The sequence below is a fragment of the Marmota monax genome, unplaced genomic scaffold (genome assembly GCF_021218885.2).
Source record: "Marmota monax isolate L192 unplaced genomic scaffold, Marmota_monax_Labrador192_F-V1.1 WCK01_AAM20220418_F8-fsc00002, whole genome shotgun sequence".
NCBI lineage: Eukaryota > Metazoa > Chordata > Mammalia > Rodentia > Sciuridae > Marmota > Marmota monax.
In genome coordinates, this window is record NW_026693571.1 from 33941471 (window position 1) to 34085649 (window position 144179).

A 144179-nucleotide genomic window follows, 5' to 3' on the forward strand; every position below is an offset into this window, starting at 1 on the left:
TTGGCAGCAAAAGGCACTAAAAATATTTGATCCAGAGAATGCAGTAATCACAGCTCTATTTCAAAGACACTAATGTCATGACAATTAAATGAAACATGTGATGCTAGATTGCATCCTGAACAACAGCAAAAAAATTTAATGGGAACTTTTATAAATTCAAATTGGATTTCCAGATTATAGCATTTAATCAATGCTAATTTCTTGATGTTGGTACATTGTACTACCCTGGTTATGAAAGAAAATGCCATTGTATTTTAGGAAACACTCTTAAAGTTGTAGGGGTAAAAGGACATCCATCTGCTACTTCATTTTGAAAGTTTCAGGAAAAAAAAGTGGGGGCACACATAGAAGAGAGAGAAAAATAAAGCAAGCATGAGAAAATATTAATACTGGGGAAATTTGGATGAAGGGCACACAGAATTCTCTGTAATACTTTTCCAGTACTTTTAAACGTCTGAACTGGTGTAAAACAAAGTTTTTTTTTTTAAAAAAGAAGACTAATGGAGTAACAACATGACATGGGGTGAGAACTAAGATCAGAGATTGGGCTGATTATGGTTTACATGGTTTAGCATCTGTTTGGAGGGAAGTTTGAGAGAATCTTCCAGAATTTAAAATGTTTTTTTATCTTTCAATTCAGCAACTCCATATTTGACATCTGCTTCATACAAATATACATATCCATGCACACAGATACTTATTGTGATATTGCTGTCTTTTATTAGAAAAAAAAGCAAACTAAATTTCCACTTTAAAAAGAAATGAAATTCAGGTACATTCATCCTATAGAATAAAAAGAGACAGAAGTTAGGTTTATGAAAGTCTTATATGTCCCCACCTGGGAAGAACTCCAATACACAGTAAATAAAAACAACAACAAAGAAATTGCAAAACAATTCATACAACAAAATCTTTTTATGGTATACCACATTATGTTAAATTGCCTTTTATATTTAAAAATTAGATAGAAAATGAATTACCCAGAATAAGATCTGGATTGTTTCAAATCAAAGGTGATACCTGGGCAAGAGAGAGACTAGTTCATAGAAAGAAAGCTATGGCAGGAACATCAAGTGCTTACTCTATTGTTTTTGAACTGGGGATTGAACCCAGAGGCACTTAACCACTGAACTACTTGCCCAGTCATTTTTAAATATATATATATTTTTTATTTTGAGACAAAGTCTCATTAAGTTACATAAGGCCTCACTATGTTGCTGAAGCTGGCTTTGAATTTGCAATCCTCCTGCCTCAGCCTCCGGAGCCGCTGGGATGACAGGCATTGTGCCACTGTGCCCGCCCATGTGTTTTAAAATACATAAATATATTAATGCATCATTTGTGCAATTCACAAGTAAAAAAATTCACAAAATTAGTTCAAAATGAAATAGAGTTTTAGTGGAGTGAGACTGTCAACTGCTGATACAGTCTGATTAAGTAGAGTGGGAAAGTTCATTAGGACAGTGTCATTAGGAATGGGGAGGAGATAGAAAGTGTAAAATGGAGAATGTTAGTCAGCTTTCTGTCACTGTGACATAGATGAAATATTAATCAACTTAAAAGGAAGAAAACATATTTTGACTCACAGTTTCAGAGTTTTAAGTTCATTGTTGGGTGGTTACTTTGCTTTTGGGCCTGTGGCAAGACAGAACATCACAGTGTGGAGCATGTGGTGGAACAGAGATGTTAACCAGGGATGCTGGGAAGCAAAGAGAGTCTGGGGTCCCAATATCCCCTTCCAAGGATACGTCCCTGACGACCTCATCTCTTTCCACTAAGGCCCACTTCTCAAAGGTTCCCCTATTCTCCAATAATGCCACAGAATGGCTACCGCTCCTTAAACACATGGCCTTTGGGAGAAATTTAATTTCTGAACCATACAGAGAATATATAGGACTTGGGACTTGAGAAAATATATAGTGTGATAAGGAAGAGAAACTCTATGACAGGAATAAGCAATGTCTTTAACAGAAATAAAAGAACCTACTGATTCATGAGGCAGATGATAATTTTTATTTTGAAGATACTTGATTTGAAGTACAGGAGATCCCACAAATTTAGAAATATATACCATAGAATGTACACAGGTGAGAACTGCCCTGGAATTAAATTACTAAACTCTTGGTAACACTTCTCAGTTTTGATGGAAGTTATATATACACACTTAATCCTGGGATAGCTATTTATATATAATTTGGTATTAAAATTGATCTTAAGGAGATACAAAAAAGAAATTCATTAACTTTATTTTCAACAAATATATTTCTATATAATGAGATCCATCTTCAGTATGTTAGAGTATATACTTAAAACTCTAGGTCAAACTCCCCAATATGAATACAATTTGTAAAAATAAATAAAACATAAGAATATATAATTTTTGCAAATAAAATTTTTAGTGATTTAAGTGCTATTCAAGATCCTGTTTTTCCTACCCTAGTTCCATTAGAGTGCTGTTACTTTGGGTCTTAATAGGATACTGAAATCCATCTATATGGTTACTTGCGGCATTTTTAAAATTTAAGATGGGTATGCTTTTGCAACTAGGGGGTGCTGAAGGACTAGAGAAGATGAGATTATATCCCATTAAAAAGCTCATGATCAGCAATAATCTTTTAAAAATGTCTTCAATGAACTGAATAGCATTGATTTACAAACAGTGATTTGCACGAGCCATAATTTTATTGAGTTGGCCATAGAAACATTCAGCTGGAACAAAACTCTCCAAATAATGTAAGTGTACTCCTTTGGTCTTACGTTTATGTTATGTGAATTACTGATAGTTCTAATTTTGGCTGTGGCAGAAATAAAAAGGAACATTGGATGTGATATTATTAGAAAATGGGGGGGTCTCATAAAAGGAGACTTAGTGCTTATTTTCAGGTTGGAACAAGATCAAAGTAAGTAAAACTCGGTCGTCTAGACTTTTGGCAAGAGAGAAAATACAAGTAGAAATTCAGTCTAACATAAACAAAGATATCATTTACATAATCTTTAAGTGTTTTGTAACATATCCCCAAATATTCAAATACATAAAACATAAAATAAAGTAGAAAATATTTTCAATTTTACTTAAAATATGTAAGCATTTTAATAAAATAGTTAATATCCTTTCATGATTATGTTTTTTTAAAATTTCCAATTTAAGTTACTTCTAGTAATAGGGTACTTATTTCCTCTTGATTTCTTAAAAAACATGTGAAATCATATATCTGTCACTGCATTCTGATTTAAAATATGTAAAACTCTTTTAAGGCACAATGCTTTTGTGTACTCTCTCAACAAATGAAATCCATGAAAATCAATTTGGGTTTTAAGATGATTTAAATAAATTTTATGGTAAATATTTAACTGATGTATCTATCCTTATGCATTTTTCTTTATCAGAAGTCAGAATCCAGTAAGCATTTATGTAACTGTGGGTTTTTCTTTGTTTCAAAAATGCTTTACTGTGTTTTATTATCTGGCAATTTGACAACACAGGCACATCTTAAAATTAGCTGATTTTACAAATTAATAACTTTTGGAACTTTATTTCTCCACAGAGCCTGCATAATTATAACTGATATATTTCTACTTACAAATTTTAAACAATATGTAACACTACTTGGCTTAATCTGTGATAATACCATCTAAAATTATAGAAGAATAAGATGGTTTTCTTTGAAAGTTACAAGGAAGGAAATTGGAAATACTACATATATTAGAATAGAGACCATAACAGGAATCAGCGTGCACATCATTTTTTTTACCAGAAATATCTGAAGTATTTGCAGTTTACACTAACCGAAGAAAAATGTTTGGATTTATATTATGTAGTATGCTTATCCTTCATTTATTCCTAAAGCAATATGCTTGCTGTACATATATACATCAATATTAGAGCACAGACATTACAGGATCATGCTGCCATTCAAAAGTAAGGTGCCACATTTTATTACAATCAAATGGCATCCAAAATGCAATATATTGCTATGAAAATGCAAAAGTTTTCACAGATCAGCATTTATGAATTGGGTTTGTCACAATGAAATGGGATTTTATTTGATAGAAATGGAAAAAATTATCATAAATATATAGACCAATATATAACATTGAAGAACAAGAAACAGAAGGGAAATAGTGCTCTTGCATATAGGTCAATTCGCTTTGCTGCTGTTGGAATAACGGGTTTGGCAGGGGGAGGCTTCTTATTGTTCTTTGCCTGAGATTTCCCAAGTCCATTGTTGACTTCAATGGGTTTTCCATAGCAGTCATAATTGGATAATTCAAAATCTCTTGGTAAGCTTCCAACAATGCTGAAGTCATTAGATCGCAGGTCAGACTTAGAAGTACAAACCTTTTTGCATCTGGTCTCACCAACCTGAAGATAAAAAATTAAGAACAGAATGCATTTAGATGGTACATCTAAAATTTTCTACTTATAAAACACTCCTCTTCAAAAGTATTTTTTTAAAATGGCTGATTTGCACAAGAAGGTGTTTGTTTACACCACAAAGGACCAACAGAGATAGTAAACAACTAATGAAACTATCAGATTGTGTTAACATTTAGGGTTTTGAAATATTGCCTAAATAACAAGAATGTATCATGCAATAAAAGTTTGATTGGTTATTTTACATTAGGCTTGTAAGAGTTGTCTCAGTTTGAAGACCAAGTAATAAAAATTCATCCTTGTTCCAGTATGCAATCACGGTACAGATAATATTGCTATGATGTATGGGTAACAGAAATCTCCTACTTCTAATCTTGAATTTCCCTACTGCTCCTATTTCTAAATAGGGTTGTTTATAAATAACAGGCATTTATCCCTTTAATGAGACAGGTCAAACCTCATGTACAAATAAGAAGTAAAAGATCGTCTCAATTACAAAGCAAAGATTTGCTAGTGGTAGGCATTCGTGACTTGTTTGTTAAAGTTGCACAAAACTATCACAGAGAAAATACAAAGAAATTTTATATACTTCACCTAGATCATACAGTACAGAGATTATTGAATTATTAGTCTTTAAATTTGAATCATTTCCTTATAAAACACATAATAATTCTTTCTCACTGAACTCTTGTCTAGCAATCAGAAATGTGCTTAGAAAAATTAAAGGTACAGTTTAACCACCAATGCCCTAGAATAACACTATTACAAAAGGCCATGGAAAGGTGACCTAATGACTCAGTTGCTTAATTTTTTTTTCTGTTCTTACAACTGAGTTTTGTGATTTGCCTTTGGAATCTTCATTATTGACATTTAGCAACTTTTTACTGAAAAGGGAAACCACCTTATTATCTACTGTTTATTACAGTTACTCTATATTTTGCATGCTTTGTATAATTAATATATTAACACATTCTGTATATTGCATTTACCTTTACTAGATTATGGCTATATTTAAAAAAACAGGCCTAATGTAATAAATAAAACAAAACAAATTTTATTCACCAGCAATAATTTAGGTATCAGAAGACTATCTTTTATTTGACATACATTTCCTGAGCAAGTGCTGGATGGAAGTGTTCAGAAATAGAGAGCAACAAATAATCCAGACATGCTAACTGAAAAAGTAAGTTCCTCAGAATTTATGTCTCTCATCAAACAATAACACTGCACTCCTTTATTGACCTTGGATATGCTAACTACTCTGAGTTAACCATTATATTTATATGATCATTGTATACGATCAAAACATCACATTGTACCACAAATGTACAAATATTATGTATCAGTAAAATAGTAAAAATAAAAAATTAAATGATGAAATAACAAATTGATGCTCATTTTTTAAAAAGCACATACAAATGCATTTATATGTACTCCTGACATTATATATTTAGTTTTTTTTTCCATTTTTTTCCAATCATGGAAATTTATTATATTATTTTTTAAGTTAACAAACAAATATTGGCTTCATTATTATACACTTTATTCACATCTATATATTGGGTAAGAATTTTATTGAAAAATGTTTATATAAATAAAACTGTAGAAAATGCACAAAACATATTGATAAGGAGGAATGGTAATTAGGGAGTTAAAAGTTCACCTTTGCAACTTCAAATACTTTTAGAAAAAAAAGATGTGAATCACCAATATGTTGAGCTTAGAGACTGTTTGTTATAAGCTCACAAGAAAACACAGTCTCATTGTGGTTTAATGGGACTTTGTTTTAACTTTGGTAGGCCAAAGTGAAGAAAGAGGATCTTCCCCTGACCCCACTTTTTAAATATGCAGTTAAAATTTATCTATTGTAAGACCCCCACTGAGCCTAAAAGAGCTGTCCCTACATTTGGAGGGTGCCAGCACAGGTTCCAGGACTGATTAGTGGAGAGAAAGAGTCCCAAGCATAACAACTAAAGTCTAATTTCTTTAAATATGACTTCAGGAAGCACACACACATGCACACACTCACACACGTTTACCTTTGACCCCCATTCACTGTCCCACTGAAGTTGTCCAGAATGAGTTTTTAAAACTATTTTTAGCAACTCATCCACCATGTAAGTACCACTGCGTGTGCACATGTAAGCACATGCACAAGCATGTGCACACACACATACACACACATACTTGCACACACATGTACCTTTTCTGTTGTTGCTCCAGATAGAATCCCAGACAGAAGACCACATGGAAAGCTCAAGTTTCCAGTGCCAGTTAAGGCATGTGTCAGCCTCTATGTGGTTCAGTGAACTTTTCAAAAGAGCAAATCACTGCCTTGATTGGAGCAGAAGTTAAGAACAGACTCCAAGTATGAAATCTTCCCATTATCCTCAGAATCTCAGAGCAATCTTTAAATTCAGGGATTCTGGGAATCCCAGTCTTACTTTCTCCCTTTAGAATTCTGGACATCAAAGGCTTTAGTTGCACTAAAGAATTCACGTTGCAAAACAAAGGAGTACTCTAGCTTCTGCAATAGACTTCAAAAGCATAACTCCTTATCACTTATTTTTACTTTTGCACAAACAAGACCAAATGGTTTTACTGTAGAAATGTACTTATTATAAATCAGAATTTTTTAAACAGCTTAAGATGTGATTTTATTGTCTGTAAGTAGCTAAACATGCGACCAAATTTATATGATTGTGACCTATGTCACACATGAATATTTCAAAATTTTAAATCTTTTTGTTTATATAACTATAATCTTTGATGAAGCATTTTAATAATTTAAAGATTTTTTTTCCTATACAGTTTATTATGTGGCTATAGAATACTATGTTTATGCAGAGAGATTATTTAAATATAATAGACATGAAACTAAAAGAATAACTTCTTCAGGTTAAAGCAATGTACAAAAGCAGTCCAAAAAACTTCAGGTTGGTTATATTAAGATTTTTACCCTTTTAATTCACTGAAACCTCTCTCAAAGATATATTGGAGAATTCTTATATTCAAACGATTAGAGTACTCTTTGTGCTCGTGTGTATGTGTGTGTACATGCCAGTGGAAAAATAATTTTTAATGATATGATACAACTGAATAAGTAAGATTAGTTTCCCAACTGAAGGGAGGGGGGGAGGGTCTTTGAGGTTTTAAATAAGTCATGATTCATTAACTAGTTGGCTGATCTTTTGTTTCATTCATCAGAGATTTCACACATACAAAAAGTTGATACTTTACACCTTATTAGAATATCAAATATATACATGAACATATAAAAGTGCTGGTAGTATGAACACCATTTTCAGTAGTTGTAATATGGAAAGAAATAAACTGCTTAAAATAATAACCCCACTTACTAACCCCACTTGTCACATAAAAGGAGAAATGTGAGTGAACTATCAAATTAACGACCCAAATATTAAAATAGCTGAGAAAGTATTATCCTTAAAATTTGAAAAAAAAATCTGCACATTCCTAAAAATAAGTATGGCTGTGTTAATCTATAATTTATAATTTTTCAATTGTTTCTTAGTATGAATATATGCCTCATTTACTTTCATCATATAAATTTCTGTCACTTCTGAAATTACTGGTAGCAAAAACAAGGTAGCACAATAAAGAAGTTGCCAAGAATTTTTTAAAAAATGATGCAGATAAAACATTTCTAATGCTTCAAACTTTAGCCTCTAAGACTTTTTGTGGTCCTTTTAAGTTTCCACTGATATGCATTTAAAAGCAAATATTTAGTGCAGTATTTCTTGATATGAAGACTTAGGCATGATTTCATGGTGATAAGATTTATTCTACAGAAGATACAGAGGAAATAATTTGCATCTATCAAATGTTAATCAATCCTTATTCAAAACCAAATCATCATTATGTAAAAAAACAACATCTCATTGGTGGACAAATAGCAGCTTTTATTATTTAATTTACTCCCAAATTATGAGCATGCATATTGTTTGCATTTTATTCATAAAACCTTTGGTGTATGACTCAGAAAAGGTGCTGTGGAGAGGGTGATAATACCCATAAAAGGAGAAATATGAGTGAACTATCAAATTAGTGACCCAAATATTAAAATAGCTGAGAAAGTATTTACCATTAAGATTTGAAAAAAGTCTAGACAATTATGTATATATGATGATAAAATTTTTGTATGCAGGCCACAAACCTCATACTAAAAAACAGACTAAATTATTGTTTATCTTTTCTACCTTTTAAAGTCATTCTTTTCTTGAGCAAGCACAATATTATTTGGAAATGAGCTTCAATTTCTGTAGTCCAAATTACATTATACTTCCATTAATTACTATTGTCATTCCACATAAAAGTAAATGACATAGCACCTGATTGAAATTACTTGGCAAAAGGCTATGTTTGGAAAAGTGAAATACATTGAAACAAATGAAGTTTGAATCCAAAACCACAAATATATTTTTCACAGGAAAACCACTATCATGAAAGAAAACAGAAAAATAGAATTTAAAAATTGTTTCCATTTTATTATACTTTCTTTCATGCATCCAATATGGAGCAATCTTATAAATGAAGTTACAGAGTTTATGTAGGTTTGATGTGTACATTCAAGCTTATTTATTTTTACACTCATCATTTTGAAATCTGTCTCAAAATAAAAATATTACCTGAGTATAATATTTATTGTGGAAAGTTTATTTTCTCTGATGGAGACTAAGAATAATTTACATTTATTTCCAGAGATTAAAATTTCTGGTCAATTCTTACACTATGTAAGCACCTCTCTGATTTTTATAGCAAAAAGCCATAGCAGTTTCAGAATCCAGAGAAGCCATGTTATTATTAGCAGCTAAAAACATAATTAAAATACAGAAGTTCTTAAATGTGTTGAACTTTTATTCACTGGGTTATTATTTTAATGCTTGAAAGATAAATTTAAAATAACATAATTGAGTCTAATATTTCAGGGATTCTCTTTTCCTTCATATCCATGTTTATAAATAATCTTAATATGCTCTATAATGCTCTAAAATGCTGCTTCCAATTAGTCGCCTTCCATCAATATTCTACTTGACAGAGTACATTAAGATGTCAAGATCATCCACACATTGGTACTCTGTTACTAGGGAATTTCTGCAGTTATTAAGACCCCATAACACACCAGTGGATGGAACTGATTATGGCATTGTTGGAAAACAAGCATCTGTTCTGTGGAACATCCTTGTTTTATGCACCAGATCTCAACCAAAGCTCAAGGTAGAGGGATCGGTGGGATGGAAACTTGAGGAACTCCCACCTTGGTACATTAGCAACAAGGCCCCTCTCCCTGTGCAGTGTCCATAGAGACTATATAGAAGACGTGGACTTCTATCTCCACCCAGCAGTAACAAGGTACTCCTTCTCCTCCACATTGGGGTGAGATCATAGCAGCCCAACCATGCAGTCAGAAGGCACCCCTCTGCTGTGTCAATAGAGACCACATGGGGAACTCTCCATCCCACCCAGTAGTAACAATCCCACTTTTACTGAGTGGTGAACCTGGACTTCCTTTTCCTGGAAGGACAGAGTCAGAAAAAGCCAGCCGAAACAGGTTTAAACAATATTCAACAATTCATAATATAATGTGAAAATGTCTAGTTTACAACTGAAAATCATTCATCATGACAAGAACTGGAAAAAATCACAAACTGAATGAAAAAAATTCAGTGGATGTCAAACATGCAAAATCTGAGAAAGATATCAGGGCATCCATGATAAATACGCTATAGTGAACTATCATATTATGCTTGAAAAAAATGAAAAAAAAAAACCAGAATGCCTCAGTGAAGAAATGCAAACTGCAAGCAGAAAACACACACACACATACACACACACACACCAAATGGTAAATTTTAGTACTGAAAAATACAATAGTAAATCCTAAAGCTTATGGATGGTATCAACAGGAAAATGGAGGGGCAGAAGAAAGAATTGGTGAACTGAGAGGTATAACAGAAGATATTATCTCATCTCAAAAATAACACAAGAAAATAGATGGGGAAAAATGAAAAGAGCCTGGGGACATAAAAATATTATAATGGCTCTAACATTTTTGTAATCAGAGTCAGAAAGATAGGAGAAAGAGGGCATGTCTGAAAAAGTACTCAAAGAAATAATAACTTAAAACTTTACATATAAACAGGAGACATAAATCGACATTTTCAACAAGCTGAACAAATCACAAAGAAGATTAACCTAAAAAAATACCAGAAACATTTAATTTAACTTCTGGTCACTAAAGACCAAAAAAGAACAAATTGAAATGCAAAAACAAGTGACACTTTTCCTAGAGGGAAAAAATAATTAGAATGTCACATTTTCATAAAAAGCCATGGGGTCAGAAGGAAGTGGCACAATACTGGTAAAGTGCTAATAGAAATGAAGTGTCACATCAGAGTCCCATCCCCAGAGAAAACATCATCCAGGAATGAGAGAAAAACCAATACATTCTCAGATGAAGGAAAACAAGAGTTCTCACCAGTACAACTATCCAAAAAAAAAAAAAATGGATAAAAGAATTATTTAAACAAAAAGAAAAGAATAAAACATCATCTTGGAATATTAGAATGAAAGAAAAAAATATAGTAAGAATATACAATAAGCTTTACTTCTCCTGAATTTCATAAATTATATTTTATAAGAAAATAAAAATCATAACACTGCTTAATGTGGTTCTAAATGTACACAGAAGAAATATTTAAGGCAATTATAAAGAAGTAGATAAAAGTATGTCAAGGGAAGCATGATTTTGCACATCTACAAGCTTGTTAAGATGATGGCACCAGTAGACTGTGATTAGTTATGTATCCATGATATAGTATCTTGAACAACCACTAAAGAAGTTACACAAAGAGAATATAGAATATTCAAAATGAAACTCTTAAAATTGTTCAAGTAACCCACATGAAACAGGAAAGAGAAAATGGACAAACAAAAACAGAACAGGAACTTAAAAATGAAATATAGACTGAAATCCCAACATGTCAATAATTACATTAAGTATAAATAATCTAAATAAACCAGCTAAAACATTAGAGATTGGCAGAGCAAAAACCATAAACCAGCTACAAGTTGTGTACCAGACACTCACTTGAAATATAATGATATAGACATGCTGGATGCAAAAGGGTATGTAAAAGGGTGGGAAAAGAGATATTACAGACATGCCTTTATCAAAGCCATGATAGTTTCATACTAATGAAATTTTTTTCATTACTCTTTATGAAGTGTATTAGGAAATGTAAAAGTTATACAATCTGAAGAAGCCTCCCCAAAAGTAGCAGCTAAGGATTTGCAGATGGTCTGGGCTTTAGGCTCGGAAAATGAGTGTAATGATAATAATAACAACAACAAAGGAGCTGTACGCAGCACTATAGTTCATTCGCTTTTCTATGTAAAAAATATGTATGTGGCATACTTGTCTAGCATTTAAGGTAGGAAGAGTAGTAGTGGTCAGCAAACTTATATAGTGGTATGAGGTCTGAACATAAGCAGAGCAGATAAGATTTTTAAGATTGGAGGACAGTGTGAATTAGTTAGTCTGTTATGAAATTTGTCATTCTTAATGGAATGATAATGGTCTCCTGGTTAACTAGTCTTCCCTACAAGAAGACATCAAAAAGGGGCCCTTTAGGGTAGGGAGACAGCAAACCTTAATCAAAGAAGCTGCCTGTTGTTCCAGAACATATTATTATTTGACTCTGAAGGCCATGCCTACCATTCTTATATTAATGCCATGATCAAGTGGCAAGGCAAGGTCAAGGAATGAAACCCTATCCAATTCTCTAGCCACTAATGGTTGGACCACACAGCTCCCTCCCTGTGGGCACCTCAATAAGTAAGTAGCCTGCCTGATGTATTCTATAGGCAGTTCTCAAACTCTATGGGGAACAGGTCGGTTATTTCATCAAGGGCATTGGTTCCCCCAAGTCTCATTACGGATGGAAGGTCAGTGTGGTCCTCTGTCCTTTCACCAAGGTCTATCAGATGAGAAACATAGGGAGTTCCATATTCTGGCAAGATCTCCCTCTTTAATTATAACCATGAAAACAAAGTTGTCATGAGCAGTTAATAAATCATGTGAAACCTGGACCTTGAGACCTACTTTTGAGAACCCTGTGATGTGAGGGCTCCAGGAGAAAGCCCATTTGTAGCTTGATCCTGTCGATAGAAAAGTTCCTTGCTTGCTATGGAATTCACTAGTTCAAAATCCTTGATCTCAAGTCCCAGCTGCCCAGGGGTAGAAGAGATGGGCTTAGCGGGCTATGCCCCAACTGTGTTGTTTTTCTCAACTTCATCCTGTTTACCCTAAGAAGTTTTTCACACTGAAACCCTTTAATACCCATAACTATAAAATAAATTCTCGGGTTTTCATTCCCTTTGTTATATCCAGCCTCCATCAGAGCTGGATCACCCCCTGGGCCCCTGCTTTTCACTTATTTCCATGTCTTTGTCTTTATTTCTTAAATTTCTCATACCTTTAATATTTCTAAGATGACTTACTGCCCTAGTTCGGGCAAACTGAATATACAACGTTGTATCATTAAACTCAGTGGAAAGTCCTCAAGACATTTTTAATTAAGTCACTGATTTTTTATTTTCTTAAGTAGTATTTGACCTAAATGTTTTGAATGTTATCTAGCCCAAAATGTATGTTGGGCTCAATTCCTTTTCATCTGTGAGGAAAAAAAAAGTAAGTGAATGTGAATTCTGTCACATCTTTTCACACAGAGAACAGTATCTCTCTCCTGACACTGCAGAGAGGATGGGGGGAATCATTTCAATGAATAATGTCATTCTTACCTGCAACGTGCTAATATGCACAGGAGTCCCTGTACCATTCACAGTATTCTTTTTAGCTGCATTTCCACCTTTCCCATCTGCTTGCTCAGCCTTAGCGATTCTGGCTTTCTCAGCCTCAACTCTTTTAGGGTTGTTCAACATCACCTGGACAACAGCATACTCCACCAGTGAAGCAAACCCAAAGAGGAGACAAGCAATGAGCCAAACATCAAGGGCCTTCACGTAGGATACTTTGGGAAGCTCAGCAGCAAGGGTGGTGCACTCAGAGGCCAAGCTCAGGACAGAGAAAATGCCTACAGAAACAGAAACAGAAATTAAAGGTTGCCCGTATCCCTAAAAAATGATGTGCACTCATTGATGATTCACTAAGTTCCTCCCCAGTAATTTTCAATGAGCCATAAACAATTCATTAGGTCCTTCTAAATCTCAAAGACTAGAAGAAATAATGTGTACATGCTTTTATAATATATAAAAAGATTATTGATTATGTTCTGGGATGTTTGTAAATACTTAACATCTTAAAAACAGACATTCAATGTAAACACAATTTGGTTCTGGTTTAAATACTGAAGTTGTCTAAACTGTTCTATGGGATCTGAGGAAATATATAGCTCTCTGATTAAAGAGGATTATTTCATTTTTCAGTTTTGTTTTAGAGAGATTTCAATTACAGAGGGAATTTACACTCATGAACAACCAAATTTGAACAAAATCAAATATACAAATATATATTCTGATAAGAATTATTTGAAAAAAAAGATCCCATCGAGAAGACAAAGTAGAGAATATTTCTGATCGCTTCAGGAATAACCAACAGCAATGACATCAAATTAATTACAACTTTTCAACAAAAGAAATAGAATTCTACTACACATAATTTTAACTGTACATGAAAACTTAAGTCATTTTAACTAAAGTAATTAAAGCTAGCATAATACACATTAAATTAAGTAATTTTAAAGTCCTAAAGAAGAATCCCAAAAATGATTCTTTCTCAATTGCTACCCTCTATCCAATTTTCCCTTCTCACTTTCTCCCTTGCTTCATATTTTCAGGAAAAGGGAAGCAGAAATATGACCTGTTGACATAGGCTACCAGTAACACAATGGGTCAGAAGAAACCTCATTCACTCTCAAAGGAGACTCACTTTAAGTCAACTCAATTAACAGGTTAGACTTGACTCTCTGAGTCCATTTCACTTACCCGGCTGAGTACAGTATATTCTTCTTAGACGTGGCCCCTTTTAAGAATTAATGAATATATAACTACAATAATAAAAAGTATACTGAACTCTCATTTCCCTTCTGTTTAGGGGATAAACACTATATTATTATTAATAATTGGTTAAAGCACTAAAATTATATTCTATTAATTACATAATTTTAAAAGCTTCTGAAAGGTGTCAGTTTTATTAAATTGTTCAAGAACCTAAGATACTCTCTACTAGATATAGAAACTTTGTAGTAGAAATATAATGACTTCTGAAGATGAAGTAATATTAGATATATAATGATTTGATAGGCATCTTGCTATTAGAGCAATTATCCTCAGTTCTGAGGAAAAACTAAGAAGTAATTAATAGAACTGTATTTTCAATGTTCATATAGGTCTCAATGTTTTCCAAACTGGAAATAGAAAACAACCCACCATCTAATACTATTTAGCACCTGTACTACTAGCTTCTAGACTACACCATGAATATTTATCTGGATTTGTTTTGTTTTGAAAATTCATATTTTAAAATGAATCTGTACTGTAAGCAGAACATTCAACTTAGTTGTTGTTCAGGTATATACTGAATAAAGTGGCTACATTTAAATTTCTTTCTTCTTTTCAGATATACATGTTAGGAGAGTGTATTTTGACATACTATACATACATGGAGTATAACTCATTCTAATTAGGATCCCATTCTTGAAGCTGTATTTGTGGAGTTTCACTGGTCATGTATTCACATATGAACAAGAACAGTTATGTCCAATTCGTTCGTCATTCCTATTTCTATCTCCCCTCCCTTTCCATTTTTCCCCTTTGTCTAGTTCAATGAACTTCTATTATCTGCCCTCCCACACCTCCTTATTGTGTATTAGCATCCATATATTACAGAAAACATTTGTCCTTTGATGTTTTCAGATTGGCTTATTTCACTTAGTATGAGAGTCTCCAGTTCCATCCATTTACCAGCAAATGACATAATTTCATGCTTCTTTAAGGCCAAGTAATATTCCATTGTGTATATATACCACATTTTCTTTATCCATTCATCTATTGAAGGACACCTGGGTTGGTTCCATAGCTTAGTTATTGTGAATTGAACTGCTATTAATATTGACATGGCTGAATAACTGTAGTATGCTAATTTTAAGTCTTTTGGGTATGTACTGAGGAGTGGGATAACTGTTTCAAATGGTGGTTACATTCCAAGTTTTCTGAGGAATATCTATACTGCTTTCCAAAGTAGTTGCACCAATTTGCAGTCCCACCAGCAATGTATGCGTGTATCTTTTTCCTCATATTCTCACTAACACTGATTGTTATTTGTATTCTTGATAATTGCCATTCTGCCTGGAGTGAGATGGAATCTCAGTATAGTTTTGATTTTCATTTCTCTAATTGCTAGACATGTTGAACATTCTTTCATATATTTGTTGACAAATATATGACATGAGAATCAATCTAACAAAAGAGGTGAAAGACCTCTACAATGAAAAACTACAGAACCCTAAAGAAAAAAAAATGAAGAAGACCTTAGAAGATGAAAAGACCTCCCATGTTCTTAGATTGGCAGAAGTAATATTGTCAAAATGGTCATACGACCAATAGCACTTATACAGTTTTAATGCAATTCCTATTGAAATGCCAAAAATGTTCATAGAGATAGAAAGAGCAGTCATGAAGTTCATTTGGAAAAATAAGAGACCCAGAATAGCCAAAGCAATTCTTGGTGAGAAAAGTGAAACAGGAGCCATCACTATACCAGACCTTAAATTATACTACAGAGCTATGGTAACAAAAACAGCATGGCGTTTGTACCAAAACAGACTTAATGTATGAGTGTATCTTAAATGTATGAGTGAAAAAGATTCACTCATACCAATGGAAAAGAATAGAAGAAACAGAGACAAACCCATAAAAGTACAGTTATCTCATACTAGACAAAGACACCATAAACATGTTGGAGAAAAGATAGTCTCTTCCACAAATGGCATGGCGCTAGGATATCTGGAAATCCACTTGTAGCAGAATAAAATATAAACCCTATTTCTCACCCTTGACAAAACTCAATTCAAAGTTTATCCAAGACATAGATATTTCAAAAACTGTACATCAACTATAAGAAAATATAGGCCCAACACACTCCATTGTGTCAGCTTAGGTACTGATTTCTCAACAAAACTCATAAAGCACAGGAAGTAAAATCAAGAATCAATAAATGGAATGGAATCAAACCAGAAAGGTTCTTCACAGCAAAGGAAACAATCAAGATCATGAAGAGACAGCATACAGAATGGGAGAAAATCTTTACCACCTGCACCTCAGATAGAGCATTTATCTCTGGGATATACAAGGAACCCAAAATACTTAACACCAAAAAAGCCAATAACCCAGTCAATAAATGGGCAAAGGAATTGAACAGACACATCACAGAAGAAATACAATTGATCAACAAATGTATGCAAAAATGTTGAACATGTCTAGCAATTAGAGAAATGCAAAACAAAACTACACTGAGGTTTCATTCCACTCCAGTCAGAATGGCAATTATCAAGAATACAAGAATAAATTATCAAGAATAAATGTTGGTTAGGATGTGGGGGAAAACGTATACTCATACATTGCTGGTGGGACTGCAAATTGGTGCAACTACTTTGGAAAGCAGTATGGAGATTTTTCAGATAACTTGGAATGTAACCACCATTTGACCCAGTTATCCCACTCCTCAGCATATATCCAAAGGACTTAAAATTAGCATAATACAGTTATGCAGCCATGTCACTATTAATAGGAGTTCAATTCACAATAGCTAAGCTATGGAACCAACCCAAGTGCCCTTCAACAGATGAATGGATAAAGAAAATGTGATACATATACACTATGGAATATTACTCAGCCCAAAGAAGAACAAAATTATGGCATTTTCAGTTAAATAAATGGAGCTGGAGAATATCATGGTAAGCAAAACAAGCCAAACCCAAATAACTAGAGGCCAAATGTTTTCTCTGATATTCAGATGCTAATTCACAATAAGGGGCAGATGTGGTAGCCAGGAAAGGATTAGATCAGATCAGATTAGATTAGACTAGAATTGGATTGGAGAGAGGAATGAGGGGAGGAAGTATTGTGGTAGGAAGGAGAGCAGAAGAGGAATCAGACAATATTACTCTGTGTGCATATATAATTACATGACAGGTGTAATTCCACATCATGTACAACCAGAAGAATAAGAAGTTATACTCCATCTATGTATGATGTGTCAATATGTATTATACTGTTATGTATAACTAATCTGAACAATTTAAAAATAAAAAAAAATAAAAGGCTTACTAGTGCCCTTTTGTCAATAATAATAATAAAAAAAGACTCCTGAAATACAAGAAGTAAAATCATGAACCAATAAATGCAATGAGATGAAACTAAAAAGCTTCTTCACAGCAAAGGAAACAATCAAGAATGTGAAGAGAAAGCCCACAGAATGGGCGACCATCTTTGCCACCTGCACCTCATATGCAGCATTAATCCATTAATCTGCAGGATATACAAAGAACTCAAAAAACTAAACCAAAAAGAAAGAAAAAGATAAAAGCACCCAATCAATACATGGACAAAGGAACTGAACGGTCACTTTACGTGGATTTTAGTAGGAACCTCTTTACTGCTTTCCTTGCTTCACCTTTACCTGCCATCAGAATATAAAGTAGGCTACATTGAATTTGGTGAAAATTGATTTAAATTAGCCAGGTTGGTGGTGCACACCTGTAATACTAGTGACTTGGGAGGCTGTGGCAAGTCAGGGCCATCCCATGGAGCATTCCTGGGCCTAGTCACTTTTGCAGGAAGGAGGAAAGATAAGGGGGAAAAGGCAGGAGAATAAAGGAAGCCTAGGACAGATAAAAAGGGCAGAATACCTCTCTTCTTGGGATACCAGGATACAAGCTGTGGCCTCCTTCTCCCTCCCTCATAAGGAGAAGTCTATGTTACCCCTTTTTAAATAAACCCTGCTTCATAAAACAACAACAACATCAACAAAAACAAAAACAAAAGGCAATTGCAAGTTCAAGGTCAGTCTCAGCAACTTAGTGAGGCCCTAAGCAACTTAGTGAGAATGTATCTCAAAATAAAAAATAAATAAATAAAAGAGCTGGGGGATGTGGCTCAGTGGTTATGTGCCCACCCCTGGGTTAAATCCCCAATACTCCCTTTAGAAAAAACTGATTAGAATTGGAGTCTGATCATACTTTAAAGCCATTAGAAGGTTCTTATGTTGCTCTGAATAATGTTCGGAATGCATTCAGAGGTGTTCTGTGGACCAACCCTCACCATGGCTAATCTTTCGGACCTCATCTTTCATTGCTCCACCTTTACCTCATTCTGTTCCAGCTATGCTGGCCTCTTTACTGTTCACCAAATACTCCCGCCAGGAGCCTGCCTCAGTGATGTAGCCTCTGGTGCTCACTGCCCTTTTTGTTTGTTCTGTTGTTTTTATGGGTATATTATGATTGTATATAATAGTAGGGTTCATTGAGACATATGTGTAGTTGCACATAATTTGATCAATTTCATTCTCCAGTACCTCCCCTCTCCTTCCCTCCTCTATCCCCCTGCTCCTTTCTTCTAACTTAATGTTTTCTTTTCTACTTTCATGACATCCTTTTCTTTTTCTTTTCTTTTTTTTCTGTCCAGGTTCCACACATGAGAGGAAAACATATGACCCTGGACTTTCTGAGTTTGGCTTATTTCCTTTGATAAAATGCTCTCCAGTTCCATTTTCCTGCAAATGACAGGGTTTAATTCTGCTTTATGGTAGAATAAAACTCCACTGTGTATATATACACCATATTCCCTTTATCCATTATCAGTTGGTGGGACATCTGGGCTGTTCCATAATTTGGTTATTGTGAGTTGGGCTGCTATATAAATAGGTAGTCATGCATCACTATAGTATGCTTACTTTAATTCTTTAGGATAAATACTGAGGAGCTGAGGAGTAGTATACCAGGGTCATTTGGTGGCTTCAATCCTGCTCTTTCCAGGGTGGTTGTACTAATTTACAGTCCCACCATCAGTGTGTAGGTGCTCTTTTCTGCTCACATCCTTGCCAGCCCTTATTATTACTTGTATAGATAAAGTTATCTGGTTCTTAACAAAGGTGCCAAAAACATACATGGGAGAAAAGACAACTTTCTTAACAAATGGTGCTGGGTAAAATGGACATCCATATGTGAAAGAATAAAACTAGATCCCTATCTCTCACTCTGCACAAAAGCCAAACTCAAATGCATCAAAGACCTAGGAATTAGGCCAGAAACTTTTCAACTGCTAGAAGAAAACAGGGGCAACAATCCAACATGTAGGCACAGGCAATAGCTTTCTCAATAAGACTCTAAAGCTCAGGAAGGAAAGTAATGGCAAGAATTTTAAAATGAGATGGCATCAAATTAAAAAGTTTCTGCACAGCAAAAAATAACAGGAGCATGAAGACAGAACCTACAGAACTGGAGAAAATCTTTGACAGATACTCTTCAAATAGAGGATCAATATTCATAGTATAGAAAGAGCTCAAAAAACTTACTACCACAAAAATTAAAACCCCAATCAATAAGTGAACTAATAAACTAGATAGAATTTCTCAAAACAAGAAATTCAAATAGCCAAGAAGTATGTGAAAAAAGGTTCAACATCTTTGGTAACTAGGCAAAAGAAAATAAGAACTTTCCTGAGATTTCATCTCATTCCAGTTCAAATGACAGTCACCAAGGCCACTCTTCACTCTTTCTTAGATAACTTCCTCTTTTATTTCTTCACTTCCTTCATTTCTTTATCAACATTATCTCTCCTTAAGGCCTTTTCTGGTAAGGAGGATGCTTTCCTTATATCACTGACATGTTACATACTGTATTTATTTGGTGTCTGTTTTCCTCTCAAAAGAATATAAACTCATTAGAACTAAGAAGTTTTGAAAAATTTATTAGCTACAATTTATTTTTAGCAGTTTATTTTTAGCTATTTATTTTGAGAACTACATCCCAATCTTCTTGAACAGTACCTTGAAAATAGCACAAAATAAGTATATTCTTTTTAAAAAATTTCTTTTTAGTTGTAGGTGGGCACAATATCTTTGTTTTATTTATTTATTCTATGTGGTGCTAAGGATTGAACCCAGTGCCTCACACATATAAGGCAAGCATTCAACCACTAAGGTACAACCCCAGCCCCCCAAATAAATATTTTAATAAATTAAAATATATGAAGTATTTTTCAAACTGTAAAGCACTATATAAGTGTAGCTTAAAATTAACTTCTGAGTATATAATGTGAACTTTATACTCATTTTGTTAATCTTCCCAGTAGCTCCTGCAAACTTTCCCATCTTGGTTAATGTTCACATTATCTTTCTAATTTTTCTGTCAAAGAAAGAACCTTGAAGTTACCCATGATTCTACTTTCTTAAATCCCACAAAGGACACAATGACAAATATCTTTTATCATCCCTGAACTGACATTTCAGCAGAGTTTTGTTTAAAGTGGTTAGATCTGTTTTTCTTGTAAACACAGAGCTGGAATTCAAAGGAAGGTTTGGCCCTGGAGACTGACTTTCAACCAGCAAATACTTTTGCCCCAGGGACTAGGGGTGTAACTCAGTTGTAGAGCATGGGCTTAGCATGTACAAGACCCTGCATACAATCCGCAGCAACAAAAAACAAAATAATTACAAAACAATAAGATACTTCTGCCCCATATAACAGAACCACCTGAATATTAAATGAAAGCTCAAAGACCTCATATCAGAAGTCTGAAAGAATGGGGATTTGCAGAGAAAAATCCTTTAAAGAAATATTAAAAGAATGGATGTCTCAAAAGTACCCTTGGAAATGTAACATTTAAATAGATAGCACTGCAAGATTGCAAAAATATTTTCAATATAAATTGATTATTTGGGAGAAATGCATGATAATTTTGACAAGTCTAAAAATTTAAATCTAGTGGGATTTTGTTCTTGTATTGGTTTGTCTCCAATACAATTTACTACATAGTTGATTTTTATCCTATAATTAATTAATTAATCTATCAATTGTCATTTTGTCATCATTAACCTTAAGATGAAATTCCCCACATTTTTTATTTTTTAAGATATCAATTTGGTCTTTGTGGTTTAATATTAAATGTAAACCATGAAATTTCTTATTCAGGTAACATTGTCCTTTTCATTGCTTCTTTCCTGATTTCCTAATCTTTAAAATCTGTACTTCATTTAATTCCTCCAGTGAGTTAGAAACAAGAGGTACACTGGTCTTTTGAATGCAAGGAAATATCACATGTAAACAAGAAATCACTCATGAAAAAATTAGAAATATCACAGTCCACCTATATGAATTCCATGTGACATTCAGAAAACACACAGACACAGAGAAATAAAAAATTTTAGAACACTCCAAAGCAATCAAAAATCTATGTCACAATGTCCATATTTTCAAATTTGTTCACTTTACCCAGAGGAAGGGCTCTTGCTAATTTTCTCAAGCAATGACTTTTCAACTCTTACATAGACACAATTTTCAAAAGAATGGCTAATGATGTTTCTATGTCATCAATTATTAAAAATAATAAATTGAGGAGCAGGAAAAAACAGGAAAGATAATTAACTCTTATGTTAAGTCATATAAAAAGATAACTCATATCATTACACTTATGTATCAGTCAATGCCAGGGTTATATTCAGAGAAAAGCATCATTAGGTGACACTGTCATTGTGTGGATATCATAGAGTATACATACACAAATCTACATGGACTAACCTACTTTTCACCTAGGCCACAGGGTGTAATATCATATATGAAGTTCATCATTGACTGAAATATCATTATGTGGTGCATTACTGTATACCCTAAGATTATAAGATGTATATAATATTATTGAAAAAGATTTTCATCAAGATAGCTGTTTTTAACTTTGACACTATTGAAGATGTTTGATTTCAATAATAGGTAAAAATTACATATCAATAATTATTGAAAAAGATAGATTACGTGCTTCAAATATCCCGAGTATTCGAAAAAAAGGCTTCAAAACATAAATATTACGAAAATCTAGTTCATTATTAAATTTTGAAAGAAGTTTCCTTCCAAAAAAAAAAATAGGATGCCATCAATTCCAAGAGCCACAGTTTCAAAGTAGCTGATTATATCATCAGTTATTTACAGATACAGGTCCTTTAGTGCTTAAGTGAAATCCAAAGTGTTTCATATTTCAGATTTTGTTTTATTTTTAAATATTTTCTTGTATTTTATATGAATCTTTGGAATGGGGCTCAAGTCTTGATACAAAACTCCTTTACATTTTATACACACTTTAAACACATAATCAGAAAGTAATTTTGTACAATATTTTTAGTGCACCTGCCTACCAATGATAATCTATCACCTGAGGTCAGGTGTGAAATTTTCTACTTGTGGTATCAAGTCAGAGTTCAAATTCAGATTTTTGTATTAGCAATGTTCAACCTGCATAACAATCCTGACATGAGGGAGAAGGGTAGAATACTTTACCCAGGGGTACTCTGGCAGCACTTGCGTCTGGGTTGATCCAGAAGGAAAGCCAGGAAAGAACCACAATCAGCAAGGTTGGGGCATAGACACCCATCATGTAAAACCCGACCTGTCTCCTCAGGGTGAATATGACTTCCACACACGTGTAGTAGCCTTTCAGAAACAGACACATTATAGGTATGAGGTTTGCACCAACATTTTACTGTAAAAATAACTAACATACCCATAAATGACAAGACATTTCTATCCAAGTCAATTTCACAAAGTCAATGCTGCAACATGAGAAGCAGATCCCACCTGCTGCTCCACAACAGCAATGTCTAGGTATTTAAGTCTCTGTGCAGTGAACCTCCAACAGTTCAACCCTTCCTGACCTGAGAGTACTACTGGGGAAAAGGATCTGTAGGAGTCATACAGGGAACAGTAAATCAAAGCACAACAAGTATAAAAGGAAACACTCTTGGACAATCCTTTCCCCGCATTAGATTTTTAGCCACATGTACCACTGCTTATCAAATTCAAAGCCAGTCTCAGCTGAGATGCTAAGCAACTCAATGAGACCATGTCTCTAATAATATACAAAAAGGACTGGGGATGTGGCTCAGTGGTTGAGTGTCTCTGAGCTCAATCCCTGGTACCCTGGTTAAAAATAATAATAATAATAATTATTATTATTAAGTAGTTTTGGAGATAAACATTAGCAATGGGAAGAAATTGGTGTTTTCAGTTTATATTCACAAAAGACTGAAGTGCCAACATTGGTCTTATTCTCCATTCCCTCCCCACCTCCACTCTAGGCCCTCTGGATGCACTCTAGTGGGGGGAAAGGACTTTCATTTTCACACACTGAGACAAATGCAGAAATTGCTTTACAACATAATTCTAGAACTGCCATGACAACTAGTCCCAAAGTTAATCATGAATTATAGGCAGGCTCATGGTAGCCTTTGCTGTTTTAAGAAAATAAGTGACAAATCTCACAGCACTCCAAACACAAGACACAGTTACAGATGCTGAAGGTGATTTTTAAATGCTTCAACCCTTTTAGTTAGAAATTCATACCTTATATACAAACAGAGATATGATAAATTGTGGTATAAAGGTGTATTAAGAATTGTAGTGCAAATAATAATAATAATAATAATAATAATAATAATAGAGCTCATGTATAATGGCATAATTTGGCCTGAACATACTTTATATACAGAGTTACGAAAAAATTGTGCTGTGAATGGATAATTACAATTATAATGCATTCCACTATTGTCATGTATGCAAGAAAATTTAAAAAATAAATAAATAAAAGAAATTTACACATTAGATTTAATGCCTAATATGCCTACTTTAGATAAAACAATGTCATTTACCAGTTAATCAAAGTGAGATTATGCATAAATACCAAAAAAATTAAAATTTCTCCAATTGTTTTCAATTTAAACTGTACATAATTACTTAAAATTATTGAAACAAATAAATGAACAGAGAATAAGGGAAACAATTAATGGGGGAAGTATAATGTTACTTTTTACTCTTTTACAGTTAAAAAATAGTTTACCTAGTCTTCCTAATTAGGATGATTATACCCATTTCTAATGCTAGAAAAATGTTCATATTTATACATTATAGTACCGAGAGCAGTATTTATACACAATAGCTTCTTAATAGCAGTTACAAAAAGGAAGATTATTTACATCCTCTTAATAAGTAAGTGAGAAATCTATTTTTTTCTTATGAATTATAATCCTTGTTGCCTCTGACAGATTTTAAAGGTAGTAGGAATAGTATGAAACAAAAACAATTTATTGATTGTAACTGACATAAACTGTAATTATGCCAAATACTCCCATATTATATAAAAAACAAAAGTGCAGAGCTTCTTTCTAAATTTTATTTTCATTAAAACTAGGCAATATATTAAATCATTCATAGGTTTTATGAGATAGAAAAAAGCAAAACAATAAAAAATTTCCCTCCCTTTCCTGTTTCCCACCACTCATTTTAACTTCCTGCCCAATCAAGAACATATGTTTTCAACAATCATGTGTGATATTTCAAAAATACAAACTTTTGTAATTACAATTACTGCAATTAAGAAAGATCAGTTCCCATTAAGAAATGCAGTTCAGAAGTACTCTGCTTTGAAATAGCGTCGCTTCTTCAGACTATTTTATATTCACCAACCACATAGGAAATGGAGCATGATACATAAAGGTTTCTAAACAAATTATATATATTTTAGGTAGCCTCAGTTGTCACAAAGATTATAATTTACTACAAAGCAGCACATGTTAAAAATAAAATTTTACATTTCATCCCCTTCTGTTTAAACGACAGCCTAAATCACAGAAGTCCTGTGTTTGAAGCAAGTCTCTAGCATGTACCTTTTGCAAAGTTACTCACAAGGGGAGCCTCACAAGACATGGATGCATTCTGCAATAAAATACATGTTTGATATTATAGTGATTTGGTCCATAAACTTTGATGAGAAACATTTCTTGATCTTTTTTGATCTTTCCCTAGTACTGTTACATTTATGAGAGGCAGGTGGCCAGTTAATTGATATAAATGTTCATTGGGCAAATTCAATTTACTTTCTATTTCCTGTAAGGTTTTATTTCATTTTTCACTCAGCCTACCAATTTAAGTACTTTCAAATACTTCTCTACCTTTCTGATTTCTTTCATCATAGAAAAGCATATTTTTAAAAAAGTTAATGTTGAGTCATTATTTCTACACAAATTAAAGAGAATAATGGCCATAACTTTATATGTATTGCTCTATTGTATCTTTCTACTATTTTACATTGTTCAGCATTCAATGTCCGATTTTTATAAATATCTAAGTACTAACCAACCTTAAAATGTTTCACTTATATTCATATAATGACTTATATAGATGTTGATGAAGTACCTGGAACACAGCAAGTGTCAAAAAATATTATATTAGCCATAAGCTCTTTATTGTTTTCTGTAGCTAATGAGATTTCAGTGACTTATTTATGATTACTCAAAGAATACCACAAAAAACCCTATGCATGACTTTTGACTAATCCTCCCAAGTCTTTGTACCACACTAAAACCTCTTATTTCCCTCTAACAACTAAAATGAATTTTTATTGTATTTATTTATCACACTGGATTATGGCTCTATAAAGAGCAGAAGCCTGTCTTTTATTCATTGCTAAGTCTCCAATGGAGATGTTTTTAAGTAGGCCTTAAAAGTGAGACAAGAAAAAAATAAAAAACTATGTATTTTCAATGCTATTAAATAACTTTGTGCTCTAAAACAAAATTACAAATAAAATTGCTAGCTTTATTTTCCTCTCTAAATGATAGTTAAAACTTCAATAAACTAGTCTTCAAATTTATCAAAGAAATTTAGACAGTATTCATTTTGAAATGCTAAGTATATAATCTGAATGCAGATAACTAATTTTTAAAATTATAACAGGACTCCACAAATTGTGTAATGATATCAAATTCAATATTCTAGTGCTTTACTTAGTAACAGTATGACCTCAGCCAAGTGTCTTTGCTTCATTAGCCTAATGTGTCAAATGGGGATAATAAAATACTTAACTCAGAGGATTATTGTGATGATGAAATAGTATAATTCCCGCAAAGCACTTAAAGCAATGCCTAGCATAGTAAAAACTCAAAACGCTGTCTACTAAATATATATTACTATAAAATAATCCCCAAACACTTTTTTTGGCTTTCAAGATAATTTTTTTCATTACTAGATGGGTTATAAAATTCCTTTAAATTCTAGTCTTCTTAATTTGAAGGAGTTTGGATGGGTGAAGGAATACTATGACTAGTGCCAAGGCTGATGTAAATTTGCTTATTTACATTCAGTAAGTCCTTCAGTTTCCCTGCACTTCAGTTATTACATGTGTTAAATAAAGGAGCTTGCAGGGTGCCATGGTGCATGCTTGTAATCTCAGCAACTTGAAGCTGAGGCAGGAGAATTGCAAGTTCAAAGCCAGTCTCAGCAACTTAGCAATGCCCTAAACAATTTAAGGAGACCCTGTCCCAAAATAAAAAATAAAAAGTGCTGGGCATGTGGCTCAGTGGTTATACGCCTCTGGGTTCAATTCCCAGCACCAAAATAAATAAATAAATAAATAAAGGAGCTAGCTACTGTTTATCTATAAGATCACTTCTATATCTAATAATCTATGTTTATCTATGGCTGATTCATTGAGTATTTGACAACCTAATATTTTTGAATACTTAATATTGTTAAGATGACAGTACTCCTCAAATTGACCTACAGATTTATTGCATTCCCTATCAAAATCCCAGCTACTTTCTGGGCAAAAATTGACAACCTGATTCTAAGATTCACATGAAAATTCAAGGATCCCCAAATAGCCAAAACCACCTTGAAATCTAAAGGATTCACCCATCCCAGTTTCAATAATTATGACTAAGTTATAGTACTCCAGATTGTGTGGAAAACTGGCAAGGGTTTAGACAAAAAGACCAATGGAATAGAATTGAAAGTTTATTTATATATTTATATTTAAAGTCAATTGTTTTTTGACTAGAGCACTATGACAATATGTGGAGCAAAAACATGGTCCTTTTATTTAATGCTGCTGGGATACTGGATACCCACATACAAAAGAAGGAAGTTTAGGCACTCACACCATATACAAAAATTATCTCAAACTTGAGGCCCTGTGTTTAATCCTCACCATCACACACACACACACACACACACACAAAAGAATTTGACTCAAAATGGATCAAAGACCTAAATAACCTAACAGATAAAAATCGAGTATCCAAAATACTAGATTCTTAGAACTCTACAACAAAGCTAGGCACAGTGTTCATGCCTGTAATCCCAGGAACTCAGGGGGACCAAGCAGGAGGGTCACAAGTTCAAGGCCAGCCTGGGCAATTTAGTGAGAGGCTGTCTCAAAATTAAAAAAAAAAAAAAAAAAGGGCTCAGGAAGTAGCTCAGTGGTAGAGCACCAGTGAGTTCAATCCCCATTGCTGGAGGAAAAAAAAAATCTCTGTAACAGAAAGACCAACAGCTCAACTCAGATAAACAAAGAACCTGAATAAACCTTTCTCCAAAGAGATAAGCAAATGATGGTCAAATTTTTAAGAACTCTCAGTTTTTTTACTTGTAAAAACTTGATAATTATTTAGCAATATACTCAATTATTATTTCTCTTAAGCTAATATACTATAAGCACCATTACTGAAAGGATTACATAAATTTCATATAATATGTCAATGTAATTGAAAGTAGACAATAGATGCTTACTTATCTTATTTCTAAGGGTTATGGTTTAGATTTGGAATTTCCCTCAAAACCTCACATGTTCAGAGAGAGGGCTTCTGGGAATTGCTTGGATCCTAAGGTCTCTGACAACATCAGTGTGTTCATCCACTGATGGCTGAATGGAGCACTGAGAAGTGGGACATAGTTGGAGAACGTAGGTCACTGAGGACAAGATGCCCTGGAAGGGTTTATTTCCTTTCAGCTTCCTCCTCTCTCTCTGCTTCTCAGCTGCCATGAACTGAGCTGCTTTCTTCCACCACAACCTTCCACTATGATGTTCTGCCTTACCTCCAGCCCAAAGCAACACAGCCAACAGATCATGGGTTGAATACTCTGAAAGATGTGCCAAAACAGTTCTTTCCTCCTCTAAATTTTTCTTGTTAGGCATTTTGGTCATGACCACAAAAAGCTAACTAATATACCCTTTTCTCTTTTGTTGTCTTTATTATAATGCTTTAGATACGTAAACTTTCACTCTCTTGTTTTACTATCAAGAGGATTGTTTTAAATTATGTTTTGTACTTGAAAATGTCATGATGGTGGCCTTTTATCTGAAACATTGGATCCTCTAAGGTCTCCGTGAGTAACCTATATACCCTTTTACTACTACAACATAAATATTGCAATACAGTTAAACTTTACTTTTATCTACTCCTGAATATCTTCTGGCATGATTTACTTCTTGATACAGAATTAGAATTATGTGGCAACTCACAAGTTTAACTGAATATTACTACTAATAATGCTCAAAATTTCAACATTTTAAAATTTATGTTGCTAAGTGAAATAACAATATATTCACTAGTCAAAGCCTCAATGTCTATAACTTCACTAGACTACAAAGTTGAATGCTAATTATAACAGTACTAAATAGCAAATATCTTATTTTTTGCAAGATCTCAACATATTTTAATAAATAAAGATAATTTGCTTTTCATAACTCACTGTTCTATGATTTAGGCCAAGAAGACAGTACAGGGAATATTCACTGATATCCAATTACCTTCCACTTTCATTGGTTTCTGTATAGCCCAAAGATCCATATTTTAAAAAATTTAAAAGTGGGCAAATCACCACTTAAAAACTGTTCAAAAGAGAATGGAAGAATACACAAGGATTGCATTGTTCATATCCAAAAATATTTAGCCCCAAACTGAATCTCACCGGAAGTAGAATATCTTGGTGACATGTACGAAAACCAATGCCTGGGAGAGTTTGCATTACTACAATAAAAAATCAAAAACCTCTTACGACCAGAATTACATAAAAAAAAGCAAATCTATCTCATAATTAAAAGACCAGAAAACTTCAGTGAACATAATTCTGTGTAAGTTTTAGTATATGAATATAAATATAAAATACTTGTACAGAACCTACGTTTAATTCTTTTCTATCCTTTAGCGTCTATTAATATTAAAATGAACCTTTGAAATAGACCTCAGTTTTATTTAAAATAATCCTATCACTTACCGGTGCCTTTGTAGTATTTTGTACAGTTGCCGTATTCAATATCCTCCTTTTTAATATCAAATTGAGGCAAGGCAATTTTTTCTAACTGAACAGGATCTCCTGACTGCCAGATAAATCTTAAATCATCAGTTGTGTAACCAACTATAAACAAAAATTAATGAAACTGTTAGAATGAAATATAATTATTAATGCTTTCTCAATATTTTAATACTCCAAATATTAAATAAAGGTAATAAAATAGGACACTCTTATTGTATTTAAAAATGTAGAGTTAAAAATCAATGGTCATTCATAAAAAATATAAGCAGAATGGTTACAGAAAATTACCCTAAAGAAGGAGTAAGTTTAATTAACCAGCATATTTTTAATAGTTCAAATCTTAGGGCATCATATATAGCAATTCACTTCTATATGTCAGAATTCTTAAGTCTCCATCAATAAAATGATAATAAATGATACAAGATTTTTGCATACATATATGTCTAATCATGCAATAGGAAACCCTAAAAATTTTAAAGGAATGTAAGCATTTGAACTAACTAATTTTTTGACAAATCCTGTCAGGAGGACAGGATAGGAGTTGCATCATGACAAAAGAGAAATCACCATTTCCCTTTTTATACATATGAATACACCATAGTGAATCCCAACATCCTGTACATCTATAAGAATGGGATCCTCATTAGAATAAGATATAACCATACTTGCATAATTATATCAAAATGAATTCTACTGTCATGTATAACTAAAAAGAACCAGGACATAAAAGGGCAATCAAACCATCTCTCAAATGGACATCATTATAATATCATTTCAGCATCTTTTGGCTGCAGTTACTGTGGCTACAATTCAAGGGTTACACAGCATAGAGCAACCTACCATTGATACCTATTGTGCATCTATTTTTTAAATTCAATATTTTAGTGCATCTACTAATATAACTAAAATGTAAATGCACAGTTGAAATATTTTATAAAAATACATATCTATAACAGATATAAAACACACATACATATAACAGATATAAAAATATGTACACACATCCATATACTTATATGTGAAAAAGCTCATTTTATAGTTTGAAAGCAATAACTATTGTCCAAATATAGGACCCATTAACAAAAAATAATAACAAAGTAACTGTAAGTATAAAATCCAGCAAGCATATTTACATTTTACAAGTTTATTATTCTCCACTTATTGCCCAAATAGGTCATGGTATATAGATATTCAGACTAAAGATTTCATATGTTAATTTTGGTGTTAACTTGTCAAGATGTATGTGCTACTTTTATTTTCAAAGGATAAGCACCACAGCAAATTAATTAATGTTTCATAGAAAATTTCAATTAATACATCTAGCACATCTTTTATAAACTAAAAAAAAATGATTATGGGAACATTAAAAATATAATTTTGAAAAACATCAAAATATATTTTTACACATTCATAAAAGTGAATAATTGATAGAATTTACAGAGTTATTTTTCAGTGTTTCTCAAATTTCCTGCTATGAAAATGGGTCTTATCATTATAGAGAAGTTAGTTAGGACACCACTTTTTTCTTTACCTTTTCTCTATTACTCATTCAAATGAAGACAGCAATTGGAGTTAGGTTAGAAGGGTATGCACCCATATCAACTGTACTAAAATCAAACTGGAACAGAAAATATTTGTCTATCTCCATACAAATTAATGGAATAAAAGAATAACTATAATTTTCCAAAATTATTCAAATGACCATTAATGGTCAAAATTATTTGTTTTATCACTGTTACGTAAAATGTTAGTAGATTATATTTTCTAGACATAAATATTTTATTTCCATAATCACTAATGGCATTATTTACATACAGCTCTCGAGTTGCATCTTGCAGCGTTGTGTGTCCATGGGAAACAAAGTCAAGTCCAAAGGGCATGAGAGGGTAATGGATAACCTGAAAGCAGGAACAGAGAAATCAGAGATAATTTAATATGTTCCTCTGTGATCCACTGATTGGAAAAGAAAAATATAAATAGACAGATATTAAGTATAAAGTAGTACCTCATGCTGACAAGGACATCACCATCCCGAAAAATAAACAGAAGGATATTTTCCTGGGTGACATCATGGAAATTGGCACTTTTTTCATTTGCAAAAAATAAATCAGGTTTCCACAAACATTTGTACATAGTGGGATCCACTGTCAGTGCATCTGAGCCCCTAAAATCACTAGGTAGCTTCAGCCTGGGATCATTCCATTTTTGTCTCAGAAATATGTTAACTCTGTAGTCCTGGGAAAAAATAAATAAATGTGTGCATGTGTGTATTTATTGCTATTTTCGATTATTTTAAAAAATAATGAATGTTTATATGAATTGCTATTTCTAAGAACATGTTCAACACCAGAATAAAAAAGTATTTCGGTAATTAGTAGCACAAATATGTTTGCTCCTCTGACATTAACTAAGATCACAACAACTTATAAATAGAGCGCACACACGATAGTCCTTTGATGTCTCCTGGGAAATGGTTCCAGGATTCCCAGTGGATGTCAAAATTCATGGATATTCCCAAGTCCTTCATATAAAATGAGTAGTATTTGCATATTATTGATGCAAGTCTTCTGTATACTTTAAATCATTTATAGATTACTTATAAAATACAATGTCAATGTCTTCTAAACAGTTTTTATATGCACTTCTTTATGAATGGTGACAAGGAAAGTTCATACACGTTCAATACAGATGCAACATTTTCCCCAACAATTTCCATCTGTAGTTGATTGAATCCACATATATAGAAGGTGACTATATATTCTTTCAGTAGATGGAAGAAGGTAGATACAAATGGTTACTATATATTCTGTGGTAGGTCAGAGAAAAACTACCTGGGGTACCCACATGTGTAAGTCATTATAGATAGAGTTTGAGATCAATAGCCAATAAGATGGAGATTATACAAAACAGATCAGAGCCAGGCATAGTAGTGCATGCCTGTAATCCCAAGAGCTCAGGAGGCTGAGAGAGGATTGCAAATTCAAGGCCAGCCTCAGCAACTTATCGAGGCCCTAAGCAATTTAGCAAAACCCTGTCTCAAAATAAAATAAATAAATAAATAAAAAGAGCTTGGGATGTTGCTTAGTGGTTATGCACTTCTAGGCTCAATCCCTGGTACTAAAAACAAAACAAAATAACAGCAACAACCAAAAAAACAATAGTTCAGAGTAGATGCTAATTTCATAAATGTTTCATCCAAATACATAGAAAATATTTTTAAATGCATTTAAGTAGTTTGATATTTAAGTCAGTTACTTGCTTGAGTAATTTTAATTTTAAAACTTTACAAAAATTAATTCTATAAGAAATATAGATTCTGAAAGTATATGAACCTAGGAAGATTTATAATATCTTAGTATACTTTATATTTGCTAATAAGGTTCTGGTGCAAATTGAGTTATTAATATATACAGTCAGTTATTAATATATACAGTCAAATTCAGTATTGAAACATCATGCTCAGATCTTCTAACTTTAATTTTTTATCTATTAAAAAATTAAATTTTTATCTATTATATAAAAAATTATTTTTTTATCTATTATAAAAGAATTCAAGCCATAAATTATTTTAGTGCCTTCCTATTTTCTTTTATTCTTTCTTTTCTTTTTTGGAATTGAGGATTGAACCCACTTCTTTGTTGTTTGTTTGTTTGTTTATTTTTTAATTTGAGACAGGTTCTACCTAAGTTGATGAGGGTTTTGCTAAATTGCTGAGGCTGGTCTTGAACTTGCCATCCTCCTGTATTAACCTACAGAGTCACTGGGATTACAGGTATATGACACTGTCTGGTCCTTCCTTGTTTTTAGTTATCTAAAATCCATACAATACTATTCCTCCAAAGACTTTGTCATGATCAAAATGAATTAGATCATAAACTTCAAATCAAACCCCAAATAATTAAATAGGACAGAATAATAGATCATATTTTATTACACGATACAACCTAAAACATATCCACAGGACATAAATATGTGTGCTTTAAAATACAAATAAAAAGTAAGCGATGAGTAGTGAGTAACTCGAGAAAAATGTGGGAGCTTCTACTCTCACCAATAAAATCTTTATATCCAGATTCTATACAGCAGTTGGAGAAGGATAAGGCACTAAATAATAATATGCATTTACTGAACTACAGGTAGTGAAATAAGATTTGATCTACTGTTATCCTACAAGTCTAAACTAGATATTCATAAAAATTTCAACATACTGAGGTGATAGGTGGTAATTACACTGCTCTGATTGTATGTGTGTATTGAAATGTCACATTATATCCCATAAATATGTACCATTCATATGTTGATTAAAATAAATATTTTTTCAAAAACTCAACATAAAAGTTGATTTCTAAAAATCATATGCAGATAGTTCCGAAGTTAAGGATTATACAAACTGACATTGAACACATTCATACCCCTGAAAAAATAACATTTTTCTATCTCAATGAACACGAAATCAAGGAAGCCCTATAATACAGAAAATGAAAATGTACACCATATAGCCACATAAACTTTGTATCATAATGCACAAAATGCATAAAATTTGTAATGGCAGTTAATTGACAACTCCATATCCGATTACAGTTGTCACCTGTGCAAAATTTAACTCAAGCATTGTCCAAGATGAAGGGCTACTTCATGTGAAGAAGCTTCCAGCAGATACATTGTTGCTTTCTGGCAGAACTTTTTATCCATTCCATGCAGGCATGAATGGCTCTCCATTTAAGAAGGAATCCCTGAACCCCCAGTCAAATAGGCACGTAAAAATTTGATTTATACACTTATGATTTGTGTATTTTTTAACCATGTAGAAGTTATAACTTGATAAAAATGTAAATTAAAAATAATTAAATAAAAAAGAATATACTTTAGTTCAGTCATTTTCTAATAAAATATCAATTATACTACATTAGTGAAAGCACACATTTAAAAGCCACTTAAAATCATCTTGAGCATTCAACAGTATTCCATTTCAAATTTTTTTGCTAAAATCCTTGTAATGATCTGCAAAATTTATTGGTATTCTAAAATTTTATAGACAAAAAACTATATTATTACCTTCTCCAAATGCTATGTTTTATAATGTATATTGTCAGATGACTATATCTTTAAATTGATATGTTTAAGCATTCACAACAATATGATCAAACAATATCATGTGACTTTTTCAAGGATCAGTATAAGAAAAAGCTAGATGATGTTGTCTGTCTTTTATAAAATTGTTATTGAAGCTATAGTCCCATATCTTGGTCAATGACCCTTGTGTAAAAGCATACAAGATGAGTTCCTTTTTACATATTTATTTAATGTTTTCTTTGTTTATTCATCCCTTACAAACATGATTGTATAGATATTTACTAAGTGCTAAGCTTATTTAGTATAAGTGCTTTATAAAAATACACCTAATAATCAGAGTTTATTATGAAAACCTTCTCCTGATGCTCTTAAATGCTTCCTTTTACTGAAAAATAAAAGTTAAGTATCTCATGTTTTCTTTTCTTTTCTTTTTTTTTCCTGACAGGTAGGAAACTGCAAGTTATTCCTATTGACAACTTCACTAACAATTTCTTTCTCATATTTTGGTGTAACTGTCATTACTTGAGTCTTGCACATTTTGTTCAATTTCGTCATTTGTTTTATATGCCTTGAACACTTTCCAGAAATAGCAAACTATGAAAAATAAATACCATAATGATTCTTGATAAGAGTCAGCATTAGTTGGGTGTAGTTTCCAGACATCTCTGCCATTGTGGCTTCCAAAATAAGGAAAACTTACTTTAGCCTAATATTGGGTCTTTTTGTTTTACTAGAATATTATATTGATGTCCAGAAGTAGAAATATTAAGACCTCATTGGTATTCTTTAGACCAAAACAATTACTTCTCATAATATATGCTAGTTTGCTTATCAGTAATTAATTTTAAGGACATTACATCCATATTTTATAATAATATTCCAGATATCAGGCAGGAATTAAAATAATGTTCTGACTTAATTAACCACAGGCTATTTTGCATAATTAAAAAATAAGTCATTACAATATTTGGGTAGAGGTTCAGAAATTAATTCTGTGTTATACTGAATTATCCTTAAAAATTCCAAACACACTCACACATACATACACACAACATACATACTTTTGGTAGCACAATTCTATGGTCTACCTATTTCCCAAATGTTATAGTTAACTCATCTGAAATCATAGCAAAATTATTTTTCCTCTTAAAGAAAAATTATAGTAATTTTAGTAGTGTCTCTCTTGAAATCCTATCAATATTCTCACACAACTCAAAAATATATTTATATTATTTAGTATATTAAGTTCAAAGCATTGTAGACTTACTCGGTTTTCACTGATAAGATATATTAACAAAGCAAACTTCCTTCATGGAGAAATAGAGTAAAATATCTAACTGTATGTTCCATTTAATCATTAATTTTTTGTTTGTTTGTTTTGGTAGTAGGAACTGAACTCAGAGGCACTTGACCACTGAGCCACACCCCCATCCCTATTCTGTATTTTATTTAGAGACAGGGTCTCATTGAGTTAATGGCTTAGCACCTCACTTTTGCTGAGGCTAGGCTTTAAACTGGCGATCCTCCTGCCTCAGCCTCCCCAGCTGATGGGATCACAGGCATGCACCACCACTCCAGGCTCATTAGTTTAATTATTAATGCAGTTTAGATAATAATTGGTTTGGTTCACAAGTAAGAAAGTAATTGGTAAAGACAATAAAGGTAGTAAGAACAAATGACAGTTGTTAAGAGAATTAATGATTGCTTCAGGCACCAGGGGCCAAGGAAGGCTAGAGTATCAAAGTCTAGGAGGCTACTAAAGAGAAGCAGAATTTTGACAGATAGTGATTGTTTTTGTCAGCTTTTTGTTGCCGTGACCAAAAAACCTGACAAGAACAATTAGAGGAGGAAAAGTTTATTTGAGGGCTCATGGTTTCAGAGGTCTCAGTTCATAGATGGTTGACTCCATTCCTCAGGGCCCAAGGTGATGGGGAACATCATGGCAGAACAGTGTGGTGGAGGGAGGGGACTCAGCACTTCACACCAAGAAGCAGAAAGAGAGCTCTGCTCAAGTAGGACAAAATATGTACTAAAAGGCATGCCCCCAGGGACTCACTACTTCCAACAACACCTTATCTACTTTCAGTTACCACTCAGTTAATTCTATTAGGGATTAATTCACTGATTGGGTTAAGGTTCTCATCATTTAATCATTTCACCCTAAACCTTCTTGCATAGTCTCATGTATGAGCTTTTGCGGGAAACCTCATATCTAAACCATAATAGTAATATTATTAAATTAAATTAAAGAGTCAATAAATCATCCTTTCTTAAGCACTTTCATCAACAACACAAAGCAATCATTAAATGTTAAGCTACAAAAATGACGATCAGGATCATCCCTAAAAAGAAGGCTGAACAAGAAATAGAGGTTTGGGAGTGATTATTGGAAAGATTTAAAATCAAGACCAAGAAATATGCAAACATTTAAAACTCAACAATAAGAAAACCACCTGATTTTAAAAATGGCCAAAAGACCTGAACATACAGCTCATCAAAGAAGATATATACATGGCAAATAAGCATACGAAAAGGAGTCCAACATATGTCATCAGGGATATGGAAATTAAAACAACTATGTGATTCCACAACACACCTATTAGAATGGCCAAAATCTAGGACACTGATACCACCGAACCTTGTCAGGGACATGGAGGAACAGGACCTCTCATCAGTACTGACAAAAACTGCAAATTGGCATGGCCATTTGGGAGGACATATTAGTGGTTTATTATAAAACTAAAACTTCTCTTACCATAAGATCTAAGAGTCAAACTCTTTGGTATTTATCTGAAGAACTTGAAAACTTATATCAACATCAAAACTTGTGCATTAATATTTAGAGCAGATTTATTCATAATTATAAAACTTTGGAAGCAACCAAAATATACTTCAGTAGATGAATGGACGAATAAACTCTAAGACAGAGAGACAATGAGAATATTGCTAAAAAGAAAGGAACTCTCAAACCATGAAAAGATATGGAGAAAACACTAGTTTGTATTACAAAGTGAAAGAAGTAAATATGAAATAGCAATACACAGTATGTTTCCAAGTATATGACTCTTCTCAGAAAAGATCAAACCATAGAGAGACCAAAAAACTATTTTTGGTTGCTAGGATTTAAAGAGGAAGGAAGGATGAACTGATGAAGCACAGTTGATACTGTGTATGACACCATAATGGTGGATACATGTCACTATGACCTTTGGATGATTTTGATATGTCTGACTAGGTTCATGAGTTGTAACAAAAATACTGTTTTCCCATGGGAACCTAAACTGCTCTAAATCAGAAAGTCTATATGCATTTTGTTTATGGAACATTTTGTTTTCACTTTTTAAAAGGAGAGTTTATATTTTAGAATAGTTTTAGGTTCACAGCAAAACTGAGCAGAAAATTCACAAATTTCCCATATATACTTTGTCCCCAGTTACTCTATCCACATCCAACACCAGAAAGGCACATGGATTACAATGGAGGAAACATCTTGGCACTGTTATTACCCAAAGCTCACAACTTACTTCAGATTTCTTGGTTTTGTACATCCTATGGATTTTGACAAATATTTGATTATGATTAGTAGCTTATCAATCTTCTATAAGCCACCTAATTTTATAGAATTTAGTAAATAAAAAGTGAAAAGTCAAACAAAATAACACTATCCTGGAAAATCACATGGTCTTTAGATGGGCTTATTAGACAAGGTTTTATGTTTTAGATAATAATAAAAAGATAAATAGTAATATTTTTGATTATTCACAGTTTGGGAATATTTTTCCTGAATTTTTTTATTAGATTCTTGAGTATGTAAAATTAGACAGCTTATAGAAGATGGATAAGTTATATTACAAGGAAAACAAACAGAGATAGAGCTTATCCAAAATTGTTACACAGAGTAAAAGAGTAAGAATAAAAGGCAAGAAAAAAATAAAACAAATAAAGAAGCCTGAGGAGAGCAAGCCTTTGAAGAGCTGGTTGGGAGACTTATAATAATAAAATAAATAAATAACCTTGAGAATGTTATTTTACCAAACCAAAAATTCAAAAATTTGATGATATGGTCAACAGCAGCAAGTGCCACAGAAGGCCACGTACAAACTGAATGGTTTCCGATAGTTGAGGAAGCTACCAAAGAGTATAGCAAAAACATTTTTGGCTACAGTGACATATTCAAAGTAAGACTGCAGAGGATTAAGGAGTGAACAGAAGATGCTTTCCTTATAATAAGGCAGGAAAAACAATGACACAGAACATAGAGTTTTAATAAGGATTAAGTGACATGATATATGTATAGTACATGAAATGAACCTGGAGATATTAAGTACTAAACAAATGTTTTACCCTTTTAGGAGCTGTCCCTATGTCTCTGTTATTCCTTTATAGTAGTGAATAATATATTTTCTCTGATTCAAAAAAAATTCTTCAGCAGGGCGCAGTGGCACACACCTAAAATCCCAGCGGCTTAGGAGGCTGAGGCAGAAGGATTACATGTTCAAAGCCAGCCTCAGCAACTTACCTAGGCCCTAAGCAACTGAAGGAGACCCTGTCTCTAAATACAATATAAAAAAAGGGATTGGGGATGTGGCTCTATGGTTAAGTGCCCCTGGTTTCAATCCTCAGTATCAAAAGAAACAAACAAAATAAAATTCTTTATATGGTATAAATAATTCAGTTTGTTCTGGGCAGGGGACACTGACCTACAATTATCCTTAACAGTAATTTATTTATTTGCAACAACTGTCAACACAGTGCTAAAATACAATTTCAGTAGCATCTTCTGAACTCTCCTTCTTGCTTTAAAATGTACTATTATAAGCTCTGTACACTTCATAAATTTCAGGTCTCTTTTCCAACCCTTTTGAAATTAATTTTAATGGATAACTTTCAGAGTCATATTCCAATGAGCATCACCAAAAACTGGAGATCACCTGCTTCCTTGCCTTAATCATTGTATCATTCTTGGCTATGTTTTACTGTTTTATTTTTTTTATTTTATTTTTTTTTTTTAATTTTTTATTGTTGGTTGTTCAAAACACTACAAATTTCTTGACATATCATATTCCACACTTTGATTCAAGTGGGTTATGAACTCCCACCTTCACCCCATACACAGATTGCAGAATCACATCAGTTACACATCCATTGATTTACATATTGCCATACTAGTGTCTGTTGTGCTCCGCTGCCTTTCCCATCCTCCCCCCTCCCCCCTCCCCACCTCTCCCCTCCCCTCCCCTCCTCTCTCTCTACCCCCTCCACTGTATAACCCTGAGGGTCTCCTTCCATTTCCATGCATTTTCCCTTCTCTCTCCCTTTCCCTCCCACCTCTCATCCCTGCTTAATGTTAATCTTCTTCTCATGCTCTTCGTCCCTACTCTGATCTTAGTTACTCTCCTTATATCAAAGAAGACATTTGGCATTTGTTTGTTAGGGATTGGCTAGCTTCACTTAGCATAATCTGCTCTAATGCCATCCATTTCCCTGCAAATTCTATGATTTTGTCATTTTTTAATGCAGAGTAATACTCCATTGTGTATAAATGCCACATTTTTTTTAATCCATTCGTCTATTGAAGGGCATCTAGGTTGGTTCCACAGTCTTGCTATTGTGAATTGTGCTGCTATGAACATCGATGTAGCAGTGTCGCTGTAGCATGCTCTTTTTAGGTCTTTAGGGAATAGACCAAGAAGGGGAATAGCTGGGTCAAATGGTGGCTCCATTCCCAGTTTTCCAAGAAATCTCCATACTGCTTTCCAAATTGGCTGCACCAATCTGCAGTCCCACCAGCAATGTACAAGTGTACCCTTTTCCCCACATCCTCGCCAGCACTTGTTGTTGTTTGACTTCATAATGGCTGCCAATCTTACTGGAGTGAGATGGTATCTTAGGGTGGTTTTGATTTGCATTTCTCTGACAGCTAGAGATGGTGAGCATTTTTTCATGTACTTGTTGATTGACTGTATGTCCTCCTCTGAGAAGTGTCTGTTCAGGTCCTTGGCCCATTTGTTGATTGGGTTGTTTGTTCTCTTATTGTCTAATTTTTTGAGTTCTTTGTATACTCTGGATATTAGGGCTCTATCTGAAGTGTGAGGAGTAAAGATTTGTTCCCAGGATGTAGGCTCCCTATTTACCTCTCTTATTGTTTCTTTTGCTGAGAAAAAACTTTTTAGTTTGGGTAAGTCCCATTTGTTGATTCTAGTTATTAACTTTTGTGCTATGGGTGTCCTATTGAGGAATTTGGAGCCCGACCCCACCGAATGTAGATCGTAGCCAACTTTTTCTTCAGTATCCAACAGATCTTCCAAACAAAAGTTGGATACTGTTTTATTTTGAAAGAACTACAAAGATACTTTTCTATTACTTTTGTAGCTACAGACCATCATGTTTCAATACAAGTTACAGTAAGTTTACAGATCTTCTAAGACTGTGATAAAATTTCATAACTTAAATTAATATTTTGGGTTCAACATTCATTAAAAGGAAAAAGCTCATTAGTATGCTTTGGTTAATGTTTAATGAGAATTTCCAAATAATTGCTACTTATTGGCATTGTAAATGCTTTATATTAAGATAACTATCTTTGAAACATTTATTTTCATTTTCAATTATTCAATCACAATAATTATATCTCTGTTATTTATTTTTCAATGAACAAATTCCCCATCAGAAACAGACTGCTTTTTATCAGTGGGAAATTACTTAATTGTTTTTAAAGTGCTTGGTGACAAATACTATTCATCGTTCATTCCAAATGGCACACTATTAGTCATTATCTGGAAAATGGATGTTCTCCAAATTTTTCAGTATCAATTAACAACCAAATTAAATTCTTTCTTCAAGGCAATAATACATTTCATAACAAGACAGTAAAACTGGTTAGGTTACATTAATGGCATTTGACTACTAATAACTTTTTGTCTATATTTTGTAATGCAGTTAGGCTAGCTCTGCTGGATGTCATTTTTATCTAACTCTTACAATACAAAATCATCAACTCATTTTCTCTACTTTATGATAAAAAATTAGCATTTAAGAAAATAAAAGTGATGAGCATCTCACAGCATCTGGCAGCATTATAATTAGAGTTCTGTCAACTGAGCTATTACAAGCCTGATTTGAAAAGATTTAAAATTTAGACTTTAGTGAGGTTCGAAGTTTTACATAAGAATTAGAAGTTAACAAAAATGCCAGTAAAATCTCTTAAGTGATATTTTAGCGATTTTACTCAAAATACCACTTTTAAAGTTTTCAGTTAAATATGACTTAATATCACCTTACAAATATTCACATTTTTATATACCTACGCTTATAACTCATTTTTGTTAAGAATGTCTCAGGTAGTGCCAATATGCCACACTAGACTGTAAACACCCTGTGTGGAGGTGTTAGTTGTATTCCTGCTATGATAACAAAATACTTTAGACTGGGTCATTTATAAGTGAAATTATTTCTCACAGTTCTAAAGGCTGAGAAGTCCAAAGTCAACGTCTAGTGAAAGCTACTGTTCATAGATGGCACTTTCTGTATGTATCCTCACATGGTGAAAAGTGCAAACAAGTTCCCTCTAGCTTCTGAATTGAGGGCACTAATCCCGTTCACATGGCTCCTGATAATACTATTGCATGAAAGATTGGATTTCAAGATATGAAATTTGGAGGGACACAAAGAGACCATAGTAAGTAGTGACCTGATAGGACTGAGTGTGCAGAAAGTGCTCAGCATTCATGTAACAATATTTGAATGAAGAAAAGACTTTTGTGACATTTTAACAGGTTAGAAGTTTATCATCTTCAAACTATTAATTTCATTTTCACCTATCTATTGATAACAACTATTGTAAACAGTTAATAAAATAATTACTCAAAAGAAAAAATGCAATGTGCATTTCTCATCCTTCCTCATTAACTAACACAATACTCTAACTTAGGAAGTTTAGTTATCAATGCTCCTGGATAATAGAAGTAGGAGAAAAAAGATACAGATAAAAGTACCCATAAAAATTATGTTATTTTTCAATTTCAGATATACCAAAAAATAAAACTTTGATAAAGAGATAGGAATGCAGTATTTTTAACTACTCAAAACATCTATTCTTTCTTAATTTCTTAGAGAATTAACTTTAAGGAGAGGGCTTAGTAATCACTAAAGAAAAACTGATTAGTCTGACATTTCTATGTATGGAAACAGTTAGATACGATCACAAAACCCTGCTGCAGGACTAGGAAGAAGGTTATATATAATAGGACACCTATACAGGAGAATTTGGGATAAAAAATTATTAAATATTGCTCTCAGCATATATATTAGTTTCTGACTGCTGCTGTAACAAAATTACCAAAACCTTAGTGAATTAAAACACTACAAATTTATTATCTTATATTCTGTAGTTCAGAAGACCAAAATCCATTTCCTTGGGTTAAATTTAAGGTATCTTTGCACAGATCTGGTTCTTGCATAGGCTTTAAGTAAAGAATATATTTCCTGGCTCTTTTCATCTTCAAGAGAATTCTACTTGAATCCTTTGACCTGTGGTCCCCTCCTCACACCATTCCACCTTTATGATTCCTTCATCACAGCAACTGTTACTGCCTTGGATCTCCTTGTGTCTTTCTTATTAGGGCCTCTGTGATTACAAGTGGGCCCACTTGGATGAACCAGAATAATTTCCCCTGTTATTAATTGAATCACATCTGCCATGTCTCTTTGACTATGACAAACGCCATAGCCATAAGTTCTGGTGATTAGGACATGGACATTTTTGCAGGACCATTATTCAGCCTACCATAGGATATAATTCCTGAAGATTAATAATATGAATAAAATGAATATAAAGTCATTTTAAGTTTTATGATTTTATATCTGAGATGTATAATAAAATTTACTAGAAGAAATGTTTTAAAAACTGGGAAAATATGTCTAATATTCTATAGTAAATGAAACCATGCTAAAAATTCATAGCAAAAGGAACAAAATATAAAGAATAGTAAACTAAGACATGTTTTAAGGAAAAGATTTTAAATATATATACACAAAGAAACACTGTTTTGCAACAACAAAGATGAGCAATTGCAAAGAAGTTGAAATGAGCTCTTTAAACTGATCTCAAATATGATTTTTTTTCTTGACAAGCACAGCTGTGTTGCCCAAAATGAGTTGAAGTCTATTATTAAAACAAACAAAAAGTCATGCAGCGAAAAGGCACAGAAAGACTGGCAGGATCATGAATTGTAGTGCAATAATAATTCAATATAATTACAAAGCATGCCTAAACTAAAGAAAGAAAATGGATTGCATAAACAGCCTTTTATTTCTATGAAAGAGCTCTTATGTATTTCTGATGAGACAAAGTGCCTGTGTATAGATTATTACAATAAACCATAATGCCCAATTTTTCCCCATGAGTGCAATAGTTCATATTTTCATTTATGAAAATCCCACTGGCTCAAGTCAGTGTAGGAAATGAACAGAAAAATCAACAAATATTGTAAGCATAGAGCAGATGCCACCAAGAGTCTAACAAATCATTCTTCTCACAGTCTTGAATGCACCTACTTCATTTGTCACAGATAGCACCACAAAAGCTGATAAAATTAGAAGTTACTGTTCTAGTAACTTTGAGTTGTGATGTAACACTTATGTGATAATTTGGGTGACCCTACTATTAATGTCAGTAAATGTCACTTATAGTATTAATACTGATACCTTACAAAAAATGTATATAGTAGAATGTGAATGAACATACAGATATAAGAAATAGGAACTATAAAGCTACAGAATGAGACCATAAAACAGGCTGAAGGATGGCGTGATAGCACACACCTGTAATCCCAGAGGCTCAGGGGGCTGAGGCAGGAGGATTACAAGTTCAAAGTCAACTGCAGCAACTTAGCAAGACCCTAAGCAATTTAGTGAGACCATGTGTCAAAATCAAAAATCAAAAGGGCTGGGGGTCAGGATGTGACTCAGTGATTAAGTGCCCCTGGATTCAATCCCCAGTACCCCTGCCAAAAAAAAAATCAGGCTAAAGGAGCTTATAACCACAGAGATATGAAAGCACATAAATAATATGAATATGGATGTAGTGTTTCCTCCACTACACAAGTACAATTTGTGAATTGTGTGAGATTACTTTTAGTTTAGCCAATATTATTTGGCTTTCAAAACAAAAATAAGTAAGTGGGAAGGAATTTTTCCAAATGTAATTGGCTAAGATTTCTTGACCACAATGTCAATGCTGATTACCTTGAGTGCTTTGTTGTTTGATAATCAATTTTAAACACTGGAGAAAGGAGTTGCACCTCTCCCTTTGTAAATTGTTCCATGTCTGTCTGCTGCCTGACTAGTAGCAATTAAATGTTCTATCTACCCCCAGGCTCTGTGTTCTGCATTGTGCTTTCTGGAATAAGCATATAAGCAACTGCTTGTTGAGGTAACAAAGTCTGACTGGAGAGGAAAATGTTGTGAAAATATTGAAATTTCCAAAATGTTAGGATTTTCTTTATTTCAGATGATCCTTTTAAGGAAGAGTTCTAGGAGGCTATTAAGAAATAGAGCCACAAGTATACAATGAGACTACTGTTAAACCCATAAATAGTTTGGTTTATTTTCTTCAGCACTTTCTTTAAGGTTAGATTCTCTTGGGAAATATTGTAACAGTTGCAAATCCATAGGGTCACTATTACTGAATAGTTACAGTGCCAGGCAAAATACTATTGCTTTAAATTTGTAGTGTTTCCCCTTTGTTTAAGGTGTAACACAGCAGATATCCAACAGACCCAAGCACAGTTCTATCTGATAGAAACTCACATACTGTCCACCATTATTTTTCCATGAATGAATATTCTGTTCTTAGACAAATCTAATCCCTCTTTTTGAGGAACATTTTTTTTTACATTTTTGTTTTTGTACTTATTTTGTACTTATTTGTTTGCTTTTAAAGGCATCCTCTCATGATAATTTCTACCCATGAATGAATGTGTTTTTGAGCTGCTCTCTTGAGTCTTCACTGTTGATTCTGATCAGTGTAACAAGTCATGAAGAACAAGTTTTGTCTAGATCATTATTACCTTAGAAGACATTTTAATGCTATTTATATACCTGCAATTTGTGCCTTTCCTAACTATTAAGCAACAAGGCTGAATAAATCTACGGATTAAACCTATAAAATCTGACATCCTCACAAGATAAGTCTATGAAATTTTATAGAGGTATATGAAGTAAACATTACTGAAAGCAAAAATATAATAATTAGGATACAGCAAAATATTTAAGTCTATTTGATGACTATAGTTCTAATTCTAACATTTAGGCTGTGTCCACCAACATGAGGTGTAGAATAGACCAATTTTCATCCAGATTATCTGATCAAAAGAAAGAGTAAATAAATAATTTAACTCCTCTGGAGAAAGGTCTCCCTCCAAAATTTCCAAAATTAATACTCTATAGTAATGCTCAAAATTAATCTAGTGTTTAAATTTGTTCTGCAAATCCTTTTACTTAAAAAAGCCAAGAATAGAAATTATTCATTCATTTATTCATTCAATATTAGCTAATATAAGAAATTATTTATGTGTTCATTACCTATAGTCTACCATCTTCTATATTTTATGGAAAATGAAAAGTAGAATATATTACTTTTAACTTTAAGAGGTTTATAGTCCATTAGGGAATTAAAGTAATATATACAAAAAATATATACAGTATATAAAGTATCATATTTAAGTAAAAATAATTAGAGATGAAAGAGATGGATTAAAAATAGGTCAAAATGAGGAAAATAGCCATAATAGGATCTGATTAGAGGATAAGAGCTCACTGGAAATGGGACTAAATAATATGGGCAAAGCTTCCATGGTGAGAATCTGAACCCAGGAATATTTCTTTTTTCCCACAAGCTACTATATTGGGTCTGTACAGGAGAATAAGATTATTAGAAATGATGAAATATTTATTACAATCCTCAAACTGTAAAAAGTTCTTCCTTTTCTAATATCTGTTTTTCCAGGTGTATTCAACTCAGTACAGTCACATAATTGCTCATGGGACCTAGAGAAGTTTAGGTCCCTCATACTTAGAAGGTATTCCATATTTATAAAAGAATAAATACATTAATGACACATGTGGGGCTCTGACTCATGTGAATAAATTTAAACAAGAAAAATGATCCTGGCATTAGTTGCACCTCAGATATGATTCCAGAGGCAACCAAGGTAAACAGTGGGGATATTCCCAAGAAGACACAACATCTCTATAGTGGTGTTTGAGGTTGGTGTAAGTGGTGGCATGCAAGATGTACAGGGTTCAGAGAGGAGCATGGAAATCAAACAGATGTACTGATGCACTTAAAACTATGCCTTTAGGAAATGTTATCTCTTACTCTCACATAGAAATGTGTTTATACAGACAAAGCACGTTTTCAATTAACAAGTGCTATGTTAGTCTCCTCAATGATATATGGCAGTTATATCTTATTTCAGAGAAGTCTTCTAGTGATCAATAATGTAGATCTATATCGTTGAAATGAACAAAAAAGTCACTGGAGGTGAACTTTGGATTTGATCCCAAAATCTTCTTTTAAATAATTCTCTAAATGTATCTCCATACTATCCAAGAATAGCAATTCTTTGGGGACTTATATATGTGCTCCTACAAAATAAAAATTAAAAATAACATTCATATCACAATTAGATATACTGATGAGTATCATAAGTTAAATACAACATATAATCACTATGCTTCTACTAGGAATAAAGAAGTAAATATTTTAAATCATTCTTTCTCTTTCTCTAGTTCACAATACTCCTGGAAAGATTATACTGTACTCTAACCATTTTTTATTAGCCTTACTATCCAAACTGGTATGACTACTTAATGTATAAAATCTAATTATCTCAAACGATCAAACAAAAAAACCCTTGGGTCTTCCTTCTCTCACCTCAAGTATCATACCTGCACATCGTTATGTCAAAAAGGGAATAGATCTAATGTTCTAAAACCTTGAATGGCAATCCTTTTACTTAAAAAAGCTAAGAATAGAAATTATTCATTCATTTATTCATTCAATATTAGCTAATATAAGAAATTATATATGTATTCATTACCTATAGTCTAGCATCTTCTATATTTTATGGAAAATCAAAAGTAGAATATATTACTTTTAACTTTAAGAGGTTTATCATCCATTAGGGAATTAAAGGAATATATACAAAAAATAACAATACTTAGAATATCTTTTAAGAACTTAGAGGTAATTATATTATACAACATTCAGGAAACATAGAGGTCTTTGTCCCTAAAATATAAATCATCATGGGCAAAGGGCAGTCTCCCAAATCTTTCTTCTCTATTTTCTCCGAGAGGAGGTAGCCTAGTCACCATTTCTCACCCTTCATCTGTCTTTCCATTGCCTTTTTGCCTTGGTTCTCTATCTTTTCAGAGAGTTCTGGTACCTATTTTATGAAAATAAATTTTCCTCTTTGCTTCTCACAGTTCCCTGCTCCACACATCACTAAATTAGCATCTCAGAGTAAACAAAGTTTCTCCTCTGGAAACTGTAAGAAAAAACTGTGAATATGTAAAGCATTTTTGGAGGCTCACACATATAAACATATTAGAAAGAAAAAAAAACTGTTGCTCAAGAGTTTTTATTACATAAATCCTTTTCCCAAATGACAGCAAGTCATAGCTTTTCAGGGAGAATACATGAATTTTTGCAAAACTTTAAGTTTCAGTGCAACACTAAGGTTAAATTTGAATTGCAGAAGTTTATAGTCATTAGCTTAACAAAATGTGGGAATTCAGATATTTATACTAAGAACACATATTTTCCTTACAGTGACTCCTTATTTTTCAGTTATAATTGTAATTACACTAAAATTAATTGTACTTACTCTAAAAAATTGTACTTACTCTAAAATTTTGACAAAGATATTAAACTGTCATCTTACCATTGTTGTTTCTTGAATGGATCCAAAACTGTTAATAAAAATGTTCACTACCACATCAACAGGAATGCCTATGAATAAAAATTAAGAATATATTTAGTATTTATAAAAAAAAAAAACTTGATCAGAATCTTCCTGATATGGTATTTTTTCATCCACACTGAGATGCAAAATCTATGGTCTTACTATAATATGTTCACAACTATATTAAAATATTTTTCTAAGTAGGGATCATAATACAAATAAAAATGAGTTGTGTTTTATAATGTTTGATATTCAGAAATATTTCTCCTAATTTGCAAAACTCTAGAAAATATATTTAACTTTTAAAAAATGCTTCAATTGGCCTACTGCATTTAGCTCTATGAAAATGCAAATTATTCTTTTAAAAATCATTTTTAAAATAGTTCATTTTTTATTTTTCTAATTATTCCAGATTTTTAAATCAAATGGCATAATACTATTCAATAACTTTTACTTGTAATGACTATAGTTTAATTTTTAATTCATGAAAATGCAAAGTTAACAAGATGTGTAACAGAACCATTATAAAGATTTCTGACTGACCTGTTTGAAAATAATTTGAAAGTTCATGGAGTGAGAACTAAGGTATAATGTTGCAACTCTTTCTCTTTTTTTTCAAATCATTGTGACTGCTGTTTGGGCTATCAAAGAGAAAATGTGAATTTAGCCTTTTAGCCACATAACCACTGCCTGATGAAAACCAGGTGGGGAATCAATATATGGTGGACATGTGACAACCCAGACCATGGCGGTTGTTGAAAGTAACTGAATAGGTTCTGGTAATGAACAAACCCCCCTGTTTTTACAACATAGTTGTATAACTTCACTTGACTAGAAGCAGCTGCAGACCATTTTTCTGCAAAGGAGAAAAAAATATCAAGCCTTATAATGTTAATCTGATCTACATTAATACCTGTCCTTAACCAACAATAAGAATTATAGTTTTCCAGAGGAAATTTTTTTCCACATAGTTTTCCCTAATTCATCAAGAGGATTAAAGAAAAATGTTGGGGTGAGTATACAAATATACAATCTACTCATGACTTTTACTTATTGAAGTAGAGTTTTTGTTCTTGAAATGTGTAATAAATGATAATATTCTGTTGGAATAAAAATAATCTCTGTTGTAGAACATGTAGTCACTTTTATTCATAAAGTTAACATGTTTTAAAAACCATATGGCCATTTTTTCAGCAAAAAGAGATTTTTTTTAATCAATGTGAAACACTAACAAAAGTAAAAGAGAACTTACGTAAATATCAGAACTGCTCTTTTTTCTCTAAATGGGTAAATGATTGTTCTACAGATTATAACTTTTGTGTCTGTAAATGAAATCCAGAGCTGTATGCAACTTAAAAATTTTTAACCACTAAAGTTAAGAATACACAGAAAATCTTAGAAAATCCATTATTACTTAAAAAATCCATTATATGAATTAGCCTCTTCACGGTACATCATTTTTTATTTTCTTAAACTAAGAACCATATTAAACTCTTAAAATTGCTTATCATTGACTATGTCAGCATTAAATTGCTCTGAACTTAAAAGCATATTATAGTACAGTTATATGTCAATTTGAAATCATATTGTTTTGTATATCACAAAAATGTATTTTTAAACTTATAAAGAATGAAGAGTTTCTTTTTAGAGGCAGGCAGGCAGGCAACAAACCTTTGAAATTTGGTCTTATCCTAGGATCATAACTGACCAATAGTCTGTTCAAGATATTGCTAGTGGAATTGGCAGGTACCCTTGCGAGGTCCTCTGCTGATTGCTGACTATAAGAGAAAGAAAAGAAAATTTTATGAGTACGAAACAACAAGCAACAGAAATGGGTTGTTTTCAACGGGATAAAAGATTTGGCTTTTTTAAGACAAATTCACAGCTATGACAGGGCTTTTCCAAATACAAGTGAATGAGCAGTAGCAAATATTTTAAGAAGCCCAAGAGATATTTGTATATAAAATAAAAATAACAACAAAGTATTTTAGCACTTACTTTACTAAATGCTCAAAACACTGGTCTAAAAACTCCAAGTCACTTCTAATAATCAGATATCCTTACTTATCCTGAAACAACCCACAATCAAAATCTGGGAAAGCACAAAAGAGTCAACCCATTAAGTCAAAAAGAGCCAAGAACAGTTTTGAACAACACATATTATTAACTTTCTGCTTAAGCAAAGGAGAGTGGTCATTTTATGAGATATTATAGCTAGTGATGTAGCCTAAGAATTCATAAAAACAATCATGCCAACATTTATAGAGTGATATTTCTGAAGACACAGTGAATGTTCTGATTACTGAGTTAAATATAGTAGTCCAAGCCAGGCGTGGTGTCAAACACCTATAATCCCAGTGGCTCGGAAGGCTGAGACAAGAGGATCACAAGTTCAAAGCTAGCCTCAGCAACTTAGCAAGGCCCTGTCTCAAAAGACAAAATCAAAAGGGGTAGGGATTTGGCTCAGTGGTTTAGCAACCCTGGGTTAAATCCCTGGTGCCTCCCCCCACCACCACCAAAAAAAAAAAAAAAAAAAAGAATAAAAAGTACACACACACACACACACACGTGTGTGTATATATGTGGGGATAGTTAGGTCATGGGAGGAAAATGCTCTACAGAGCTATAAGACATAACTAGCTATTCATTTACTGAATGTATTATCATTAGCTTTTTATTAAAAAGAAAAAAAAACCTGCCATGTTTTCCTATTTTAACTTTTGCTATTTTAACTCTTTGAATAATGAGACATGACTAAATAGGTGGTTGCTTCAGAGAACTTATATAAAAGAGAAAGGCTTCCCTCAGAAGCCAAGGGAAATTTTTTTGGTTTTGTTTTTGGTTTGGTTTGTTTAACCACCAAAATGTTTTGTTGGATAATCAATTTCCACCCCCGCCCCCCCCCCAAAAAAAAACAAAACAAAATTTAAAAAGCTCATGACAATCACAAAGAAGATTAAAACTATTCTTAGAGTATCTAGCATTGCCTATATATATTTATAAGGCAAAAAGGTTTAATTTCATAAACTATGTTAATTTGTGTGAAGCAAACTTTGTTGCAACAGGCTTGGCTTTGTACTGAAATCAACTCTTTCCTATCAGGAAATTTTATTCTGACTTAATTATCATACAATTTTTGGATACGAGCAACCACTACAGGTGAAATATGACAGCACAAAGTTTATTTAAAAATCTAAAATGACTGTGAATTGATACAGACAACTCTTTCAAATAGAAATGACTCAGAGTGTAAAACATTAAATCAAAAATGAAAATAAATTAGTTAAAATCCCAAAGGTTTAGGAGCTTATGTAGATTTTTTAAAATTGCTTCCTATGTCCCTATCAGCTTCCACATCACAGCTTCAGGGATTTCAGCACTGGTAATGACATTTTCTATTTCATTGCAGGTGAAACTGTAACCTCCTTACAGCCCATTGTGATTCCTTCAAAAGATGGGAAGCTCTACAGAGAAGGAGAGTATGTGGTGAAACTGGATACTGGATGCAAACTGGTGTTTGAACCTATCACATTTTGAAGTTTTCTCATTCAAATGAGGAACCAGAATTGATTATGAAATGCACTTGTATTGGATCAATTAGCCTGCTATTGTGCCTCCTGATATAAAATCCTTTATATGTCTTCAAAGCAATGAAAAAACAACATAAATAATTAACACCAATTTTTGTAGAGTAGAACTTCCTAGCCTAATTTTTTTTTCTACCTATAAGCTATATCAAATTCAAATACCAGCCTTCTAATTCAGCAGCAAATTTCATCTTTCCTCCATGCATTGGTACAGAATTGATCCTTGTTCCCTGAATGTTAAGATTTATACTTTCCATCATGCTGCTCTAAACACGTTTTATTTATTTGTTTGTTTATTTATTTATTTATTTATTTATTTATTTATTTATTTATAGCAGGGATTAAACCAGGAGGGCTAAAATTCCCCAGCCCATTTTATGCATTTTTATTTTGAGACAAGGTCTCACTAAGTTACCCAGGCCTCTCTAAGTTGCTGAGGCTGACTTTGAACTCGCTATCCTCTTGCCTCAGCTTTCCAAGTCGCTGGGATTATAGGCACATACCACCAAAACTGTCCCCAATGTCCTTAAAATTGTTTTAAAACATCAATTTTCTAAAATTTTTCCTCAGTCATGCCACCTTATACCAATGAACACAAACTAATAAATATACCATTTGCAATTATTTTGTAACTTTTTTTCATATCTGTGTAAAGTACTAACTACAATGCAAACAGTATGGTTATTGAGGAACAGGTGACTCCCATACTTTTATGGTTCTCCATAGTTTTTGCTTAGTATTAAATACACAGTGGTTCAAGTACTTTACATCTTCCAACTTTTCCCAGTAAATTTCAGCATCATGGAGAGAAAGAAAGAAGCCAGATTGGTAGAGGAGAGAGCAGGAGTTAAGTAAATAAAATGAAAGAGTACATAGTATATGAAGAAACTGAGACACAGAAAGATTAAGGGATTTTTCTAAGATGGTAGAATAAGACTGGGGCTGTAATTCAGTGATAGAATACTTTGCGCAGCATACATGAGATCCTGGGTTCCCCAAGCATCATCAAAAGCAAAAGCAAAACAACACACAGATACACACACACACACACACACACACATACATATACAGAGAGAGAGAGAGAGAGAGAGAATAAATATTGGCTATTCTTAGTTAGGATTCTCATTCCAAGTAATGCTGACCTAAAGGAAATGAAATTAAATCTATCTTCTTATTAACATTTGTCAAAGGACAAAATTACAACAATTGAGTTTTAACATCTTAATTGATTTTATTTTCAACTATAGAATCAGACAACACTTCATTGCAAAATAAAATAATAACATAAATGTTCCAAAGAATTCATCAGAGACGATTTTCTTGGGTAGATAGGAAGAAAGTGGAAAAAATAAATAAATAAACAAGGTAAATTGTTCATTTCAGAGTTATTTTTCTCTACATGAGGGACAAAGGGTCAGAGTAATAGAAAAACAATTGATTAACAGCAGATTACTTCAAATTACTTTTTTTGTATAAGGATTAAGGCAAAAGGCATTTATTATTATGGCAACTGAAACCGACCTGTTTAGGAAATTGACAGTAATCTCTAATACTAATTTCTTGGGAAGGAAAATAAACCTCTAGTTTTGTCACAGAAGAGGTGTCTCTAAAGAAGGATCCCAGGGGTTCCCAGAAGAAGGGGAATTGGACTCAGGACCAGCAGGGGTTTTGGCATAAGTAAAGGCAAAGAAATTGAGCATGTGCCAATCAGGCCTAGACAGAGGTTTGCTTAGGAATGTGGAAGCACAAGCAAGGGAGAACATGTGCTATCTTAATAAGAAGCAGCAAACCTTGCCAGGTTGGTGTCACATGCCTATTGTCCAAGTGGCTTGGGAGACTGAGGCTGGAGGATCATGAGTCCAGAGACAGCCTTGGCAATTTAGCTGGGGACTTGGCTCAGTGATTAAACAACCCTGGGTTCAATCCTGGGTACCCATCCCCAACACTGCGCCTCAAAAAAAAAAAAAACCCAGCAACCTGTTGGTTTGGGGTTTTTTAGAGGAAGGGTTGGCTAGTGGCTGGACTAGAGGTTAAACTGGGGAGAGGTTAAGCAATTTCACGCCAGTTTTCCCCCTACTTGTCCACTGCCCTTCTGTTACTTTTGCAGACAAGAATAGGGGTCAAGGGTGCAGACCAAGGTCATAACCTGGGTTGATCAGGAGTTGTACTGTTTATGAGCACCTTCTTGCATTTCAGTGGTTCACAGATGTCTCCTGCATTTTAGTGACTCCTGGGCACTTCCTTTAAGAATCAGTATATCTTTTTTGTATCCCCAATTTCCTATCCCAGTTAGTTTGGCAATGTGGGACTTCATTGTGAGTGGCTCCATTCTGATTGTTACCCATTTTGTTGGAATGGGTAACAATCAAAATCAGAAGTTGGGTCCCAAGAAAAGGCCTCCAGTAATTTTTATTTGATGTCATCCAGAGAGATATTTAATTAGGGTTTATATATGTGCTTTGGGTTCTATTAGTGTTATGGTTTGGATGTGAGGTGTCCCCCAAAAGCTCACATGTGAGACAATGCAAGAAGGTTCAGAGGAGAAATAATCGGGTTGTAAAAGTCTTAATCCAAGTGATTTAATTCCCTGATAGGGATTAAGTGAGTTGTAACTGAAATGGCAGGGTACCACTAGAGGAGGAGAGAATTGGGGTGTGGCTTTGGGAATATATTTGTATCTGTTGAGTGGCGTCTCTCTCTTTCTCTGTTTTCTGATCATCCTAGGAGCTGCTTCTCTGTGCCACATTCTTCCACCATGATGTTCAGCCTCATTTCAAGCCCGGCGAAATGAAGCTGGCCCTCCAAGGACTAAGACCTCTGAAACCGTGTGCCCCTAAATAAACCTTTCCTCCTCTACAGTTTTCCTGGTCAGGTCTTTTTATTCACAGCAGCAAAGAAAGCTGACTAAAACAATTAGTCTTACTAATCATTTTTTTTTAAATCATTGGTACTGAGAATATGGATTGGCCTATTCTTCGAATGCTCAGCGTTATACTAGCCACTTCCAAATTTTATTTCTCCCTGTGGTTAAAAACAAATGTGTGTTTGTTAACAACAAAACTATGCCCCAGTTGACAAAATCTGTAGAAAATTAAACAAAAAAACCCAAGAGTATTTTTTTATCAAGTATCACACAGCCCCTTCTCTTCTATTCTTTATTTGTGTCGATTTGAATTTCCATGACTCTGCTGCAGGTAACCTGACATAAATATTTAATCAACTTTCATATTAGAAATTCAGAGACTTTAAAAGTTAAATGGAATTCCATGTAGTTTATATTCACAAGCATGAATTTTGGATTCTTTCCCACCTAAGGAAAAAAATAGAAATCACATCTTTTAGTTTATCAGTATTAAAATCACAATCATCTATCTCTACTGTTGAAAATGTTTAAGCATTAGATGAACATAGCTATGCCTGCAAATTACTATATATAAATGCCTTACAATTTCGAAAGTGATATCATCTAGGCAAAATGAGCAGGAAGGAGAAGAGTTAAATGACTTTGATTAGGTCACACACTTAATGCCTGGTCCATTATTAACATCTTCATATTCTGAATCTCAGTCCAATGCTTTATCCATTTGACTACATTATTATGTTTGATTTCAAGAAATCTAACAATTCTAATATATCATAAAGGATTTATTTCTTGAGAATATGATACTAATTTAAGAAAATAACTTACTCTACTAAGACAAAGTGATCAAATGAGTAGAGAAAATAATGTTTCATATCAAAAGCCTTTTTACAACCAGTCCGCTTTTGTTCACTTGCCTAAACTTCAACCAATGTCATTACTAATATGCAAAGTTATGCAAGGAATGTGTCAGGCTGTATAGCTGCATGATATAATGTTTTCCAGCACTGAGGGCAAAATCCAGAAATTTCTTTGTAAAGGGGGAAGGCTGAATTTTCCTTCAACTCTAGAATATTCTTATTTTTGCATGACCCTTTAGTGACTATTTCAAAACAAGTCTGTATGAGCATATTGTCTTAATCTTCTCCCTCAAACCAAAAGTCTAAGTCTAAAGGGATTGATTTTTTTTTCAGAGTTATAAATGCACCAACTGTGGTCACAGGAACTCTCAGACCTGAATGCAGTGTGTTATATGGCACTGTAAGTAAACTAGGGGTGGGGGCTCCTCTGGACATAAGTGAAAGTAACCACAAAGCCACAGACATAAGGGAAGAACAAGGTATGCAAAGCGTATAGGTAGTAGTATTTTCTTTCTGCTCTAAGGAAATGACTTTTTACCTCTTTTGTTAGGTGACAGACACATCTGAGAATCCAATGAAACCCATGTTTCCCTGAAAAAATGTACACAAGGTTTGCAATTCTTTGGGAGTCCTATATCTGTGGACTAATTTAAGATACCATTCTTCAAAGAAACAGATATAATCATTCATCTTCACATAGAAGAGATGCTAACTCTGTGGGAGGCCTTGGTAAATGCTAATTGTTCTTCCCAGACACCAGAAGATATAAGAAAACACAAAGGATCTTTGTTGGGTGAGCCTTTAGATGGTAGATGCCTTTCTGAATACCAAACTAAAGGAACTCACAAAGAAATCATATCAAAGAAAAAAAATACAACTGCAAATAGTGGCAACAATGACTTTATTATTCACTGTTTTTTTAAAAGCTGATATCCTATAAAGTTAGGGGAGAAGAGAATATTTTAAACAGGAAAGGTGGGGAGAGGTATTTTACAGTGACCTCTCACAATGATGGTAAGATGTCCAAGTGGGACACAAAGGTCAACTGACAGGATACTCAGTGGTCAAAGTCAGAATGATTTTGATGACAAAATAAAATAGTGCTGGATTATAATACAAAGTATAAAAAGAAATATATGAGTCCAAACTGGTAAACATAGATGAATAAATAAATAAATAAATGGGGAAAAATAGCACATCTCCCAGGCAGAATTCCAATAACTGGTATAGAACCTCTGCTTTCAAATTAGTGGAACAGAACACCCCACTCCTTAGTGTAGTGCTTCATTCCTACCAAATGGTTTGGGATGTAAAAGGAGACAGGAGAGTAACTTTACAATAGAGGAACTTGACAATCACTCTCGGAGCAGATGACCAAGAATAACATCAACAGTGACGTCATATTAAAAAAATGTTCCCTTTATAAGATGTAATGAGAATGGCATTTTAACTCATTCTGGTCTTCCTCCCTAAAGCATACGACCGTTTAATCATGAGAAAAATGCCAGGCTAACTGAAATTTAGGAATAGTCTATAAAGTTCCTGACCAGTACTCCTCACGGCTGGAAAGGACAAAAAAGAAACTGGATGACACTTTCTTATTTCAAAATCCATAGTCTTACCTGGAAGCAAGTGATCATATAGGAGTCATGTCTTGATAACGTGTATAGCTGAGGCTTATGAAAAAAAACCTGTCACAGGTCTGTTCATATCAACTTATTGGAAGTTCAGCATGACATTTACATCTACACAGAACAATTTTTAGACATACAGGTAGGTAGAGAGATAACCAGATAGACATTCAAAGAATTTAATACTTCATAAATATCAGTAATTATTTATGAATATAGATCATTGTGAGCTTATTATAGAGTATTTTATTTGCTTTGTATTTTCCTATCTATCCCATAACATGCCATCTCTTTTGACAGCTTTCATATTTATTTTCCATTCATTTTCATGGATTAAACTATGAATAGAAGGTCATGAATACAGACAGTAAGTGATAACTTTTATACCATTAGTTTAGTCTAAATTTATTTAAAAAGAATGTGTTTATGGTATGTGTATGTGTGTGACAAAGTCTGTTGGGTTCTTATGGGCCAAGAATCTTAATTAAGAACAGTTTTCCTCAGTGTTCATTTTATTTATCCCCCATTTGGGCTGAAGGAACTGTCATAGCCTGTGGAAACATTATCAAATATTTTATATCTCCAATTATACCATTACATCATTCATGGCTAAAATAAAAGTATTTTTCATTAAGTAGAAACATTTATTTGGAAAGATGCTAGATTTTGAACCAGCAATTTCCAAAGGCCATTGAAGGCTAACCTTGGTCACTTTTAACTTCATATCACATGTGAGATGACTCACTCTCTGAACAACACGGCAGAAGTATCTCCTATTTAGATGGTATGTTTCTCAAATAGTGTAAAATATTATGCATTCTCACTTATTCTAATTGATTTCCTCCTGAGATACAAACCGCATGACATAAGGAATCATATTTAAAACTCAACCCAAACAGAATACATTATTGTGTAGTCACTTCCCATTTGCATAACAGGGTTTAATCTGGCCCAGCAAATACAAATGTACAGTAAAACTTCTAATTCTATTGTAATGGAATCTTTTTTCCTTAATTTTCTACATATAGTACAAATATAAAATATTTCCTTCTTGGCCCAAGAAAAATGTTTATAAGATAACCCCCCCCACACACACACACACACACACACACATCCAAGTTAAGTGTTAGTGTAATTGAAAAACATTTCCCAAGATTCAAGAAACTAGTGGTGCAGCTCCATTCCATATGATGTTAAGCAGATCACTGTGAGCTTCCGTACACTTACCTTGAAATTAACGGTTCAAATTAGATTGTCTCTAAAATCCTCTTCAGTTGATAATCTGATTCTACCAAGAGTGAATACAGTGTTACTCAATCAGGATGTCCCTTCAGAAGTGAGGCTTCTCCCAGGAATGTTGGTTGCTCAAGGTTTGGAACTAAGTCTCTCCTGGAATAGCCTTCCAGAAGGAATGGACCACTGAAACCCTGAGATACAGTTGTTGATCAGAAATATCAGTTACAACCCTAGGCCTGATGTAACTTGTCTTGCCTTGTGGCAGCCTGTATCCAATGTTTGAAATGGAGATGCAAATGGCTGTGTCCCTTTCTATGAACTGAGACAACTCTGAAGGACTATCTAAGATTCAAAGCTCCGTGTGGCATGGACCACTGACTCAGATAAAACCTACACTGTTTCTGTGTTTTAACCACTTTGCTTATAATTAAGAGCTGTTGTTCCCCAAAGCAATCCCTTTCATGCAAATCTTCATCTCAGAGTCTATCTATGAAAGAAGTTAACATACAACATCAAAACACTAAGTCCCGTGGTTGGATTATAATCTGAGTGATCCCCAAAGACTCATGTGCTGGAAACTTGTTTCCCAGCATGGCAAAGTAGAACTTTAAAAGATAGGGCTTAGGGAAAAACAATTAGATCGTAGGGGCATTATCCTAAGAAGAGATTAATGCTGGTCTTGCTGAATGTGGTGAGTTGGACTTCTCACCTCTAAAACTTGAGCTAACTAAACCTCTTTTTAAAATAAAGTACCTCGTCCTAGATAGTCTGTTACAGCATCAGAAAATGGACTAATAAACTAAACTTCCTTAAAAACACAGAAAACTTTAATCAATTATGCCACCAAAATGATAAATTTCTCTTTTACTTTAGGCATTCTTCACTTAACAAATTTTGAGTATTTACTCTATGCCCTGCACATTAACATCTGGTTATACATTTGAGAATCAAAAAAAACAGTTATTATTTTAAATGAAAATAATATTTAAAACCTTGGTTTTAATAGAACTTGTCTAATGATTCTCAATCCTGGCTATACACTGGATTTAGCTGAGGAGCTCTAGAAACTAATTATGTCTAACACTAGGAAAATCCTCAAATGAAATGTGAGCAAATAAGGGAAGATAAGCCAACAATTGATAAATTGAGAGACTCCCCCAGAAGAGGTAAATCCAGAAGGGTGAGGTATCAAAAAAACTCAAGGAAAAATAAAATATCATGGAATGGTTAGTTAAAATGGCCAGGTGACCACTGGAGGTTAAGATGAGAATGAAAACTCCCCGTGAGATTTAACAAGAGTACTATTTTTTGATTAAGAAAGAGGTAGAAGGCAGATTGGAATAGGTAGACTAGTAATGACGAGCAAGTGCATTGGACATGTTGCAAAGCTTGACTAGCAGTGACACCAACATATCCACACAGCAGGAATCTCCAGATTTCCCTTCCCTCCATGGTCACAGATTCAACAGCAATACATGGATCAGTGTCCTTTGTGGAAAGTCTAAAACTAGTTTGGAGTCTTCTGCACCCCAGGAAAGTATGAAATCAGCTACATGTAACCAGTAAGAAAGGGAGAGACACCCTCCTGCCACATTCCTCACTGCAGCCTAGTACAAAGTGATGAGGGGGAATCCACTGCTCATTGCTTCTCATAGAGAAGCAAAGAAGCTGGATGATGTATGTGGTGTCCCAATTTCTCTAAAAAAGGCGGGCTTTCTATCTGAAGTACTGGCTTCTGTCTCTCTTCTGTGGGAACATTGATGGGGTTCAGAATACACTAGTGTCCTGGGGGTTACAGAAAAATAAATAAATAACAGGGAAAGTTTGACTAGCACGCAGCACTTGCCACAGCTCGGTGCAGAGCAAAGAAGCAGTAAACCCCAGCTGTCCGCTTCACCCTGAAGAGGGAAACAGCTGGACCACACATCTAACATCCTAACTTTCCCTGGTATTACCACAAGGAATGGATTTTATCTCATCTTTCTCAGAAGACTGACAGTGTCTAAGATCCTTAAACCCTTGGAAGATTCTAGAAAAGGAAGTGGTTGTTTGAACCAGCATACAGGACTCAAAACAAATCTTCCCAAGTCAACATAAAGTGAGCAAGTAAAAAAAACACCAGCTTTCTGATTCTCCCTAAGAAAGGAAAAGTTGATCAAAGATCCAACTTCTCCAAGAACTATATGAGGGATTATCTTCTGACCTATCTATCTTGGAGGGCAGACAGGACCTGAAATATTCTAGACATCTGGGGGCAGTAAGATGAAAGGACAGTGGTTTTTCACTAGCAGGAAGGTTTGAGAAACCCACAAAGAGCTGAACAAATTGATTAGTAAAGATATTCTCCTGTATAAGATCAGTCCATGCAGTCAGGGAATGGGGAAGACCAAGTGTGTGTGTGTGTGTGCGTGTGTGTGTGTGTGTGTGTGTGTATTTATTCTTTATTCTCATTTTCTGGCAGAGTGCCTAAAATCTTTGGAATGACATGACTGCTGGATGGTAGTCCCTGGATATCCTCAGGTTATAAGCAGTTTCTCAGAAAGTTATGATTACAGGTTTTAGCACCAACCACAACACAGCCTCAGGTGTGAGGAGAAAGGCTGACTTTGAATTGATGACCAATGACCAGTGATTTAATCAATCATGCATGTGTAATGAAATCTCCATAAAAAATAAAAGAACTAGGTTGGGACAGTTTCCAGATTAGCTGAATATGTCTTTCAGAGGGTAGTATATCAGGGGATACCACAGAAGTTCCCTGCCACTTTCCACATGCCTCGCTCTATGCATCTCTTTCATTTGCATTCTCATCAATATTCCTTTTTAATAATTGGGTAAGTGTAATGAAAGTGTTTCTCTGAGTATTATAAGCTGCTTTTAGGGAATTAATTGAATCCCAAAAGGGGACCAATGAAACCCTGAGATACAGCTGTTAATCAGAAATATCAGTGACAACCTAGGCCTTGTAATTAGCATCTGAATAAGAGGAGGGTATCTTCCTCTTAGAACCCTCAAGCTGTAGAATTTGATACCATATCCAAAAAGACAGTGTCACAATTAAATTACAGGATAGGTAGCTGATGCCTACTGGAGAACCAGGCTGCCCCCTCACACACACATGCCCACGTGTGTGTGCGCGTGCACACACGTGCACACACACACACACACTCACACATCTGTTATCAGATGTATAGTAGTCAATGCGAAGTATAGTAGGTAAAACACTTTTGTTTTTTTCGGTCTTTCCTACAGGCAACATCAAGTAGACACATGCATTGTGGATGCTCCAAAAGGAAAAGAAAGAACCAGAAAGCTTATTCTAAGAAATAACCATTAAAATTCTTCAACTGGATATCCAGATCCAGGAATCCTAAATTAAAAAAAAAAAACCTAGGAAATATACCCTAAGATACATTATATTCATAAAGATTGTCCAGAGAGACAGAATCAATAGGATATACACTTTTACAGAGAGATATAGATCCTATAGATATATGAAAGGGAATTATCTCAGGGAATTGACTCATACTATTATAGAGGCTGAAGTCCTAAAACAGACAATCTGCAAGCTGGAGAACCAGGGATACTGGTTCATCTGAGAGATACTACTGAGAGATACTAAACATCTCTCAGTCTAAGCCTGAAAATCTCAGAAACAGGGACTCTGATGATGTTAACTTTCAGTCCAAGGTTGAAGACCCAAGAATCTTGGGAACTGGGTGTAAGTTTCAGAAACCAAAGGCCAGAGAGCCTAGAATTCTGATGTCCAAGGACACTCTAGGAGAGACAGAGAGAGAACTCGCGTCCTTTCCACTGATTTTTCTATTCTCTCCTGGGTTCCAGAAGATTGGATGATGCTTGCCCACTTTGAGAGCAGATCTTTCTAACTTGGTCCAATAATTCATACGTCAATTTCCTTTAAAATTCCCTCAGAGACACACCCAGAAATAATGCTTTACCAATAGTAACAAAAACAGCATGGTACTGGTACCAAAACAGGCGGGTGGACCAATGGTACAGAACAGAGGACACAGAAACCAATCCACAAAACTACAACTATCTTATATTTGATAAAGGGGCTAAAAGCATGCAATGGAGGAAGGATAGCATCTTCAACAAATGGTGCTGGGAAAACTGGAAATCCATATGCAACAAAATGAAACTGAATCCCTTTCTCTCGCCATAAAAGTTAATTCAAAATGGATCAAGGAGCTTGATATCAAATCAGAGACACGCTGTCTGATAGAAGAAAAAGTTGGCTACGATCTACATTCGGTGGGGTCGGGCTCCAAATTCCTCAACAGGACACCCATAGCACAAAAGTTAATAACTAGAATCAACAAATGGGACTTACTCAAACTAAAAAGTTTTTTCTCAGCAAAAGAAACAATAAGAGAGGTAAATAGAGAGCCTACATCCTGGGAACAAATCTTTACTCCTCACACTTCAGATAGAGCCCTAATATCCAGAGTATACAAAGAACTCAAAAAATTAGACAATAAGAGAACAAACAACCCAATCAACAAATGGGCCAAGGACCTGAACAGACACTTCTTAGAGGAGGACATACAATCAATCAACAAGTACATGAAAAAATGCTCACCATCTCTAGCAGTCAGAGAAATGCAAATCAAAACCACCCTAAGATACCATCTCACTCCAGTTAGATTGGCAGCCATTATGAAGTCAAACAACAACAAGTGCTGGCGAGGATGTGGGGAAAAGGGTACACTTGTACATTTCTGGTGGGACTGCAGATTGGTGCAGCCAATTTGGAAAGCAGTATGGAGATTTCTTGGAAAGCTGGGAATGGAGCCACCATTTGATCCAGCTATTCCCCTTCTTGGTCTATTCCCTAAAGACCTAAAAAGAGCATGCTACAGGGACACTGCTACATCGATGTTCATAGCAGCACAATTCACAATAGCAAGACTGTGGAACCAACCTAGATGCCCTTCAATAGATGAATGGATAAAAAAAATGTGGCATTTATACACAATGGAGTATTACTCTGCATTAAAAAATGACAAAATCATAGAATTTACAGGGAAATGGATGGCATTAGAGCAGATTATGCTAAGTGAAGCTAGCCAATCCCTAAAAAACAAATGCCAAATGTCTTCTTTGATATAAGGAGAGTAACTAAGAACAGAGTAGGGTCGAAGAGCATGAGAAGAAGATTAACATTAAACAGGGATGAGAGGTGGGAGGGAAAGGGAGAGAGAAGGGAAATTGCATGGAAATGGAAGGAGACCCTCAGAGTTATACAAAAGTACATACAAGAGGAAGTGAGGGGAAAGGGAAAAATAATACAAGGGGGACAAATGAATGTCAGTAGAGGGGGCAGAGAGAGAAGAGGCGAGGGGAGGGGAGGGGGGATAGTAGAGGATAGGAAAGGCAGCAGAACACAACAGACACGAGTATGGCAATATGTAAATCAATGGTTGTGTAACTGATGTGATTCTGCAATCTGTATATGGGGTAAAAATGGGAGCTCATAACCCACTTGAATCAAAGTGTGAAATATGATATATCAAGAATTATGTAATGTTTTGAACAGCCAACAATAAAAAATTTAAAAAAAAAGAAATAATGCTTTACCATTAGGTGATCCTTAATCCAGTTAAGTTGATACCTAAAATTAAGTATTATGCATACTATAATCAAATTGTCAAAAGAGACAAAGAACTGTGAAAGTAGTAAGATAAAAACATCTTGTCATGAAAAAGCAAACTTCTATATAACAATCACGACATTTTTTAGAGAAACCCTACAGGCCGGAAGGCAGTAAGATGATATATTCAAAGTGCTCTAAGAAAAAAAGACAATGACAAAAACAAACAACCAAATATTGCCAAACAAGAATACTATACCTGGAAAAACTGTCCATCAAAAATGAAAGAAATTTGAGGACTTTTCCAGACAAGGAAAAACTGAGGAAGTTAATCATCACTAGAAACACCTTACAAGAAATGCTGAAGGGAGTTCTTTTAATTGAATGACCACTAAACAATCACATGACAGCATAATAAAGTGTAAAACTTGTTGGTAAAGTGAAATATATAGACTGTATTACTATAATATGAGTGGGTGAATCATTTTAACTTTAATATAAAACTTATGTATCAAAAATAGCTATTTAAATACAAAACAAGCTAATGATATCACTGACAAAATGAGAGGGAAAAAGTAAACCATGGAATCATTTATGTTATTAACGTCATCATCAGGTTTACATAGACTGTAAAATATTGAAAACATTTAAATACGTAAAATGTTGTTCTAAGCCACTTTAATGATCAAAAAGAAAATACCTTTAGAAGTTACAAAAAAAGAACAAAAATCACATGAATACAATCCCCCCTCTCATTTACACAGACATACACACACACATATACACACACAGAGCAAGAGAAGAAAACAAGAATAAAGATATAAGACAACACAATTTACCAAGCGATAATAGCACATTCCCCCCCATTAATTATTAAATCTATATATATGGCTGTAATTTCTCAGTCAAAAGATACAGAACAGATGAATGGATTTTTAAAACTATTCAACCATAGTTCTCTACAAGGGGTCTATTTTAGATTTAACACACACATAGGTTGAAAGTGATGAATTAGAGAGACTTATTCCATGTAAATCGTAACTAAACTAGAGCAGGGCAAACTGTATTTATATTAAATCAAATAGATTTTAAATTAAAAAAACTGTCATAAGAGACAGAGAAAAACAGAGCCAATATGCCAGGTGTAATAATAATAATACATATATAGGTATCCAACACAGAGGCACATAAATATACAAGGAAAATGTTGATAGAACAGAAGAGAATAATAGCAATATCATAATAGTAGGAGAGTTCAATACTACACTTTTAATAACTGATAAAACAACTAGTCAGAAAATCAACAAAAATGTGGACTTAATCCACACTATGGAATAAATACTCATAACAAATGCACAGCAGTTTATTTAATAACGGAATATACATTGTTCTCAAGCACACATGGAACATATAAGATAGATCAAATGTAGGGTCCAAAAATAATTTTTTTAAAAATTTTTATTGGTGTATTTTAATTAAGCAAAATAATGAGATTCATTGTGATATATTCAAATGTTCATATCATACATTGGTCTACTTCATTCTCCTGTGCTTCTTCTCTCCCTCCCTTCCTCTGTCCCCCCTGGCGCTCTCCCTCTACTCTGTTGGTCTTAGTCCTATTTTCACAATGTTCCTTTTGTTTTCTTTTTTTTTCCCCTCTCTAGCTTCTTTGCTAGAAGATTATGAAAGAAAACATACCACCCTTTACTTTGAGTCTGGCTTATTTCACTTAGCATGCCGTTTTCTAGTTCTATCCATTTTCCTGTAAATGCCATAATTCAGTTCTTTTTATGGCTGAGTAAAACTCCATTATGTATATATACCACATTTACAAAGAAAAAGTCATATTAACCAAATTAAGAAGAGTGATAACATAAGTGTCTTTTCCATCTGCAATGGAATGAAATTAGAAATCAATAGCTAAGTGGAAATTGGAAAATTCACAAATGTGTGAACATTAAAGAAAATACTTTTGAACAAACAAGATATCAAAGAATAAATGAAAATTAGAAACACATTCTTCAGATAAACAGAAACACAATATATGAAGACATGGAAAGCAAAGATAAATAAATAAAGCAGCACTTAAAAAGAAGTTGATAGTGGTAAATGCCTACATTAAAAAGAATAAAGATCTCAAATATATAGCCCAACAGTACACACAAAGAACTGAAAAAAGAAAAAAAATAAGTAAATCTAAAGGTATCAGAAAGTAGGAAATAATAAGGACTTGCAGAAAAAAAATGAAATAAAGAATAGAAAAAAAAACAACAGAACAGTTAGCTTTATATAAAATATATACAAAATTGACAAACTCTTAACTAGAACAACAAAGTAAAAAGAGAGAAGACTCAAAATATAAACTCAGAATTGGAAGAAGAAACAGTACAACTGATGTCAAAGAAATGCACAGAATTATAAGAGAAACTTTACTTATGAACTAACTAACCTAAAGAAATGGGTAAAATTCTAGGCAAAATACAACATACTAACACTGAATCATGAAGAAGGAGAAAACCTAAACAAACCTATAACTAGTTGGGTTCGATCTTCAGCTCCACATAAAAATAAACAAATAAAATAAAGGTATTGTGCCCAACTATACCTAAAAAAATATTTTGAAAAACCCAGGAAGAGGTGGTTTTGCTGGCAAATTCTAGCAAACATTTATAGAAAAATTAAAGACAATCATTATCAAAATCTTCCAAAACACTAAGCCTTTCTAAGTCATATACCATGGCCAAGTGGCATTTATCCCTGAGAGACTAGGAGAGTTTATACCAAATCAATTAATGTACACATTGCCCACACCAATAAGAATCAGATAAAAATTATCTAATCATATGGATGCACAAAAGGCATCTAGTAAAATTTAACATTCTTTTATGATTAAAAAAATGTTTAACAAATTAGGAATAGAATGAAATTACCTCAATATAATAATATGAAATTACCTCAGTATAATAAAGGCCATACATAAAAATTCCATAGCTAAAGTCATACTCAATGATTACAAATTGAAAGATTTCATGCTAAAATCAAGAACAAGACAAGAATGTCCACTCTTATTACTTCTATTCCACATAGTACTAAAAGTCCTACTGTAGAGAGAGTAAAAAGTATAATAATTGAAAAAGTAAATATCTCTTTGCATACCACATTACATTATCTATAACATACTCTAAAGACTACACACACACACACACACACACAGTTAAAACTGATAAATTCAGTAAAGTTGCAGGATACAATATCAACATGCAAAAACCAGTTGCTTTCCCATACATCAATGATTCAACTCCATGAAATGAAAATGTGGAAAACAATCCCATTTACCATAGCATCAAAAAGAATAATATATTTAGAAACAACTTTTACTAACATACTGAAAGATATTTACACTGAAATCTATAAAACACTGATGAAAAAGAAATCAAAGACACAATAAAATGGAAAGACATTCCATGTTTATGATTTAGAAACTTTAACATTTTAAAAATATCTGAACTACCTAAAGAGATTTACAGATTCAATGCAATCCCAGATTCAATTCAAAATCCCAATGGAAATAGAAAAAATCAATTCTAGAATTCATATGGTAGCACAAAGGGCCAACTCCAAATAGCCAAAGCAATTTAAGAAAGAAGAAAGCTTATGACATCACATTCCCCAAATTGAGAGTATAACATAAAGGTACAGTAATTAAAACAGTATGGTATTGGCATAAAGATATGTAGGCCAAAGGATCAAATAGATAGCTCAGAAATAATTCCAGAATATATAGTCAACTGATCCTCAACAGCAGGCCAAGAATACACTACAGGAAACAAACAGTCTCTTTAACAAATGGTCTAAGCAAAAAGTGAAACTGTACCTTTCTCTTAAAACAAACACAATATCAATCCAAAAACACAGAACTGAAACTGTAAGATCTCCAGTAGAAAACATAAGAGAAGGCATTTAAGACATTGTTCTTGGCAATGATTTTATTATGTTATATCAAAAGCATAGGCAACAAAAGTCACATTAGACAAGTGTAACTAACAACTTTCACACAGCAAAAGAATCAGTACACTGAAAATATAGCCTAAGGAATGGAAGAAAATATCTGTAAACCACATATCTAATAAAAAATTAATTCCCCAAATATATGATGAACTCCTACAACTCAATAATGATGACAACAACAATCATAATAAAACCCAATAACCTGTTTTTAAAAGTAATAAAGACTTAAACATTTTTTGAGAGAAGACACAGAAACAGCCAACATATCTATGAAAAGATGCTCAATGTCACTAATCAGGGAAATGCAAATTCAAAACATAATGAGTTTTCACCTCACAGCTATTAGAATAGCTGTTATCAAAAACAAAAAAAAAATTAAATACTTGTTTGCAAGAATATGAAGAAATCGGAACCCTCGCGCACACAGTTGGTAGGAATGCAAAATTTGCGGTTGTTGTGGAAAACAGTAAGAAACTTCCTCAAAATTTTAAAATAGAGCTACCATATACATTGGCAGAAATCCTGTGTATTTATCCCAAAGGACTGAAATGATAATTCCCAAAAGATATTAGCACTGTCACATTCATTGCAGCATGATTCACAATAGGCAAGAATCAGATATACCCAACTATTTACCAACAGGTGAGTGAACAAAAAAGTGATATAATATATATATATATATATATATATATATATATATATATATATATATATCAGAATATTATTCAGCCTTAAAAGAGAAGGAAGTTCTGCCATGTGCAACAAAACGGACGAATGTTGAGGATATCATGCTAACTGAAGTAAGCCCGTCGCAAAAGGACAAATACCATTGATTTCCAATTATGTGAAGTAACTAAATTGTCAAACTTGTAGAAAAAGAGAGTTGAATGGTGAGTACAGGAGCTGGAGTAGGGGAAAGTGGAAGATTGATGTTGACGTGGAATAATTTTTTTATGCAGGATGAGTAAGTTCTCGGTATCTGTTGTACAATAATGTGCCTAGAGTTAACAATCCTATATACTTAAAAATGTGTTAAGAGGGTAGATTTCATGTTAAGTGTTTTTACCATAATTTATTTATTTATTTTTTAAGAAAACAATCCCTAGGCAATGCTTCCTAAGAACCAAGCTGGATATGTATATATATAACACAATGATTTTTCCAATTATGGCTCTATTTGGTACAGGAAAGAAAATCAGTTAAAAATTAGGTTGCATTTTTTAAATGTTATAATGGCCTACTGTTTGAACTACCTGCATTGCTATTACTTGGGAACAAAATATAAATTCTTGGTTTTCTTCTAAAGATAATCTGGCGTATGGAGAGAGGTTAACAGTAAACACCATCAGGAGAAAACATCATTGAATACAATTTCTACATATTTCAGCTTTGGAAATTAAATTAACTCTAGCTTTTATACACACCACACCTTCCAAAAAGAAAGGAAAGTTTGACCATCAGGACTCAAAAAAAAAGAAAGAAAAAACAAGAGTGACAACTAGAGATGGGCATTGGATTGAGATGAGCTGGCATTCTTCTTTTCATTAGTCTATAATACAAAACCTGAGTATATTAAGAAAGATCAAGTATATTCGAAGATAAAACTTGAGAAAGCTAATGCCAATTTTAGGTCTTCCCAGAAAATTGGAGGCAATAAGATCCAAGTCTCATTAGCATTAGAATTGGAGAAGAGGAGAGAAAACTTCCTTCCTCCTTGTGACTAGGAGAAGAAGTAGTGGGCAGTAAGACTAGGTTTTACTAGTCTTACTAGTAAAATGTGGACTAGATTTCCTTCTTAAAATTGTCAGACAAGCAAGCAAGAATAATAATCTTGTGTATATGTCCCAAATAAAGAAGCTCTGGATGAGCGCCTAAAAGATTAAAAATGAAGTATAATGTACTGTATTTTAAAACAACTCAGAACCTTAGAAGGAACCAAAACATGTCAAGTTCCTTATATAACACTGCATACTACTTGCATGTAACCTATACAATCCTCCCATATAACTAATCATTTCTAGACTACTTATAATATCTAATATAATGCAAATGCTATGTAAGATTATGATGGAGCTGAAAAAAATTCCTATCACCTAGTGACGGTTTTCAGGCAACATGTTATGCAAATATTGGTAGCAATATTGGTGTAAACAAACCTGTTGAGCTGACAGTCTTATAAAAGTATAGTACATATAATTTTGTATAATACATAACACTCAATAATAACAATTGTTAGTGGCTTTTGTATTTACTCCACTATATTTTAAAATTTGATTTTATAGTGTACTCCTCCTACTTATATTCTTAAAAGTTAACTGTAAAATTAGCTTGGGCAGATCCTCCAGGAGATGTTCTTGAAGAAAGCATTGTTACCATGAGATGACAGTTCCAAGCATGTCACTGCCACTTGAAGACCTTCCAAGGACAAGGGACAGGATGTGGAAGTGGAAGACAGTGATACTGATGAGTCTGACCTGTGTATGCTTTGGCTACCATGTGTGTTTGTGTCCTAATTTTTAAGAAAAAAAAATTGATTTTAAAAATCGAAAAAGCTTAGAAGATAATGATATAAAGAAAGAAAATATACACAGATATGCAACATTTGTGTTTCAAGTGAAATATTATTACAAAAAAGTTTTTAAAAATAAAAATCCATGTAGTAAAAATTTCCACTAAAGTTAATATGTTATTGAAGAAAGTAACATTTTCAAAATAAACTCAGTATAGCCCATGTGTACAGTGCTTATAAAGGCCACAGTGGTGCATGGCAATATCCTAGGCCTCAAATTTACTCACCATTTGCTCACAGACTCACCCAGAGCAACTTCCTCTAGGCTCCAATCATGGTAAGTGCCCTCTACATGTATACCATTTTATAACCTTTAGTTTTGTATTTTTAGGACACCTTCTCAATGTTTCAATATGTTTAGACATAAAAATAATTATCATGTTTTATAATAACAGTATTCAGTATACTAACATTCTGTTCAGGTTTGCAGCCTAGGAACAATAGTATACAGCCTAGATGTGCAGTAGGCTTTATCATATGGGTTTCTGTAAGTGTGCTCTGTGATTTCACACAATGATGAGACCAGCTAATGATGCATTTCTATCACCTATCCCTGTCATTAAGCAATATATATTTATGCATGTAGTATCTGAAAAAAGATCTGATCTAGCATATATAAAGAACTCCTACATATCAATAAAAAAATCAACAATTTTTCAATGAGCAAAGAGTTGAAAAACAACCTCATAAAAGGGGCCAGCTAAAGTTAAAATGAATGCCAATAATATCAAATTTTGATGAGGTTGTGGAACAACAGAGATTCTCATACATTGATGATAGGAGTAAAATTGGAAAACTATTCGTATCTTCAAAAGTTACATACCCTATGATACAAAAGTTTTACTCTAGGGAATATGTCTAACATAGATATGAGTGTATATGATACCCAAAGTACATGTATAAAATTGTTCATAATGCCTTTAATCATAATGGGCCCAAATTGAGAATATTCACCACTAGCAATTATAGTGATAGCTGAACTTTATCTGAGCTCCTGGAACAGGAATAACATTTAGAAATACTCTATTCTTTTCTGTTACATGAAGCATCATCTTACTGCAAACAATTATCCTTCCCCAGATTACCTAGATGAGGCCAGCAGGTGGTCTCCTTGTCCACCTAAGGCAAAACCAGATGCAGAGCCTCCAAACTCCTGCATGGTCTCATCTATGGTAGCTTAACTGTTTGTTCCTGTGGACCAATCTGAATGAAATGCTCATCAACTTTACTTGATCAAATTTGACTTAGGCTTCTTTCTCATGGTCCCCTCAATTTTCTCGGACCCACTGTTCAGTCATGCCACATGTTCATCCCATTTCCCAACTCTCAGTTCCTCCAAGCCTTGTGTGTTCTTATAAAAGAGAAGAAGCCTTTTCTGCTAATCTTGGAGAGGCTTACAGGTCTGACAGTTGGAACGTTCTCCCTACTGCAACACTCTTTTCAAATAAAGCCCCTCATCTGTATCTGGATTTGTTTTTTCATTCGACAATAAAATGGGTAAAGATAGTATCTAAACACTAAAGAGCAATGAGAAGGGCACGACCCCTGCTACACAGCCACAGGGATGAAATCTCACAGACAAGATGTTGAGCAAAAGGGCACATTCAAGAGTGTCTACAGTTATCATTCCACTTATTTGAAGGCCAAGAAGAGGAAAACTCAATCTAACACAATCAAAATCAAGAGCAATTTACCTTTGGAAGGAGGTATTAACTGGAATATGGCATGTGGGAATTTTCTAGAGTATAGAAGTGTTCTATATGTTTGTCTGAGTTGAAGAATCATGAGCTAAATGGAAAAAGTCATTGAATTAGTCACTGAACTATATACTATTAAGATTTGCACACTTTGCTGAATGTTATAGCTCAATTTTAAGGAGAGTTTAAAAAATCAGGTAGACAGAATTTGGTATTTTACTGCATAATCCATCAAAATACTCTATTAAGAAGAAAAATAGATGACTGACTATGTAATTTACAACTAGCATTTGTGGTGAATATACACTGTGTATTGTACAGTTAGAACTAAAATAATAGTAATGTTTTAATTCTTAGGCTGGGTAACATGTACATAGTGTTTATTTTATTATCATTTTTTGAATTGCACATCATTATTATATATCTATTTTTCTATATAGTTTTATAGTAATTTTTTAAATTGTTGGCATATCACTTCAGTCTTCCTAATCTATAGACCGAAGGCAAGCTTTCTTTGTCACCTAACAGGAAAAAAAAAATACCTAGCTCGACTGCCTTGGGAATGAAGCATATCTCCTCTGGAAACAGAGTTTGGATTTGAATCCTAGTATACTACTGACTAACAGTGTAGCTTTGGACACTTAATCTCTGTGCCTTAGTTAGCTCATTTGTAAGTCGAGATAATAATCTCAGAAAATCAGTTATTCACAAAAAAAATTTCCATAATTAAGTTAAACAATGTATGTGAGGAGATTAGAATAGCATCTAACATTTGTATGATAAACAATTCACAGTAATACCAAGAAGAGAAATTTATGTTCCAAAAGTGAGATCTCAGAAAAAAACTATCAAGATCCAGTTTCTTGAGAGTTCTCAATGTATGGTTTGGTTAAGTATAATTTTTTTTTACATAAATATATACTATATATCCATGCATTCCTACAGTAATTTCACTGTTCTCTAAAAATTGATGGGATCAAGTTTTAAAAGGGAGTATTTTCCTTGCCACTATAAACAAAAACTGAAAAAGAAGAAATTAAGTAAAGAGAGGATGGGATTTGAGAACTGAAATGAGTAATTTAAATTTCACAGCCCCTTGAGCAACTCATTCCGAAGGACGCTGCAGATAAAGTTGCTTTTCCTCCTGTCCAGGAACCTAATGAACCTAATGAAAAAGCCCTAAAATACCACCCCTAATACCTACTCTGTTGGCGTTCACCACTCTTTGCAGGTGATCTTCATATAATTTCACATGTGTAACATTATTTGTAACAGACAAGAAAATCATCTCTTTTGAACTGTTAACTTCATTATAACAACCACAGGCCCACCTGTCTGAAAAAAAATGACCTAAATCCTCAACAAAAAAAACCCTATAGCAAACAGAGGAGACAAATGTGGTTGTGATTCTCAGTGAAGACCTGCCATCTTGAATACAGATAATGATAAGCCTCTGTGTTCCTATCAACCATTGTCTAGAAACCAATGTCCCCTTTGACTGAATAAACTAGAACCTATAGGATTTAGTTATAAAGGAATTCTGTTTTCCCCCAGAGCCATCCCAACCTGCTCTGCAAGCTGGCACTTGTCAATACAGTTGGATGACATCTCCTACCTACGGACTTCATAACGTTTCCAGTCTCTCATGAGAAAAACAGGGTTCCTCCTGGCACCTTCCGAACCACTTAAGATTGCCACACCATAAGTCAGATGTGCACACCTGGTAATAATAAAAACTCCTAAGTCTGATTCAATAATGAAATCTCCTTCCTCCTCAGCCAGACGTTCCAGAGACAGGGAAGCTGCCTTGGGACTGGGGGCGTGGCTGATGTTCCCTCTGTTCACCTGCCTTGATAATTTACAGTATCTTTGTGCTTTCTCAAAATCCCTCTTCAAGAAGCTCAAAATTCAGTTACCAAAGCCCTTTTTTCCTTTTTTTTTTTCTTTTTTTCTTTTCTTCACAGCTAATTCCAACCTTCAGCTGCAGGCATTCTGCAGTCCAGAGACTATGGCAGTCACTGTGGGGCTCCACCACCCTCGTTGGCCCTTTAAGGTAAAGATTCTTTGTTGACTACTTCAAGCTGACACTTTACTTATTTGCTCTTTCTCTTGATCTCTCACTTTCTGGGTCTCTCTCCTGTGATCTAAATCTGAGCTACAGTAAATATTCAAGTGCTCCTTTCCCTGACAGAAAACATTCCCTTCCCACGGCAGCCCTCTTCTGTCTGCTTCCTTGCTTCTAGTTTACAGTCACAGGCTGCCTTTGACCTCTCCAGTGTGGATCAGACACCAGCCCTCAATGAGTATCCCCCCAAAACAGGAAGAGATACAATTCTGCCTTTAAGTCCCTCTCATTAGGTTTGGGGAAAAGGAAAGGCACTTTCCTCCCATTCCCATGACTGATAGTACGAAAACAACCACAGCATTACCAGAATCTCCTCCAAAGAATGTCTCCCACTTGGTCTCTCCAACCTTATTCCTTTTAGGCCACTGGAGTAAATTCTGCACTAAGGGAAATAAAGCCAACTTTCAGCTTCTATGCAAAAAAACTTTTGTGGCATGACTTACATAAGAGATCAGAATCCTGTTATCCTAGGGATTCCTAGTTCTGTTATTTTGTTCTTGACTTTAGGATTCAGCCATAACTGAGAGTGAAAGAGTCTCCTTTAATTTTTTAATATACTAAGTTAACTTTTAACTGATTTAAGTGGTAATTTAAACAGAAAATAGAACTAGTAAATGCACATCTTGCTCAAATACATTGACTACATAAGTAACATGAATACAAAAGTTTACTTGAAAATTATGTATAAGTAATTGTATTTGAACATTTTGTGTTGCTATAACAAAATACTTGAGATTAGTTACTATATAAAGAAAATAGGTTTACTTAGGTTTAAGCTCTGGCAGTCCAGAAGCATAGCACCAATGTTCTGGTCCCCATAGCTAAACCACAACAAGGCAGAGAAACAGAAAGGGAACTGGTCATGCGCAGAAGGAGCCAAACACATCAGGGAGCCTCCCTTTATAAACCTGTTTTCATGAGAATTAACTCACTCTGCAAAACCAGTATTAATTCCTGCAAGGGTGGTGGTCCCATGACCTGATTCCCCTATGCTATGCAAAGCCATTTAAAAGTTGTACTATGTAAACAGTACTACCATGGAGACTAAGTTTTAAGTACCTAAACTCTTGGAAGACACATTCAAACAATGTCCAGACTATAGCAATAATTAGGGTGTTCCTTAATAGCAAAAAATCAGTGATCATGTCTGTATTTGGGATTCTGGAAGGACTTAGCATAAAGACAAAAGACTTTCAAATACATAAGGTTATGGTAAATAAATGTAGCTATGCATATATTTTGAAGTAGAAACTTAGGAAATTTCACATGAGCTAATATTTTAAGAGTTATGAACATTATGTGTTTTAAATTTAATAACTTGTGTTTAATTAAGGTTCTTTGTTCTAACCAATTGTTTCATCAATAATTGTTCATTTCTACACAGAGCTTTAAAAAGTCTCTATGTGAAAACCTAGATTCCTGATAGCTAAGCTATGGAATCAGCCTAAATGCCAAACAACAGATAAATGATAAATAAAATGTGATAGATATATGCAATAAAATATAATTTTCCCATAAAAGTATGATATCATATTATTCGTGGCAAAATAGATGGAACTGGAGGACATCATGTTAAGTGAAATAGGTTAAATGGAGAAAGATAAATTCTACATGTTCCCTCTCATACATGGATGTTAAAAAATTCCAATATATTGGGACTGGAGTTATGGCTCAGTGGTAACGCACTTGCCCAGCATGGGTGAGGCACTGGGTTCGATTCTCAGCACCACATACAAATAAATAAAATAAAAGTCCATCAACAACTAAAAACATATTTTTAAAAATTCCAATATAACATATAACAGTCATTACTAGAATGGGAAGGGAGGAGGGGAGGGATAATAGGTTTCCAAACACAACTGTAGAGACATATGAAGTCCTAGTGTTCTACAGAAAAGTGGAGGTCTATAGTTCACAATAACCTATTACATGTTCCTTGAATAAGTGAAAAAGATGAGTTTGAAGTCCTCCAAAATAACAATGAACAGGAGCTGGGAAAAATATTACCCTGATTTTATTGGTACCTATTGTAAAGCATCGCATGCATGCTTATGTATATGTGTACTGAGCCCCATGAATATGTACAGTTATTTTGTGTTAATCAACATTTAAAAACATGTTTTAGGATATGGAAATGTTCACTATTCTTATTTGATCACTACCTACCATATAAATATAATGAATTATCACATGGCATTTCATAAATTTATAAAATAAAATAATAAGTTCTCAAAGAAAACCTAGCTTAACTTCTGATACAAAGAGTTCATATCTTAGAAATCTTATTCCTTTCCCTGCAAAGTCACTAAGAATTTTATCTGATATCCATAGGGAGATCTTAAGACAATTAAGATTCCATTCAAGCAAGCTTTTCCCCCTAAAATTTCATATACTACTAAAAGGTAATTCATAAATACTTCTTAGAAATTGGCCTCCATAAGTAATCTGAAGCTCCATACACTAATCTTCTGGAACCTGAGCCGAATGAGGAGCCACAACCAGTTATCTATGATTTGGCAGAAGGATCAATAATTAAAACCTACATAGAATTTTCAGAGCCTTTGTGCTTATATAATTGAGCCTTAAAAGAAAACATCTGATATTCTATTTTTTATCAGAACATTTGACTCTTACAACCACTCAAGTAAGGCATTTTGCTTTGAATGTATGTTCTAATTAAATGCTAGAGTTGGAAGGTGCTGCTAACATGCTATCATATGAAATTTCTCATTATATTCCCCGACTTAATATGGCTTTTAAACAAAACAATGGATAATCTAATTTTTCTCTATCATTGTGAATCTCATGATAAGCTGGAAAAAGAGAAGAAAATGCTACTCAAGGTCATACTTTCCAGTTGTCTGAGAATCTCTGCCATTGTGGAATCACTCCAGAAATTGTCTCTCTTTCTTGCATCATAAATTTTCCCTCTCTACTAGAACATTTTCATCACCTTATAAAAAATATGCTTTATTATCTCTCATCTGTTAAAAACCTGTCCGATGATCCTACCTCTCCTTCAACTATGGCCAATTTTTCTGCTTTCGTTTACATCAAAATCCATCAAACGAATGTTAATACTACAGTCTCTGTTTCTTCTCTTTGCAATATCTTTTGAATTTGATCTATTAAGACTTTTGTAACCACCACCTATATAAACAATCCTTGTCAAGGTCACACATGCTGTCAAACTCCAAGGCCAATTTCCAACCTTAGCTCTCTTGACCTAACAAGTATCTAGGTTGACCCCTAACATGTTCTTAACTTCACTTGAATTCCTAGTAAAAGACCTCACACTTTTATTCCTGATCTTACTTCCTTGATGTTTCTTTTCATTTTTCTTTGCCTGTTCTTCATTTCCAAAACCTGTTCCCAAATAATTATTTCTCATATACCTTTGCATTTCTAGTTAATTTACTTTCTAAGCAATCTCATCAGGTCTCACAACTTAACTCTCAAACTTATGCCTGCTGCTTGCACCATTTTCCAAAATTTCTGACAACTAACTTGACATTTCCTTTTTGATATCTAATGGATACCTCAAACTTCAAAACTAAACTCCTGGTTTCCCTCATCTCCTACCTACTTTTACTGCAATACATTTCATACTTCGCTTCCTTAAATGCACACATGCTCTATGAAGAAGGAAGGCATCAGATGCTTTTTCTTGACCACAGTAGCTCAGGGTGACTTCTTATTTATAAAACTCCCATTGGTAGTCAACTCTCAAATTGACTACTTTAATCAAACTCATCATTATTTTTTATTGGTGAAATATATACACATGAAGAGGAAGATTATAAGATTGTATGTTCAGAAAGTAATATTCTGTTATTTTAAAAGAACTTCAATGAACTTTAAATTTCAGTAAAAGGCTATAAGTAAGCCCACATGTTGCTTGAAAATGATAAAAATAAACAAAGGCCAAATGACAATGAACATGAAAAATTTGTTCCCATTAGTGAAGGTAGTAACTAAATAAATATAAACACAGTGGCAAGAACATTAATGAAAAAACTTGGATAAGGAATGAAAAGAACAAAGACTGACTGCCAAATGTGCCACTAATCAGATATTTTCCCCATAATTAGTTTTTCTATCTTTACAAATAATCTTAAGTAATGGCAGAAGAATGAGACTAAAAGTACTATTTAAAATGCAAAACTCCTTTGGCCTCTTTAAAGGAAACTCTAATATAACAAAGATAGGTAATCCACTTTGTAGAACTTTTGCAGTTTAGAAAATACTCTCAAATATAATTTCAAACTACACAGTTTGAGAATTCTGTGAAATAGATAAAGATGATCATTTCCATTTTGCAGATAAGAAAATGGAGATCTGAAGAGGCAAAATGATAGCTTATTCAAGGTCACAAGTGCATATAGTAATTCATTCTAAAACAGACGCCAGGTCTCTTCTGACTCAAGACAGCACTGTTTCCACATATTAAAACTGTAGAATAAATGTTTTCCCCAATGACACTGAGAAATTCATAAAATCATATTGCTAATGCATTTAGTTTATGAATCAGGACCCAACAAAGATTATATGAGGAAACACAATAAATCCTTAGCAGAGTAAATGGGAGCTCTATTCCTTGAATTTTGTGGTCCATTGATTATCCCTCTGTATTAATTCAACTAATTTTACTTGAAATTTATCAATATTAATGTGATATATTTTTATATTTTTAGCACTCATTTTGTACAGATTAAATGGCAGGAAGTTCATACAACAGATAACTTTTGTTTGGCACTAGAAGGGTAATGAGGGGTGCAACAGAGTAAGAGAAAGGGATCAGGCAAATGGCTAGAAAAAGTTACAGAATGCACAACAGAATGGGCTCACCAAGAGGGGGCCATACAGGGATACTAAGAAGTGCTGCATGGCAAAATATGATGGAAATGCAGAGAAGAATGGGAAAGAAACTTGAAGGCTAGCCCAAAGCAGGGAATAAAGCATCAGATACATATGAAGCATCACAAATAATGTTGACACAAAAGAGTAACAGTTCTTAGAGTGAGGAACACCAACCCCTGAGCTATCCAAGACACTCCCAGTCAACAGAATCAAAATTATTTTCATAATAAAATAAAATATTATTTACTTTTTCAATATGTTGACATTTACCCCCTGATGGTACAAAAACAACTGATAGAGCAATAGGACAAATCAAGAAAACAATACTTATATGTCTAAATGTAACTGTATTCCTTACCACCACATATCCACAGTAATATCCAAGCAAAAAATTGAAGACAGTGTTCCTAAGCAATGTTACTAAGAAATAAGTTTAAAAAAATTATTAATTTTGTGGAATTCTGAAACTTATATCAACACTTTTTAATATTCTGCATGGTAAAATGTGGAATATCCAGACACCATTTCTGCTGCATTCCAAATTATGATAATTTTTTTCTGAGAAAAGTACAGTTGAGTGATTACTTAACATCAGAAATAAATAGCTACTCCTCAGGAAAGTCCATTTTCATGGAGCATCATAGAAAAACTATAATAATTCGGATATAAATATTTGGGCAAACTTCTTGTAAAAGTGAATGAAAGGAGCTTGTACTTTTGGGAAAACAACAGAAAGTTATTTGCTTTCAGTGACAGAATCTGAATTTCCAAACAAAAATATGAATTTTAGAGAAAATAATTACCACCATGATTTTGACAGTTTCTCAATATTTACAGACTAATTCCAGTGAGATAGGCAGTATTATAAGATGAATGTGACTTTTTTGATGTTGTATAATAAAATATGTCAGCATTTGGAAGATTTGCAAAAAATAAACCCCAGCAAACCAATATTTTCCAAATGTCCAGTGCATGATGTTATAAAATCACTTTTGAACAAAAGAAGCCATTCAATGTGCAAGAGAGAACAGTGAATTTCAATGAAACAGAACAAAATGTTCACTCATCTGATTTCACATTCACATTGCAACTCTCTTTTAGCGAACTATCACTTGTTAAACTTTGGCATGACATTAAAGAACATTCACAGTTATGAAAAGGCTATTAAAACATTCTTCCCTCTTTCAATTATATGTCTGCATTAGGTCATACTTTCTTCATATACTTCAACCAAAACAATCTATCATAATGAACTGAATACAGAAGCAGATGAGAATCCTTCCATCTTTCAGGAAGCTGGTCATTAAACCGATGAATAAAAAAGCCCCTTCTTTTATTTTATTTCTTTGGATTTTGAAAATATTATTTATTTTCATAAAATAAGTTATTCACGTTAGTATTTAATGGATACACTTATTTTCAGTGGTTTGGCTTTGGTTTATGGTGTGTGTGTGTGTGTGTGTGTGTGTGTGTGTGTGTTGTGTGAGGGTAAAGCCAGGGACCGCTGCACGCTGTGCAATGATCTATCCTGAACTACAACCACAGCCCTTAAATATTTTAGTGAATAAATATTATTTAAAGTTGATGCTCTATTTGTAATAATAGTGAATAAATATTATTTAAAGTTGATGCTCTTTGTAATAAGGTAATATAAATAGATACAACCCACATACGCTAGAGCTCTTTGTGTCCTTAAAAATGTACGAGATTATATATTAGATGTATTATATAAAGGGTTCCTGGAAATAATTGAGGTCCACTGCTGTAGAGTATCAACCTGTGGAGAGGACAGGATGGAGATCAGGAGTGTAGGTACGTAACTGCAGTAACAGACTCGGGGTGAAATGTTAGGGCCTGATGAAGACAACAGCAGTAGGGATGGGGAGAAACAGCCAGATGCAAGAGTCATTTCTGAGCAAGAATCAACAGAATGAGTCATGATGAGATGATAAAGATAAAAGGACATAAAAGAACTGAGGATGATTCTGACATTTTTCATGAAAGCCTGGATACAGAGCCAGGGAACTCAGAAACAGAGCCAGCTTAAGATGTTTGATACCTTAACCTTGAGGTCCAAGAGGAAGATGAAGATAATGGCCTGGAAATCACAAGAGTAGTTACACATAGAGGTGAACATACAGGCATAAACACTGACATGACTGGAAATTACTAAGAGGAAAACTGATGAGTAAGAGACTAAAAGAAACAAGCACACAATATCTGCTAAAACTCAAAGTTTCCGGACAAGAAAGACAGAGGAACAGTCAGTGAAGATGAAAATTAGTTCCAGTCAGAGAGGTAGAAAAATGACCCAGAAATGACCAAAATTCTTGAAGTATAGGTAGAGCAGATAAAATAGGGGATTATTTCAGAATGGAGACGATAGTATTTCTTATCAAGTAATAATAAAAACTTGAAGAAAGTCACTAGATTTATTTAAAAGGAATCAGATAAATGTCTTTATCAAAAGGTACAGCAGAGACAGTAATCAGTATTAATAGATGAATAATTAAAAAGCACATAATGCTTTATTTGTTTTAAAGATCATGCATGGCTTTTGTAATTTAAGGAACTTCAACTAATGGAAAAAAATACTGAAGGAGAACTAAAAAAGTGCAGGCCCTTTTGGTTCAAAAAAAATAGAGCAATTAACAGACCAGGGCAAGTGAATGAAATAGGAATATAAAAAACTACATATTTTTTTCTGGCAAGAGACCCTTCGGTATGTTTGCAAGTCCTTAAGGGGAAAAACTACCAAATAGTGTAACAAAATTAAAAACATGAGAGGCCTGGGGTAAGCTGATAAGAGATGACGCAGGAGAGAATGGAGGAGATGGGACCTAGGGCTTTGACCAAAAGAAGTTCTTCTTTTCCTTTTCTCCTAAGGTAACAGCAGAGGAGAAAAAGAAAAATATTGTTACATTTGTTAGCTTTGGAGTAAAAACAGATACCAGCTGAGTTCCTGCTCAAAGACTTTTCTTCTTTTTCTTTGAAGTAAAAGTTAAAATTTCATGCTAAGACTGGCTGGGGCTGAAAGTGTATGGTCAGAGAAAACAGAATTGCTATGGGAAAAGAAAGAGGATTATGGAACCATAAGAAAGACCCAGCCAAGAAGAGAATAGCACAAAACAATTAATAATGATTCTCAATGAGAACATACACACTTGTAAAATTAAATTTAAAAATGTTATATTCCAGGAAGGTCAAAGCAGAACATATAGATGATAATAAAGAATGCTGCATTATGACCTTCAGATGACCTTGTCAGCCATGTCTATGGTCCGAGGTATCACTGAGAGTTAAATTCTGATGCAAAGAACATCACTCATCTCCTCATTCATAGCTCAATCTTTCCTATGAGGTTATTCTCAGGAATCAGGAATTGAAGCAGTTAACTTCCTGAATGATCATGAGTTCCTACTATTGTATCCTTACCTGAGCATTAATAAAGGTCAGACATTTCAAGTTATCCAACATATTCTATTAATGACTTAGTAAGCATTTTACTGTTATTCCAATCAGAGCTCTAGAAATATTATTTCATAGTTACATTATTACTCAGAGGAAATATTCATATATACATAAATTTGAATAATTTACTTTATGAATTCAAAGTGTAAATGTCCATGGTAAAGGAACTTACTTAAAGAGTTCTCAGCTCTCTGTAAAGGGCAGTCACATGTCTCTTTTAGGCAGTAGCCCATAAAGAACACAGGAGACTTTTATAAATGTACTCTATTCTTTGCAATATCACAGAAATTATTAGCCTCCAGAACAACAAATAAATAGCACAGACATCTTAATTTGTGAAAATGCAGTCAGCTAAGAAGGTAGATAATTCAACTGACACATGCATTATTCTACTTTGGAATCCTTATAAAAACCTACATTTGGTAAATCAACTCTAAAATTTGCAATTAGCTTGGTTAAGAAATAGAATTTTGAGTATTTTTTTCCAGGATTGACTGGTTCAAAATTGGAAAACAAAATAGACTGACAAAAATGCTCAAAAACAAGCATAAAAATAAATTTATATCATAAACAGTATAGTTGCCATGAATGAATAAGGGAAATTAAGAAACTACTGAGATCACACTTTTCACTGTACAATGCAGACCACTGAGACCCAGATAAATGAAATGGCTCACAGAATATCATAAGTCAATCAAAACAGTGCTAACTGAGATGTGGCAGTATTCTTTCTGTTCTATTACAATTCTCATCATAATTTAGTAAGTAGATGCATAAAGTTAATATTAAACTGTACAACTTTAGAAGTATTACTTTTAAGCAGTCCCAGTGAGCCACTGACCCATCAAAAAAACAATTTATGATTTTTTTTCTATATAATCAGTTACCCATTTGATTCATCAAGCATGAATAGAGCTCATATACACAGAATTTTGAAACAGGCAGCATATATAACTCTCTCACCTCAAATATTTACAACATAGTTAACTAATACCAAGTACAGTTCAACTAGAAAACGAAGGACATTGTCACATAAAGAATTAAATAATAAAATATCAAAATATGCAATATGGACAAAAAGGGTTTTGGTAAACTGTGGGTTACTGAACTTAAGACCAGAAAAAGGGAAATGCAAACAGTATAATAAGGTGGATAATAATGAGAAAAGAAAAAAAGAGGGTGAATAACTGGGGAAATGGTGTAATGAAAATGCTTAAGATGATAAGAAGAGATGCACTAAAGAAAAACTTGAACATGATGATCTTGGAGATCATTTTAAGAGAAGGGGAAAATTCCACTTAAGTTTCATGCTTGAGTAGCTGATGAAATGAGGATGCCAATTTCAAAACCTGGCAAATTAATTGGAAAGGGGATTATCATTAAAATAACAGCTTGCCATTAAAGTGCAATTGTTCAATAGGTAGTAAGAAAATACAAAACCGAACATTAGCAAAAAATCAAAAACTTGATCTAGATAAGTATTAATAACAATATAGGCAACATTCATTTGTATCTATTTTATAGATTATCTATATCTTTTCCCAATCAGTCTTTCATCTTTGAGCCAATATAACTGTATCAAGCATTTCCATGAGGAAGCAAGAAATTGGTATTAACTTGAAATTCATTTAGTCTGTTAAATAATACTAGATAGAACAATCAGAACAAGAAGATGACTGACACAGTCCTGAGATAACACATAATGGCTTTGATAAATCATTAATCTTCCCCTCCCACAACATATAGACCTCAAGTGCACACATACTATCATTAAATGGCACAATATCTCTGTGCAGTAGACAAAAAATTCTCATAACAGATATCAAACACCTTTAAATACATACACCATGTTTTTAGCTTATGAACAAACTACTATAAATAAGTCACATTTTTCCCAACTGCATATAGAATCCAACCAAAAAAAAATGATTATGTCCACAAGGTTTAAAGGTACAGTGCCAACAGTTTGGAGGAAAGGTGATTTAGAAGATAAGATAAATACACACTAACATAAAAACACACTGATATAAAAGCATCATTCATGTTTGAGAGCTTATTAAGCTCCTCATACCTAAGATAGAGTATGAGCCAAAAATGAGAGCGATTTGGGAGGAGAAATTTCAAACACATCTTGTAAACATATTAGTTGCACTTATCATAAACTAGCAGACGTCTGCAATCTGAACAATCCTCAACAAAAGGGAAAAGTTTCCCCTAGCTCAGTGATGGCAAAAATGATGCCAAGACATTGCACAGCCTGGACAAGTTCAGTATTAAAAAAGTGTTATGTCTACTATGAGCAAAAACAAAAACAGCAAAGTGTTCCTGGAGTTTTCTGATGTTATTGTTGAGACCATTCTGTTCTGGTTTTTATTGCTGTTATTCAATCAAACGTTCTGAAACTATATTTTGGTATGTTGTGGCTTAATATGTAATATACAAACAAATACAAACGCATATTATTATGCCTTCTTATAAATTATGGTAGGCATTGATTAGATCATTTATATTTGTCATCCTGTGATGATTATTTCTCAAGAGGTTTAGTAGCTTGACACATTTTTTCTGACTTAAGTCAGTAAAGTAGAAAAGATTTTTCTGAATTCAACAGAGGCATTTTTTAAGAACTTGATTATTCACGAAATTTCAAGAAGAAATTCTGTCACTGAGGATTACTAAATCCTTATTATTAACACATGACCAAGATATATTTATCTTAGGTAGTAGAGCTTTCCATGCCGATGCACCAAAAATAAAGGCAGATCAATTTAAATAAGTGAATCCAGCTAAAATTTGTTTAAAAAAAAATAACGACTTTTTACAGGTCATTTTGCTATTGGACAATCATAAGGCTGTAATCGATTTTAATGTTACAATCACAGAATCTTAAAAATCTCACAAACTGAAATGGCCTTAAATATCAACATCCAGCCTAGCTACTTATCCAATGTTCAATGTTTCTCTAAAACATTTCTGCCAAGTCTGAGTGGCTCTAGTAATAGGGACTTCACTACCTCCCTTTCTACTCAACTGTATTTTGTCAGATCTCTATGAGAAAGTTCTTAATTTGGAGCCAAAAATCTTTCCCTGTAGCTTCTATTCATTAGTCCTGGTTTCAATTGTGGTACCAAGTCAAAGTCTACTTTCTGAGCTCCATTACACTTTTTTCAAAAATTTGAAGACAACTATCAATTATCTCAGGCCTTTCAGCTCTTCCTAATGTGGCATGATTATAGTTACTTATATCATTCTTATTTTTCTTTCCTGAAAATACTGACTAGAAGTGCAGAAATCCCTATTACTTTTGCTTTAAATCATCCTAGTAAGAAAATCAATATACTTAACATGGAATTATTAAAATAGAAACACTAACTTCTTTCTTAAGTATTACACATGTACAGACACATTCATTTGTGTCATTATTACAATATCTAATATTTTTCTAAATGCACTCTGCTAAGCTATTTAAATCCATTCTATTCTTTCACAGTGATGTATGGAACAAAGTATAATTTATATTTCAATCTTATTAAACCTAGCCTGTCACATTAGCCCTTCTGGATCATAATGGTTTCCTAATTCTGCCTAACATATTCACTACATATCCCAAAATCAAATATCCTCATTTTGGATGAGTATTTCCTTTGTAAAATTTTATTTTACTCATTGGTAAAGTATATTTAATGATGAGACCAAAATTCTACCAGGTAACATAATCCAGAATGAAGATGCCCCACTAATCACATACTTGTCAACATACAGCTTTCTTTATATTGAGATTATATTTCTAAATATTATTCATAAGGATCATGAGTTACTTTTAAGTGACTTAACAAAAACCAGATATAATGACTTAACAACAGGTAGTCAAAGATCTTTTGGTTTTAAAGCCTTTTTGGGGGAGGAATACTAGGGATTTAATCCAGGGACACTTTACCACTGAGCTACAAATCCAGCCCGTTTTATATTTTAATTTGAGACAGGGTTTCGCTAAGTTGCTTAGGTCCTTGCTCAATTGCTAAAGCTGTCCTCAAACTTGCAATCCTCCTGTTTCAGCCTCCACAGTTGATGAATTACAGGTATACCTCACCATGCCTGGAGGTCTTCAGGTTTTTACTGAGCCTTTAAACAAATTTTATTAGATGTATATTTTGTGTCAGGCACTACACTGTTCTTTGGTGATTAAGACAAATAAGACGCTGATGCTAAGGAATTTAAAATCTAATGGGGAAAACAGACAATTACAACTTATGATTACCATAAAATACTATAAACATGAGAGGAAATCAGAGAACTTTGGAGGTATAGAATGTGATTACCTAAATCACACTATCAAAAATTAGGAAAGGGGACTGAAGGTTAGCACAATGGTACCGCACTTATACAGCATATATGAGGCCCTGAGTTTAATCCGCCAGTACCTCAAATTAAAAACAAACAAAAAACAATTAGGAAAAGTTTTCCAAAGGAGGCAACAGAGTTCAAGTTTGAGTCTGAGGTCATAATGAGACAGTCAGATTAACATGTTGGATGTAATGTAGTAGGTCCTTAGAGAGCTCTGGGCTGGACATATAGGCTTAGGAATCAATAGTGAATAAATCACAGTAATAACCATGAACTTGAATTTGGAAAAGACCACTGAGGCAAGAGAAAGAGGCAAAGCACTGGTACAACAAAGAACAATGGGAGATGTAAAATATCAAAATAGACAAGACATGGCTCATGTGTATGCTTCATAAGACAGGGGCCAGGATAGAGGAGATACTATTGTATCTCAGATACCAGATCAAGAGCCTTGTGAGTGGAGCCAAGAAATCTGAACCTCATCCAGAAAGCTATGCAGTCGCTTTACGGATCTCAACATTGGAATAGCCTAAGTAGATTTAAGATTTGGGAAATATGCTGCAGAGTCAGGTTGGGATATGAGTTTAATGGAAGAAAATAAGAAGCACAGAGACTAAAAAAGGGTCCACCAAAGAGGGTGGAAAGTAGTAATTAAAGCAATGTGTACACGGAAATGGAAATGAAGGAGATTTCAGAGATGGTAAAGATTCTGCATTTGGGCTGGGGTTGTGGCTCAGTGGTAGAGTACTTGTCTGGCAAGTGTGAGGCACTGGGTTTGATCCTCAGCACCATATAAAAATAAATAAATAAAATAAAGCTATTGGATCCATCTAAAACTTAAAAAAAAAAAGACTCTGGATTGACAACTCTGCATGACTGCTAAATTTGAGAAGCTTGAATACAAAGAGAAGGTCTATAGTGATCCCCAGGATTTTAGTTTAGATGGCAAAGGCAGGAGGGTGCCATTTTGTAAGAAAGGGACTATTATGTTAGGAGTGGTGAGGAAGAGTTTTGAATTCACACTTGTTCACGTTGAATTCAAGGTCATGATAGTCAGGATAAACAGGTGTAACACTCTTCAGAGAGATCTAGACACAGAGACTTAGGAGTTAACAGGAAATTATGGCAGTTTCAGCTATGAATTTGGACAAAGTCACTGAGGTAGAAGAGAAAAGCAGAGGAAAGACCAATGTTACTAAAGTCAACATCAACTTCAAGCTGAAAATAAAAAAGTAATGGTACCCAAGGAGTTATGTAAAATATATTTACAAATTTAAATTTTCTTATTTGTTAATCCATATTAATTTTCTAAAACTTTGGAAGTAAATTTATCACTTATTTTATCAAGCCTAGTATTGCTGCTTCACTTACATATCAAAAAAAAATAACATCAATTTATGCTTTTCTAGTGCTCCAAAACAATATGGGTTTAAAAAGTAAATTTAAAAAGCCAGGACAGTTTCTGATCTGACTCAAACTCTCTCTCTCTCTCTCTCTCTCTCTCTCTCTCTCTCTCTCTCTCACACACACACACACACACACACACACACACACATAGTCCATTTGTATATGTAAGTCTCACTGTTGTAAGATACATGGTAATTCTAAGACTTGCTGTTACAATTTTCATAAAAATCCAATCATGACTTTTGATTTAGGCAGGGGACAGGGAGGAGAACAGAGCCCTGTCATCTTCATCACATAGGGAAACCTGACTGACCTAAGAGGACTTAAGTACACACATGGAATCATCATGATAACAAAGCATTTACCAGAGTTGGTGTCAGTATGTCAGCCTTAATCAAAAAAAGGTTACTTTAAAGAATCTCTAACATGAACATGTGTCCTTTAACTAGGGAAGAGTTATACCTGACAACATCCACTTCCCTCAAATGTTCATCTCTTGGTTATGGCACAAAAACTGCAACAGTGAAGGAGGGTAATGGTTGCAAACTGTGGTTAACCCTGAACCTGCCGCCACTATCCCCAACTGATACTCAACTGGGCAGATGGCCAAGGACGGACGTGTATAACTCAGGGACATGATGTCAGACATCTAAAAATTTGGCCCTGACATCATACTGTTAAATAAATAGAAGTATCAAAGGTGAAATTCAGGAAATATCCTTTAATAAAGAGCTCTGCTAAATGCTAGGCTTTATGTCTCCATGATGCTGACTCCAGATTCTTAATCTCATATAACTACATAAATACTAATCGCAGAATACCAATACCAATGTGCCTTCTTTACAAAATATACTTCCCCAAATATACTCTAATTTTTTGTTTGTTTGTTTTGGGGTACTAAGGATTGAACCCAGGGGCACTTAACCACTGAGCAACAGAGCAACATCCCCATCCCTTCTATTTTTATTTTGATACAAGGTTTCATTAAATTGCTTATGGCCACAGGAAGTTGCTGAGACTGGCCTGGAACTTGTGATACTCCTGCCCCAGCCTCCCAAATTCCTGTAATGAGAGGAGTGTGTGACCACACCCAACACCCTAATGCTTCCTACAGAACATCAATAAAAGTATAATAGAAAATATTTAAGTAATAATGATGCTGCAATAAAAAGTTGTCTATGATCAATGTAACATTTAAGAAATCTTAATTGAAAAATGACCTGTAATAGCAAATTAATTTCTATTCCAGATCACTGCACATGTTGCATTAGTTGTGAAAAACACATTACATTTTGTGAAAGTTATTTATGTATATCCTGTTCAACTGTTCTAACTAGTGAATAATATCTGCCTTTATTAATCAGTAATATTAGCTTTCTCTATAAAAGTAGAGTCTAAAATGCAAAATATTGTCTTTTGTAGGGTTGGATTTATATGGTAAATGAAGTAACATCACATTTAATGACAAGCTTTTTGGAAAATATCCTAATTTCCTAATATTTCATTGCCTTTACTAAAATAGAAACTTCATTTACCATATAAATTTTCTTCTTTCATATATTAATATAAACTAAAAGGATTTTGAAATCATAGATTGGCTATCTGATTTTTAAGGAACACGCATTTTAAAATATGTTTAAGTATTTTTAAATCACCTTTTTAAATTAGTGCTTATCAAAACATGAGATCTCAGTATCTAGTTTAAGTTGCACACATAACATAAGAAAGCAATAGTAAATTTTTTCTTACTAAAGGACATATAAAAATTATATAAATTCATGGCACCAACGAAACTTTATAAAATTTTAACACAGAGAATTAGGTATCACATTCTAAACCTCATTTCACACTGTCATTTTTTCATATGAAAAGTTTGGCAGACGTGTATTTTAATAAACCACCTTGCTCTTATCACAAATGCATTAAAATGTCTTTATGTAAGAATATAAGACATGAAGAACATACGATGGGCATAGGTACTGCTTCTTTTTCCCCTTTCCTTTCTTTGAAGACTTTTCTTTAGAATAGACTTCTTCAACCCACAAGGAAATTAAAATAAAAAAGGCTATTGCCAATAAAAACTTCATCTTGAAAGGTTAATTTCAGGAGCTGGATCTATAAAAGAACAAGAAAATGTTTACATTTATAAAGCAAATGATAAATATATAATTGTCCCCTTAAGAATTATGATCCTTAGTACCCACAGGGCAAATACATTTGTATATCAAATCCTCATTGTTCAATCCCACATGGTTACATATCACTCTATATTTAAAGTCTCTTTTATATGGTAGTAGTAAAGTCTGTTTTTATATAGTAGTAAAAGTCAGTTGAAATAATGATATATACAAAATAAGATTCCAATGAGGTATAATAGGTTACTATGTAAAATTTCCACTCTAGGGTTATATAAAATTGTAAACTGATATTGAATTGAACAGTATATAAAAAATGTTTAAGAAGATACCTAGGAGGATGCCTGACAACATTAAAATGGTTATTTCTGATTAGTACCTTTGAGGTAATTTTTGTTTTCTTTAAAAATGTCTATGTTGTTTGGATTTTGTATGTAAAGTTTTCAAAAACAATAAAAGTATTTTAATTCTAAGTATTAAACAACTGAGATAAAGGAAAAAATTAGTATCAAAGTTTCCTACTCTAAGTTCATTGTGTTTTTAGTTATACACATGAAATTTGCAAGCTATATTTACCCCCAAAACAGTACATATTAGTTTGTTAGCTTTCCAGAACTCTTATGGGATACGAACATTCATCATCAAAAAGATTTCTCTAGAAATTGGAGGTAACATTACATGAAAGAATACAGCAAGTGTGGTTACACTCTTCAAATAATCTTTTTAGCTACATTTTAATAAAGTGTTAATGCTCGAATGAGAGTTAAATTCTTCCTAGTCTAATGCATCAAAACAAACAAACAAAAAACTTTAAGCATCTATTAACATTGGAATAGTTGAACCTCTTTTAGATTCTTCATTGTCAAATCATAAATTGTTCTCTCTCATTGTTTTCCGAAGAGTACAAGACTTGTCAGGTTCCTGAACACTAACTTAATTTCCATCTCACCCTCATAAATCTGCATCTTCTATGTCATGTTTTTCAACTCTTTTTCCCAGGATTTTTTTTTTCCTCTTCCAATGCAGTCCAGAAGGGCATCTCCCTAAGTCCTTACACCTAACACAACTGAAGGACCTGGTGAGACCCACAGCAACTGATGGCTCTAAGTCAACGTATAGCCTTGAGTGCTCCCTTCCCCCATCCTACCCCAAGCATCTGCTTCCAGTCACTTTTGCCCCAGCAGCAGGTACTTGTCCACATCTTTCCCCCAAGAAAATGGTTCAAAGGGGAAGCAAGAGAAAAATTCCACACTGCTCTCAGGTTTCCTTCTGTCTTTCAAAAGAGACAGCGGCAATGACTGAAGGAATCCTCACAAATATAACTCCACCAGGAGCCCACCCCGCCAATCTTGCGTTCCCTAATTATCCGCGGCCCTCTGCGCACCTTCTTCCCCAGCGTCCGGGTGGACGCCAACGCATCGGCGACGCGGCTGCAGCGGCCCTGGGCCCTGTGCCCCCCTCGGCTGGGCAGGCAGCGCTCTCCGCCTCCCGCTGCACGCCGCAGTGCTCCCCGCGCCCCCGCCACCCCAGGCTGGACCCGCTCTTTCCGCAGAGGCGTTAACTCCTGTTCCCAGACCCTCCGCTGCTGTCCCTGCCCATCCTCTCCTGCACCTCCCTCCTGGGTGAAGCCCCCGGCCCTTACCCGAGGCTTCCCGCCCGCAGCCGCCAGGCGAGATCGCGGCTGCCCGGGGCCGAGGTAGCGGTGGCGGCCGGGGTGCAGCGGGCGCAGAGCGGGGTCAGCTGCGTCCCCGCCGCCCGCGCGACCGCTGAGCTCGGCTGACGCGCCTGCTCGGGCCGCGGAGCGTGCGCTGTGGCGCGCGGCTGTCGGGACCGCTGCGGGGACCACGGGGGCCGCGCTGAAGCAGCACCGTGACGCGGGAGGGAAGAGGTATCCCGAACGCGCCAGGAAGGACGCGACACCTCCCCTCCGAGAGCCCTGGGGGGTTCTAAGCAGAGCGATTTTGTCGCTGCGCGTTTTAAGGGACTAAATAGGGTAGGGAGGGATAACCAGGAGGACAATGTTGGAACAAAAAGGAAAATAGTAATAATAATGATCCCTTTCTTGGGACTGGAATTATTTAAGGTCAGTTTTTGACCACTAGCAGGAAAAAGCACGATAGAATACAAACGACCTTCTTGGACCAAAAGGGCAAAGTAGTTTGTGTGATTTCATATTTGCCTGGAATCCTGGCATCTAAATCTCAGAGTGATGGCTCCAATTACGAAAGCTTAAATTGATCAGAATTACTGGCACAATATAGCTATACGGGTAAAATTGCTTTTAAAATTTGTTACATAATTAGCAATTGTACCTAGCTTGGCGGTTTGAGAACATTGTTCACCCTTATTATCACATTTGGCCCAAAGGGTGGTCCTGGGCAAGTTTTTTGCCCCTTTTCCCATTTTACAGATGAATAAACCGAAGCTCAGAAATACTGAGAGACTGACTTAAGGTTAAAATCTTGAAAAGAATTTACCAGAAACTCGAGTTATTTTTACTCATCTGGACCAGGTATTATCTTTACCAACAGCAAGATGCTGTTGTATTCATCGCTATTTAGGAAGTAGCCCTTGCCAGGTGTGATAGTGCTGGCTATAATCCCAGCATCACAGGAGTCTGAGGCTGGATGATTGCAAATTCCAGGCCAGCCTGGGCAATTTAGGAAGCCCTTCTCAAAAAAAAAAAAAAAAAAAAAAATTGCTCTCAGTAGTAGAGCATCCCTGGGTTGTATCTGCAGTACCACAAAAATAAACAAAATAGTCTTATTTGGATATAAAACTCTTGGATAACAGACATGGTTTTCCTATAAACTTGTAAATATATGTAAAATTGATTTTTTAAGAAAGCATTGTCTCAAGTAAGCATTGCTTAGCATTGTTTTGTAGACCTACTAATGTACCCACTAATAAATGTTTTGACCCATTGCATATGAGAAAGAATAGCCATGTTCTATAAGATTTACAAAATAATTATTCTACATGAGAGTAATGGTCATTAAGAAGTGGTCATTATTTACATTACTAAGTGGTCATTATTTTATTTGAAAAACTGTACAATCTGGAGTCCTCCAAATTGGATCAGGATAGGAGTTTGAATTCTAGAATGATGTTGATAACATAAATTGCATAAGATATAACTTTTGGAGAACAAGCCAAATAAGAAAGAATATGGTAGCTTTCATGCAACCACATGGGTTCAGAAGCTAAAGAAATCTTTAAACCTAGTTTTCAAGTAATCAAGGAATTATTAAGTGTTGGAAATAATAAGATGTTTGGATTCCTGTAATATAATAGACTTATCTTTTATGTACAAAATCTTATGGAAACATTTGAAAGAACAGAACGTCTATGCTGGAAACCTCTATGGTCGACTTGCTCACTCTCTCCATTATTGGCTCCAGCTCTGCAACCTTGGAGGATTATAGTGGGCAATGAGATTATTCATAAGAAAAGCATATCCAACTCAGGATGGGTCTATGAGTTGTTTTGCCCAAAGGTTGGTAAATATAGTTGGTGACCTACTAGAATCCTACAAGAATTTCTTATAGGCCATCAAGCAGTCACAGTCATAATTTTGAACATATTTTTTTCTATGAAGATGATCTGCTTACCTATATTTATTGTCATGGAGTGCAGGACAGTTTATTCAGGGCTAAGCAGAGTGGTAGATGAGGGGATGGAGAAAAGACAATAGAAACAAAAATAGATAAAAAGCCAGGGCTCTGTGGTTTAGCTGAAGATTTTAGATGAAGGGACACTGACCACAAGCAAGCTCCGCATATTTACTATATGCATGCAAACGTCAAAAGGATTTATTGTGAGAAAATTTCTTCAAAGCATTCAGAATGAAGGATAAACTTCTATGCAGCCCAATTATAATTATCAGCTTACACCCATAAGTCTCTACCCTTGGGCAGCTGGCATTTGAACTTGGGGTCAAGAACTGATAAAATTCTGAAGCTGGCACCGATTTTTCCTTTGAACAGGGCATTCCCTTAGCAACTGGGCAATCTTTGATTGGTGCTTTCACATGGAGAGTTCTCCAGAGGGGCATCACCTCTGCCACAGGAGAGTTCAAGACCCATAATTCAGTCGCTGCTCCCAACAATTTATATAGTTGTTTTGCAGTATAATGTAAAAGGGTAAGCTTCTAAAGCAATGCCATGAAATAATGTTTTCCCCAGTCATGTCAAGTACTTTCTTCTAGTTTTTTTTCTCTATATTCACTCTTATTATTTCATCAATTAACATGGTTGTAAATACCATGTTCATGACTCCCAAATTTACTTCTCCAGACCTCTTTCCAGAACTCCAAACTCTGTTTATCAAAATGACTCCTCAGCTTCTAACCTTTCATATTTAATGAATGTATCAAACTCGACATGTCCAAACTGGATCTAAAATTTCTCTAAGTTCAGCTCCTTCTCTGGTTGACTGCAGCTTTATCCTTTGGGTTGGTTGCTTAAGCCAAAAACTGCAAAGCTGTTCAAAATTTCTCTCTTCCTTACACCCAAATCCAAACTGTAAGGAAATCCTGTTCTCTTTCAGACTATATCCAGAATCCAGCTACTACTTACTATTTTTAGTTACCAACCTGAATTGAGCCACCAACTTCTCTAACTTGGGTTTACGCATCAGCATTCTAACTGCTCTCCCTGCCTCATCCATCGCCCTCCTTCATCCGTGAGTTTTCTCAACTCAGCAGCCAGAGTGATCCCTTTTAAACATACCATGTATCCTATCACATCATTCCTCAACTCAAAATACAGCAATGAGTACCTCATTGAGATTATAAATCAAAATGTTTACAATGCTAAAGGAACCAATTGTTCTTTGCCTCCATGAAATAACTGACTTCTTTACTTCTTCCTCCTTCTCCCACCTTATATTATTGGCTCCAACTATTCCCTCTGCCTAAAATGCTTTCTCCTCAGACAACCACATATCTAACTCCCTAACATTTTCAATTTTCTCATTTGTTACCATCTTTAAAAGTGCAGACTCTCTCCTTCATTGGAACATTACTGATCCCCTTTGACCTGCTTTTCTTTTCTCTTTTTTTCACAGTACTTATTGTGTTCTAATATATTATATGCTTTACTCAGCTTTTTCATTGTTGCTACCGAAAATTCTGAGAAGAATAAAGCACAGAGGAAAAGTTTATCTGGGGGATCGTGGTTTCAGAGGTGTCTGTCCATAAATGGTCAAGATCCATAGCTCTGGGCCCAAAGTGAAGCAGAACATCAGGGCAGAAGGGTGTGGGCAGAGGAAGCAGCTCAGAACATGACAATCAGGAAACAGTGAAAGAGCTCAGCTCACCAAAGACAAATTTAAACCTGAAAGGCATGACTACAATGGCCCACCTCTTCCAACCCCCTACCTGCAGTTACTTCCCAGTTAATCCCTATCAGAGGATCAGTGCACTGATTGGGTTAAGGATCTCATAAGCCACTCCTCCAATCATTTCACCTCTAAACTTTCTTGCACTGTCTCACACATGAGCTTTTGGGGAACACCTCATATCAAAATCATAACAATATGGTGTACATATTTCATGTTTGCTGCAACTCTCCTTGCTTAAGCTCAAAGGCAGAGTTTTGCTTATTTGTTTGTCTGTTTGGTTTTTGTCTCTTCTCATTCATTGTTGGTATCCAAGCATCTAGAAAAATATTGAATGAATAGTAAATCTTGGCCTACTAACTTAAATTTCTGAAATTTCATGTTTTCTTATCAGCAAAATGAAAACAACAACAGAAAAATATTTACAGAATTGTTCAAAGGTCTGAAGAGATACACTGATGTTTAATTTCTGGTCCAGAGAAGAAGGACCACAAGGAATTACCTCTTCCATACTTGTTTCTTTCTATTTGCTTAATTGTATATTAAATGTTTGATTGATGGGTCCCTGTTATACATTTCTTTCAAGTTTTTGGTTATTTTCTTGACCTCTATGCTAGAAATATTTTGTATGCTTATCTGAAAACGTTCAATGGAACCCTACTTTCAATGTACACAGACCTAGCTTAAAATATATCAATTTTATTTTACTTGATCATGAATCCTAATTTCAACCCTAAATATCTTGTGTTAGACTAAGAATTCAAATATTAGAGAAAGAAATATTATTCTTACCAAATCATTTGTTCACATGACATAAATACCTATCACTCATGGCTACCTAAGTAGTGATATGTCTGTAACACTTACATCTTAAATATTAATTTCTTCCTTATTTTTCCTTTGTATGAGTTGTGGTTATTCTTTAATGATAGCTTGAGTTGTAATAGTCATTCGTGAAATTTTTTCATTAAAACTTCCATGGATGTAACTATCAGATATTTGTAAGAAAGGCATACCCAGATGTTCTTGATATTTTTCCCAAAATCATCATCTTCAAAAATTTCTCAAAATAGATAATGGGAGTATAAATAATAAAGAGAAGTTTGCAACAGGAAATGAGAAAATAATGGGTTAGTGCAGTCTCTGTTCATACTATTCATGAATTTTAGAAGTTACATTAGGAGATTCTGTATAGACAGTCTTTTTAGAATAATAAAAATAATATTTGATAACCTAAGATCACTTCCATGTTTTCCTGACACAGTATATTATCCTTGAAATATTCTCAAATCTCTTAAATATTTTTAAATCTAAGTTTTAAGCAATAATAGGCACATTTTATCAATTCCTTACTAATTAAAGACTACCTTTTGTGTTATGTTTTAAAAACTTCAAGTTTTTTTGTAAGTGACTTTTATATCTACATTTTTTATGAGGGAAAAAAAGGTTCAGAAAGGGAAATTAACTTACAGGATAATAGTTTTGGAAGGGGAAGCATAGGATTATTTATATTTAATATTCTATTATGTCATTAAAACTCTGTTTCCAAGGATCGAGGGTGTAAAATTAATGGTAGCGCCCATGCTTAATATTTGTGGAGCCCTGAGTTCAATTCTGAGCTGTAAAAAAATGTTTGTAGTTCCAGTTGCGTGTAGGTAAGGGAAAGTGGCTTAGTTTTTAGACACAAAAGTACTTCTAAAAATTTCTGCATGCATAAAAGAAAATTGAAGCCAAAGGGGATATTCTAGTACTAGCTCTGGCTCTTTCTTCCAACTCCAGGTTGGCTTTAAAAATCAACTAATATGTGAATAATTTTTTACTTAAATGGTTATGTGATAGTACAATAAGATCAAAGAATATGAAATTTGAATATGATCATTTTCCTGTTTATAAATTGTAGCATTATATTGTTTCATGTAATTTAGGAAATAGTTCAGAACAATCAAATGCCCACTTTAAACTTAATCTGCCACCAGTCCTTATTCCCATGGAGAAGATCTATTTGTGGTTGCATTTACACAGACTTAAAACACACATTACGATTATAATACTGTGTCAGAATTTTCACTGAGCTAACACTTACATCATATGATTCACTGTGCTCAGGTAAATTAGGTATACATATGTCCTACGTTCTTAGCATCTTAGCAAAAAAAATGGAGAGAAAAAACTTTGACTCCTATGTAAATGACGTGATGTGAGTACTGCATTTTAAGAATTTACCTTAGAAACCACTGAATATATTGATTATGCAGTGTTGTGAAAGTTAGTCTAGTATGAATTATATACTCCTGGATTTTAGTCAAAGCTTTTTACATGGAGATAGATATAGTTAAGCAACTATCATCCACAGATCAGTTTGTGTGAGTTATTTATTCTTTTTACTTTGTAGTTAACATTGGGAGCTCAAAACTAAACATTCTTCTGAAGCAATGCTGAGTTACTGGCAGGAGCAGATTACTAGTAATTTGGGGCCAAAATCTTACATTCAAACAAGATATTTTCCAAGAACAGTTTTACCATGTGTGAGGGAGGTTTTAGTTGTCTCTTCCAACAAGTTTTGAACATGCCCATCAGTACTCCTGCAGGTTGAGGAAGAGGTCATTTTATCTACCAGCCAGGAATTAAAGTCTTAAATGTTTATAGCAATATCTCTTCCTCTTGTATACAAAATAGATATATAATCTCAGTTGAATAAACAATCCAAAACTCTGTCTTAGAGTCTCATCAATAATGTCAAACTTGATTTTGTTGGTAGCTCCAGTTTTCAAGATTTAGGTAAGCAATTAATATTGCAGAAGTATTATCGAAGGACCATGTTACAATTTATTCCTCGTGGTTTAGTACATCAAGAGAGATCAACTGAAAATCCAACCATGTAGAGTACGAACACTACATCTGTCGTTGTGGGAAATGCTTCATATTAACCACATCAGTAAACTCCATTTATAATTTATATATATGGTATGCGAGGTGATGAATCAGCACTGGCACTCTAGTATTTTTTTTAAATAAGAAAGTGAACCAAGAATGGTCCTACAAATATATTTAAACAACCCTAAAAATATAATTAAATAGGCTGTAAAAAATAAAGACATTTATTAAATTATTGAGGCTTTAAAATAAGACTTTAAATTTAGCTTCACCAAGCAAGCTCTCATCATATCATCATCATCAAATAAACTTGCTGGAGATTTTTTTTTAAAGATTATATCTCTCTAACCTAATTTTAAAAGCTTTCTTTGTCAACAGTATTTATATGCAGTACTGGTACAAAAGGAGCAGAACATTTGTCCTAAGGTAATAGCATCAGCAAAGGGAAAACAGAGGTAAAGACCCAGTTCTGAGGCTGGCTTGTCTGGGGAAGATGCCAAGAAAAGACTCAATAAAACATTAGTTTGGGGTAGAAAAAAATGAGACCAGAATAAATATTCAGATAAAATTCAGTTGGCTAGCATTTCCTAAAGTGTTCTATTCAACATTAGACCTCAGGGGGTTTTGTGGGAAAAAAAGAAAAAGAACAAAATTTTTAAAAGAAAATATGTATCTATTATATTTTCTTTTAAAAATGTATTAAGTATTTTAGCATATTAACTTTTTATATCATAAATACAGAAACTTGTCAATACTATTAAACCCAGTGCAACGGATTTACTTTTTTTTTTCTCTCCAAAATTCACTTGTTGAAATCCAAACAACATATGAGATGGTATTAGGTCACAGGATTTGTGGGTGGTAATCAGTTCATGAGGATGAATCCTAATGAATGGGTTTAGTGCCCTCATGAAAGGAACCTAGAGAGCTCTTTAGCCTCCTCGTGCTATATGAATACAGAGCAAGAAGACTACTGTGTATGAACCAGGAAGCTGACACCTAAATCCAAAATCCTGGACTTCTCAGCCTCCAGAAATGTGAAATAAATATTTGTTGTTTAAGTCATTTAATCTATGTGATTTCTGTTAAGGTAGCTCAAGAAAACTGACATCCACTGCTTGAAAACATGTTTGACCAAAAAATGATTTTTGATTTTTAAGTTTTAAATATATATGTGTATGTTTATATATACATATATACACACAAAAAACTAGGATTCAAAGAAATATAATTCATAAAATACTGCTGAATGTAATATATATATATATATATATATATATACACACACACACACACACACACACACACACACAAGAATAGATTTCTGGCAGGTTAAAGGGGAAGTGAAAGCAATTTTACATGAGAGCAGGAAAACAGGTAAAATAAGAGACTAGGATACTGAGCCTTGCTAGCCTCTTTTACTATAATCATGGCACGAGGTGAAGGATAGATTAAATGACGGACATGGAAGTCAATAGAAATGATCAAATGCTGGTGATATTCTGAAGAAGTAATAGGCAACTACTTAATAAGAAACAAGCTATATAACTCACTAGAAAGTATAAAACAAGATAAATTCCCTAAATGACTCTGAAGTTCTCATGGAGAGATAGCAAACAATCAATTTGAAGCTACTGCAAGCAACAAGAGAGGATTCAGCACTGATCATTACATCTTGAGTGCTCAGATGGTAAAATAATAATAAGATAATCAACAAGGAAGAAATTAACAAGATTCAGTCAGGTGGTAAGTACTATGCCTTAAAGAATTTACCAAGAATAAGAATAGAAGGTGGTAATCTTAGCAACAAGTAAGATTGTTGCTACGAGGAATTGGTATAAGATGGGTGGTAGGGATTTTCACAATAATTCTGAGACTTGAGCCTTGAAAACAGAACATTAGTGGTTCCACTAACAATGAGCAAGAAGAGGTGCTGGTACTTAGGGATCATGCCAAATAATGTCATAACCATCTTTTAATGTTAAAATGAGTCAAACACAATACCATCCCACTTCTTAAGTATCTCACTCTCTTGTAGGATATTACTACTAGATACTACTAAACTGCAATAATACAAGAAAAAGCTTATAGGCAAGATACTCATAGCTTTCTGAACCTGAGGAGTGTGTTATTATTGGCAAGAAGATGCAGAGTGGCATTTCTCATTGATATTATATTTGAATTGGATTTTGTGAAATTAACGTACCAGATTGACCAAAAGGAAAAATGAATTCCTAACAAATGGGAAAGCATGTTTGATGACATAGATGTAGAACACGTGATATGCTCATAGCTCTCAAAAGTGTTGTATTTTGGTGGAAAATAAAGAATTTATGATATGGGGAAGGGCTAGAGTGACACAACATGAAGCTGGAGGCGTTGTTAAGAAAGTGCCCACTTACGACATTTATTTTACAGACTGTAAGAAAGAAGGGAAGGATCTGCAGAAGAGCTAATTAGATTTGTTTGTGTAGAATGATTTCTTGAACAGCTATTTCGAGATGCCACCAGGAGCAAGAAAACAAGGAACAGGAATACTACTGAAGACGTTACAAAGGTCTTCATCAAAGTCTTAGGACATAGAGGAAGGCCAAAGAATATATGAGATATCAGTGAATCAGAATGCTCAGAAAGGGTGATGACTGGTTGTTGAGTAATGAATGCAGGAAAGCCACAGGGTAGAGAGCACCAGGTGAATGGTTTGGGTTTGTGCATTTTGTTTTCTTTTGTTTCACTTCAGTGGCATGGAAGGAAACATGAATTGTGATTATGCAACAGAAGGAATAACTTACTTTCTACTGATATCTATCTATCCGCTTCATTCTCTTGATAAAAATCCAATCCTAGGTGAAGTCAACTGACTCTTTCTCCAAAACTGAGTTGCCAGGCTAATTCTTCAGCATGATAATTGAACAACATTTATGATAGAGGAGCCCTTGTGTGCTAGCAATCTTGGCATGTTTGCTCTTGTTTTCCCTATTTATATCATGCATTTTACACTCTCCTCAAGCTTCCAAATACCTACCTTCCTACTCAGTCTCAACAAATGAGAAAGCGTAAGCCAAAAGATTATAAATCATATAGTGTCTATTCAATAACCTGCTAATATCCTGTTTCCTTCTATTCAATTAAAATAAAATCTCTTTTCTCCTCTCTAAGGTCAAGTTCTGATCCTATACTTTGAGTCTTACCACCTCTTGTATGTGGAGGACCTCTGAGACATCAAATTTTCTCTCACTTCCCCTTACCTTTATCTTTCAACATACCTAGGCTTTCCAAAATTTATAAATAACGACCTTGGTCTACCCCAGATTACACTTTCACGTCTTATTCCTAGTCTTTAACAGCCAAACTTTCAAGTGTTGACTTTATCTGTCTTCATTTTCTTCTCTCTCTCTCTCTCTCTCTCTCTCTCTCTCTCTCTCTCCTCTCTCTCAACACACACATACACACACACACACACACACATTGCACACACTGTTTTGTTTTTTTTTCAGGGTTGGGGATCAAAGCCATGCTCTTGTGCATACCAGGCAAGTGCTTTACAACTGAGCTACACTTCTAGCCCCTCCTTTCTTGAATATATAGTAATTTAGTGTCTTCCACTTCACTCCAAATGCTCACACCAGCATACTTGAGTATTCTTTCATTGTTGACTTCATTTCTTGTTGTGGTGAATTTTTCTTTTAGTTTAAAAATTTTCTTCCTTTCACTTTATTCTGCTTTCTTTGGCCATTTCTTCATTTCATTCACAGAGTATCCACCCCCAGTGAACTGCTGGTTCTTTATTTTTAAAGGCCCTCCTCTCTTCTCATTCTATGTAATCTTTATGTTCATTTTATCCACTTCCATCATTACAGTTACCATCTGAATATGTTGATATCTGAGTTTGGGCTTCCAAAACATAATACCATAGACTGGGTTCCTAAAAAACAAACATTTCCTTCTCATAATTCTGAAGTCTGGAAAGTTCTGGATCAAGGCACCAGCAGATGTGGTGTCTGGTAGGTGCCACTTCCTGATTTTCAGATGCTCCTCTTTGCTTTATACCCTCACATAACTGAGAGAGAAATCTTCTCTGACGCTGCTTCTTTTAAGGCACTAATCTCACTCACAAACTCTCCACTCTTGTAGCCTAATTTCTTTCCAAAGATCCACCTTCTAATATCACATGGGAGTTATAATTTCAGTATATGAATTATGGAAGAATGCAAATGTTCAGTCTACAATAATCCATGACTTCCAAATCTCTTCTAGCCCAGAATTCTCAGGGAGATCCAGTACTATATAACAACTACTTCCAGACATCTCCACTTAAAGATCCTGCAAGAGTTCCAAAATAGGAAGATATAATCCTCCTCAGATATTTCCAGACTTCTCACACTCTAGGTTTTATTATTTTTATAAAAACCACTATTATCTACTCAGTTTCCCGAATCTTCATGTACCTCTTATCAATTCACACGTTGAATTCAGTCCACTGGCCTCTTTGTCTTCTTCCAAAAAGTCAATACTATCTTTAGCTATCAACCTTTGTAATTGTGCATTTTATGAGGAATGCTCCTCTACCAGTTCTTCTAAGAGCTAGAATGCTGTCCTTTATCTTTACTTTAAATGTTTTGTCAGAATTTTCTACTCCCTGATCTAAATTAGCACCACATATCATTTTCCATTTTATTATGCTGTTTAGTTTCTTCATAACCTTTGTCACGGTCTATAATTATCTTGTTTATTTATTGACTTGTTTATCTCTTCTACTAAAACATAATGTCTCCAAGAGTAGAAATTATTTCTATCTTACCCACTATTATATCCTCTACATCTAAATGCACTGTTCATGTCACATAATAGGAACTCTGTGGTATTTTAAAAATAAAATTCATTGAGTATTCCTTGACTGAATTGCAGAAGGCTAAGCAAGCAACTCAGGAAAGAGTCATTAAAACTGTGAATAGAAGGATATCAAGAGCTGATAATTCCAGATAGCGAAATACCACTGACATATTATTTTATGAAAGGGAGTTTTTACAGGAATAATTTCTTTTACTAAATCTAGTACATTCTCTTTGACTAAAAGAAAAAAATAAAGAAAAATGGGTGGCTTAGCTTCATTTTTAGTATGATGCAAATAATCCAGAAAGTCAAGAAATAATGAAATGGATACTTCTATATCTCACTTCATTTTATAAACTTGATGCTTCATGTACCATTTATTGAACAAATAGGGATAAACTGGCATGCTAAGTAACTTTCTATTTACTGTAAAAAATACAAAACAGTGGGTAAAAAGTATTCTGCCTTTGAGCTTTATGTCTATGTTTGTGCTTGCTTTTGCTTATTTTACTATTACTTTTTTTGTTGTTCATTTTACGTAATTAATCTTACTGTGTATTGGGGAAATAACACCAATATACCCACTGTAGAGGAAAATACCTTACCAATAAAAATGTTTTATTAATTTACTAGGTCAGCAGTACAAAATTCCAGTGTGATTGTTTAAACAACAGAAGTTTATTTTCTCACACCTTTGGAGGCTGGAAATCAAAGACCAAGGTGCTGAGAAAGTTGGTTTCCTATGAGGCCTCTCTCCTTGGCCTGCAGATGGCTGTGCTCTTGCAGTCTCTTTGCCTTGACCTTCCTCTGTACACACACATCACTGGTGTCTCTTTCTCTCCTCATATGACACCCTATAAGGGCACCATTGAATTGGGGACCTACCATAATGGGCTTATTTTAACTTAATCCCTCTTGAAAGATCCTATCTACAAATTCATTTACATTATGCATACCCAAGGTTAGTACTTCAACCTCTGAATTTTAGGGAGACACAACTCAGCCATATAAATACTACAAGCAAATATAAAAATAGAACAAAGAAAAACTCTTACACTTTTATAACTACTTACAATATTAATTTATCTCTCATTTATTCTCTCATTTTGAAGATAGAAAATTTTCAGACCTATTATATAAACTGTGAACATTTAATATCCTGTAATGGACACCAGACATGGCTGTGGACTAGACTTTGAACCAGCAGGTGAAATGGGGAAGATATATGTGAGATGTATTTCAAAAGAAGGAGCCCTAATATCCAGAGTATACAAAGAACTCAAAAAATTAAACAATAAGAAAACAAATAACCCAATCAACAAATGGGCCAAAGACCTGAACAGACACTTCTCAGAAGAGGACATACAATCAATCAACAAGTACATGAAAAAATGCTCACCATCTCTAGCAGTCAGAGAAATGCAAATCAAAACCACCCTAAGATACCATCTCACTCCAGTAAGGTTGGCAGCCATTATGAAGTCAAACAACAACAAGTGCTGGAGAGGATGTGGGGAAAAGGGTACTCTTGTACATTGCTGGTGGGACTGCAAACTGGTGTGGCCAATTTGGAAAGCAGTATGGAGATTCCTGGGAAAGCTGGGAATGGAACCACCATTTGACCCAGCTATTGCCCTTCTCGGACTATTCCCTGAAGACCTTAAAAGAGCGTACTACAGGGATACTGCTACATCAATGTTCATAGCAGCACAATTCACAATTGCTAGACTGTGGAACCAACCCAGATGCCCTTCAATAGATGAATGGATAAAAAAAAATGTGGCATTTATACACCATGGAGTATTACGCAGCACTAAAAAATGACAAAATCATGGAATTTGCAGGGAAATGGATGGCACTAGAGAAGATTATGCTTAGTGAAGCTAGCCAATCCCTAAAAAACAAATACCAAATGTCTTCTTTGATATAATGAGAGCAACTAAGAACAGAGCAGGGAGGAAGAGCAGGAAGAAAAGATTAACATTAAACAGAAACATGAGGTGGGAGGGAAAGGGAGAGAAAAGGGAAATTGCATGGTAATGGAGGGAGACCCTCATTGTTATACAAAATTACATATAAGAGGTTGTGAGGGGAATGGGAAAATAAACAAGGAGAGAAATGAATTACAGTAGATGGGGTAGAGAGAGAAGATGGGAGGGGAGGGGAGGGGGGATAGTAGAGGATAGGAAAGGTAGCAGAATACAACAGTTACTAATAGGGCATTATGTAAAAATGTGGATGTGTAACCGATGTGATTCTGCAATCTGTATTTGGGGTAAAATTGGGAGTTCATAACCAACTTGAACCTAATGTATGAAATATGATATGTCAAGAGCTTTGTAATGTTTTGAACAACCAATAAAAAAAAGAAAAAAAAAAGAAGGAGCCACATACTTGGAAAGTGATTGAATAAGAAGTATAATGAAAAACTCTCAAAGACAACGCAGAGATTTTGAAGTTGGACACCTAGGTGGCTAATGGGATATTTATAGAAATATGAAATAAATGAGGAAGTACACTTGTGGGAAGAAGGATAAAGTATTCCAGTTCAGGTGTATTGAGACTGAGGCACCAGATGGTGACATCTAATAGGCTGTTAGAAATGAAAACCCCTATACTTAGGAGAAAGTGCAGGATAGAGATGTAATTTAAGGCATAATACCAACTGATACACTAAAAGAAGATACAGAAAAAGAAGTCTTGCTGTGTCTTTGAGGATGCTTACACTTAGAGGAAGACAGAAAAAGACATTATTACAGCCAAGGAAATAAAGTGCAGTGTCATGAAAGTAAAGAAAAAAGACTGGTTGAGAAAAAGGGCAGTTACCAGTGCAGAAGGCTGAAATCTATCATCTTCAATGAGTAAGATGGGGAAAAAATGAAAAAGAAAAATAGGGTGAGGGGGTGCAAAGGACTGACAGCCCACATGGATTGGTTACTTTGTACCAGAAGAATTATGTGTAACATCTCTAACACCGGATGTAAATATCATATCTCAGTTTTTCTGTGTATTAGAGCCAGGATTGAAATCCTGGCCTTTTTATTTTTATAAATTATTTCATAAATTACATAAATTATTTAGAGTAAAATATCTGCCTAGAACTTTAAAAGAAATACATGGAAGTCAAAACACAGTACTGAAGTGAAAATAGAATTAGTAAAAATGATTGATAGATCTGCCTACTCTACAAATATTAATAAAAACGAGGTCTGACATTTTCAACATCTTATATAGGTCATCAAGTGCCAATTGGAGATTCCATAAGAATTCATGGAGGTCATTAGTCAAAGTGGAGAGTCCCAAGTGAAAACTTCTTATCCCAAGACAAAATCATTCATTGTAATTTTGATGATGATCCATCTCTTATCCGTATGTTCCATTTATCTTCTTTATTAATTCAACTCAAGTAGTTTCCTATACTTTCCTTCATAATTTAATAAAACCCAGGAAATAGTTGTGGATGGTTTATGAAGATGCAAACAATAGAAGGCTTGAACAATATATCAGGCAACACTACTTAAAAGAAAAAGATCATTACTCATTAAGATTGAAGGGCTACCACATAGCTCATTTCAATTAAATTTCATTTTAATAAAAATACCAAATGTCTTCTTTGATATAATGAGAGCAACTAATAACAGAGCAGGGAGGAAGAGCAGGAAGAAAAGATTAACATTAAACAGATATATGAGGTGGGATGGAAAGGGAGAGAAAAGGGAAATTGCATGGTAATGGAGGGAGACCCTCTTGTTATACAAAATTACATATAAGAGGTTGTGAGGGGAATGGGAAAATAAACAAGGAGAGATATGAATTACAGTGGATGGGGTAGAGAGAGAAGATGGGAGGGGAGGGAGGGGGGATGGTAGAGGATAGGAAAGGTAGCAGAATACAACAGTTACTAATAGGGCATTATGTAAAAATGTGGATGTGTAACCGATGTGATTCTGCAAGCTGTATTTGGGGTAAAATTGGGAGTTCATAACCAACTTGAATCTAATGTATGAAATATGATATGTCAAGAGCTTTATAATGTTTTGAACAACCAATAAAAAAAATTAAAAAAAAATATTTTTAATATCTATGATGGGTCAAATATCCATAATATAAAAAAACTCATAAAAAGTGGATTCTAAAGTAAAATGAGGCAAAGTATAAAGGATGTTTATAAACCAGCATAGGAAGAGTCATCACAAGTGAGTCCATGCACTCTGGGAGCACATGGACCAGTTGGGGGGACTCAGGAAGACTTCTTAAAGGAGATAAGTGAGAGGGATCTTGCAACATAATTAGGAGTGAGCTGGATCGAAGTTCTTCTGGTGCAGATATTTTATTCTGAATAGATAGATAGTGGTGCATGTGGACATTTGAATAGAGCATGAATTCAATAAATAGTCAGAACATCAGTGTGCTTGGAGAACTTTAGGAAAGAAAAGGGAAAATGATAGGGCCAGAGAAGTAAGTAAGATCAAATAATGGAGAATACTGAACATATATTAGAGTGTATTCTTACTTCATTCTGAAGAATAAGATCCACTGAGGAATCTTAAGTAGGTGTTAAAACATGGCCATATTGCTTTTAAGTGTGATTAGCAGAGGAAAACGTTGACTTTGAATTATTCCAAATATTAAAAAACTTCATTAAAATACATTAAGCAAATAATGCAATGAATGACACTGATAGTAACATTGTGATTCTATAATAATAGTACATTGTTTTCTCCATTTTGTGCAATAGTAATTCCTTTAAGTTTTTTCAAATAGTTGCACAGATAATTTAAGGAGTTGTTTATGGAGTATTTCAAAATTTAAGTCTTTCTGGGTGCAGTGGCACCCACCTGTAATCCCAAGGTCTCAGGAGCCTGAGGAAGGAGGATCAAAGTTCAAGGCCAGCCTCAGCAATTTAGGGGGACTCTCAGCAGCTTAGTGAGATCCTGTCTCAAAACAAAAAATAAAAAGGGCTGGGAATTTAGCTCAGTAGTAAAAACACCCCTGGATTCAATCCACAGTACAAAACAGACAAACAAACAATTAAATCTCTTCTATAATGAATTCTGTAAAATATTTGAATGCTAGTCCTTCTGTATATCCTCAATAGATAACTAGCCTTATAACAATAATATTTATTCAATACCTTTGTACATAATAAAGATAGCATTGACAAGAACGGCTGCTAACACCAAACAACATTATTCATGGAACTTCCACCTCTACTGGTCTTATTGCAGGTATTAGTCATCTTTCTCTTGAGGTAAATAAATGACTGAGAAAACCAACTTCAAATGAGGAAAGGTTTATTCTGGCTCATGGTTTCAGAGGTTTCAGTCCACGGTCATTTGGCCCTGTTGCTTTAAGCCTGTGACAACATAGTACAACATGGGGGGTGCATGTGGTAGAGAATGAGTTATGTCCTGGTAGTCCAGAGCAAAGAGAGAGACAGAAAGGGACTCACTATCCTCATCAAGGGACACTCCCAACAACCTAACTTCTTGAAAGTAAGTCTCCCCTCTTAAAGGTTCCACTACCTCCCAATAGTGTCACAGGCTGGGGAACAATCTTTTACCCCATGGGCCTATGGGAAACATTCAAGATCCAAACAATAGCCCTGTAATCATAGCACTGGAATCCTTGGTCCACCAGAAACCTCATGGCAGAAAAGAAGACAAGTATTTGCAAAAAAAAACCCCCAAAACAAATACAAAAACAGAGTTTAGGAATTTACTGAGGTACAGACAGGCTTGTATTTTATATTGGGAGTAAAGAGGAAAAATTGTATGGAGGACCCCTAGGGAATCTTTTCCACTTAATGAATGCAAAATTATTTCATCCACTTATCTTTACAAGAAATTTATAGCATGGTCGTCAGAAATCATAGCTTTTTCATATAAATCTCTGTTCATGGATTTCAGGAAATTTCTAGATGAATCACATACTTAAATGTTATAAGAACAACATATTTATTTCTTCCTGCCTCTCTCTCTCTCTCTCATATGTGGGTTGAACCCAGAGACACTACTGAGACACATCCCCAGCCATATTTTTTCTTTTTTGAGACAGGGTATCTCTAAGTTGCTTAGGTCCTTGCTAAGTTACTGAGGATGACTTTGAACTTGCAATGCTCCTGCCCCAACCTCCTAAGTTGTTAGAGTCTGTAAACAAGTCAAAATAACACCTGGCATTTTGCCAGGGGAATGTTAGAGTTCATAAACAAGTCTGGATGGTGCCTGGCAAAATGCCAGAGGGAGTGGTTTGAGAAGTAACAAAAGCGAGCCATTAAGTGTGGAGATTCCTTATTGGTTGACTGATGTATCTAGTTTATGCTAATTAGATAAGCTGTGTGGAATGTATAAATACTGCTCCTGTCCTACAATAAAGGGCTCCCACTCCTGCTGTATCAACGTACACAAGTTGTTTGTCACCCCCCGGTTATTTTGCTGCAGCCGGACTGCGGCACTAAGTTGCTGGTATTATAGGTGTGCACCACCACACTTGTTATCTCTTTTATATTATAATATAATGATATTATATTTAATAAAACAAATGTAATAAAAGACAGTTGAGTGTACATTCATTAGGAAATCAATGTGTGAGTCTGTGTGTGTGTGTGTGTGTTTATTTTGGCGAGTTTTCAAAAGAAATGGAGGAATTTCCATATACAATAATTTATTTATTATTTAATAACAATTCTTCATTTATCTCCATTCCATTTTGGTGAGTATAATCCATAGAGAAAATATGTGCAATTGATTGAGTTAATTCTTTCCATTTGAAAACCATGACAGGATGTTTCAACCAGATGCCAAATCAGTTACAGTGTACTTCATAAAATAGGTAAATGCAATACTGACTGTTTCAGAACTGGGTCTGATGAATGAGTATATTTTTAAATTTGCAATAGATGACGTTTACTGCAGCCTCCCTGATTTTGTCATGCACATTTAAATGTTTATTTTTAACAAATTTGTAACTCTAAGTGGAAATTGCTCTAGAAGAAAATGAGAAGCTAAGAAGAAGGAGAAAGTACCTTAAAAGTTTAAAATTTTAGAAGAAACTGGTTAATATATGAATACAATCAGTGTATTTAATCTTATTTCTTTTGGCTTTGAAGCAACATGGTTTATTATCTCTATATTGACATGTAGACAGAAATATACTTCAAAAAATAGGCCTCTTTATTTTCACAATTTATCATAATATTATCATATTGTGAGTAAACAGGGGATTATTGATTTGAGGGCTTTAGGTTGGTCAGGTACAAAGTAATACCTAAAAAGCTCTTCTCATACACAGATATAAATATTTCTTTACTTTAGCTTCTCATACACATATATAGATATTATTTCCTTATTTTTTAGCTCACAAAAGTGAGCCCTGAATTTCCTTAGGAAAAATAAAATACAGAATTATTTCTAGATATCACAAATTATTTTAAGGTCTAGTGGAGGGAATCATCCCTGGCTGAAGCCACTGCATTGTAGATAAAAGAATCAATAAAATAGAGGGTCCATATAATTTCATGTATATGTAATAATTTAGTTTATATAAAGGTGACATTTTAAATTACCATGGAAAAGATGAATTAATAAATAAATAACTGAATAATCAATGCTACATTTGGGGAAAAAATTAATTAGGTTATTTTCAGACTGACACCAAAATAAACTCCATATAAGTTAGAATCTATTAAAAACAATATTATTTTTTTAAAGTTAGGTTTCCAAACTTGCAAAAGCAAAAAATTCATTTTGCAGGAGATACTTCCTCCATGGAAGAAATACTCCTCAATTCTCAATTTAGAAATAGTCATGGAGAATAAGAGATTGGGTATAAATTTCAAGAAGCCCCCCAGGATCCACAAAGTATAAGAAAATCATGGATTCACCAAGAAAATCCTCCTTGAGTCAGGAAAGAAATCAACCCATGCAGCCACTGGGATCTCAGCATTGCTCTGAGGTTGGCATCTGCTTTGTTTCCTCAGTTTCCCTTTGTCAAATTGGAGTGTTCATTATTGTGATATTCCACTACTCTCCATTGTGGATATATGCATATGGTAGGGGTAAGTAATAACAACTATAATAGTGAGTAGCAGACAACTATTGTTGTTTACTAAGCTCATAGATTTCTAGACCACAGGGAAACACAGCCAGACTTCATGGAGAAGGAACACATCACCCAGCCATCTCCGCACTTCGAACTTGATGGAATTTTTGTCATCTTCCTTGGGGAAGGGTTGTGTTAAATTTGTACTGTGGTACTTGAGCAAACTGCAATGTTCTGTTAATTCCTATCCTGCAAAGTTTAAAATGAGTCCAGACCACAAGAGGCATTTTGTGTGAGACGGGATGGCAGTACGAAGCAATAGCCTTATTTGTTCCATGCTCAGAAGGTCCACTAAGAATATCCTGCACTGGGGCAGCTCTCACATGTGGTTTTCTGATCCTCCTTGTTGGTGTGAGACACCTTCAACTCCTGCCAGGTCTCCTCATCCGGCTTAATTTCCTGGGCCAGGCATGTGTATAGCTCCATAGCAAAGGAGTCCAGCTTCTATTGGTCACTCACAGTATCAAAGGTGGTGGCTCGGTGGTGGGAAGAGACAGGGTCCAGCTTCTCCTCAGGGGCTCTAGTTCGGTTTTGTTCTCTCTCATCTTTTGTACACTTTTCCTTTTCTATTGTTTGTGCTGCTGACTTCATGTAAAGCATCAGATGCCAAAGTAATAAATAGCTGTGTATTAGCCATTTAACATATAAGGTTGGAGACCCTTAATAAATACCATATTTTAGAGAATTTCCTCTTATTAAACCCTGTCTAAGATGGAGGTTAGTGAGCAGAGTGAAAGGAGGGAGACAAAAAAGAGAGGAAGAAGCTTTTTAAAAAGGCACACAGTATAACAGAAAACGTGGAGACTATGGCCATATCTGCAGGTTGAATGAGAGATGAGAATTCCATTTTATCTATTAGGTATAAGGAATTATTATCTGATAAGGTAGGAAAATGGGAGAAGGAAAGTGGAGGTTTGGAGAATAGAGGAAATGTAAGAAATAGTCACTGTAGATTGACTAGTTGACCAGAATAACTATAAAATAACAATACCAGACTGCTATGGTTTGGAAGTATAACCCAAAAGACCATGTTTTGGAGGCTTGACCATCAACTTGTGGTACTATGAGGAGGTGGTAGAATCTTGGGATGTGTGGCCTAGTGGAAGGAAGTTGGGTCATTGGAGGTGTGCCAGTGAAGGGGATTTTGGTTTCTTTCATTTTCTCTCCCTCTCTGCTTTCTGGCAGTCATTAAATGAGCATTTTTTTGTTCCCCCATGCACTTCCTGCCAAGATATTCTGCCATGCCACAAGCCCAAAAACAACAAAACAAACTCACCATGGACTTAAACCTCTGAAACCATCTGCTATAATAAATCTTCTTTGCTTATAAGTTGTTTATCTCAGGTATTTTGTCACAGCCACAGAAATCTGACAAACACAAATAACTAATGAAGGGATTCCATTATTTCAGGCATTACATTAGTACTGTCTACACATTAACATATTCAACTCTTACAAAATCCTTATGGTTGTGCCATTGCTGTTTTTTAAATTTTTAAAAAATATTTTATTAACATGTAATAATTATACATATCAATGGGGTACAGCATGATATTTTAAATTGTGTATAAGGCATGCTAATACAATTTTATAAAGGAAAAAACAGACACAAGACAATAAGTACCTAGTTCAAAGTAATACTTTCAAAAAAGTGACCATTATTGTTGAAACTATTTTATGATACAATATTATATTTTTGGCACATAGATTTCATATGGATTATTAATTAGGTACCATTTTATTTGATTTTTACAGGTGGGAATAATGAGATCTAAGGAAGTTAAGTAATATTCCCCAGGTTTCATGCACAATCAGTGCTAATTTAGGATTTTCCACAAAAAATAATAACAAGTTACCATAGCCTAAGGATTTGTAATCTTATACTATTAATATGTGCATATATATTAATACATGCTATATGTATGTTTACATATATATAATGACTAGTTTATATAGACCTAAATATAAATCTGATTTACAGTTTAGAATCTAAAGCTAAATTAAAGTATATAAAGTGATATCTAAAACAAACTTGGAAGAAGTTGACAGAAGTGGTCAATACAATATAATCTCACAATACAATCCAAATTCTTAGCTTCTATGGTAACAATAACATACATGGCAATTTTGAGAAGCAGATCAGAATTTCTGAACCCAAATTTCTTGTTTCCATCTTTGAGATTTTCTCCCTCAGTTCTTGTTCACTTTGGGGTAGGTATAGGGAATGAACATAGTTATACGAGTCTATGTTCAGAGTTTTGTCAGGAAAAAAATCGTTTTTGGATTTATCTGTACTGTGGCCCCTTAATCAAAATTTCAAGTTTTGGAACAGTACTATGTGGTTTTAATTAGCATGGATTTTAAAATATTCTAAATTTTATTGAACTTTAGTACACATACAGAAAGTCAATTTTTTGAACAGATGAATGAATCTTCACTAACTCAATGCACTGATAGAACAAGAAGTTCTTCTTTCATCTCCTGTTAGACTCACTTCATCTCCCAACAAATCACTTTCTTGATATATAAAATCACAATTAGCAGAGCCATTTATATAATATATAGTTATACTCTGTTAAGGATATTTATAAAAATGGAATCATTTGTATACTATGTGTTCTTAATCTAAATGGAATCAAAAAGTATATATATATACTTGAGTCTAGCTTCTTTTGTTAAAATTGTGTTGTAAGATTAACTTATATTGATGAACTTGATTATTAATCCTAAGTAATGATTAGTATTTCATTTTCTGAATATATTTTAATTTATTTACTCACACTAAGATATTGATGAACATGTAGGTAGTTTACATTTTGGACTACTATAAGAAGAATTGATATGAATGTTGTAGCACAAATACTTGATGAATACATGTGCTATTACTTGGGGGCATACATACTACTACAGTAAATTTTATTAAACAATTTCCCAAAGTATTGACAAATTTACACAAACACCAAAAGTGTATGAATAGTTCAGTTACTCAGTATAGTTTTTAATATTCAATGTTTTTATCTCTCATTTAGCCATTCCATAATGTCTTTTTATTTAAACTTATATCTGGATTGACTGATGAACTGGAGCACCTATGTATATCCTCTGTTGGAAAATATCTGTCATTTTTCTGTTGGATTGTTACTCTTAGTGCATTGAAGAGTCCACTGTCAGAGACATACAAGTATCTTCTACCACTCCATGACCTGCCTTCAACTCTTTTAAAGGTATTGTTCAATGATCAGAAGTCCTTAAATTCAGATGATTCCTTTTTAAATCTTCTAGTATCATTAGTATCTCCTATGGCCTATATATGGATACTTTGTCTCCTCCAAGAATAAGAAAATGTTCTCATGTTTTCCTTTAAAAATGTTTTGATTTATCATTGACCTTTTGGTCTGAAATCTTCTGGTATTAATTTTTGTGTATGGCTGAAGTCAGGGTCAAAACACTCTTTCCCAACTCATTAGACAACTGAGACAGTACTATTCGTTGAAAAATGGTATCATCCCAATTAAAATTTTATTTTTCTCATTTGTGTGTGCTGGGTTCCCTTAAAAAAAGACCATGAAGCAGAACTTAGCATGCCAAGTATTTATTGTGGAATGCTTCTAGAATCAATATCTATGAAAGACAAGAGAAAGAAATGGGATTGAGTAGAGGGAGAAGTCATATTGAAAGGCAATACCAACAAAGGCATCAACAAAACTCACAGGGCACTCTGGAGCTGAGATGGCTGCTCAGCACTATGTTGAGTTGGAACAATTTTGTAATTCATCATTGATCAGTCTTTAGGCTGCTCCTAAAAAGAAACATGGCCTTGAGCAATACCCAAAGGGGAGTGACAACTAAAAGCTTTTCTAGCACTGAGTTCTTAGCAGATTAGGGAGAGGGTGTCCTTCATTTTGAAGCAGGGCATTGTCCATAGTATACTTCTTGTCCTGCTCACATCACCTTCTTCATCCAGGAGGTAGCTCCTGTCTGATGCAATGTAATAAATGATCTCATGCTGATGGACCCTCTTCAGTTGTGTTTATTGAGACCCTTCATAAAAAATGCAAATTCTTATGCTGAATTTTCCTGCCAAAACTAATCATTGGCCCTTTCCAGTGTTCCCTATGCAGTCAATTTGTCTGCCAGTTACTAGTAGATATCCCGAAAGAAATATGCTATATAGAAGGATGAATATTGTTTTCTGTTTCTGGAAGACTAGATATTTGATAGAAGGAGTGGTTCATTCTTGGTAATTGGGAACCCACATTCCTTGGCTTATGCATATCCCCATCCCTGCCATTATGACTATTTCATTTATGTATCCATCATGCCAGCACTGAGTCGGCTGATGACAGAGTTTCCCTGGTGTCAACTGACTGAATAATTTTGTCTACTTTCTTGTTTTGAAAGTCTTTCTTGATAAACATCTCTCATACTCATTAGCATGTGATGTAAAGATTTTCATGCATACTACCCAATTCCATATGTCCACTCAAATGTTTCTCAAGGATACATTTTTGCAAATCTTTCCATTTTACCTTTCCCAACTCCTAACTGGACATTTTCCACTGACAATGAACCATACATATAGCTCTCATTTAGAGCCATTTGTCTTTTTATACCAGGTAATAACCAGGAACTTACTCAACATTTTGCCCATTAGAAAGATTCTCCCTCATATGCTAACCTGGAATCAAGCTTGACTTGTTCTTCTTCCCTGTTATAATGGCTCTCACATTTGGCCATAGTGTGAGCTGAGAGAGGCTCTGTGCAGTAGTGGTGAGTGACATGGGAATCTGAACTACATTTCCAGATAACTAGTTTGTGCCTTCAGATCTGTTCATCCTTGATCCTAAAGATGTACCCCTTCCATTTCACATGTATTGTTGCCAGCATATGACCTCATTAGATGATAGCAATGGGTTATTACTGCTACATGAACTCCTTCATGTTAGATTTGACAGATCTATGATGAGCAGTTCTGGCCACAAGGTAATGTGCCATGATAAAGCACTCCGTTTCCACTGGAGTAGAGTAATGCACCAGAGGCCACTTTTCAAAACACATAATTATCCACTGAAGATGACATGGCCTTGCCACAGAACCCTAAGTTTCTATGTTATGATTCTCCCTTTGAGACTTCCCATAAACTTTTCACAGCATCGATTGCTACTGATACATTAAGTATCATAGGGATAAATGTCGCAGTCTGTCTGAGGACCATAAGGACTGCCACAGAGCCCTTTCATGTTGTGATTCTATTCAAGGTGGAAGGCTCTTGTGTTTCCTATATACAAGTAAAAGTGTATTCCCAATGTTGTGTTTTGAATATTAGCTTTTTGCTAAAAACTCCTGTGTTAATGCAGAAATGTTCAGAGTTGAAATGATTATGCTTTGTGAGAGCCATAACATTCTAGTCTATGCCAGCTTAAATGGACTAATGAGCATTGGTAGGTGGAGCATGGCTAGGGGAGGTGAGTCACTGGGGGCATGCCCTGGAAGGGTGCATATTCTCTGTGGTTGCATTCCCCCACCTGCTTCCTGGCTGCTATGAATGCAACAGCACTCAGCTGTTACATGCCCTTTGCCATGATATTCTGCCTTATATTGGGCCCAGAGCAATGAACTCAGTCAACCATGGACTAAACCTCTGAAACTATGAGCCAAAATAAAGTTTTTCCTACTCTAGGTTGTTCTTGTCAGGTATTTTGGTCACAAAAACACATAGCTAACAAACACAGAAATTGGTTCTGAGACTGGAATCATTGCTGTGACTAGTCTGTGTGTTTCAGAAGTCTCTTTTACTGGTTTGCAGGAGGAACTTGGAAAAGTTTGAAGATTCAGGCTGGAGAACTCAAGATTTTGTAAGCAAAGTTTAATGAGTGATTCTGGTGGGAACTCAGAGACCAGAATGTCAGTATGAATGCAGATAGTAAAGACTATACTCACGAGGTTGCAGAGAGGATTAAGGACTCTACTGGGAAAGGTACTAAAGGCTAATCAAGTTACATTCTGGCAAAAAACTTGCCTATGTCTGTCCATATCCTGAGACTTTGTGTGGGGCTGAATTTAAAAGTGATGCACTGATTAATCTGGCATGGCAGCATTCAGGCTGTAAAATAGGTATTGCTGGAAATTTTTAGCCAGGTTTACTTGGATCATCAGGAGCAGAAATCAGAGCTGAAATAATGTAAAAGCTTGTAGCTTAACCAGAAAAGCTCATGTAATACTAGGGCTAAGAAATGTGTGATCATTGAAGAGATTACAACTATTAAAGAGATACTAAGTATTTTGCCCATCAGTAATAGGGAAGATGACTTGAGGGCATCTCAGGAATTTGCAAGACCACACTCATTGCAGGCTCAGAATTTAAAAGGGGAAATTCCTTTGAGAATATATTCTGGCAGCACCCTGCCTGTTCCCAGAGTCCAACAAAGTTGTTTCACAATGCTCAGCCACTCAGAAAGTAGCATTATAGCTGTTCAGAGTTGAAAAGATTATGCCTTGTGAAAGCCATAACACTCGATTCTATGCCAGCTTAAATGGACTAAATGAGTATTGGTAGGTGGAACATGGCTAGGGGAGGTGAGTCACTGGGGGCATGCCCTGGAAGGGAGCATATTCCTTATGGTCGGTCCCATTCCCCCACCTGCTTCTTGGCTGCTATGAATGCCAGAGGGCCAAGCTACTGCATGAGCCACTTGTAAACCTTGGTGTAATCCACATGGTGCTGGTTCTGCAGGAGTGTGGGGTGCCAGAATTTAGAGGTCATGGAGACTTCCATTGAGATTTCAAAGGAAAGCGTGGGAGGCCAGGCAAAGAGTAGCAGGATCGGAAGCCCAAGGGAATTGGATGATGCATGAAGCTGTGAAGGTGAATCCCAAGCTTTAATGCAGACCCCAGGAGTTAAGTGATGCCAGTAATGTGAAACATATTCCAAGGAATGCTCCTGGCTACAGAGAAAGCCAAGCTGAAAAAGAAGTCATGTGGATTGAAACTGGTAAGGCCAAAGAAATGGAACTTTGGAGAGCACATCATGCCTCCATGTGTCTTAAATACTATATGTGGAGCTAGAGGCCTGTTTGCCTCACTGTGGTGTGATCTTGTTTTTGTCCCATCACTTCTTTCTTTGCCCCATTCCTTCCTTTTAGAATAGGAATAGTTACTCTGTGCCATTATACATTGGATATATGTAACTTGCTTTTGAATTTTACACTATGGCTCAGAACCAAGAGTTTGCCTTGAATCTAACTGAAACTCTGAGCTTGGCCTTTTGTGCAATATAGGAACTGCTGAAACTATTGGACTCTTAGAGACGAACTAAATGCAATTCACATTGTGAAATGGCCATGTTTTTGCTGGGGCTGGGGGAGAGTTTTATGATTTGGATATCAGGTGTTTTCTCAAAACAACTGTGTTAATGAAGGAATGTTTGGAGGAGAAATGATTGGACTGTGAGAGCTGTAACTTAATCTGTCCATCCCAGTTTGAATGGACTCACTGGGTTGTATATGTAAGCAGATGAAGAGTGACTAAAGGAGTTGGGTCACTGGGGTTGTGTCCTGGAAAGGTTCATTTTCCCTGTGGTTCTTCCACCCCCCAATCCCTGCTCTCCAGCCACCATGAGATAAGCAAGGCTCATCCACCATACCCTTTGCCATGATGTTCTGCCTCACCCTGTGTCCAGAGCAATGGACTTAGGCTCACGATAGATTACACATCTGAAACTGTGAGCCAAAATAAACTTTTATTTATCTAAGGCATTCTTGTCAAGTATTTGGGTCACAGCAATGAAAATCTGACACTATGCAAGTCAAGGTATTTCTACATGCGGCATCTGAGTACCTCCTTGACTCTAATATGTCTATCTAGGTTTGTCCTTCCTGGGTAGGACAGAGTGGAATAATCTCTTGTTTGCTTTGAAGAGTAAAGGACTACTGAATCCCTAAAACTGTTATTGATGTATTGGGTGCCTGAATCTTAATTGGGTTTGTTTCCCATTCTTTAGAACATGTGGGTTTTATCAAAGCTTCCCATCCATGAGTCACTTCTTGCTTTCCATTCAAGTTAGGAAAGTGGCATAATGCAATGTAACTTTCTGTGGGATATCCAGAAGTATAGTTCTCCTTGGACTATATCATGACAGTGCAAGAGATTAACATAGCACAGGGACAAAATTACAAATGTTTATATGTGTCCTGTCTATTCCAAGTATGTGCAATTTGTTTATAATCCTCTCTTCTGCTAAGAATGGGAAAGAATGCATTGATCAGATCAATGGCTATATACTATGCACCTGTTATTTCAACGTAGCAAAGAGGCTGACATCTGGCCCAGCATTTGCATCTGGGACTAGTGCTTGGTTGACTTTGCAATAGTCTGTTCTCATCCTCCAGCCAGAGAGCAGACAATCTAGCTCTGAAATCACATTTTAGCATCTGCTTTTTTGAACACTCCTGGCACTAACTGCTGCAATTTGGCTTTCCTATGAAGTAGATTCTGAGATGAAGATTAGCTTGCCAGACATTTATTAAAGAGTTATATTCTTGGGATTCCTCAACTGTAAAAGAGATAAAAAACAAAAGAACCAGGGCAGAAAACAAAATTGAGTTGAAAGAAGCTGTCCAAACAAAACCTTTCATGGATTCCACAGACAGGTTTAGGACCTTTTAGAAATTTCTTTGGTTGAAGAAGGGGACTGGGTCTTTATGACCCTATGTTGGATGCAGGCTAACCCCAGAAGTAGGTGTGAGCTTAAATGAGTCAGTTTTCTGGAGCCAAGACAATCCCCAGAGAGTAGGTAGTTGAGATCCATTTTCCAGAAACATTTTTAGCAGCTGAGAGAATAACTTTTTCATTTTCTATGGGAGAAATGGCATGTACATATCTCAGAGCACCCACCGCAGATGACGGTAAGTAGGGGCCATTTTTAGGACTTCTATTGTGCTCCATTGTTCAGCTTGGTTATCCTTTTACCAGTATCAGTTTGACTAAATTACTATAGCTATATTTGATAGGATATATCATTGTTTTTCTTCATCAACACTTATTGACTTATCTAATGTTGGTCTTTTTTGTATACATTTTAGAATAGATTTACCAGTATTTTATTTTAAAATAAAACTTTCTGGGATTTTGGGTTATGATTGTATTGAATCTACACATATTCTGGATAAAATTGACAACTTTATAATACTGTGCCTTCCAATACTCTATCCTCCAATAAAAATATCTATCCATTTATTTAGTCTTCTTTAATCTCAATCAGAATTTTAGTTTCTAGTGTATAAGAGTTGGGCATGTCTTGGTAGATTTAGTTCATGGTTCTTCATGTTTCCTGGTGCTAACATATTGATACCATTTTTCTCCATTTCACTTTTTGTTATTGTTTTGTTGCTGAAATACAAATAATTTTTGTAGATTAACAATACATCTAGTAACCTTACTTAACTGCTATTAATTTTAATTCTTTATAATTTTTTATAATTTTCAGGCACATAGTTATTATGTTTATGAATAATGGTTTTATTTATTTTCTTTCTTTTCAAATATTCCATCTTTTACTTGTCATATTTTACTGCCTATATGTGTAGTTCAATGTTGAATGAAATATTGAGAGTGACATTTGTTAAATTACTAACTTAGACTTTTTAAAATCATTTTACAATTTTGTAAAATTTTTGTTTTATGCTCTTTGTACTATTATAAGATACTATAAATCTTATGAATTAGTTAAAGATTAATACATTGCTCTCCTATTACTAATATTCTTGAAGTTTTGTTATGGGTAAATGTTGAATCTTGTCAAAAGATTATTCTAACTCTGCTAATGCAAACCTTTTCCCCTCCTCCCTTTTTTCCTTAATGTGGTAAATTACACTGTGTTAGTTAGCTTTCCATCACTAAGACCAAAATACCTGACAGAATAGTTTATAGGAAGAAAGACTTATTTTGGCTCATGGTTTCAGGGGTTCAATCCATGTTTGGCCACTCCAAGGCAGAAGCAACATGGCAGAAGGGTGTGGTGCGGAAAAGCTGTTCAGCTCATGGCTGTCAGGAAGTAGAGAGAAAGAGAAACAAGAAGTGACCAGGGACAGATACAGTCCCCAAGACCATGCCTCTGGTGACCTAAATTCTCCTAATAATACCCCAGCTGCCTAGAGTTAGTACCTTGTAGTCCATTCTAATCTAAATAGATTGATCCACTGATGAGGTTACAGCCCTCACAATCCAATTATTTCATAAAAACTCCACCTTTGAACTTTGCTGCATCGCGGACGATGTTTTCAACACATGAGCTTTTTGGGAGACATTCCATATCCAAACCAAAACACACACTGACCAGTTTTTCAGTGCTAAACTAACTTTGCATATGGAAAAAATCCATCTGGTATTGGTATCTATGTATATATAAATATACACCGAATTTAATATGCTAATATTTTATTGAAGATATTTGCATCTATATCCATGAATAGTCTGTAATTTTCCTTTCTTATAATTTCTTTTCCAGGGTTTGGAAACAAGATTTGAATATTAAACTTAAAAAACAACTTGGAACTTTTCCTGGGAGAATTCAAGTATCTCTTTAGTATTATTTCTTATTAGATTTCTTCTTTAAATGTTTAGGAAGATATCATCAGAGATACTCTCTGGGCCTAGGATGTTCGTTGTGAGACATTCTTTAATAATTTATTCAACTTTAATAATTTATTCAATTTTGACATCTAATCTCTAGATAATTACTGATTATATGCAACATACCAACCAATGTATATAATGCATTTTAAATATCATTGTGATAGAGTTTGATGAGCTATGGTAAGCCTACTATGAGCCTATGTCAAAGAAACAAAGGTGAAATATATGTGTCTGTCCTTGTAGAATTCATATTCTATAGAAGGAAACATCTTTGTCAAAAATGCAACATAAATATAAATTTCACCTTTTTTGGAGGGTGGGGGCATGGTGGGGATCTAATCCAGGGTCATGCACATGCTAGGCAAGTGCTGTCCAACTGAATCCATAAAATTTCAATTTTGATGTATTTTAAGTAGAGTTCCATGGAACTGTGAGAGTTAAAAATGAGATGATTAGATTTCATCTAGGCTATTTATGAATGATTTTCAGGAGTAATTAGCAAATAATTATGTTCAATTTATCATGACTTAAAAACTTTAAATTATTCCCTTTATCTTTAAAATAATTTTATTAATATTATAGCTACTCTTCCAACTTGTCTGTAAAAACAATAATATCTCCAGTACAGCCTCATATTAGAAGGAAAGCCCAGTTCTTGGTAGGCTTCCACCTCCCCTTTAAGTGGGAAAGCTTGATTTCTCACCATCCTCTGCTGCCATTGCTTCTACCCACCACTTGGTGTCTCTGTTCACAACTGGACCTCCACAGTCAGCTAAGGTGATTGAGTCCATGAATCTCCCAAAGTTCCAGCCTCAGAATGAATATGGAGCAAGAATCTCCACTGCTCAGATTCACACAATAACTCCTGCTATTCTCACAGCCATTTGTAGCCATTGCTCTAACTCCAGGAGTACCGTTTCAAAATGTTTTCAGGAGCTATCTTTGCGATCTGAACCAGAATCTATAGGACACTGGTTTTAAGGGTGACCTGTCTTTCCTTTATAACTCTCAAAACTCAGAACCAAGGTACATCCCGTCTTTCCAGTTCACCCACTTATTAAGAACTTTCCAGTTCCTAACCTGTTAAGAGTTGTTATAAATATCCTGAATCTAACACCATCCAAACATAGAAGGTGTCTGTGTAGTCCCTTTGCTAAACCAAATAAGCTACTCCAATCAGACACAGAGAGAGAACTATTTCCATATGTCAAGGGAATTTACTCTCCTAAGGAGTACCAACATAACTTTCTAGCACTTCCATCACTAAAGAAGAGGAAAAGCAAACATAAGTTTAATGTGGGGGTATATATACAAGAAAATGTTCTTTCATTAAATTTTCGTTTTGTTCTAGGTAGTACTAGTATGAAGATGTTAATTACTTATGATCTCATGAAAATACTTCACGGCATTTAATTGCAACAATCGCACTGCTCCATGAGCTGTTCTCTGTTATAATCACCAGGATTCCTTAGACTTTTCTTTGGGTCATAATTTTCTAGCCCTTTATTCATTTTCTTCATTCTTGCCAGAGATTTTCCAGTTTGTCTACACCCTTAAAAGAGTATAGTGACCAAGAGTAGCCACGCTACCCTAATAAATAGCTCATGAATGCATAATATAGCAGAAAGATTGCTTCCAAATGCTCCATGAATTCTTCCTTTTAATAAAATCCAGAATCATCATGTCTTGGGGTCAGCATAAAGACTCCAGGTTTTTCTCTTCTGTTTGTGTAGTCTGTCCTTCCAATATTTTGTTCCTCTACTAAATATTGTTTTGTTTTAGAAACATTTTGCTAATGTCACTTTGGTTTTTATTTTAACATTCCAGAATAATGGCAAGATTTCCAAATGTTAAATTATTCCACATCTCAACCCCTTTATGTACACCAGATTGATTATTCACTAGTTTCAATTTATTGAGTTTTTAAAAAACTATTTCACATTTCCCTACCATATCATAACATTTATGAAGAAAAGCACCATTAAGACAATAATTCACAAAGTCCTTCTGACTCTGGGAAAAATTAATTGCATTTTCTCTTAATTTAGCAATAATGCAATAATTTTGTACAAAACAAAGACTCTATTTTACTACAATTAAGCACTTCTTTCAACAAAGTGCTATTACTAAAGAGAATCCTTTCTCTTTTTTTAGCTTTATATTCTAAAGCAGCATACGTATCTGGAAGCAAATAGATTGATCAAACATTTCTTCGTAGTTTGTATAACATTTTATCTTAAAGTCGTGTGTAAATTCTATAGCATATTGCACTGTTCAGGAAAAAAAGAATGAATTTACTTTTATATACATCATTGAATCTCATTACTTTCAATGAATGAATCTTTAAATGACATTAGAAATCATCAAATAAAAACCTACAATGAGGAATGTGAGGTTCCGGTGATTTTTTTAAGAGACTTGTCCAAAATCAATTAATTAGGGACAAAAGCTAGATTAAAATCTAGTTTTTTCAAGTGCAAAATCTAAAGTTCATTCTTCTCCATAACACCATCTTCAAATTTTTCATTTCAAGAACTTTAATAAAATGAAGAATTGAATATGAATAATGCATAGGAGTTTTAAGTGTATGAACTTAAGTACCCAAATGTTGCTACTGCATAGTTAAAAATTTTTTTATTGGTATTAAATAGGTAGTTGCAAATATTATTGTAAATGAGACTTAAATGGACTCTGTTAAATATATTTGAATCGTGATAAATATTGCCAATTAACTATTTTATGATTGTTCTGGGCTTTTATCCTTTGTCACTAAGTTCCAAATCTATGCTTCAACCGTGTACTCTGTAAAGCTGGAACTGAACTCTGCAAATGACACTTGTCAGACTTCTTTACCCCTGGCTTCTTGTTAGGTATTACAAATGGAAGGAACTAGAGGGAGATTAACAGAGAGGTGGAGAGGAGGAGGACTTCTTTCCTCCTGTTGGCTTGCGATGCCTGTCATTAACACCCCATCAGTGGTAGCTGGGTGCAGCATTCAGCCTTTTCCTCTTCATTTTCCTGCCCAGAGGTATCAGCTGCATTCAGGCAGTGGCCTCCACTGGAGGTCTGCTCCTGGGTTCTGTTAACCCTAATCTCTTCCCTTTATTCCCAGCCCTGGGGGTGGCAACTACTTCCTGCTCTTACTTCATCCATTTATTTTAGTATTTCCCTTTGCTGCTAAGCCCTCCAACACCTGGTTAGCAAATTTCCTATATTAAATCCCCCTATTTAAAAGCTTGTTCCCTAGCAGGCAAGACTACACACATCAAGAAGACTTGACATTTTGCTTCTCTTTATTATTCTGAATTTTGTACTATTCAAATCAAAATTCTCTACCCTTTTTGAGAGAGGGAAAATTGTAAGACTGAATGCCTACCTGCCTTGCAATAAAGTTTTCTAAGAATAATCAGTCATAAAATGTAACATATTTCTGGCGACAAGTAAATTCTAAAGTGAGTATGTGACCAGGTGAATAAATGTGTAAAGGAGGAAAAGAAGAGGAGAGATGATGGGAAAGAAGGTTGAGCTAATTATCCCCAAAAAATAAAAAAGAAAGAAAAAATATGCAGAACAGAAATAGGGTCCAAACAAATTGTACTTGAATCATCTCTTAATAGTACATTGATATGACTCATACAGTTTTGGGTAGAATACTGTGTTTAAAATACTTGCACAATACAGGGATAGATGGGGAAAGGGTAATCTGCAGGTATTAAATTGTTGTTAAATAGAAGTAAGTTCTGGTGTGCTATTGCAGAGTACTGTGACTATATATAATAATAATACATTGCATGGGCTGGGGATATAGCTTAGTTAATGGAGTGCTTTCCTTGTATTGCACAAGGTCCTTGGTTTAATCCCCAGCATCACAAATAATAACAATAATTAATGATGATAATAATAATACATTGCATATTTTAAAAAGCTACAAGAGAAGATTTTGAATGCTTTTACAATAAGAAAATCATAACTGTTTGAAGAGATAATATATTTACTCTGATTTAAAGACTATAAAATGTATACATGTATTGAAACATCACATGGTACCCCATTGAAATGTTTAATTTTCTGTTTTTATATATGAATTAAAACAAGTTTTAAAAGAAAAAAATATTAATATAAAATATGCTTAAAATGGACAGTGTATTTTAATAGTACCTGTGAAAATATAATTTAAAAAATCTTACTCAAAGTATTTCTCCTTTTTTGTATTGAATACTTCTAGCTGACATTTCATAATTTAAATTTAAAAGTGAATTTATGCAATCCACTTGATCACTAAATTGTGCAATCAAGTCAGGTATTTGTAGAGTTGTGAGAGAATGTAGAAATTAAAATGTTATTATGTTCCCTAGGACATAGTTTTGGAATCCAAGAAACATAATGCTAGCTAGCCAAGTTTTAGTTGTCTAGAAATATAAGACCTTTAAAAATGCTGATATAAGCACATAAGTCCTGTGCTAATTAGAAATGATTTAATGTACTTCCTACAGCACATCTATTTTATAAGGATTCCTGCAGGATTTAATAACTAATGAGAATCTGAGCACAAAATTAATGCTTACAATTTTCTGTTCAAACACATACTATATAATATTGTTCTGAAAATGCTTAAAAATACTCTTATTTTCAACACCGGTGTTATTAATCTTTTATGGAAGGTAGTTTACATCATACTAATGAATTATACTAAAAGATCCAGAAAACACCTGGTTTTTTAAATGCAAGGTTTTATACATAGCAATTTATCTGTATAGTCTTAAGTTGATATTTTGTTATTTTTATTCAGGTGAATTTTTGTGATTCCTGCAAATAACTTATTTGTAGACAATTTTACTTTCTCTTAGAATGTAAATCACTATTAGTTTTAATTACCATATTTTTATTCAGTCATATTAGTCTTTATACATTTACCTACTCTGTGATCTTAGAAAAATTATTTTCCGTGGGAGGGAGATCAGTGGAGTAGGGTAAGAGGATTTAGGGAGAGGAAGGAGAAGAGAAAAGGGGAGAATGGTGGAATGAAATTGACACAACTATCCTATGTGCATAAAAGAATATATCACAGTAAGTTTTACTTTTATGTGTATCTATAAAGCACTAATTAAGAAAATCTATGAATAAATAGAATGAAGAACAGTAAACAGTGGCAGGGTGGAGTGTAGGGTAAGAGAAACTACAAGGGAGTAAATTGGACAAAATTTGTATTCCATGCTTATATGATTATGTCACAATAAACCCCAATATTTTGAGTAACTCTAATGCACTAATTAAAAATTAAAAAAAAAGAAAAACCACTTTCCTGAAGCATCAATAGAAACAATTATGAAAAATGAGTACTGTCTTTAGTTACATAAGATAATTTTTATAATTAAAGTTTTATGAAATTATAAATATTACAATTTGAATTACAATCCAACTATTAGCCTGGCCACAAAAAATGGATACTGAGAAAATTGTTAGCAGGATTTTTAAACTGAAAATTTTTTTCCTTGTGAATATCAAAAGTAGAAAAAGATAGTGTTTATTTGAAGTATTTTTGTTAGCATATGAAAAGTCTGTTGCTTTGTGTACTTAACTTGGTACAACTTTTTGAATTAACATATCATCTACTTAGTTAAAAAGCCTTGTCCTCAAAATTTTCTAATCTTCAGATTTTGAATTCAAGCTTCTTGGTCAGATTTGAAAGCAGAGGTGTTAGGGCTAGGAGTGTGGCTCAGTGTGGTAATGTGCTTACTTACCATGTGTGAGAACCTGAGTCCAATACTTAGCTCAGGAAAAAAAAAATGTATATATATATATATATATATATATATATATATATATATATATATATATATAATAAATTATACATATAAGTTATATATATAAGATATGTATATATTTAGCATGTATATGCATATGTATGTGTATATGTGTATATATATATACAAATAAATGATGTATGTGTTATATATATATACAAATAAATGATGGAGAATGTAGAAAGCTCTGGTGCATCTAAAAGCTTCCAAATGTAAGTTGGGTCATCGATAAACATTGAGTCTGTTCCCTTTCCTTCTCTCTCTACTCCCTTACTATTTTCCCTGGCATCCCTAGGTTGTCTCCAGGCTCTGGCATTATCCTCTCATTTTTATTCCCAGTGACATTCCTCAATATTCATACAACCTGCCACAGTTGGAGGGAAGCAATCTGATAAAAGAATGCCTACAGCAGATTTCATATGAAAGTCTCTTCAGGACTTTAAAACTCTGATGTTTGGAGACGACATGATTTCTGATAAACTAATAAATCCCTAGTGGTAAAATGTTAGTACAGCAGACTCATGTGGGAAGCCTTTGAGTTTGGGTTCCTCCCACATAGATTTGCTAATATCCTGCCTTTGGGCTTTAGAAAGTAGAATCAAATGTAACAAAAGGGGAAAGACCTCTGTGAGAGTAAGCAAGCAGGGGGCAAGATCTTTATGAGGCTTTATGATCTTTGAAGTTCAAAATTTTTTATTTTGCTTTGAACAATTTCTTCAATAATTAGGTTTGTAGATCATAATCCTTCAACTGAAGAAACTGGGCCAGAAGAAAAATAAAATTAATCTCACTTGAGAGAAAGATGTGGACCATAGTCTTCATCAGAAAATAATGTGATTATTTTCTCTTTGGCACCATAAAGTATATTGTGTTTTTTTTTAAACAGTTAAAGATGGAATTTTGGCATGCTTTTGTAAAGCTTGAGCCAGATTATCTTATTTTATTTGGATCCCTGGTTTATCTCAAGAGTTGGAATTCGGGGCTAGTCCATTTATGGAACTTTCTAATTATCTTCACAGTCTGAACCCTAAGCCCTATACATCTTTAAAAGAACTGCTTACCATAGAATCTTGGCTTTTTGTGAAGAAATGAACATTTTCATTTAAGAAAAAAATATGTAGAATATGATTATAGTCAAACGATCCACTTAAAAAAATTCTCCCAGAAGTAATTATGATATTTGACACATTAATAATTTTCATTGTCATAAAAGCAATTTGTTATTAATAGAATAAGCCATGAGATGTCATATAATGTATGTGAAGCAAGATTTTTTTAGTTGCAAAGGTGTCAAGTCAATGGCTGGGTACCTTTGGGAATTGATTTTTTTTTAGGAGCTTAAAATAATATTGAGTATATTTGGGTTAGTATATGTAATGGTGAATACACATTATTATCTTTGCTTCTAAAATTGAGTTATCTCATTACATTTTGTTATGTAATGAGATAATATAGATATCTAGTTTCCATTCACCCAGAAAGCTATCTTTGTGATATACTAACCTTTTCCCATTGAACAAAGTAAGTATTTTCATGATTCAAAAAAAGTGGCACCTTGCAACTAGCAGCACTTTCTTGAGATCTTATTTGATTCCTTTTTATTTCTGAGTGTCCCCATAAGATAGGCATGGTTTCAGAGCTTAAAAGACTTTTATTTTCAAATAGAGAAAATGGTAACTTGTTTCATTACTCAAGAATTGGAAATTTATAAATATATAATAACCATTGTCATTAAAATAAATTTATAAGGACTTAATTATTTTACTGGTATTGCATAAATGGAAAAGCTCATACAGTGTACTTTCTCTAAGTGCTTACATCTCAAAACTTAAGCACATTTTAATCTAATGCACCTACAAGGAAGTTATTAAAGATAGACTCAAAAATATCCTCTTTACAGCACTCTATAGTCTTATGACAAGGTTCCTCATGTGATGTATCCTCATATGAAATCCAAGATGGCTTATGAAAGGTGAGGGTTATTATTCAGTAGGTCTTGAGTAGAGACCACTCATCTACTTCTCTAATAAATTCCCACATGATCCTGGCACTGCTGGTCCATCGACCACACTTTGAGTAGTGAGACTCTAGAACAGTCTATCCAGTAGAACTTTCTACAACAATGTTCAATAGCTCTACTTTCCAACATGATATGTACAGGTCATAGATGCCTACTGAGGTTCAAAACTTGATTAGTGAAGCTAATTTTTTTTCATCAAATTCATTTGTATATAAGTTGCCATATATGTCTAGTGACTCTTATTGAACATATCCACTCAGGACAAAAAGTAAATGCAAATTAACTAGGTATCTAACACAGTCTGAGAACTAAAAGTTGCTAGTTCAATAAATGTATGTAATGTCTGTAAAATTAACATGTTCTAATAATAGACATGTCTTCTAAGTTAGGGAAACTAATAGGTGTTCAGAGGTAAGCATGAAGAGTTAAGTACATGTTTAGCCCCCCAAAGTACTGCTAATGTAACCTATGCATTCTCAAAAGGGATGACATTGCCAACAGGATAAAACATGCTTCTTGAGTGACAAAAATATTTAGATATTGCAATGGTTTGTTGCCCTCAAAGGAGTAATCTTACCTAAATCTTACCTAACCAAACATGATTTATCTTAATATTTAGTTCTCTCATTAGGAATAATTTATATTTAATTTAATTTTTCTCTTTAGAAGGGCAATAATGTAAAAAAATGTTTTGAGAAACACTGCCTTAAGTGTCATGGTAAACTGTACATGAATATGAATCAATTAATTTTAAAACAACTTCCATAATTTATAACTCTCTGAAAGGGTCATAATTGTGATTGGTTTAGGGACAACTCTAAGTGGGTTTTCTATATGAAAACTTGCAGAGAATTTCTCACTTTTCCTTGGAGTTACAAAAAAGTAAGGGGAACAAGAAGGATATTCAATTAGTGTGAACTTACAAAAAAATGTGAAAAGTCAGTTCCAATTTGGGGTAGTTAAATGGACCTGAGAAACGTTAAGATCATCATAAAATGTGAAGAAGCTCAACTTCCAGCTTGAGAGTTGGACATTGTACAGTTAGGTTGGAAGTCCACGTGTACTGTTTGTGCAAGTGTTTTAGGCAGCCTTTTTGCTACTGTGACTAAAAGGACCCAATCTGACCAACTGTGGAGGAGGAAAGGTTTGTTTACAGGCTTATGGTTTCAGAGACTTCAGTCCATAAGAGGCTGGCTCCATTCCTCAGGGCTCAAAGTAAGGCAGGGCATCATGGTGGAAGAGTATGGCAGAGGGAACCAGCTCACATGATGATCAGAAAGCACAGAGAGAGTCTCTATTTGCCACATACAAATATATACCCCCAAACCACATCCCAATCCCCACCTCCTCCTGCTAAACCCTACCTGCCTCCAGTTACCACTCAGTTAATCCCTATCAGGGGATTCATTCACTGATTGGGTTAGTTGACTATCACAACCCAATCATTGCTTTTCGAGGATACCTTACATCCAAACCATAACAGCAAGCTAAAGCACATTCACTGATGAGACTCCCACACAGCAGAAACCTGAATTTGAGAGATTGGTGAGGTAGGGTTTGAGGTTACTCCAGGGCTGAGGCAAGGAGAAAAGGGGATGGGCATGTTGAAATCTCCATTTCCCTCCCTGTTTTTAAGTCGCCTGTAAAATGATAACGTTTTCCTGTCACTTTAATGAATATAATACTTTAATGTAATTTTATTATGAATAAGTAACATAATAATATAATAACCTTGGGAATTAGGAGAAGTGTGACTTATTCTACACAGATCACTATCATCATGTTCTATGCAACATCTGATATAAACATGACTTAGAGTTAGTGGCACACTAGCAAATGTCCAGTAACCAATTTTGCAGGGAGACAAAATCCATGATTTATGGAATTTGGAAATTTCCACAAAATACTCTCACTATATATGTTTATTCTAGCAGAAAAAATAATATATGCTATGTTCTTTTTCTATCATAAGCTTCATCCTGTTTACATCCTGTATTTGTTTCTTTTGGGTTCGAAAGTATTTTATAAAAATGTGGCTGCTACTGTTTACTGTATTATCAATTCTATTATGAGTAATAGTTGGATCAAAAGTAGATTTGTATGTCACATGGAAAGGAGATGTGAAATCATAACAATATGCAAGGTTTATGTACCATTTTACAAATTAGACAAATTTTAAGTTAAACACAAATTTTATTCAGATTTCCAGTGATTATGATGATGAAGATTGAGATTGGATATCTCTATTTTGCCCAAGTTGCTTTCAAATGCCTGGGCTTACGCAATTCTCCTGCCTCAGCCTCCAGAGTAGCTGGGACTTCAGACACACATTACTGTACCTGGCTTCCAGTCTTATTATTTTTATTTCATAGCATGAAATTCACTTCCATGCTTATTTATTTAGCATTTACCATGTGTAAGGAAATGTGTCATAAAAATTAAAAGTAAGGAACACAAATTATTTTGTAATTTTAATCAAGTTGAAAAATAAAAACTTACTTCAATTTGATTTACTTTTTAAAAAGCCTTTGGAGCTAAACATTTTAGGCCAAGAAGTTCTTACTTATATTGAACCAAAAAAAAGAAACAAGTGTATAGTCCATCTTTCTGATCATCCCAATACCATTCCACACTATTATCATCCAATAATGGGAATTTTTATTTGTATCCTTTTTCCAGGGATAATGATAGAGATCCAAGGGAGAAAGCCTAAGATAGATTATCCTGAATCTCAAAATACAGAGATTGCTAAGGAGTAAACAGGAGACTGGGAAAAACCTCATAGAATGACAGAAAAGGGTTGAGAATGTTTAAGATTGGAAGAGAGTATCGGAGGAGTAGCTATTGCTTTTCAGATATCTGAAGAGAAGGACAAAGTAGATTGGAGTAAGTTTAAGAAGTTTACCTAGGTCGTAGGTATTTTCAATAAAACTTATAATTCTGAATTTTTTTTAGACTCAGATTTCATTTTCTCGTGGATGTGTCACCTTCAACTGTGCCTTGAAGGAACAGCCAGGGAAGATGGATAGCTATGTACAAGAATACTATTTCTAATCTCCCCAATTTTCTACCATTCATATTCATCAGACTCTAGAATTAACCCTCCACTTGGATACTTGTAATGAATAAAATGTTTTTAATTTAAATAATAATTATTAAAAAGGTAAATTGGGTGTAGTAGTGCACCCTGTAATCCCAGCAGCTAAGGAGGCTGAGACAGGAGGATTGCAATTTGATTCTAGTGTCAGCAATTTAGGGAGACCCTCATCAAATAATGAGACCCTGTCTAAAAATAAAAAAATAAAAAGGACTGGGAATGTGATAAAGTGCCCCTGGGTTCAATCCTCAGCGCACCAATAAATAAATAAACAAATAAAAAAATATACAAAAATTAAAATGTAATAACTTCCTAACATTGAGAAAAATGTTAAAATATTTCTAGCTTTAAGAAACTTGTATTCTTAATACTTTTTAAATCATCAAATAGCCCAATCTTCTGACCTCCTTTTTATTCCCCATATAGAAACAGATTCAGAGTCAACTGGGAGAATAGCCGCTAAGCTGCTGGTGGAATCACACTGCATTTTAGAGGATATGTCAGAGCTTTTGTCTTTTAACTCAGACATTTCTGTTCTGATCTATTCCAAATTTCCTGCCTACCTGCAAGTGATTCCTGCAACATATTTTATAGCCGTTTCCATTCATTTTTGAGCTCACTAAATTCCTGCTTACAATATGATATTGGTGAAAGCTATGAAGAAAACAGCTATTGTTCAGACTGGAAATGTCTGTGGCCAAGAATAGCAATGATTTCTCTGGTGCCATTTCTATCATCAGTGTTCTTATTTCTGGCAATTCAACATCAGCATTTGGGGATTTTATTGAACAAAGGAAAGTTCAATTAATGAGCCAACACAAATGATCAGCATCAAAGACGGGATGTAGTTGGGAAAAATAAGCAAAAGAATGAATGTGTTCAATGATATTACTGTATTGCATGACTATTCTAAAGGATGTCACCTATCAACCTTTTGAATAAACAAAACATGAGTTAAGAACTGGTACTACAATCCTCTTTTGAAGATTGATTTGGACATGATCCCAGTGAGTATATCACCAGGGCATAAGGGAAGATTTTCACTAATCTATAATACTTTAAACACAAAGGCAGTCAATTGACTCTTCAGAAATTTCTAGTATTTATTTAATTAATTGACATTAGTTGTTCTGATTGTGCATTCAAAAAACACATTCTAACTAGCTCCATCAAAAGGAAAAAAATATTGAAAAATATATATTTATAGGTCATCATTCATCTCTGTGCTTAAACTATAACTCTAATACTGATTATGCCCTGCAGTGAGGTAAGCAGTTGAAGAAATGGGTATTTTTTGAAAATTTTAGCAATGAGTTAAGCAGAACGCAACACCAGGAAACTATGGTCACCAACCAGAGAAAACAATACAGCAAAAGACAGACCTGTTAGGAAGTTCTGGCTGACTTATACGTGACCTACCAAAAACAAGTCTAAGAAAATACATTCTCAAGTCTTTAGCTCAGTCTGCAGTTGAGTTGAAATGCGTCAAAATGTGGTTCTCGGAGGCTATTCACATGCTCTTGAAGTTTTATAGTTGGGTTAGTTGTCACAGTCAAATTAAATAGAACTTTGAGACACTTTGGGGTTATGGCCTAAATTGGTCTGATAAATTCTTGCCCCAATTCTGAACCACACTCTGGAAGCTTGACGTAATGGTGTTACAGAAAATGGAAGCATAGGAATCTAAATGGCAAAGAATTAAATGTTGTATGCAGCTAGAACTTTAGGAATATTGAATTCTACTCTTAATCTCAGGGCTCCTCTTAATTTGGAAGCATTTGAAACAATTTACATACATCTGTCAAAGTTTTCTTCTCTGTTGACTGAAGAGAATATTGTTATCTTAACCTTAACCTATGAAATTATGCCTGGAAATATCGCAATTAAACTTGAAAAACTTGAAATATTGGAAGTCCCAAATATGATGAAAGGCACTTGAAGTGACAATTAATTCCTCTGTTTTCATTTTGAGAGTTAAGTTTTCCCTGAGAAACAAAATTACCTTATGCCCTTCTTTTGTGTATTTCAGAATCACCTTGAGAGCTAATATTAAAAATGAAAATTCCTAGCCCCACCCCCACCTGGAGATCCTGACTTTGGGAGGTCTAGGTGATATTCTGGGTGGTTTTATTGTAAATGGTTCACAGACCACTCTGCAAAACATCACATGTTGACCTGCTCTGTTGTAGATGGTACATCACTCATGAGCAGCGCAGCCATTGCTCTCCCTAATGTTGATGATTTATCTGTAATTATGTGTTAAATTAATCAAATTGGGCATTTAATTTAATCTGGTTTAATATTTAATAAATATGTGAAGCAGAATGACAAAAAATTGTATTTATGCATCACCATTTATTAAAATTATTGTTTTTATCTCCATTATCAAGCCCCATTATTGATACATTTTTTAAATGTCTGAAGAATCATGAAATATTTTTTATTTATAATGTTATGCTTTCCAAAACATTCTCTTTTATGTCTTCTGAAAGAAGCTAGAAATTATATGAAAATTATGTATTTTAATGAATCAAAGTCTGATAATATTTCCCCTCATTATCAGATAAGGATGTCTGTGTGAGAGACAGAGAGACAAAGTATTCTTGGTTGTAACAAATGAATACACAGGAATCATGCCTTCAGGTAATGTAGCTAGGAACAATTCTCTCTTTATACCATGCAACTGCTTCCAAAATAAAGGAAGACCATCAGTAAATGCTGGGTGTCATTGAATGTGCCACTGTCCTTTGCACAACAAATCTGTACAGATCAATTACAGTAGTTAGTTGAACACTTGAAGTTTTCTCATGAGTTAATCTCATGAGTTCTTCACTGATATTAGAATAGGATATTTTGAGCTTTAGTAACAAAAGATCCTGCCAGGCATTTGGAAGAGGTGTTAATAAGCCAATTTAGAGGGAGAAGAACCTTGAATTATACTGTAAATCTCTGTCCTTATAGATGATTAACCTTTTGGCTAAGGTGGAATTGTTCCATTCTATTTATTATTCAACTTTGTTATTTGAGAAAATAAAAAAGACAGAGACTAATCATCTAAACAATTCCTAGATTCCTTTTGAGAGTCATAAAATATGACTCTCGAAGGTCTTAGTTTTATGATATAATTGTTATAATATAGTTTAGTTTTATAAAGTGTGAAGGAGATATACCTAAAATTTACATTTTATCTATAAACTATTTGGTACTTTATATAATTTTTTAAATTATTTGATGTTGCATTTATGCTGCTTTGCTTTTAGAATTTGCGAGAAACTATAGAATTCTTTTAAGTTTTTGCAGTTTGCACAGACACATATAAAGTGTCATTTGCAATAAACACTTAAAAATTATAAATGAGTTGGACACCAGAAGACCCTGCCCTTAGACCCTCCAGAAAATGCCAGCGATTGATCTGCTTCCATTTACACATGCTCATATACCATAGAACACTGAAATTGTCTTCTACAACCCTTCATAATCCCACTTTCTTGAACCTCTTTTTCACAGCCTTTCTAAATATAATAATAAAATTAGTTTTATTATTTTCATTGTATGTTTATTAGTTGATCAAATCTATTTAGTCTTTTTCAAAGTTAAAACATTTGAGGACAGTTATGAGCTTTAAATTCAGATCTTTTAAGACACATTTGAAACATGACTTACACTTAGTAGTTTTAGAAGTAGTATTTTAGAGTTAGATGTGCTTTTACAATTTGATGGCTTCTAGAGGAGAATACTTTAATTCATTGTTTAAATTACTGTCAGAAAGTCTTATTTTGTACAAGAAACCTAACCCCTCCCCACTTGCTTGCTCAATGGAAACTTTAAACTACTGTCATACTTGACTTTTTAAATTCTATTTTTATGGAATAGTGCAAGAGGAAATATTGAGCTCCCTATAATTATAAATATAAGTATTTTACAGAAAAGTTCTGGCAAGTGATTTTGGCCAAATTATATTTTTTATATTGTGTGCATGTATAAGAATGTAACAATAAAATACCATCATTATGTACAACTACAATGCACCAATAAAAATGTGGAAAAAAATTAAAATTAAGTACTTTAGATGTTTTGTAATTACCAATTTTTTTAAAGTTGAAAACGTTTTATCTATAAATTTAAATGTTAAGGGAATTATACAAGTAAAGATATAAGAGGGGGAAATTAAATCTATAATATTAAGTAATAATTGGCAAAATACTTCACAAGTACTTGATTTCTCAAGCAGATCCAGGGAATGAACTGGTAAAACTAGTTCATGTGAAGCCAAGGAATTTCATAATAAAATTCATGAATAACAATGGAAGGATGTTGAAGTATGTGTTGAAATGACACACTTTAAACTTCTGATTTCATAAACTGTATTTTGTGTTTATCATTATTTTAAATTCAAAAACTATTTTTCCCTGTGTTTCATTATATATGCTCATTTCAAAGAGATTTTTTTTTCTCTACTGGATGGTATTCTGAGGAATAGTTTGGATATTGTTGTCTTCAGGATTTTGGAGCAGACCACACTTCAAACAAGGTGTCAAATTAAATGTATGATTAATCAGAGGGAAAGAATTCCTTTTTCTTTCTCTTTCTTTTTTTTTTTTTGTACCAGGGATTGAACTCAGGGGCACTCAACCACTGAGCCATACCCCCAGCCCTATTTTGTATTTTATTTAGAGACAGGGTGTCTCACTGAGTTGCTTAGTGCCTCCTCATTGCTAAGGCTGGCTTTGAACTTGTGATCCTCCTGCCTCAGCCTCTTGAGCTACTGGGATTATAGGCATTAGCCACAGCACCTGGCAGGAAAAAATTCCTAAATGCCTTTTTTTAGAAGGCGTCTTTCTGCTCTTGCTATAGCTGCCTCTCTCATGGAGATTGGGGCAAGGGAAAGAGAAATAAGTTTAATTCTCCTTTAATCATGTTATAAATGACAAGACAAGATTTATTTGATTTGCATTAATATGGCAATTTTACATAGAATGGCAATTTTACTTCACATCCTCTGAATTTTAAGCTGATGGAAATTTAGAAGAACAAGTCAGTATAGTTACCAAAAAAATAAACTTGGAAAAAAATTTGCCAAATTATCAGTAACATTAATCATAACATTTTTCTCAAAAAGCTTAAGAGAGCTCCTTTTTTACTTTCAGTTGCTCTGGGAAAAAATATTAATAGTTCCATCTTTGCCTTATGCATGTTTCTTCAGTGTTCAGGTGTTTTGTGCTTCCATCAATACATACTTTGGGCAAAAGAGTATATTTATTGTCCTATATATTTACATGAAAAAGGACAAATAATTGATAACTACTGAAAAATTCCACCTATTTTCTACATAATACTTCAACTGGAAATCTTTTATCCACACAAAAAAAATTGTATATTTATATTTCTATGTTAATTTGGTAAAGTTTTAAGTCTGAATTATATACATCATGTATATAATATATATTATGCATATAATATATTATGCATATATGTATACATATATATGTACACAGAGAGAGAGAGATCTATTATATATCCTATACATGTATCCAATGTAGATATATATGGTAACAGATAAGCAAATCCCAGGAACTTAACACATCAAGTGCTTATTTCTCAATCACAATATATTTCCCACATATGCTAGCAGGTGAATTTATTCAATTAAGTTATAAAGAGATGCAAGTTTATGATTACAACTATCTAATAACTATAATTTCTGTAATTCACATTTTCCTTATTTGCTGAAGAAGAGAACACTGAAGAATTACATGTAGGCTTTTCATAAACTCACCCTTTCATGTTTCCTCACATTTAATTTTCCACAACTGGTCCCAGGAGTCTCCCTAACCACAGAGGAATATGCAAATTCAAATGAATGTGACATTCACAGACTTGGGTTGCAGTCAGGAATTTCATAAAATGTCTAATTTAGGATTTAATGTTAATTGTAAAAATCTACAGACTTAAAAAATGAAAGGAAAACATGACCAGGAATATAAACAAAAATATTTATAATAGGAGATAAAATAAGAAATAACATTAATTTAGGGTTCATATGTGTCTGTGCCAGTCATTTTATAAGAATTCATATTATTTCATTTTCCTTTTACAACCACCCTCAGAAGTAAATAAACTATAATCATTTGTAAATTAGAATGCTATGGCTAGTTTAAATAATTAAGCCAAGTTCACACAATTTGATAGTGGTAACCAGATTTGAATCTAGGCAGTCTTGCTCCAGATTTTACTAAACTGGAAAAAAAGACAGAGGGTAGGCTCTGAAGCAGGTCAGCCTGTTGGCATTTCAAGGAGTCTCAGAGATTCTCATTGCCATATTAAATGCTGTGGCCCAGAAAATAATACTTAGCTTTCCAAACTCAGAAATATTTATCATCTCACTAGCCTCAAAAGTAACTTGAGACTCATATATAATCAGATGCTACTTTTAAAAAATTTATTAGACCATTATTGTCCAAGAGTTTAATTCTCTTTGTTTGAAACAGCTACAAGAGAAACAGCACTATAGCAAATGCACTCGTTTATCAATTTGCAGTACAGCTGCTACATGGCCTGAACATCCAAGTTCTCAGGCCAGAGTAACCTTGCTCTGAAGGAAGTTGACATTGACCCTGAAAGATGCTTAGTGATGAGGAATGGGAACCAGAAAGAGTCAGTTATATAAATACATTGTTTATTGAAATGAAACACAGTAGAATGATTTCATCTTCACAATAAGAATTAAACCTACCATAAGGATGAGTCAGGTCTGGACCATCACCACCAGACCACACTCAATCCATGCCAGAGACTCCCAAATATTCTCAGCCCATAGTGCCCTTAGTGGCTTCAAATTTGTTTTTCTGAGTGCTAAATGGATGAAAGAACTACCTAACGGTTTCTTTTATTAAGCTGCAAAGGCTGAATAATTTAATAAGTATTAAGGTCCTCATAACATAGCAACCAAAAGAAAAGCAACACAAGTAATTTTTTAAATGTAACATATTTCATTCTACAATTTCTTACTTAAGTGTGTCCGTGGAACCTATATAACTTCTCAGACCTATATAACTTGAAATCAAATTAGACAACACCATCTCATTTCCTGTTTCACTTTGATTTTCATGGGGAACTTGCTCTTAATCACAGAAACTTCTGATAACCCAAATGTCCAAGAATGTGACACCATTGAAAGGGATATATAAAATCCAATATTTGAACCATGAGTTACCGAGTAGTCTGTGAAGTGTCTGACACAGGTCAAATATTGCTGTGCTTCTACCAAAAATTTGTAATATAGTATCACACTCCAGTGTGAACTTAGGGGGCCCTTGATGATATTTGGACAGGCACAGACTGACCCCATTTATGTGAATTAGTCTCTGGTATGCTGAATGACCATTTCCCATAGACGAGGCTTACCATTTCTTTAGTAAAGTTAATGTATTCTACCTGGTACTTTGGTCTGGGGTTAAGTCCTTTAGACTCTCACACTGACTATATAGTTTCTTAGACTGACTTTATTGTTTCATTCTCAGAGGGCAGCTTCATTTGTCTTGTTCCCTGTTCCAAAAAAAAAAAGAATTTCAATACACCTCCCTTGGACAAATAATAGAAACTACTCAAAACCACCTAAGAAATTAGTATGGAAACTACCATGACCATGTTGGATAGGTCTTTGATGTAAAAAGCTTTGGACTTGTCACTGTGCTATTTTAATATCAGCCTGGTCCCCAATAAAATGTACACATCAGGCCTTGAGCAACCCCAACTCCTCACTTCCACTACTTGGACTTATTTTAGAAACTCTACAACAACATACCTGAACAAGCTGTCACACCAGGCTGATGTTCCCATGAGTATCAAAGCATCCTCTGTTTACTGCACACAAAGCGTCTTCCCTCCATTGACTTAGCAAAACATGTTTCCTTATTTTTTATAACAAAGAAAATAAAACTGTATTTATAAAAACAAATAAACATTAACTAATATATTTGGCTACCAATGAATACATTTCTCAACTACTCAATCACTGTTGCTTCAAAGAATTCAGCAGACTCTTAAAATGCCAATGAAACATAATTCTTAAAAGACTGCTCTCAATATTGTTTCTAATCTAGTCGTTTCTATTTTATATATTTCAGTAATAGTTAAGGAAGAATTTGAGTTTTTATTTTTCCTCTTTTCAATATAGTATATGTCATTATTGCTCAAATGTATTAAGTACATAAAATCAGGGAAAATGCTATTTTAAAATTTCTTTTTTCATAAAAATGATTCTCCTGATCAATAAAGTCCTTCAGTCTGAAGGCGTACCATTACTGTTGAACACCTCCCTTTTCAGTCTTTATACTCTGCTAATAATTGAAGATAAGAGTGAAGATTGCTGAATAATAAAACAATCTTCTGGGACTGGGGTTGTGGCTTACCAGTGGAGCACTTGCCTCTCACGTGTGAGGCACTGAGTTCAATCCTCAGCACCCCATAAAAATAAATAAACAAAATAAAGATGTTGTAACTAAAAAATATTTTTTAAAAATCTTCCCCTTAAATACAAGAAAAAGTTGGGGAGGTTTTACTTATTGAGATTTTTCTCTGTTGATTCAAATACTTTGTTTTACAAATACATATACTTTCACTTTAAGAGGATTGAATATTGTATTTGCTGTTACACTTTGGATTTGGAATGTCCCCCAAAGTTCCATGTGTAAAAAATACTACCAGCCTGGTACTATTGGGAGATGGTGGAACCTTTAGAGGTAGGGCCTAGTGACAGGAAATTAAGTCACCGGGAATGTTCTGGAAGGAGATTATAGGACCCCTTTCCCTTCCTCTTCTCTTTGCTCCCAGATTGCCTTAATTGAGCAGCTTGCTACAACCCACATGACAACAAATGGTGTTCTGCCTTGACACAGGCCCAGAGCAATGGGACCAAGCCATCAGGAGCTCAAATTGTGAGATAAAATAAAACTTTCCTTCTTATAAGTTGATTATTACAGAAATGAGAATCTAACACATTTTCCTCAACTACTCGTCCAGGCCCTGGTCAATTGGGCTATGTTCTGACTCTAGAAAACTGATCTCATATTAGTCAGATTTTACTAGGTTTACTGTGAAATTCTGGGAGCTATTAACTACATATTTTTACTTCCATTATACATGCTGCGAGATCTCCCAGGACTGCAGTCCAGATACAGATGTTCTTCCTGTACCACTTCTCATCCTAGGACCCCAGTGTGAAGCACCCCTACTTCAACTGTGCTGCTCATGTCGTAAGGGACAAGAACTGCTAAGAGTTCAGGGCTCCATAAAACTTCAACTGAGACCTTCTGCTACGCCACTTCCATCTCTATTCTACTGGCAAAAGGAAGTTGCACAGCCTAATATAACATTAGTGGGGCAGGGAAATATACGTATCAATCTACCTAAATCTGTTGTTTTGATCATATTCACCTGTTTCCTTTGGAATACAAAATTTTCTCATCCGTTTTGCAAGATAGAAAGGCACTGAAAATTTTCATCTAACCTCAGTCCCAAGTTTTAAGTCCAAGATCCCATAACTGACTTTGCATAAAGTTTAATGTGACTCCAGTTGATTTTTGAGATCTTTGAAGTGAGAAGACAGGTGATCTCCTCACAGTTCCAATCCTGGTACAATTGCAGGCAAAGCACATTAACCAAGAAAGAAATACTCCTACCTGGAAATTTGAAGAGTGGGAAACACAAAGCCATCACTGGCTCATGGAAATTTTGAAATTCTGCTGAGAAAATATTGCGAGGAACCTTTATTCCTGGAGGTAGAAACTTTTATCTATCTATCTATCTATCTATCTATTAATAGGCTTCACCTAACTTCCTGGGAATAGCTCCTCAATCTATTTTTTCCATAGCTCTTAGAACCACCTTCTGGAAAATCCTTTCTCCTCTTTATTTTCTTGATGACATATCTTAAGAAGTCATTGGGTTTTTTGATGTTTGGGATTCCCCAGCTGCTGCCTTCAGTCTGGTTTTGCCCATAGAATGTGGCCCAAATGTCAGTTTAATATAGTTTGTATAAAATGTTTAATATAGTCACACTCTTTTCTAATCCATACTGGCAGTACCATTAGTAATAAAACTCTCCAAGAAAAATACCAGAGACTTATTTTTTTTTATTTTAGAGGTATAATCATACCAAATTATTTTAAAACCAAGTCTCCCTAGATGTAATTACAAATGCTTTGTTGCATCACCCCTCCCAGGGATTATATCCCTTGTCTCTTCAACCATTTTATCCAA

General features: G+C 34.2%; 1 protein-coding gene across 1 annotated transcript; it reads right to left on the reverse strand.

The window, feature by feature from the left end:
* Nucleotides 1-1990: 1990 nt before the first annotated feature.
* Nucleotides 1991-92973, reverse strand: Glrb (glycine receptor beta). Its single transcript, XM_058583887.1, has 10 exons — nucleotides 92862-92973; nucleotides 91050-91199; nucleotides 50487-50593; nucleotides 48795-48862; nucleotides 31778-32007; nucleotides 31588-31670; nucleotides 29734-29874; nucleotides 22963-23115; nucleotides 13199-13491; nucleotides 1991-4363 (listed from the first exon to the last, which is right to left on the reverse strand). The coding sequence occupies exons 2-10, from the start codon at nucleotides 91169-91171 to the stop codon at nucleotides 4067-4069; spliced, it is 1494 nt and encodes a 497-aa protein (XP_058439870.1). The 5' UTR covers nucleotides 91172-91199; nucleotides 92862-92973; the 3' UTR covers nucleotides 1991-4066.
* Nucleotides 92974-144179: the final 51206 nt, after the last annotated feature.

Bases quoted from the DNA above. Each gene is read 5' to 3' on its own strand.
- Glrb (XM_058583887.1), bottom strand. From the start codon at position 91,171: ATGAAGTTTTTATTGGCAATAGCCTTTTTTATTTTAATTTCCTTGTGG. The intron at 50,594-91,049 runs GTATGTTCTTCA...TTTCTCTTATAG, and splicing joins AAGCAGTACCTATGCCCATC to TCAGCAATCAGCAGAGGACC. The intron at 13,492-22,962 runs GTAAAGTATTCT...CTGTTTCTGTAG, and splicing joins TGCTGCCAGAGTACCCCTGG to GCATTTTCTCTGTCCTGAGC.